This window comes from Pimephales promelas, chromosome 3 (assembly GCF_988280905.1).
Source record: "Pimephales promelas chromosome 3, fPimPro1.hap1.1, whole genome shotgun sequence".
NCBI lineage: Eukaryota > Metazoa > Chordata > Actinopteri > Cypriniformes > Leuciscidae > Pimephales > Pimephales promelas.
In genome coordinates this window covers 4,143,184-4,273,946 of record NC_142771.1, presented here as the reverse complement: position 1 = coordinate 4,273,946, position 130,763 = coordinate 4,143,184, and the positions used below count along the sequence as shown (strand labels likewise).

Here is a 130,763-nt window from a genome sequence, read left to right as displayed (position 1 = left end):
GATGATAAGAGCAGACCATTTGTGACTCTAATGAGAGCTGCCTCGGTACTATGGTACGGTCAGTGATGTGGTGCCTGGATAAGTGGGTATACTCTTTCCCCAATTTATGTCCCCAATATTTTTTTAAGCGTCCTATCAAAGGATGAATAGTGACATACAAGACTACTACTCTTGCATTAGTATTGAAAATGCAAGACTTTAGTATATAAAGTATAATGAATACAATTGAACATATAGAATCACTAGTATTTTTGCATATCAGGGTCGTACGTAGGGTTTTCTAAATATATAGTATTTTATTGCTGGGGGGGGGGGGGGGGGGTCAATGCCAAACTCATTAGTTTCTGTCAAACACAGCACAATTAGATTATAATCTGAAGTCATATCATTAACAATAAGTGCTTTTGAAGTAAGGGATCGAATATTCAATCAATTATCAATAAAATGTTTACTCTTAGATAGGTTTGGAAGTTTTTTGGATATCCAAATTCGGGTCACTATATGATATCTAGGTGATGGGATTTATCTGACCTTGGTGACCCGAGGCTGCTAGCATACGGTCAATTTTGCGATGTGTTTCTGGTTGCGTTGTGAGTGTTTGCGTTGTGTTTGCTGTAGGAAAATCATCATTCATACTTTAGCTTATACTTCTGTCAGATCGCAGTCAGGTTGATTCAGTCGTTGAATAAAACGTGTATAAAACTTGTTGATCTTGAAGCACATTTTGGGTTATCTGATAAAATGTTTTTGTGTTTCTGTATGTGTTATTGTGCTGAACACACACCGTGAATGATGGATGGATGGATGGATGGATGGATGGAGATGGAAGGAATGAGATTTGTGGGTGAGTCTGAGTCACAGCTGATGAAATGCAGAAAACGCCGCAGAAGAATTCAGACGACAAAAGACTCTTTCTGTATGTGTCTGTGCGTTCTCAGGCCGGGCTCGTAAAGCCCCTGCCCTCGGGCCGCCGTGGCCTCGTGACGCTCCTCTGGGTTTCGGAGGTCACGCTGGATTGAGGAGCTTCAGCTCGGATGCAGAAGTTTCTCAGGCCTCGTTCCTTCTGATCGGATTCGGTGACGAGAGCGCAAATCATTGAGCCGTGACTCTGTCAAATGAGTTTTACTACGGATCTTCACGCAGATCACATCACGGATTGATAAACCAGAAGACGCACACTAAAAAGCAACGCTTTCCTGTAGTTGCAATGCCAAGGTCATGGGTTCGATTCCCAGGGAAAGCAAGAACTGATAAGAATGTCGCTTTGGATAAAAGTTTCTGCCAAATGTCTGTTATAATAATCATAAAAAGAACAATCACAAAGACCTGATAATTTAGCAAGAATTAGCAGTGTGACGTTGCGATACAGTTTTAGGGTGTTTCTTCATTGGTAAAAATTGTGTAAAGAGTGTGTGTTGTGTAGAGTGTCAGCATGATATGATATGATACACACTCAACATCACGACTACAGGTTGGGTCAGTGTGAGCACTAGTGATGACTGATAAGTGAACACTACTCTTAGTGAGGCAGATCTTTAAAGATGTCGTGTTCAGATCAAACAGACGACGGCTGTCAAACGCTCATGACCGAGTCTCTCTGATCATGTGACCTCGCATCATTCACAGCCCCGCGGTAACCACATGTTTCTCTCGCACATATGCAGATAAAGCAGTTCTGAGGAAAATTAAACCGAGTTCCTTATTTACAAACACCACTATATATGTGTGTTTTCATAGACGTCAACAAAAAGCCCATTTGTTTGTTTTTTTCATTTGTGTTTTTTTATATATAATAAAGTTATGATATTAACTTTAGACTCTAAAAAATGCTGGGGTTCTTTTTTTAACTAAACTTTGGGTCAAATGTAATTTAAAGGAGTAGTTCACTTTTCAAAAAACTTTTGCTGATAATTTACTCACCCCCATGTCATCCAAGATGTCCATGTCTTTCTTTCTTCAGTCGAAAAGAAATTAAGGTTTTTGATGAAAACATTCCAGGATTTTTCTCCATATAATGGACTTCAATGGGAACCGGATGGTTCAAGGTCCAAAAGACAGTTTCAGTGCAAACTGTTCAACAGGCTTTAATTGATTCCAGACGATGAATAAGGGTCTTATCAAGCGAAACGATCGCTCATTTAAAAAAAAAAAAGTTTAAGTTTTATAAGCTAAAAATGCTCGTGACTCTCCTATTCGAACTCGTTCATCAAAATGAACGAATCTTTTCCCGAGTCAACTCGTTCATTTCGTTCGGTAAATGGACCAAATGACATGAAAAAAGATTCGTTCATTTTGATACACGAATTCGAACAGGAGAGTCACAAATGCACATCACATTTGAGCTTATAAAACTTAAAACTTTTTTTTTAAATGAGCGATCGTTTCGCTTGATAAGATCGTCTGGAATCGTTTAATGCCCTTTGAACAGTTTGTACTGAAAGTGTCTTTTGGACTTTGAACTGCTTGGTTCCCATTGATGTCCATTATATGGAGAAAAATCCTGGAATGTTTTCATCAAGAACCTTAATTTCTTTTCGACTGAAGAAAGAAAGACATGGACTTCTTGGATGACATGGGGGTGAGTAAATTATCAGCAAAAGTTTTTTGAAAAGTGAACTACTCCTTTAAAAATGTAACCCAACAGCTGGGTTTGTCCACATTTGTCCCAAAGTTCGGTTGAAACAACCCAGCATTTTTAAGAGCGTAAAATTGCATAATTATGTTTCTACTTTAATTAGTTTTGAGAAATAGAAACATTTAAATGGTTGCTTTCATGGAAAATTCAAACATGGATTAAATATTAAATAACCATCAGAAATATAATGAATATGTAATATGGTGCATATATTTAGCACAATTCTCCTCTCCATCTAACTAACAAGTTTATGGTCACTGAATGGCTTTTCTGAAGCAATAGGGATTTTAGTAAGTTTCAACGTACCTTCTGATGTTCATCATGTTTATTTAGTGCTGTAAATAAAAGTAAAGAGAAAGAGATGATCGGTTCACGTTCTTCGCTACAGCGATCTGTCACGCAACAATAAAGAGCCAAAACGCTATTTATATTTTGAATTTCTTAATAAAAATTTTACCAAATTTGAAATTCAAGACTTTGTTTCATGTCAAAAGTAGCAAAGCACAAAGCTTATCGCGATTTATCGGATGGGAGGAGAAAATTATTTAATATAGGCTAATGAAATATCGATTCTTGGGATTTAAGGATTGATATCGGTTCACAAATTAAAGTAGAGGAACTGGTATTTTTACCCAGCCCTGTCATAAAAACAGGAAGTGAATCGCTACACTCTTAAAAGAAATGGTTCTATTTAGAACCAGAAATGGTTCCATCCCCCGCTTCATATATGGAACTCCAAAATGGTTCTATATAGAACCATTTTTTTGGTAAAATGTTCTATTGGCCAAGTATGGAACCCCAGGGTTCTATATAGAACCCAGAGGAACCCTTTTTTAAAGAGTGTATAGAACCTTTTAGGGGTTCCAAATACGTAGCGCAAATAGAACCTTCTAAGGTTCTATAGAACCTTTTCTTCTAAGAGTGTAGGCATTTGAAATCTTTCAGAAATGCACTGTTAGAAATAGAGCAGCTCTTCTGGTAACACTTTACAAGGTTCATTAGTTCACTTAGCATCAACTAATAATGAACTGCTGTATTTTTAGTGACTAACATTAACAGAGATTAATCGATACTGTAACAAATCTGTTTAGTTCATGTTAGCTAATGAACTTATAGCTAAGTCTTAGCGCTCTTCTCAGTGGAGAAGCACCTGTGTCACAGGACGAGTGTTGTGATGTTGACGTGTGTGTGTGTGTGTGAGAGGAAGACTGTGGAAGGGCCGAGAGGAAGAGTGAGGCTTTAAAGAGTGACTGACTTTCCAATCATGTGTTTTTCTGGGAACATTGAATTACAGCGGTGGAGAGGCGGAGATGCCGAATGAAAGGAGCCAGTGTTGCAGAGGGATGGACAGATGAAAGAGAGAGAGAGAGAGAGAGATGAAAGACAGAGAGGATGAGAAATCACTGTGACAAACACACACACACACACACATGATGTGAGAAATTCATAACAAAATGCTTGTTGTCAAATGAGTTGTTTTGATGTAGAGGATTTTTTTAAAGAATTACATTTTTTGCAGATAATTTTAATGAAATAAAAAGAATACAGTGCACTTTCTTAACACACGTTTAAAAAGTGCACTTTGTAATAATGTCAAATTTAAACTTTTAACACTTTATTATAAGGTCCCAAAAGTTAGGATTGATAAATGCATGAATATTAACTAAGAATCAGGGATGCATTATTTGTTACAGTATTTATTAATAGAGTTTAATGGTAGCTAATAAAAATACATTTGTTCATTGTTAGTTCATGTCAACACAGATCCATTATAAAATATTAACAGATACAACTTTTGATTAATAATGAATTAGTAAACAATTAACTAAGATTAATAAGTGCTGTAAAGGTTCATTGTTTGTTCATTTTAACTAATGATAACAGATTTTGCTGTAAACTGTTGCCAAAGTTTTTAAACTAATTTCAACTCGTCATGTTTTGATAATCTGCTTATTGTGATGTGTTGACATATATACTAAAGCATTTAAAGTACTTGATTATAACTCTTATTTTTAATTGTGTTCAATTGCAATTGACATAAGTTTCGACAGATTTATTACGAATATTATTATTTTTTGTAATTTGCTTTGTGCATAAAATGCATGAATGTACAGTAAATGTAAACATATTTTAAAGACAAGTAATTATGGATTACAAATAAAGATGTACTTCAGCTAATTGCATTTAATATGAATTTAAACTAATATATTTTCATTTCATTTCATCAATTCATGCAATCAAAAAAATCAGATCCTAAACTATTTTTAAAGTATGCTGAAGTACTTGTTTCAGCAGGGGTTTATTAATTGCACGGTATTAGTAGGACTGTGCTGATTTACCGTGTGTGTGTGTGTGTGTGTGTGTGTGTCACATGACTGTCCTCCACTGCTTTATTTCATACAGTCCTGCTTGAAGAGGATTGTTTGCAGTGATATGTGATGGCAGGACGCTTGTGCCTCATAACTGATGACCTTTAACCTTCAGAACCACTGACACTAAAGCAGATCTACGTCACACACACACGTCAGACATGCGTTATAGATGCGTTGTGATTATGTGTGTGTGACACAAAGAATCACCTCATAACTTACAGAACAATTGTTTGATTTCTGTGTGATTTAGTGTGTCATTCAGTATAGTGTGTTTTTTGTCATGTATTTAAGCGATAGTCCACACATGCATGTGGATGTGTTGAAATTCACTTTGCCATCGGGTGTTCCTGATGCTTTTTATCACTTGAACTAGTCAGAAAAGTGACAGTTATCAGTTTTATTGGAGTTTAAGTCTCAAACATGTTAATTTTCTTGATTATAATACTGATGATTCTTGAGATATTTAAACACATTTAGAAAGTTATAGTTCAGATATATTTTACACAGATCCACATGAAACACAACTATTCACCCACAGATTTACAGACAACAAACACGCATATTTGAGCTGTTTTAACTGAATTAACCTGCACTGACATATCTTAAAATACATCTCAAGAGTCGAGATGAACACAGTCTGAAACCAGGCATCACTCTTAAATACAAAACTACGAGAGAAAACTCTTGTTATCTGAGAAATTGATCTAAAGTGAGTTTGTTTACGGTGTTTGGGAGACATGAATGCGTTGAAACTAAAGAAAAAACATGCAAATACATGTAGTCTGGGGTATTTGCAGTGTGTTTCTTCTATATTTGGTTGCGTTGTGAGTATTTGCAGCACACCTGTTGTCAAACTGAATATGTTTTTTTGTGTTCAGCCGCCGTATGTTTTTGCTGTAATAAAAACATTTTAAAAAATGGTGACAACATTGCAAAATTGTTCAATAAGAATACAGTAATTTCAGTTAACTTACATTCACTCCATTGGACGATAGTTATGAGCGTCTACCGCTTTAATTACTCGCGCGCTTTAAAGCAGGAATCATTCTGATTGGCTGGCGATGTTTTTAACCGTTAGTAGCTTGAGAGAAAAACAAATCGATTTTGATTGAAAGTTTTTCCAATTTGTATTATTTTTTTATTACTGATGTGATATACGTTAGTTGTGGTGTTGACTTCCGTTATGTTATCACCGAAATAGAAGGATCATCGAAACTTTATCGTTTATCGTTGTTAAGTCACTCAGAGCGGAGGAGAGCTTCAGATTTAGCGACGCTTGTTTACATCTACGGGGAGAGACAGAGATGATCTACAGACACAGGAAGCAGCGTTTGGGAAATGTAGATGAAGGAAAGAAAGAAAGAGAGATGGATGGATGGATGGAGAGACGCGGGTGAGGGGAACAGCTCATAATTAGCAGTGCAGGGGGCAGTAAACGCTGACAATGAGCCTCTGTTACTGACCCACACAATACTGCACTATCAGTTACATCTCTCTCTCTCTCTCTCTCTCTCTCTCTCTCTCTCTCTCTCTCTCTCTCTCTCTCTCTCTCTCTCTCTCTCTCTCTCAGTAATAAGGTCTATCTCCCTCAGGCATGTACTCGCGAACTTCTCTCTCTCCCAAGAAACTTCAAGTTCTGCTGAGGTTAATGAGAGTCTGTGATGATGAAGATCAGACAGGTTGTTTTCTGTATACCCTACGGGTCGTCCACTTTAGCATTAAAAAACGTTTGTGTGCTCTAATTTTGGGGAATATTTCTATAAAATTCTGCTCTGGTCACTGTAATAATTGAAGATATTAGTCAGGGTGGCGCTTTTCATTGTTTAATTACTCACCGATTGTTTTTGCAGTTGATAGTGGTGTTTTAGTAGCTTGCAATTGAGATATTATAGTTTATATTAATATTTTTTTTAAATGTAGTTCATATGTTTTGCATAACTGCAAAATTGCAAAAAAAAAATGTAGTGAAAATGCCTCTTCATTTTAATTGTTATATTGTAATTATAGTTAAAGTTTTAGTAATTTAGTGTGGTTTTCTCATTTTTATTGTTTGTCTAATTGAGATACTAATAGGCGTATAGTTTTATTAACTTTAAATAAATTTGATTAATATATATGTTTTTTTTTTAAATATAAAGTTAGGCCTATTTTTGGTTGTTTCTAATTTTTAGTTTACATTTTTTAAATATAATTTTTTTCAGTTTTAGTAATTTTAGTTGGCGACATAAAGTTATACTAAATGAAAATGAGAAACATGTCTACAATTAGCTGAAATAAATTAAGTTTAAGGTTTATTTAAAAGTTTATTATTTTTATAGTTTTAGTTTATGTTTACTCTAATAACCCTGAATTTATGACTTGACACGAGCAGAAAGTGGATGTTCATAAAAAGCTAAAGTTAGTCACGGATTGTCAGTGACAAACTACCTGCTAGAAAACATCAAATGATGTCACTTCCTGTGGATGATGTCATGAAGAAAGAGTTAGAGGGCAAAAGAATAAAAGCATGGAAATGTAACTTAATCACCAATTAAAAGAGCATTCACACGAAACCACATTTGGATTAGAGAAAGAAAGGTTGTGTCGTCTTTATTCTGAAGATTGAGTTCAAAGGTCAGGGTTAGGGGCAGGGGTCGTTGCATAACACTGACTGCTGGTTGGGTGTGTGTGTGTGTGTGTGTGTGTGTGTGTGTGTGTGTGTGTTTGAGCAGGTGTGTGTTCTGAGATGCTCACTGATGGACTGAGTGATGTGGTTGTCAGGTGTCACATGTTCATTTATGTGATTCTCCAGAAAAAGACTCAACCAGAGGAAGTGTGATTATGGATATGAAGTCGAAAAGGTGGAAGAAACTGTTATTTTTGTGGTTGAGAAACTGCAGATTAGTGAGATGATTTAATGTTAAGGCATTATGAGCTGATCTCAGAGCAGCAGTGATCGACTTGACCCCCCTGATTAACTGAGATGATCTGATCTCAGACCAGCTTGAATGCTGTGACTCGCTCAGGTGCTTCATTGATTCTCCTGCTTGATTCTTCAAAAGGTGCTGACCAGTATTATTATGACAATTATCAATTATTATTATTTCTAATATTAGCGTATTTATTCATCATAATTTTTATTGTCTGTAAAGTTTTAAAAGGTGCTAAAATACTATTAGTGTTTGTATTATTATTAAGTAAATATTCATTCTTTATTATTATTTTAATTATTTCCGGAAACGTTTAAAATGTATTTATTATTATTTTTTTGTTTAATTTGTATTTATAATTTTTATTTATTTACTATTATCATTATTCTCTAGAAACTTTTAAAATGTGCTAAAATATTATTATTGATATTTATTTGTATTATTATTTTTAAAAATGTGCATTCATTTATTATTATTATTATCATTATTTCTATTGTCTGTAAAGTTTTATAAGGTGCAAAATATTCATTATTTATTGATGAAACGTTTAAAATGTACTATTATCATTATTCTCTGGAAACTTTTAAAAGGTGCAAAAATAATATAAGAATTAATTTTATATCATTGTTTTTTTTTAAATATTAATTTATTATTATAATTATTGTCATTCTCTGGAAACTTTTAAAGGTATAAAATATTTATTTTTTCTTTCATTTGCATTTATTTTTAATCTATGGATTATTTTAATTATATTTATGTGTATAATTTTTTATAAGGATTATTTTAAAAATATCTATTGTTTTATTATTATTAATAATATTCTTTGTAAACTTTTAAAATGCGCTAAATTATTGTTTATGGTCATTATTAATTTTCTTTTAAAAAGTGCTAAATTATTATTAATATTTTTTAAGCTATAATTTTCTGTTATTTTCTTTTATAATGTGCTATATATAATATTATGCTTTATATCATCATCTTTTATCTATTATTGCACTCCTGCTCGTGTGTTCGTAGAAAGAGCAGCAGAGGGCGCGAGTGTGTGGGTTGTGTGTGTTTACAGAACAAGTTAGTGTTGCGCGCTATCTGCTGGTGAGATGAGTGAACTGCAGCCGATCAGTGTGTGAGTGAGTGTCTGTGTGTGTGTGTGTGGTTTACACATGGTTCCCACGGGTCCTTTGATGTTTTTGAATCTGAGAAGAAAAAACGCAAGATCCTGTAATTTTTTTTGAAAATAACCATGCATAGATGCATGTCCTTGAAAGTGCTTGGATTTATTTTAAGCCATATTATTCCCTCCAGTCCGCTAATGTGTTATTCCGCCAACACTGCGTGGCCTATGCGCACTGATTTACGTTAGTTACGCGCATTCACGCGGTGCTTCCACCACGCTGTCAGTTACGCGCATCCACGCGGTGCTTCAAATGTTTCCCGCGCGAGGTACCTCGTGTTGTACGGTGGGCGCCATGACGTTCAAGCGCAAAAAACTACTACAATGGAACCTCAACGTTTGTTCTTGGACACACCCAGTGGTGTAGTCTACGTGATACGCAGGTATACGCCGTATACCCACTAGAAAATGTCAAGGATTTGCGTATGCCCACTAGGAAATGTCAAAGATCTCCGTATGCCCACAGCCCACTTTAAAAAGCGTGAGGATTCATAACAACATCGTTTTGTGAAATAAATTTCCGACATCAGCCCCCCTAAACGTAAGGCGACAGAATTTCGTGTTCCCTAATCTTATTAGATTCAGCGCGCGAGCAGAGAGCACGTCAAAAACAGAGGACAGGGTGTGTGTAGTGTGTTCGTGTTCATCTTCTGAGCCTCATTGGTCTGTCACTGCTCGTCAATGTCAGAATATTTGAGATGACAAATCAAATCAAAGTAGGCGGGCTTTATTTCAAAGACGCTGCTGAGCGCGAATTTCAGCAGAGTGACTCGACGCTTCAGTTTACAGGCAAGTGCGAGAAAAGATGTAAGTGGCTAAACTTAACATTTCATATTTTACATTTTTTAGGTCATGAATGTTAAACGAATGACAAAAAATAATCAGGCAAACTATAGTTTTGTGTAATTTCGCCATTTTGAAGTGAAATAATTAAATACTAGGCCTGTAACGTGACTCATGCAATTTAATAGTTTACTGTCATTGCGAGGGGACAAGAAACATTAACAAAGCCGTTTTCATCATTTTAGCCACAAGAGTAATAACGAATGTGTACATATTGATAATATAATAAAAATTTTAGCCTTTATTACATTAAAAAAGCTCAGCCTTTGGAGGGGGAGAGAATTTACTGCCCACTGACATGGTTTTAAAGCTATTTCTTATTCTTTTTTTCTTCAAACGTCTTGAAATGCACATCAGAGAAATCAAAAAAATTGAAGCACCAACCTCAAATTTAGGACCTCTTTGATTATAAAGCCCTGTCTACGGCCCTGTATTAGTCATAAGATCAATAATGAATGTGTAGCCTATATGTTTTGAATGTATTTAATAAACTTAATTACCTAGCTTTAGTAGCTTTCAGTGAATAAACGTGTCCGAGAAAAATTATTCATAGGGAAAATCCACTCATCAGTTGACCCCATGTTTACTTTCTTCACTGACAGACAAAAATGAAAAGCCTATATCAGTCATAGCTCATCTTTAGGAGGGGAAGAGACAGGGCAAGATAAAAACAAAGAGAAAAAGAGGGTGATGCTGATGAGGAGAGAGAAATAATCAGCTGCCCAGTGCCCACTGACATGGTTTTAAAGCTGTTATCTAATTTTTTGGCCTTCAAAACATCCTAAAATGCACATATGTAGATCAGAGAAATAAAATTTTTCTCAGGGAAACCCTGAACTCCCCTAACTAACCTACCTCACATTTGGGACAACAGTGATTATAAAACCCTGCCTTTTGCATGTAACGAAACTGGTTAATAGTGAGCATTAGATCCTAAACTAAACCTAGTGACGCCCCTGCTTCATGCAACCTGTCAAAGTTTAAAAGAAATATATTACTATTGCACAGCGGAGTACTTCAAGTAGGCCTAATAATATTAATAATAGTTTATTAAAACACACAGAAGCTCAAATGTCTTTAATTTACAACAGTTTATAGAGATAAATAAAGTAACTCGATGGAATAATGAAAGAAATTGCATAGTAAAATGTAATTTATAAAATAATAATAATCAAATCTATTAAGACAGAACTTTAAAGGAATATCACACAAGTTTTGAAAATTTTTCGCAAATGGGTGGTATATCACAGTATACTCACTACAAAAAACTAGACTACACCACTGGACACACCAAACCTGTCCCCACATTAAATCCAATAATTTGAGGGTATTGGACCTGGAAAGTGCTTGAACATGAAGTTAACCTGTGTGTGACCCCTGTTTACAGTAGGTGTTGTTTCAGTTTCTGGCTGTAGTTCTGTATTGTTCTGCTGTTTGATGTCAATCACAGTCTGATCCAGGGAACAGCTGTGCTGTTGTATTCGGCCATTTTCCAGGAGAGTGTGTGTTGTATGTTTCAGGAATTGAGTTTTAGACGAATGATTAACCGAAGCGTGGAGGTCATGTGATTACAGACCAGAGGTCACTGCGCCGGTGCAAACCTGCTGTGTGTTTAATACGGGCTTAGACATCCAGACACACTGCGGTAGAAAGATTTATTTCAGTATCACATTAAAAGGTGCAACAAGACAAGATAAAGTGCATTTCAGGACTTTCAAGTAGAAGTTTCTCCGTCGTCTGGAAGATTTCAAACAGGAAGACGCGTTTAACCAGCTTAGAAAGGGATCATAAAGATTCCCATCATGCAGCAGCAGCTTAATATATTTACACACATCAGATTCTCCCAGAAAAACAAGCACGATCAGAGGAAAGCGTCAGGGGAACGACTGACTGATCTCTAGGTTCTACATTAAACACTCCCGCTACATCAGCTACAACTCCCGCGTCCCAGTTCAGTTTCAAGAGTCCGAAAGCATTCCAACTGCATTAAACATCTTTCCCTTTTAAACACAAAATGGTGTGCAACACACTTAACATGTACACAACTCACATAAAACGAGCAAAGACCCAGCCTGAGTGCAAGTGTTCAGATCCCAGCTAACAAGTTCTTCCAGTAACGCTAATTCGGAACGTTGTTCTTCAAACGTTAAGGGAACATTCTATTTCTTCATTCTTCAAACATCATCGGAATGCGACTTTTAAATGTTCTCTGAACATTCCGAATCAAATTAAAAAACATTTGAAACATTCCATGACCGATAAACATTCAGAAATAAGGTTTTTATAACTTAATCTTCTTAGAACTTATTTTTTTGTTAGCTGGGATATTAGATTAAATCATGATTCTTATTTTTTTTTTGCATCTAATTTATGAAAAAAACAAACTTATCTAAAATTCTTTGATCATCAATTCAAATAAATGTCTGGTTCTTTCACCAGGAAGGAAATTAATTCCAGACAATTTCATCTTTTCATCCCTCCAACTGTTCAAAGAAAGATCTATTCCAACAGGCTTTTAAATGGTAAACTCTATAAATAACGTATTAAAATAAAATGACTCGACTGTAAAGAAGCACACGAACAGAATCTGTGATTACGGTCACTGTAGAGAGAGAATCATCTGTCTGTCCTAATCTCGTCTCCTTTGGTGATTTTTATTTGTGCTTCTCTTCTTTCCTTTTTCTTGGCATCTTAGTCTGATGTTCTGTCGCCAGTTTCAGGAGGCGTCTGATCTCCACTGGACGCCACATTACGTGACCCTCCCTCCTGTGATCTCGTGAAGGACCATTTAGGTGACATGACATGAGGTCACGACCTTTAGGGTCACGTGTTCCTTGAGGCCAAACACACCCACTTCCTCCTTTAGGAAGACTGCGATGAGCAAAGTACAAAAATGCAGGCAAGGTGATGTGTGTGTGTGTGTGTGTGTGTGTGAATATATATGTATATATAATAATGTATGAATAATGTACGTACATTTGTTGTACTATTTATATTATAAATTTTTATACAAATAATGCATTTATTTTTATAAAAGTATTATATTTATTTATATAAATTAGTTATATTATGTAAATACTATACATTAGAATAATTTGCATGTATAAATATATTTATTTATATAAAAGTACATTTATATATGAATAATACAGGTATTTATATAAATGTACTTAATATATATATATATATATACATACACTTATATAAATAAATATATTTATGTATTTTTTACTTGTATACATTTATTAATTAAATTAAGTACTGTATTTATATGAATTAATTATATTATGTAAGTATAAAAAATTTAACTAATAATAATTATTTGCATATATATTAATTCTTATATAAATAATAAATTTTTTTTTTCTAATGTGATTTAACAAAATAAATGTACTTAATATATATATATATATATATATATATATATATATATATACACTTATATAAATAAATATATTTATGTATTATTTACTTGTATACATTTATTAATTAAAGTAAGTACTGTATTTATATGAATTAATTATATTATGTAAGTATAATAAATGTAACTAATAATAATTATTTGCATAAATATTAATTCATATATAAATAATAAATGTATTTTTTTTTAAATGTGATTTAACAAAATAAATGTGTGTACTCGTGGGCCGTCATATCTCAGACTCGCTCTTATAAGTCGTGGGGTCGAGCGGTATGGCAGTCTGCAGGATGTCGAACTCGATCTGGTTGTCCATGTCTAATACGCAGAGCACGTTGCTGCTGGAGGTCATCGTGGCCGAGTCCTGGAACATTTTCTGGAAGCCTGTGGGAACGCCGGTCATACCCTCACCCGCTCGCTCCTCGTCCTCTCCGCAGCACAGCGCCACCTCGTTCTCGTAGCAGAAGGCGCTAGGCGAGTGCGGCGGGAGGAACGTTTGAGCCCCGCGGTGGCAGCGGATGTCCGGCGTCTCGGAACGGGACGAAGCCGACGAACGGCGTTCGCTCAGATCTTTCAACTCCTTAGCGCTGCAGGCAGGAGTCGAGGGAACCTCGTAAGTTTCGTGGAAGTGAGCGTAATCGACCTTGTAGCAGTCGCGGTCCTCAGAGATGACGGGCTTGAAGCGGTGACCCCAAAGGATCTCGCGGGAAAGGTAGGAGCTTCGCGTTTGCGTGGTCATGGCCGTCGCCTCCACCATTCCCTCCAGGATCACCACGATCTCGAAGTCGTCGGATACGAGGTCGGATCGGCTCATCGTCCAAAGCGGCGAGTCCTCGTCGATCTCGTGAACGATGACTAAAGGCGACACTAAGAAGAGGCGGTCGGTTCCTTCATCGTATCCCACGTTTAGATCCATTTGTTCGAGCGGGATGAACTCGCCTTCAGCCGTCACGTAAGGTCGGATGAGCTGCGCCCGAACGTGAGCCTCGACGATGTGGCTACGCCGAAGGTTCCCGACTCGCCACATTAAGCAAAGCTTCCCGTCGCGCAACGCAATCACTGCGTTCTGTGAAAAAAGCAAGGTTTGGTTCCTCTTCTTCGGACGCGCCATTTTAGCCATGATGGTGCCGATCATGAATGAGTCAATGATGCACCCGAGAATCGATTGCACCACCACCGTCGCGATCGCTACGGGACACTCTTCGGTCACGCAGCGCCAGCCGTAGCCAATGGTGGTTTGGGTCTCGATTGAGAAGAGGAATGCCCCGATGAAGCCCTCGACGTGCAGCAAACACGGCTTCCAAGGCTTCCCGACACGATCTTTATCGAAGTCCCCGTGAGCCAGAGAAGCGCTGTAGAAGATCAAGCCGAAGATGAGCCAGGACACCAGGAAGGTGGAGCAGAAGATCATTAGCAGGTACCGCCAGCGGATGTCCACGCACGTCGTAAAGATGTCCGCCAGGTAGCGCCACGGCTTGTCGTCCATGTTGGTGAAGACCACGTTGCACTGGCCGTTCTTCTTGACGAAGCGGCTGCGCAGCTGGCCTCGACCGGACGTGGAGATCCTCCCGTTGTAGGCGGTGCCCATCGCCGACCCACTCGGACCCTCCGCTCCTCCAGGGGTGTGCAGCCGGCCCGAGCCGCAGCCGTTGTGGAGGCCGAGGGTGGAGATCTTCAGCGCCTCCTCGTCAGGGGACACGATGCTGTACCTGAGAGAGAGAACAGAAGAGTTTGGGGTCTGATTTAGTTGAACTAAATACTCAATGCTTTATAGACCAAAATGAACTCAAAATTGAATTTTGACCCTCATAATTGAATTTTGTACTTAATTGAATCAACAAAGAATCTCAATGGAATGTTTCATAATTTATACATTTTCCAACATCGACAGTTGTTCAACTGAATCGAATCAACACTGAACTGAGTTGAGCTGAAAAAGGACACTGTTATCTTCTGTAGGTCTGTTTTTTATAGACACAATTGAATTTATAATTAAATTTTGACACGAATTTACATTACACTCATTGAACTGAAATGAATCAACATAGAAGCTCAATTGAACGTTTCATAATTGATTATTTTGCAACATTGACACTTATTGAACTGAATCATATCAACATAGAAGCTCAATTGAACGTTTCATAATTGATTATTTTGCAACATTGACACTTATTGAACTGAATCATATCAACATAGAAGCTCATTTGAATATTTCTTAATTGATTACTTTACAACATTGACACTTATTGAACTGAATCATATCAACATAGAAGCTCAATTGAATATTTCTTAATTGATTACTTTACAACATTGACACTTATTGAACTGAATTGAATCAACATAGAAGCTCATTTGAATATTTCTTAATTGATTACTTTACAACATTGACACTTATTGAACTGAATCATATCAACATAGAAGCTCAATTGAATGTTTCATAATTGATTATTTTGCAAACATTGACACTTATTGAACTGAATTGAATCAACATAGAAGCTCAATTGAATGTTTCATAATTGATTATTTTACAACATTGACACTTATTGAACTGAATCGTATCAACATAGAAGCTCAATTGAATGTTTCATAATTGATTACTTTGCAACATTGACACTTATTGAACTGAATCGTATCAACATAGAAGCTCAATTGAACGTTTCATTATTGATTATTTTGCAACATTGACACTTATTGAACTGAATCGTATCAACATAGAAGCTCAATTGAATGTTTCATAATTGATTATTTTACAACATTGACACTTATTGAACTGAATCGTATCAACACTGAACTGAATTGAATGTTTCATAATTACATTTTGCAACATTGACACTTATTGAACTGAATCATATCAACATAGAAGCTCAATTGAACGTTTCATAATTGATTATTTTGCAACATTGACACTTATTGAACTGAATCATATCAACATAGAAGCTCATTTGAATATTTCTTAATTGATTACTTTACAACATTGACACTTATTGAACTGAATCGTATCAACATAGAAGCTCAATTGAACGTTTCATAATTGATTACTTTACAACATTGACACTTATTGAACTGAATCGTATCAACATAGAAGCTCAATTGAACGTTTCATAATTGATTATTTTACAACATTGACACTTATTGAACTGAATCACATCACCATAGAAGCTCAATTGAATGTTTTATAATTGATTATTTTGCAACATTGACACTTATTGAACTGAATTGAATCAACATAGAAGCTCAATTGAATGTTTCATAATTGATTATTTTGCAACATTGACACTTGTTGAACTGAATCATATCACCATAGAAGCTCAATTGAATGTTTTATAATTGATTATTTTGCAACATTGACACTTATTGAACTGAATCGTATCAACACTGAACTGAATTGAATGTTTCATAATTGATTATTTTGCAACATTGACACTTGTTGAACTGAATCATATCACCATAGAAGCTCAATTGAATGTTTTATAATTTATTATTTTGCAACATTGACACCTATTGAACTGAATCGTATCAACACTGAACTGAATTGAATGTTTCATAATTACATTTTGCAACATTGACACTTATTGAACTGAATCATATCAACATAGAAGCTCAATTGAATGTTTCATAATTGATTATTTTACAACATTGACACTTATTGAACTGAATCATATCACCATAGAAGCTCAATTGAATGTTTCATAATTGATTATTTTGCAACATTGACACTTGTTGAACTGAATCATATCACCATAGAAGCTCAATTGAATGTTTTATAATTGATTATTTTGCAACATTGACACTTATTGAACTGAATCATATCAACATAGAAGCTCATTTGAATATTTCTTAATTGATTACTTTACAACATTGACACTTATTGAACTGAATCGTATCAACATAGAAACTCAATTGAACGTTTCATAATTGATTATTTTACAACATTGACACTTATTGAACTGAATCATATCACCATAGAAGCTCAATTGAATGTTTTATAATTGATTATTTTGCAACATTGACACTTATTGAACTGAATCGTATCAACACTGAACTGAATTGAATGTTTCATAATTGATTATTTTGCAACATTGACACTTATTGAACTGAATCATATCAACATAGAAGCTCATTTGAATATTTCTTAATTGATTACTTTACAACATTGACACCTATTGAACTGAATCGTATCAACATAGAAGCTCAATTGAACGTTTCATAATTGATTATTTTACAACATTGACACTTATTGAACTGAATCATATCACCATAGAAGCTCAATTGAATGTTTTATAATTGATTATTTTGCAACATTGAAACTTATTGAACTGAATTGAATCAACATAGAAGCTCAATTGAATGTTTCATAATTGATTATTTTGCAACATTGACAGTTATTGAACTGAATCATATCAACATAGAAGCTCAATTGAATGTTTCATAATTACATTTTGCAACATCCACAGTTATTGAACTGAATTGCATCAATTGAGCAGAATAATGGCACTGTTGTCTTCCGTAGATCTGCTTTCTAAACAAAATTGAATTCATAATTGTATTTTTACATTAATTTTGCAACAATGACTCGTATTGTACGTAATTGAATCAACATTAAACTCAATTGAATGTTTATACATTTTCCAACATTGGCACTTATTGAACTGAATTGAATCAACATAGAAGCTCAATTGAATGTTTCATTGATTATTTTGGAACATTGACACTGTTATTGAACTGAATCAACAATCCCAGCTAACTAAAATATGTTCTTGGAATGTTTTGCTAACATTCATATTAAGTTATTAAAAAAAAATTCGAAATGTTCTCTGAACATTAAAAACGACTGGTTTTTCCACATTTTTAAACGTTGTTAATGGAACATTCTACTTTATCGTTGTTCAAACAATATTGGAATGTTACTTTTGAAGGTTCTCTGAAACTATTAAAAGTAGTAAAGCTGACGACCAACATCCAACTAAAACGTTCCAGGAACAATGTATAAACAATGTTTTTGAGCTGACTTTTTTGACAACATTAAAGACCAGATAACATTGAACAAACGTTCTAATGTCGTTACTGGAAGAACTTTGAGAGCACCTTCCCACACACTCTAAAAAATGCTGGGTTGTTTTAACCCAATTTTGGGTAAAATATGGACAAACCCAGCCATTGGGTTAAAAATTTAATTTAAAAATGTAACCCAATGGCTGGGTTTGTCCATATTTTACCCAAAATTGGGTTAAAATAACCCAGCATTTTTTAGAGTGCAGCGTTAGCCAAAGTTATGAGAACGTTCCCTGTTACCTGGGTGAATGATGGCACTTGATTAAGTCTGTATCATTGATTGTTGTTTCCTGTGAGGCTGTTTTGAATCTGTATTGTATAAAGCGCTATATAAATGTGATGGATCTGTAATCTGATTGGAGAGTTTGTTCTTTTCAGTGACCGCTCTAAAGGACACACACTCACTCCAGATAAACCATGAGTCACTAATGCGTCTCTTCCAGAAACACACCAACGGATCCTCCTTAAGAACTTCCTGAACCTTTAACGAATGGACTTACAGTGGGATCAGGTCTGTCTGTTTCTCCGTGGTTTCACTGTCTTTTTATCGCTTTTTTTTTCAGTTTTTGTCCATTAAGGGTTGAGAGACTCAGGTGTGTGTTACCTGCCCCTAAACTGGGATTATGAGAGAAGGAGAGTCATTTAGCATTTAGCCATATCAGGATTGCGGTCAGTGAAGGTTAGGGATTATAACCTGAGCCATCTCTCTCTCCCTCTCTCTCTCTCTCTCTCTCTCTCATACACACATAATAAACAAATAAACATACAGACTGACGATCAATCACAACGATCAGCTGATGTTTGGTGGAGCGCAATAATTACAGTAAAAGCTTTAAAATAAATGGCATTCAAAATTCTTCAGAATTGTTTAGGAATAAAATGTTGCATAAAAAAATAGGTGAATGATATATGAACAAACCCCTCAGTAAAAAGCTTCAGAATATAGATGGGAATAAAACTGTAAGTTTTGGTGCATGTAGGTGATGCTGAAGTGGAGAAAAAAAGATTTAAAGATATCAATGGTAATTGAAATCTAGAGACGAAATCAAATGGATAAAGTGCAATAATATAAACGCTTAACTGTAGTTTGGAGGTTTTCTTTCCACTAGCAAAATAGCACAATCTTCTTGTTGATGAGCAGCATTAAACAAAAAGTATTTCACTCGCAAAGTTCAAAACGACTCGCAAACCAGCTGAGAAAATGAGAAAAACATTTGATACTTGTGCATTTTACAAAAAAAAACTTAATTTTTTTTTTACAGATATTAGGGATACTTTACCCCAAAATGATTATTCTGTCATCTTTATGTCGTTTCAAACCTGTATGACTATCTTATGTTGAACCCAAAAGACGACATTTTGAAGAATGTTGAAAACTAAACAAGTTTCATTGTATGGACAAAAAACTAACTTTACTCAAAAAAACATCTTTTATGTCTAACAGATGAAAGAAAGAGCGTCACACAGGTTTGGAAAGACATGCGGAGTTATAAAGGATAGCAGAATAATAATTTTTGGGTCAAATATCTCTTAATATATTAAGATATATCATATGTAGGGATGCCGATTGAGCCCCATTTCGAGTCATTGAATATTGAGTATCTGCCGAGACCCCCGATCGGATACTTGTGTTTTCCTAGTGCTATGTGCACACTTCAATTACATTAAAGTTATTACGATTGTCCAATGTTTACAGGGATGTAAAGAGAGTTTCACAGGGGCTCACATGTACAAAAAAGGGGGATATCTATCACTATTGTGTGATTCCAATATTACTACTACTACACACACACATATTTACTAAGAAAATGGGACTACTGATATAGACTTATTTTATATGTATAATAAACAGAATAAGTGCAACAAAAAGGGGGGAAAAGTAAGCAAGTAAGACTCCTGCCATCTCAGTGTCAGTCAACCCATAGCAATGCGTCGGGGCAACCACGTCAGATGGTCTGACAGCAGATACTAATAATTAGTACATAAATAACTTTCGAGTTATGCGCACTTTTGTAAGTAAATACTGCCCTATCTCACGACCAATTCGTACGATTTGTCTAAACCCACGTGATGATTAGGTTTAGGGGCGGAGTCGGGTAGGTAATTCGTACGAATTCATACGAATTGGCCAATTCGTAAAATATATACGATTTAGCAAAATCATACTAATTCGTACGACTGAGGTCGTATGAATTGTTACGAATTAGCCACCTCGTAAAATTCGTACAAATTCCGGTGAGATCGGGTTGGTAAATATGCGGCGTACACACATTTCATGGTCGCCAGTTGGCAAACCCACATACTGCCACCTACAGCACAACACTGGCATTACAGCTGGCATGAAATAAATGATCGGGCTTAGGATAACAAAAATTTTAACGATTCTTGTGATCACCATAGAATGACCTGTAAACACACACACACACATGTTGTAGTCGTACCTGTTGGCTCGGTTGCTTCCCATGCTGTATTTGATCTTCAGCGTGTTTGTGCTGCTGTCCTCAGTGACGCGACAAAACAACGTTCCCCGTTTACTGGGAAAGATTTGGGATCGGCATCCTAACAGATGATGCACAGGCCTGGATGTCTCTCACACACTGCAGCCAAAGAGAAACACATGCGCTGTTACACACTCAGTCTGATTTCAGAGGTTTCATCTGAAGTGGACAGAAACTATATTTGTGTTCTGGTTTGGATGCCGTGATCTGGGTCAAAGCAGTGGTTAAAATAGACCTGACGCGCTCACACACACACAAACACACACACACACAGATGTAGTCTAACAACATCACTGATTCGCATGTTCTCTAAATATTCAGCTCAATATTTAGATTTATATATGAACTCTCGTTTAAATCCATTCCAGCCTAAATGTATTATTTATGCATTTGCATTGCAAATTCTTTATACTTTGATTTATTAAACTTCATCATCATCAACAACAACTGCCCAGATTAACCCAAATAGGCTTAAACATAACATTATACATATATATATATATATATATATTTAACAGTTTTAACATAAACACTAATAAAATTGATATGTATGGAGGCGTATTGCATTCACTAGAAGAAAAAAAATGTGCTCTGTTTTTCTGAATTAATGAGGGTTTTTTTCATGAGAAAAAATTGTTTTCTCTGTTTTTCTGAATTAATGAGTTAATTTTTCATGCGAAAAAAACATTTTTTGCTCTGTTTTTCTGAATTAACGAGTTAATTTTTCATGAGAATTTTTTTTTTGCTCTGTTTTTCTGAATTAATGAGTTAATTTTTCATGGATTTTTTTTTTGCTCTGTTTTTCTGAATTAACAAGTTAATTTTTCATGGATTTTTTTTTTCTTACGAAAAATAAACTCATTAATTCAGAAAAACAGAGCAAAATAGTTTTTTTCTCATGAAAAATTAACTCGTTAATTCAGAAAAACAGAGCAAAAACTTTTTTTCTCATGAAAAATTAACTCGTTAATTCAGAAAAACAGAGTAGGTTTTTTTTTCTTCAAGTGAATGCAATACGCCTCCGTATAAAGCAAGCCAAATGCTAAATTTATTTACATTCAGAGTATCAAAGAAAGTTGCATTTATTATTACTTTTTAAAACTTTTTTCATTATTTTAAAATCAAATTATTTCAATGACATCAATCAGAAGTTGTGTACGTCTTGAGATGATTTAATCTGAAACGGTTTATTAAATGTTTGCAGTTGTTCATGTGGAGATCTCGTCAGACGTCATCAGGACAGACGCATGTGATTCAATAACTGCGCTGCCAAAACAATGAAAATGGACTTAACCTTTGTTACACAATATAAACACACTTAATCCCTGACTGAATGTGTGTGTGTGTGTGTGTGTGTGTGGAGGAGAAGGTTTCTTTCTTTATTCCTAATCCAGTAAATTATGTCTGAATAATCTCCTCATCTCTCATTTTTACAGTGATATGAGAAGCAGATCAAAAGAAACAAGCCCTGAGGATCCTTCAGTGTAATCTGAGACCGTGTGTGTGTGTGTGTGTGTGTGTGTGTTTTTAAGATTTATGAGGACAGAAATTTGTATAATGACATTGGTATTACAATGTGAATGTAATTTATGAGGACATTTCCTTTGTTTTAATATTTCAAATGGCTTTATTTTATGGCTTTATTAATATTTCTTACTCACTCAGTGGAACACATATTGAGAATCCTGTTGAAAGAGCCCAAGTTATTGGCGGTTATATTACAGGGAACGTACGATAGTCACATGTTTGCTGTTGAAATTCTGCAGCCGAGCGATGACATCTCAGATCACTATCTAGTCTCGTGTAAACTTCACTTAGCCAAAGCAGCAAAGCCGAATCCGTGTTATAAATATGTTAGACCGATAACTTCTACCACTAAAGATCACTTTATCAATAATCTTCCTCAGTTTCATCATCTTAGCATCCCAGAAAGCTTAGAAAAAATCGATATTAGGACAGAAACTGTTAACTCTCTCCTTTCCAGCACTTTAGACGCAGTTGCTCCGTTGCGCTTAAAGACGATTGAAGAAAATAGTCCAACGCCGTGGTACAACGAGCACACTCGGGCCCTTAAGAGAGCAGAAAAATTTAGCGTAGCTGGAAGAAACTAAACTAGAGGTATTTCGTATTTCATGGAAGGAGAGCTCAATTGCTTACATAAAGGCTTTAAAAGCTGCTAGAACTGCTTATTTTCCAACCCTATTAGACGAAAATAAACAAAACGCTATGTATTTATTTGAAACAGTGGCTAAAATAACGAAAAATAAAGCTTCAAGTCCAGACGTTTCCAAGCAGCACAGCAGCTTCAAGATATCTTCTTGCCAGCAGCCGTTTCACAGGGCTGCGTTTCCCAAAAGCATCGTAAGTTTAAGTTGATCGTATAACCATTCCCACCAATGGTCTATTCGATCGACTGAGGCCCCGCCCACACTACTGCGTTTTCGTTTAAAAACGGAGACCTTTTGCTACGTTTGCACCTCCCGTCCACACTAAAATGGGAAAAACGAAGACCTAAAACGGAGAAGTTTAGAAACGCTGCAGCTGCGTTTTGCGTTTTGAATCTCCGAAGGGCGTTTTAGTGAAGACGAGACGAAACGGAGAACTTCAGAAACGCTGACGCAAAGGCTGACGCTTGGCTCTATAATTGGGTGTTATCAGTCATGACGTATCCTTCCCTGATTCGTCATTCACTGTTTACACCGGCGCGCGCATGCCCAGTGTTGGTGAATGGTCACGTGATCCGCGTTTTCAGTCGTTTTAATGTGGACGGAGATCGTTTCTAATACGCAGATAAAACGCTGGTGTGGACGGAGATCGTATTCGTTTTAATTCTCCGTTTTTAAACGAAAACGCAGTAGTGTGGACGGGGCCTTAGGCTACGTCCACATTAATACGGATACATTTGAAAACGGGGTTTTCGTTTAAAAACGCTCTCCGTCCACACTAGCGTTTTCAGGTGTTTTCCGACGTTTCAGTGTGGATGAGAAACTTCTAAATTCACTTTACTGTGCATGTGTGAAACTTCACAAAAGCACACTGAGACGATACAGACGGGAAAATAAATAATAATGTTATCGCACAATAACAGGATAATTTTATTTAGCAAAATATCTCACCATCACTGATGCGTCCAGGTCGCATTCAGTCAACATATGTTTGGTCTAAGACGCAACTGCTCTCCTGTTTTGCCGCAGGACAGCAAATGTGAGTAGACTACATTATCTGTTATCTTTGCAGTACTGTGCTATGAAGAATAGCACATATTAAGTAACATAGAAAGTAACATATTTTAGCAACAGTGTAAAAATGAATAACATAACAGGCACAATACCGATAAACATGAATATCTATTGGTACTAGATGGATCACATGACCAAACTTACGTCATCGTTTTGAAATACCTCCGGTTTCACTGTCCACACTACAACGCGAAAACGCCGTTTTCAAATTTATCCACTTTGGAGAGCGTTTTCCAAACGATACGTTTTTGTTGACTTAAAACGCCGTCTCAGTGTGGACGGAAGGCCAAAACGGAGAGAAAAATATACGTTTTCAAAAGAAAACATATTAGTGTGGACATGGCCTTAGGCTCGCGATGCTTTTGGGAAACGCAGCCCTGGTTAGTACCTGGATGGGAGACTCCAGAAAGCCTGCTCGCTGCTGGAAGAGGTGTTAGTGAGGCCAGCAGGGGGCGCTCACCTTGTGGTCTTTGTGGGACGTAATGCCCCAGTATAGTGATGGAGACACTATACTGTCCTCCAGATGAGATGTTAAACTGAGGTCCTGACTCTGTGGTCATCAATAACCCCAGGATGTCCTTTAGAAAAACATTAGAATAGGGGTTTAACCCTGATATCCTGGACAAATTGTTCAGTGGCCATCATGGCGTCCTAATCACTGTCTCCTCTCCACCAGTAAGCTGGTGTGTGATGGCTGATCTGGCACAATATGGCTGCCGTCGCATCATCCAGGTGGATGGTGGTGGTCGAGGAGATTCCCCCCTTCCATGTAAAGTGCTTTGAGTGTCCAGAAAAAGGGTTATATAAATGTAACAAATTATTATTATTAAGATTAAAATTATAACTATTCAACTGTCTCCTACAGCATTGTAGTCACCTGAAAAATTTTATTTGATAGGAGAGAATTTACTAAACTTGTTAAATCATCTAAATCGACAACATGTGTTAGAGCCTATACCGGCCAAGCTCCTGAAAGAGATGCTTCCAGAGGTCATAGATCCTCTTCTTAATATCATTAATTCGTCTTTGACATTAGGATACGTATTTAAAATCACTTGTTAAAAAAACAACTTGAAGATATTAGAAAAGGCAGTATACTCACAACTATGTTCCTTTTTGATGTCTGCAAGGATTTTCAGTCCAGATTAAGACCGTACCATAGTACAAAGACAGCTCTCATTAGAGTCACACATATTTTGCTCTTATCATCCGATCGTGGTTGTATCTCTCTATTAGTGCTGCATTTGACCACAACATTCTTTTAAATCGACTAGAAAACTATGTTGGCATTTGTGGAACTGCATTAGCATGGTTTAAATCATACTTATCTGATCGTTATCAGTTTGTAGCAGTAAATGAAGAGATGTCTTATCGATCACAAGTTCAGTATGGCGTACCACAAGGCTCAGTACTAGGACCGCTGCTGTTCACTCTGTACATGCTGCCATTAGGAGATATCATTACGGACACAGAATTAGTTTTCACTGTTTTTTCTGATGATACTCAGCTGTATTTTTCTTCACGCCCTGACAAAACTTACAAATTAACATAATGAATGGAATGCTGCTCTGTCAAGTCTTTGTGGTCGGGGTGTGCTCTTTGATAGGAATCTCTCATTTGAAAGTCATGTGTCTAGTGTCTGTAAAACCGCATTCTTCCATCTTAAAAACACGCCATATCCTCTTAATTAAAAATGCGGAACAATTAGTTTGTGAGTTCATGACTTCAAGGCTAGATTATTGTAATGCCCTGCACGCTTAGTAAACAAACTCCAGATAGTCCAAAACGCAGCCGTTTGAGTTCTTACCAGAACCAGGAAGTATGACCATATTAGCCTGGTTCTGTCAACCCAACACTATCTCACGACCAATTCGTACGAATTCGACGCATGATTAAAAAGTGGCTAATTCGTAACAATTCATACGACCTCACTCGTACTAATTCGTACGATTTGTCTAAACCCACGTGATGGTTATGTTTAGGGGCGGGGTCAGGGGTAGGTCATTCGTACGAATTCATACGAATTGGCTAATTCGTAAAATATGTACGATTTAGCAAAATCGTATTAATTCGTACGAGTGAGGTCGTATGAATTGTTACGAATTAGCCACTTTTTAATCATTCGTCGAATTCGTACGACTTGGTCGTGAGATCGGGTTGGTCAACCCTGCATTGGCTGCCTATTAAACATTGTATACATTTAATTATATATTGGTGATTACTTACAAACCACTAAATGGCTTAGCTCCCCAGTGCTTGAGCGAGCTCTTTACGCATTATAGTCCTTCTTTTTAATTATGATCTCAAAATGAATTTTTAAGGCCAGACAAGTAATTTGTAAAGAAAGACTACACGCCTGCGCACATATATATTTAAATATGCATATCTACACTGTAAAAAACATTTTCAAGATTTGTTATCACAACATATTTTCTTTTGTCAAATCAACTTTATAATAATTTATTTAGCTGAGATAACTTATTATTTTGAGTTTCTGATGGTTAAATTAATCTACTTCGATGTATTAACTCACTTTTTCCAGTTCAATCAACTTAAAATTTTAAGGCAACCCAGGTTACTTACTTTTTTAAGTTAAACCAACAATATATTTTACAGTGTATAGACTGAACACGTAATACGCATGTGCATGCTGTCAGCTTTTTCACAGAATCACGTTTTTTAAGTTAACGCGGAAATGACCGTGTTTTTCAACTCTTTCTCTGGGTTTGCGTTCTCGAGCCACCAGACACTGTTTTGTGTGGATGAGCGGCCAGAGCACGTCCCATTATCACTGTAAAGCTGCTTTAAGACAATATATATTGTGAAGAGCGGTATATTAAATGAATGTAACTTGACTTGACTTTAAAAACAGTAAAAAAGTAAAAAAGTATTAAAAATGTAAAAATGCATAAAGTTTCCTGTGATGGGCAGGTTTAAGGGGTCGAGTGAGTGTAATTACAAAATACAATCTGAGTGCGTGTGTGTGTATGTGTGTGTCTGAGAGTATGTGAGTGTGCGCGTGTGTCTGAGTGAGAGTGTGTTTATCTGAGTGTGTGTGTGTGTGTGTGCGCATGTATCTGTGTCTGTGTGTTTTTGTGTGCATGTGTTCATGTGAGTGTGTCTGAGTGTGTGAGAGACAGGAGGTAAGTTCAGATTCAAGCAGATTTTATATTTTATTATTCTTTACTATATAAACAATGAAGATTTTGATGTGCTTCACTTAGAAAGTGCGCGAAAAGAGTCACATGAGTTCTGTGTGTTTGTAATTTATTGTAATTTTACTATATTTTTAATTTCTATTAATTATTTTTGATTCATTGTGTTTTTATAGTGTTTGTATTAACATTACTTGAAATTTAGATATTTCAGAATCTATAGATTTTTAAGAACCCTGCAGAATGTTCCGTGTTAGCTTGGGTTTCTCTTCACTATCTTTGGTTTTCACTTAATTTCACCTTGAATTTGTGTTGACTTCATTTTGGAAGTCATCCAAAATGACTTGCAGTGCATTCAGGGTATACATTTAATGAGGTCACTCGTGGGAAATTAACCCATGACCTTGCTGACATTGATATGCCATGATCTGTTTGAGCCACAGGACTGTTGAAACTGCTGAAGTTCATCACATAACTATCATCAACGCTAAATCTAACACTTTTCATGCAAGTGAAATGTGTAAATGCACGCTCACATTCAGTCATAACCAACATATTTACACACAACGCCTCTAAGACACTTCGATTTGTCACAACATCGGCAGCTGTCAGTCAATAAATGGGAAAACAAAAGTAACTTCCGTTACTTATTTGAAAAAGTAACTCAGATATGTTGTGAATTTTAAAAGTAATGCACTACTTTACTTTACTAGTTACTTGAAAAAGTAATCTGATTAAAATGACTTGTTATGAGTTACCACAACACTGGAGAGTTGAAGACTTTTTACACCCAGATTTGACAATATAAGCCACAATTTTTCCTCTTTGTACATTCTACAGAAAATATCTAATACTTTGATAAATACCATGGCACAGTTTGATTACTATATTAATACCAACACCTAAGTATTTACATGGCACTATATGTATAAATCATGGTATTAGGCACTTAATTGTTCAAACTAACTAAAACATTGGTGCATTTCTGTTGGACTGGAAACATAAGAGCATTGAGTGCATTAAGCTCATTGATCAGGGGAATCAGATGAAGTCACGCGGCACATTTAGCGCGCTTTCCACTGGAAACTAACCGTCAAATAAACATGAGGCGACAGAACTCGTTTCCCGCGCTTGAAGTTTAAACTGATATAACGTAGCCTACAGAGTGTGTGAAACTTTTAAATACCCCAGGGGTTTCATCCATCGTGCTCCAGATGTTCGTCTCAAATCTGCGGGATTGAGACTGTGACATAAATATGATGACGTGCAGGTAAATTTAGCGCGCGCGGTAAATCCGGGAAAGCTCCAGATGCGGCGCGCGACCAGTGCGTGATCTCAAACAGAGAGAGCATAATCTCTTTTCATTACAACATCAAGTTTCTTTTCTCGTTTTCAGCCGCATTTATCCTCCCCTCATCTGCCCATCAGCCATTGGGTTTATGTACGTCAGTCCTTCAGTTTTAAACACTTAAAGTTACAACGAACGTTCCTAAATCAAATATTTTTATAACATTAATTTGTACGTTTACACCACTCTTGTTTTAAAAAAATAAATAAATAAAGACATATACATTTGTTATACAAGTGTCAAAAATTGACAAAATGCAGAAGACATCTTTATCCAAATGCCGGTAATGGATGGATGTGGAAATAAAAAATCACTAATGAAGAGCAATTATTATTATCTATTATCAGATTTACTGCACACAATAAAATTAGAATTACTCACCTTGTTAAAGCAAATATTTAATCTGTAAAGGTATTCTCTCCCTTAAACCTGTGTCACGGTCACTTCGTGTTTCGGTGGTAATTAAGTGCGCCGTTATCTCGTCCCGTTTTTTTTTTTTTTTTTTTTATTCTCCGAAAACACTCATCTTTAACACGATGTTATCAGCGCCGTGTTTTTGTAATTCATGTTTTCTTGTAGTTTTCGCAGGTTAATCCCACCGGTCGGTCTCTCTTCTTTGACTTGACTCACGCGCTAATCTCCGAGCGCGCGCGCGCTCTCCTCCTCATCCTCGTCCTCGCGGTCTCGCGCGCATGTGGGTGACCGACCGGCGGATAACGGGGGAGGAGGAGGAGAGAGATGCGAGAAACTGTCACTGCGATTATGCTCACTTCAGATTGATGTCAAGTGAAATTCAGTACAAATTAGTCCAGACGTGATGGATGAGGGGATGAAATGGAGGACCGCCGATTGACTTGTTCAGGGGTTTGCTTCTGCTGTCTGTAGGATAAATGCACATTTGTATCATTGTCATCCTCTTCAGCTTCACAGATTTTATTCTTAGTGGATGTTTCTCGCTGTCAAAGTCTTTTAGCATCCAAATCAAAATGTTCTCTCACACAGATTCAGAAATAATATGACCAAAACTGCGGTTCTTTCATAATCCAAACTACCCACACGCTTTTAAAAAATAAGAGAGACCATCTGTTAAAACTAAAGCTTCTTTATTGACATCATTGGATCCATTAAGAACCTTTATTAACATCCATGGAATCTTTCCATTCCACAAAAGGTTCTTTATATTATTTAAATATAAACAAAAGTTCCAATATGGAGTTTTCGCGTGATGCTCCATGGAAGATCTATTTTTGGTTCCCCAAGAACCTTTCAGTGAACAATTCTTAAAAGAATGTAAGATCAAAATTCTTGTAATAGTCTAAAGAACCTTTTGTGGAACAGAAAGATTCCATGATGTTCTTCATGGAACCAATACAGAACCTTATATTTTAAGAGTTAGACCCTAAAGAAACTGAAAAGAAATGAGAAATTCCAGTGAATCTGATGAGAACAAACTGTTTACAAACACACAAATGAACCGCTTCACCTCAGCTTGCGTCTTAAACCGCGTGAACGTTGCTTTCCTGACCTCTGCTCTGTGTTTCGGTCCTGATCACTTGGTTTTGAGAGATTCTAGAGCACGGTTTCTATGGAGACGTGCGGTTGTTGTTTCGGCGATGGAGGCCTGAATGAGGAGGTGGGTAAATCTGAACATATGACAGCCGTGGAGTGACAGTAGGAGTGTGTGTGGGAGAAAACACACGAGCTGAGGCGAGAGGATCCTTCAGGAATGAGGACGCATTTAACAAGACGAACCAAAATGTGTTCTTGTGGAATCAGTGCTCAAATACACTATATATATATATATATATTAGGGCTGTGCAAAAATTAATTGCGATTAATCGCATCCAAAATAAAAGTCTGTGTTTACATAATATATTTGTGTGTGCTGTATATAATTATTTTGTATTTATAAATACCTATGCATGCATGTATATATTTAAGAATTATTTGCGCTTAAATTCTGTATATATATATAAATACATAATCTATATTATATAAATATAAATATTTTATATATGAATAACACATTTTCTTAAATAAATACATGCATGTGTGTGTATTTATATATAATATATTATGTAAACACAGACTTTTATTTTGGATGCGATTAATCGCAATTAATTTTTGCACAGCCCTAATATATATATACATATATATAGTGTATTTGAGCACTGATTCCACAAGAACACATATATATATATATATAAATGTGGGTGTGTGTGTGTGTGTGTATGTCTGAGCAAAAGTAATGCATTACGGTATTACGTTACTCCCTTAAAAAGTAACTAGTTGCGTTACTTTATTTACTTTTCCAAAAGTAATTAAAGTTACTACATGTGCTCTTCAAAAATGGCCTATATTTAGTTTATTTCAATTAAATTAATTTACTTTATAGTTTGATAATGATTTTTATTTAATGTTTTGAATTTTATGGTACTAAATTGTATTCACGCTGTATTTATTTATAATCCATTAATTCACTTTTGAGCATAGACCTGAAAATTAAATTTCCATCTTTGACTGTTGTAAATCTTGAATTCGTTGGAGTAACAGACTTCAGTTTGCTCTCTTTTCAAATACGATTATTCAGATTTTTGCTGAAGTAAAAAAAAGTTTAAAAACTGAAAAGTTTTATATTAAATATATCTTTCTTTTTTTTTAAAAAAAACAAACATGTTTGACTAAAACTGTGAGAAAATTAAAGCCATAAATCTAAACCAGTTGTTTTCAAATCTGAGCCTGATATCTTAAAAAATGAGCTTAGTGAGAGTTAGTTCGGCTGCAGTTCCAAACGCTTCCACTAGAGGAAATTCGTCTCCTGTTCATTTAAAAATGTGAGGAGCACAAGTCAGCAGCAAGTACATCATTGGTCAATAAAGTGAGATTAAATGCAAAACAACTTTTGCATTTGACTGATTTTGTTCATTTTGAGGAATACCTATAATAATCTGTTTTTTTGCGCAAGTATACAGGGACGTGCACAGGGGGGTTGCTCAGGTTGCCCGGGCAACTGCCCATATGCCCTTCTCGACTCAGGTTGCCCTTCTGAGGTAAAAAAAAAAAAAAATCGTACAATGGATGTAGAATTTCACGTAGGCCTAGACAAAAAATAATATAAAAATCGCAAAGCCTCATTCACTTCCAAAAAAAAAAAAAAAAAATTGAAAGTCAAACTGTTTCCACGAGACCATAGACTGCACGCGACCGGTGCATATGGTAAGGCACCGCAAATACTCGGGCCGCGCCTCCATCTCGTGTCGTGCGCTAATTAATGTGTACGAAGTCCATGACAAAATGAAGCGAAACTATCCTTCTCGTCACGAAAAGAGGAAGAAGAAAAACATGAGAGTGAATTGCGGGAACAGCATTCAGGTAAACTTGTGTTCTGTCCTCTCTAGTGTCAGCAAAGTTTGATGGTTTGTCTGGGCAGGCAGTGCATCTCTTGCATCACTTTTTGCCTGACAAAAGTGAGAGTAAAATACCATTATTTATTACGTTTTGTTTTTGATAAACGACAAAGTGCAACAACATTGTTTGTTTACTGCAGCTCGGAAAACATAACCGCGTCGCGTGTGTTGCGTTCATATGCGCGTGCACGAAATGAAACTCGCATTTTTCAAGCAGAAATGTGGAGACCAGAAATACTGTACAATACGTGAATGATGGCACTTCCAATCAAAGTACACATTAAAGACACTGATTATCTAGTCTCAGTGTAGTTAAAAACTCTAAACAACTGCACTAATTATGCAAGATATAAACCAATGTATTGGCAATTTGACATTGATTGATTAGGCTGTATTGAATTTAAAATGATGATTAGATGGACATTCTGGTCAATATGAATGCAAATCCCTCAGTAAATAACCATAAATCAAGATTTGCTTTAACATGCATAAAAAAAAAAAATTAAATAAAAATCATAGGCTACTGATTCCGAAAATACCCTGGCTATAGAGAGAACCAAAGTTAATCCCAAAAGCCAAAGTTCAGGGTTGTACTTTATTATTTTCTTCTTGTTTATGTTTACGTTAATATTCACTTAGCTATGTGAATGTTAATGTTATCTTAACATTCTATAAAAATGCTTTATTCAGTATTGTTTGTTTGAACCTCATTCTGTTCTATATTGTTGTACTTATTCTTTGACTGTTTTGTTTAAAGGAGGGAGGATTGTATTGGGCGGTATTGAGTGGCAATGGCAAATGGTTTACATGGCTCACGGCATCACAGATCAGGTAGAGGGCCCCTTAGCAGAATTTTGCTTAGGGCCCCGCAGGGGGAGGTCAGGATTGGCAAAAAAAAGAATTGTATTTTTTCCCGAAATCTAAGCGTTTTTATTTTTTCGAGTTTTTTCCATTCAATCCAGATTATTTCTTTTCAAATAAATAAATAAATAAATAATTTAAAAAACAATAAACAACAATATGAAGAACTATTTTGCTCATTTGTCTCATCTCTGACATTTTGCAATCTTTATAAATAATTATAAGACCATAAGATGAGGCATTGCGTTTGGACATAAGCACGGCCAGATAAGGCAATTTGGAAGGGGACAAATTCAACTGAATATATTCCTTCATATAGCCCGTGAGGGGGGAGGAGGGAGGGGGGGGGTGCCCTTTTTTCAGGTCAGAGCAACTGCCCCTCAAAATTCCTGTGCACGTCCCTGCAAGTATATCAATATGTGCTAATGTGATGTGGTCACATTTACCGTTTTTTGGCAAATGTTGGAATCCACATGCAAAAGTTTTCACCCCCTTGCAGATTCCTCAAAAGATTCAAGTTGGTCACGCCAATTTACTGTATTGAGTTTTCGAAGGTCCACCCCCAATCATAACTATAAGCAGATCATACAAAAATCCAGATCCTATGGATATAAATGAGTCAAAACGTAAAATAGTTTAAAAAAATTAAACGAGATTGTGTTGGTGCTTCTGAAAATAGAACGAGGAATTAAAATAAGATATGATTTCATATTGGTATTTACGCAATTAAACAAAAGAGACTCAAAAGAGAGAGAGAGAGAGAGACAGAGAGAGACTCAGACAGACAGGTGATCCTATAAACTCAAACAGGACATGACCCAAAACCTCAATACCACTCACACACACACTCACACACAGGGTCGATGGCAGTAGCATGAGGTCACAGGGTGAAGGGCACAGAGGTCAGAAAGAAATTTAATGCACTTTCACCCTAATATAAGAGAGAACTTCAGATGAAGTGAAAGACCTGACACATTTTTACACCTGTCAATCATCCCAAATCACGCGTGAACAATAATATTCAAGTCAAGAACGTTTTGCTAACGTTCCCATTAAGTTATTTCTAAATGTTCTCCGAACGTTCAAAACGTCCAAAAACTTATATTGCACATGTTGGAGAAAACATGAAATGTTCCATTTTAGAACGTTTTTGTGATCATGTTATAAGACAATTAATACATTTGAACGAACGTTCTAAGAACGTTACAGGAAGAACATTTCCCTGTTAGCTGGATTTAGGTCCAGATATATTAGCAATCCTCAGATATAACATCTGCTCCTCAAACATGTCTCAATTATTACTGTGAGAGTGCGACAGTGACACAGCACAACAGAACAGTGTGTGTGTGTGTGTGTGTGTGTGTGTGTGTGTGTGTGTGTGTGTGTGTGTGTGTGTGTGTGTGTGTGTGTGTGTGTGTGTGTGTGTGTGTGTGTGTGTGTGTGTGTGTGTGTATTAATAGCCTGTAATCGCCTCTAGGCGTCCTGTTAAATTTCCACAACCTCTGATCGACACAACACCATTGTCTCTCTCCAGGTTTTCCTTTCCCTCTTGAACAAGAACACACTGCTGTTGTTCTTTCTCTCTTTCCACCGGTAGAGTAGCTTGTCCTGTGTGCTGTGGCCGTTCACGCAGTCGTGTGGAAACTCTAGTTTTCTGCCGTTTTGCACACACTCCTGCCGATCGCGTTATGTAAGAAAGAACCTTTGCTAACTTCCTAATTTGATCCCGAATGGTTGACTGCTCCTCTCTGTCACACTGAGTTCACACGCGACTCTCAGTCCAACCGTTCCGACGCGCTGAACGCGCCGCGTCTCTCGTCTAGACACCAGACAGACGAGCATCAGTGACTGTGTGAAATAACGCTCAGCTCATTCACACTGTGTACACAATTATGCAGGAGGGTGTTAAATACAACCCGTACAAATCTGTTATATTTTACTCAAGTACAGGCCTAGATGGTAGCCTAGGCTATATGGGTACATTCCCTGCAAACATGCCCCTGCGGGGCCGACGCTGGCTTTTTGTGGGCACAGTGGGCTAGGGCCAGCCCACGCCAAACCTAAACAGGCCCAGTGCGGGTTGCCCAGACGAGGCCCACAGCTTTGGGCTCACTGCGGGCTATCAGTGAGCAGCCCACACTAGCGGGCTGCCCACATTAAGCCCATGATGGCCCACTGTGGGCCATCCCATTCGGGCCCATGAGCAGGTTTTGCACCTTTGGGCCCATGCGGGTTTAGTTTAGGTAGCCCACATTTAGATTTGCCCACATGCCCACAATGTCGTCAGTACGTCCTCTAATCATAATAACTTGGTAATTTTAATTCTCTTAAAAAAAAAAAAAAAAAAAAATATATATATATATATATATATATATTAAGAGAATAAGAAAGCACTAATAATATATATATATATATATATATATATATATATATATATATATATAAAGAGAATAAGAAAGCACTAATAACTTGGTAATTTTAATTCTCTTAAAAAAAAAATTAAACAATTTAAATATATATATATATATATATATATATTTAAATTGTTTAAAAATGTTTTATTTTTTTAAGATATATATATATATATATATATATATATATATATATATATATATATATATATAAGAGAATAAGAAAGCACTCTTTATATAAAGATGGTAATGAAATTACGGGCCTGTTGCAGTTTCATTCCACACTTTATGTTACATATTTATATTACACGTTGCTCTTTATATTACATGTAGGCCTTTATATAATACAGATGTCATGAAATTGCTTTACAATAAAAGTAAAAGCAAAATGGTATTAAAAAGCATAATTGTCAACTGAATGGGTCATAGAACTACACAATGAGTTTAAATTCATTATATAAAATTAAAGATATTTTAAATTGTTAAATGTTATAATTCTAGATGTTTATTTAAATGCTGCGTGCCTTTTGACGTGTTCTATGGTTTCAATATGGGCGTACGTGCGCGAGTCGCATTCAAATCTGATTCAAAGACAGGAGCGCGCGCGAGCAGATGGAAACCATGGAAACGAGGAAACCCATCAACTGACAAACAGCAAACTAGCGTCTCTCACTGTTGTTTTCTCTGCTTTCAAGTAAGTCTAGTTACCAAAATCACACAAATAATACATACAAACCTTCCTGATATATGTCTTACGTGTAATTGATACACTTCTGTTGAATATTTACTTTATAGAAATAGTTTTGTGTCTTCGATAAAGTCCGTTAGCATCTGACTGAACCGTTTTCAGAAGAGCTAACGTTAAGTTGTTTACGTTACAATTGAGCTCTTGTTTTACATAAGTGTGGGTTTTTAACCACATTTTTGTGTTGATAACAGTTTTTGATAGTTTTGTTTTGCTGGTAATTTGTCAATGGGTGATTGGAAGTTAGCTAAGTTAATTTATTTAACCTTGAAAGAATTCATTGTAACGTAGGCTACTTAATGACGTCATTTACAAATATTGGTAATAAGTGATTTCAGAAGGAACAGGAAAAAAACACAACAAAGGGGAATTATTGTTTAATCATGATAATTATTTCATATGCATTATTGCACAATATATTACCTTAAGATTTTTTATGTATATTCTTTAGCTATGCTCTAGCTTGCTTCCTTGTATTAAACCCTTTGTTCTATTGTAAATTCAATGTAATATTGTTGGCTCTGTGACACATTGCATGTTATTTTCTTGAAGATCATCATAGATGTCCTGCTGCACCCCCTGGGGTCCAAGACAATCTCCACGGCTATGACCTCGACTATAGTAAGCAAAACTTCATACATACTGTTTAATTGTTGTGGGTCTGTAGGATTTATGATTTTGAATGAAGTCTCTCACTTTAAATTCATTAACTACAGTTTTTTTCAGTGACATTGTACTTGAGAAGCTAAATAATAGGTGGCAAATATAATGTTATAATAGTCATAGTTATAATAATTCAGGATAATAGTCATGGGTATATATATATATATATATATATATATATATATATACAGTATATATATATATATATATATATATATATATATATTATTTTTTTATTTTATTTTTTCTCTGGGTGTGTTTTTAATTATGTTGGCCAATGAGACACCATACTGTCCAACTCAAAGCTATTTTTTTATGTATGTTTGACTGATAAATACTGAAATTCTTTTTACTTTCAAATGCTGAATTCAGGGGGTTATGGCTGTGCTCTTGTTACCAGATGAGATATCATTTGATCCTGTGATTCTTCAGGACAAGATCTTGATGCCATCCACACCCAGTACATGACGAAGGTGAGTTTCACAATAGCTATATCACCATCACAAACCAAGAGGCCAAACACAACAGGCCTTCATCCATATGAACTCACCCATATGTAGGAATAGGTTCCGAAACCCGGTATTAAACATTAAACGGGCCCTGGGGCCAAATTAAGGAAGACTGCAGTATCGATAAGCTCAGATGTTATCAGTTCTGCTGACGGTACTGAAGAAATTACACACACACTATTTATTATAGACATTATCTTGTGTCATTGTCATGTGTTTTTCAGGCTGGTTGTTTGTCATTTTGTAAGAGTAGAGAGAGGCTGTACCTCAGTGAAGACTTATTTTACATTAGATAATTCAATTTCCGTACCTGATAAGTTAGATTTTCCGAAAAAACTTAATGCACTGCTTATTTCAATTGTATTTTTCTTCTATTGAATTTATCAATACTTGTAATTTGTTATAATTTTCAATGCAGATTCACTCAATAATCTCTTGAAATTTGTTTTTATATCGCAATATATATAGCAGCAGATAAACAAAATATTTTATTTAAGGTTTTTAGTATTGTGCAGCTCTAATATTGAGCATTTAACCTGATTGAACCTGGAATTGTTATAATAACCTGGAATAATTTGTGATACCAGATGTATGATTATGTATGATAGATTTTGAACTGTATTTTTTTTTTTTTTTTTTTTTTTGCAGGTTTTCTGGGATCCACAGTGGAAGGCATCAAGGCGTGAGATGTTGGCTGGACAGATGTACCTGTACACCACACCGACCTCTGCTTTTACATGGATGGCGGATTACTATCATGTTCTGTAAAGGTTTCATTATAGCAAAACAGAGCACCTGTGACAGTGGAATCTGTAGGTGTAACGTAGTCAGTTAAAAGTAGTCAGGTGTAAAGTAGTCACAGAGAGAACGTTTTTTTTTTTTAAGTTTCAAACTTTTTTCTCTTTCACAAAAAACACTGCAGTTACAGCTTTTCAAATTCTTCATTGGAGGTGTACAAATAATTTTCTTTTTTTCAAATCACAAAAAGGGCTGTGCAAAAATTAATTGCAATTAATCGCATCCAAAATAAAAGTCTGTGTTTACATAATATATTTGTGTGTGCTGTATATAATTATTTTGTATATATAAATACCTATGCATGCATGTATATATTTAAGAATTATTTGCACTTAAATTCTGTGTATATATATATATATATATATATGAATACATAATCTATATTATATAAATATAAATATTTTATATATGAATAACACATTTTCTTACATGCATGTGTGTGTATTTATATATACAATATAGGGCTGTGTAACGATTAATTCCATCAAAAATAAAAGTTTGTGTTTACATGATATATGTCTGTATAATTATTTTGTATATATAAATACACACATATGCATGTATATATTTAAGAAAAATGTGTTATTGATATATCAAAGATTTATATTTATGTATAATATTAATTTTGTATAAACATATATACAGTACAAACATGCAAATATTTCTTAAATATATACATGCATGTGTGTGTATTTATATATACAAAATAATTATACACACTACACAAACGTATATAATTTATGTGAACACAAACTTTTATTTTGGATGCGATTAATCGTTTCACAGCCCTAATACAAAATAATTATATACAGCACACACAAATATATTATGTAAACACAGACTTTTATTTTGAATGCGATTAATCGCAATTAACTTTTGCACAGCCCTGTAAGAAATGTATGCTGACATTTAAGGCACGGCCACACGGGGTTTGAGCATATGTGACTGAATGAAAAGTGAAGTGTGACCACATGAGAATAGCCAAACAGTATAGATGATTCACAAAATTATACACCAAGAAATGTGCATAATTGGCCAAAATGTTACTGTTTATCAACAAAAATATGACCCTATGAGTTTGGTAATTTTTAGATTAGGATTTGTGCACCTGCAATGAAGAATTTAACTGATGTTTTGTGTAACTGATGTGTTGTGTTTGTGAGAGAGAGAAAGCAAAGAAAAAGAGGTTTGCAACTCATAAAACATTTTCTCGAAGACTAAAAATCTACAAATTGCACTGTTATAGGGACTCTGTTTAGCTTCAATATTACTAGATATAATACAGTGTCAATCTTATTAACTACTATTTATTTTGTATAAAATCATATACAGTATACAGGTAAAAAATTTGGAAACATTTTGGAAGAAGTCTATTCTGCTTATCAAGCTTGCATTTATTTGCATTTATTTAAACAAAAAAAAAAACAGTAATATTGTGAAATTTTATCATAATGTAAAACAGCTGTTTTCTATGTTTCTGTTTTTTATGTGAATATATAATAGTGTAATTATATTATATATAATAACCTGAATTTAATGTTTTATGTTTTGTAATTAATAAATACATTGATTTGAAATCCCTTTGACTTCTGTACATTTGTGAAAATACAGAAATTAGTTATGTGGTGACTGCATTCAGATGTATAGAATAATTGTTTTTCCCAAAGACTTATAGTTATATTAGCCAAAAAGTATTTATAGTGAAACAGATTAATTGTGAACTAGATCTATTGTTGTAGATGCCCTGTGTGTGCGGTGCGGGCCCTGTGTGGGCTTAGTGAGGGCTTCCTTGGGGCTAAGTGAGGGCTGCCCATGCAGGGCCAACGTTTTGTGGGCCCAGTGTGCGGGCCCTGTGTGGGTTTAGTGAGGGCTAAGTGAGGGCTGCCCATGCAGGCCCAACGTTTTGCCAATGAGCAAATTCTCATGGGCCCTGCGCTAGCAGCCTGCAGGGGGCCCTTAGGCTAGCCCTAAGTGGGCCCGGACAGGGCCAGTGCAGGCTTGTTTGCAGGGTTGTGACTCTCTTTTTGAATCTCTAACGTTCTCAAAACTTCTGGGAGGGTTCTCTCGAAGTTATGAACAAACGTTTTTCCAGCAACGTTCGTTCAAGTTATCCGATAATGTTCTTAAAGCGTGTAAGCACAAAAACGTTAATTATCTACATCGGTTCATGGAACATTCGTTTATTATTTTAAAACATTACATTCAGAACGAACGTTCATATATGTTTGCAAACTGGTCAAATGGAATGCTTCCTTAAACAAGAATGTTTTTAAACATGTTTTAAACATTTAAACGTTCAGACAGAAATAACGTGTATTCTAGTTTAACGTTAGCAAAACGTTAGGAGCACATTTGTTATGTGCTGAAACAAGGTAAACCTTTATAATACTTTAGGTTCTTGCATGAACCATATATGAATAAACCATTTCGGATCTGAAGTTTAAGTGATTGTCTTCTTTCTCTCTGTGTATGTGTGTGTGTGTGTGTGTGTTTGTTTGTTTGTTTGTTTGTTTTGGATTATCATGTCTAGTGTGTGTCTTATGAGTGTGTGTCATCAGTGTTTGAGGGAGCGTTACTGTCCTCTAGAGGAAAACACTGGTATAGACACACTTCACTTCATCCTCCCATACCGCTTTTCATTCTTTATTTTGATAATATAATGCATGGCTCTATTTATTAAAGTTGTTTACTGCATCATACTATAGCCTTTTCCTGCACTTTTACTCAACATAGGCCTACTTTATTTTGCACTGTTGCTTTTTTGCATACTCCGATTGATGGTTATTTTACTTTAAATGACATATTTTGCATTAAACGCGTTTCATGCAGGTGACTATGCAAACATACAATCAGAGAGAGAGAGAGAGAGAGAGAGAGAGAGAGAGAGAGAGAGAGAGAGAGAGAGAGAGAGAGAGAGAGAGAGAGAGAGAGAGAAATTTATAGACTGTGATTTGAATAGCCAAGGCATTAGATATGTGGTGGTGTGTGTGCGCGCGCGCGCGCGTGCGCGCGCGTGTGTGTGTGTGTGTGTGGTGCGTGTGTTTCACAGCTGAACTTTCAGTGTTTTCCATCTGAAATCACAGAATCACGCGCTTAAATAAACTTAAAATGACCTTCTGTGATGAGCATTTGTACAAACAAACGAGATATCTGAACAAATCTGATATGGTTTAATATTAAATAGCCAAAACATGATATCAAAGAAACACACACACATACACACGCACACACACACACACACATATATTTTAAAAGTCAGAATAAACTGGTTCAGAATGTTTACATTGAGGAACCTGCGGTTATCACACTAAAACACAATTTGTTTAGTATAGCTAATAGGCTAATCAAACTAAAATGTTGAAACTGGACAAATGCAGAGAAATATAGACCGTGAATTGATGCTGGGAACTTTTCATAAACTAAAACCACTCCAGCAGATCTCGATGTCTGAATATTAATTATTGACTTTTAGGGCGCAAATTGATTCTAAGCTGACGCGCTTCCTTTTTTAAATGCGCGCGCCGCAGGCGGTGTGACGCGCGAATCGTGAACGCGCGCGGCGAGGAAACCCGGATCCTGGTCAGCCACGTCACCGATCAGGGGTGCGAGCGCACAGACCAGCGCAGAACATCAGAGACTCACAGTAAATCATCGCTGATGCTGTGTTATATCTTAATATATTAGCTCGAGATTGACAATAACAGCCGGGGACCGTGTGCATATGAGGCGCGCGCGCTGAGCAGCTCATAGAAAAAGAGTTTGTATTATTATTATTATTTGTGCAGGACGAACATCTGGTCTGAGACAGAGAGCAGCTGCAAAACTCCACAAATCCAGCGATAAGATGAACATCTTCCGACTGTCTGGAGATCTGTGTCATCTGGTCGCCATCATTATTCTGTTCCTGAAGATATGGAGATCCAAATCATGCGCAGGTTAGTGCTATTATTTAATATGTGCCTTTAATTGTGCACACCAGTGACAGGAGAGGAACCGGAGTGGATCTTATTTAGAATTTATTTGCACGCGAAAAACGCGTGAAGCTCTTTGAACGCACGCATGACGTGTAAATGATGTTTCGCGTTTGTTAACGCAGGTTTGTGTTGTGTTTACGTGGCAGCGGATTGCAGGGTGTCTGGCAGGATCTTCAGGGGTTCTTCGGGTTCCTTGAGGAACTCCTGACCCGGTTGTGTCTTTGAGTGTGTTGTGTGTGTTCTGAAGTGTGTTGTTGTTGTGTGTTTCAGGTATTTCTGGGAAGTCTCAGCTGCTGTTCGCGCTGGTCTTCACCACCAGATATCTGGACCTGTTCACTGCCTTCATCTCCATCTACAACACCGTCATGAAGGTGAACACTATGGAGGCCCATTAGGGTCACATCAGGGGAAGGGGGTCAAAGAGTTATAATTTTAACATTATTATTTAATGATAAAATTATAGGCTGACAACATTTTTAATTCTCATATAAAAAGTATATTTTTTTAAAACTAAGTCATAATTATGATATAAAAATGATAAATTATGACTTAGTCATAATTATGATATATAAAGTATGAGTTATGAGATACAAAGTCATAATTATGAAATAAAAAATAATAATTTAGATAAAAGTCACTATATAAAAGGGGTAAATGATGAGTTACAAAGTAATAATTATGATATAAAAAGTATACATGATAAGATATTCATAATTATGATATCAAAGGAATGAATGATGAGATGAAGTCATAATTATGATATTAAAAATATAAATCATGAGCTACAAAGTCATAATTATGATAATACAAGTATAAATAATTATATATTAAGTCATAGATATTATATAAAAAACAAAATAATGAGATACAAAGTCATAATTTGTGATATAAAATATTGAGATACAAGTCATTATATAAAAAGTATAAATTATGAGCTACAAAGTCATAATTATGATAATAAAAGAATAAATAATTATATATTAAGTCATAAATATGATATAAAAACCCAAATTATGATGTCATAGTTATAAATAGTATCAATTTAAATGAGTCATTATATAAAAGTATGAATTATGAGATAAAAAGTCATAACTATGATAAAAGTTTACATTGAGATACAAGCCATTATATGATACTAAGTCATAATTGTGATATAAAAAGGTATAAAATATTAGTCCCAGTCATAATTATGGTATAAAAAGTATGAAATATAGTCAAAATTATTATAAAAAAAGTATAAATTATGAGCTACAAAGTCATAATTATGATAATAAAAGTATAAATAATTATATATTAAGTCATAAATATTAAATAAAAAACAAGTTATGATATACTGTCATAATTAGAAAAAGTATAAATTGAGATAAGTTGTTATATAAAAAGTATGAATTATGAGAGAGTCATAATTATGATATAAAAAGTATACATTTAGATAAAAGTCATTATATAAAAAGTATAAATTATGAGATACAAAGTCATAATTATGATATAAAAAGGATAAATTATGAGATGGTCATATTTATTATTTTAAGAAGTATACATTATAAGATACTCATAATTATGATAGCAAACGTATGAATGATGAGATTCTAAGTCATAATTATGATATAAAAAGATATAAATGATTAGACTCAGTCATAATTATCATATAAAAAATTATGAATTATGATAATAAAAGTATAAATAATGATATATTAAGTCATTCATATGATATAAAAACAAAATTATGATACTGTCATAATTATGTTATAAAAAGTATTAATTATGAGATACAAAGTCAAAATTATGATAATAAAAGTATAAATTATGATATACTGTCATAATTATAAAATACAAATATCGATTGAGGTAAGTCATAAAAAGTATAAATTATGAGATACAAATATAGATTGACATAAGTCATATAAAAAGTATAAATTATGAGATACAAAGTCATAATTATGATGTATAAGTATACATTATGAGATACTACTGTACTAAATATTACATTCTTAAAAATAATTATTGAAAAAATAAGTCTCTTCAGTTGTCGGAAAATATACAAGGGACTATTTTGAGCACATGAGATGGAAACGCTGCTTCATTCACAAATGTTTTATCTGATATTCCAGTTTTGTTCAAAAATAAAATACCCAAGTTTGGATGGAGAAATAGCCAGTGTAAATCACATCCAGACATATCTCTCTCTCTCTCTCTCTCTCTCTCTCTCTCTCTCTCTCTCAGGTGGTGTATCTGGTCTTGGCGTATGCCACCGTCAGCCTCATCTACTCGCGCTTCAGGAACTCGTACGACTCTGAGAGCGACTCGTTCCGCGTGGAGTTCCTGCTGGTGCCGGTGGCCGGCCTGTCCTTCCTGGAGAACTACGCCTTCACTCCACTGGAGGTCAGAGTTCAAACGCTTCAGATATCAAGATCAAACACTGAACACATCTGTCTGTCTTTTTCAGTTCACTGTAAACCCAAATAAGTTGGTAAATCAGTTACAGCAAAATATTTACGAAATTCAAAGAAACTGGCAGATTTTAATTTTGCGCTAATATTTGAATTGATCTTAAGTTGAAATTTTTGAGTACGATTATTCATGTATAACATAAAAATATCATGTAATCTCAACTTCAATATTTTTAGTAGTGGAAACTTGGCTAGCTTTAACTAGGTAATTCTGTAAATGCTAACTTGCTAATTGGTAACACAATGCTTTGATAGCGTTAGCATAGCGATTGCGCAATGAGTACAGCAATGTAAAACATCTGATGTGTAAAACTTAGCTTGAACTAATGTGTTAAATTTAAGTTAACTCTACTCAAACCAATTAATTAATTTGAGCATTAGGGTTTATAGTTTATCTATCCATCCATCCATCGCTGTCACTGATTGTCTTTGTGTGTGTGTGTGTAGATCATGTGGACGTTCTCCATCTACCTGGAGTCGGTGGCAATCCTGCCCCAGCTGTTCATGATCACGAAGACGGGCGAGGCGGAGTCCATCACCACACACTACCTGTTCTTCCTGGGCCTGTACCGCTCGCTGTACCTCGCCAACTGGGTGTGGCGCTATCATGTGGAGGGGTTCTTCGACCAGATCGCCGTGGTATCCGGCGTCGTCCAGACCATCTTCTACTGCGACTTCTTCTATCTCTACTTCACCAGAGGTCAGCAGACGCCACACTTCTGAGGTTTAAAGGGACAGTTCACCCCAAAATCTAAAGCCTTATAATGGCAGTGAATATCTGTTTCTGTTTTGAAGTCCATCAAAGCGCATCTATCCATGATAAAAGTGCACTTTTATCATGTATAGAAGCACTTTTATGATGGATAGATGCACTTTTATCATGGATAGATGCACTTTTATCATGCATAGAAGCACTTTTATGATGGATAGATGCACTTTTATGATGGATAGATGCACTTTTATCATGTATAGAAGCACTTTTATGATGGATAGATGCACTTTTATGATGGATAGATGCACTTTTATCATGTATAGAAGCACTTTTATGATGGATAGATGCACTTTTATGATGGATAGATGCACTTTTATCATGTATAGAAGCTCTTTTATGATGGATAGTTGCACTTTTATGATGGACAGATGCTCTTTTATGATGGACAGATGCACTTTTATGATGGATAGATGCTCTTTTATCATGCACTTTTATGGTGGATAGATGCACTTTTAGGGACTTAAAAGACATAGAAAAGACAAAAAAAACATAAACGGCCATTCAAATTTATTTTTTGGGTGAATATCCCTTTAAAAGTTTCATGAAACTGTTACTGGACTCTAATACTCATCTCTCTCTCTCTCTCTTTCTGCAGTGCTGAGAGGAAGTGGAAAGATGACACTGCCGATGCCAGTATGAGTTATTGGATCAGGCCCCGCCCCTTCACCAGGCCACACCCACCAATGACATCATCACCACCCACCGCTGTAGTTTGTTTACGTCTGCGGTGTAATCGTGCCTTAGAGTGATCAGATCTGCTGGACGAGTCTCGCTTTCGATGCCTTTATGTTTCTGTTCATAAAGTCTGTGTGTGTGTGTGTGTTTGTGTCTGTATGTATGCAACACTCCACATTCTTAGGTCTGTTTCTCGTTCATTCTAATAGTCTTGTTTTTTTCTGTAGTTAATTTAGTAAATGGTTTTGTTGTTTATCACCACCTATGCAATGCTCTTGCATTCCGTTAAGGGACGTTTGATTGAGATCTTTGTGTGCCAATATACCAGCGGATATCATGAATGTTTGTATAAACCACGTTTCAGTCGGAGAATGACTTTTATCTGATGTCTGGCAAAATCAAAATGATTTTTTAATGAGCTTATTTTAAGATGGACAGTTTATGTCCTCATTTTTATATAGTATGTTTATAAAGCATGTCAATAAAAAGTTTCTCTCTCTAAGGAGCAGACGCTTGTGTTTTCGAGAGTGAATGTGCACACACATGGGTCAGTCTGTGGGTCATGGGTCTTTATTTTCAGTTCATAAAGTCAATCACAATCGTGATGTTTGAAAAGAGACCAAATGTTTTCTAAAACATTATCATCAGGAGTTTCCCTCCAATATGTTTGTGATGTGGTGGGATGTTGCCTTGCCGCACATATTAGTGAGGTTAATGACCTTGACCTCAGCCTCACTCCAGGGGCACAGGGAACCATGATTACAGTCGTAACCTGAGACGTTTTCACCCCTAGCACTGACATCACTTCAAGATGGCCACCAAACGAACCCCATGGGACATTAATTAACCTCGGCAACATCAAAAAATCATAACTAGACACCATATATATATATATATATATATATATATATATAGTGTCTGTGTTAGTGCAAGAGTGTGTTCTTGTGTTTGATCAGTACTTTAGTCCCCTCTCTCACAGCTCCGCCCATGACTTTAGCAGCGGTTGTGATTGACAGCGGTGTGGAGGCGATGGCCGCCGCCCTCTGAATAGCTTTGACCTTCTTCCCTTTACCCTTCCCTTTCTCCATCACTCCGGACGCCTCCACCGCTCCACGACCCACAGCGCCGAGCAGCTCGTACCAGAACACACACTCCGCACTCTTCCTCAGCTCCTCCTCCGGTTCCTCTCCCAGAAGGCTCTGCTGCACGTGTCGTACGGTGCTCTCGGCCTGCTGAAGCATGTCTCCGGTGTAATGACCTCCTGCATTACGCTGGATCAACACGTCCATCTTCTGCAGCAGCTCCGTGACCTGCGACCTCTCCTCGTGACCTAGACAGGTCACATTAATTTATATAGCACTTTTCACAACACATTGTTTCAAAGCAGCTTCACATGACATCATGATGTTAATATTTTCATGCTAAAAGATAGTATAGTTGATATAGTTACATTTTGTGACAATGTAAATGATCGAACAATTGAGATTTGCTATATAGTATCAGTGTACTGTATCTACTCTACTTCCAGGGTGGCTACAGGTATAAACAATTTAAATTTAAGACTTTTTAATACCACTTCTAAATTAAATTTAAGACCAAACTTACGATGTAAATATAAATTAAAACTGAAAATATACAGTAATATTTCCAAGTAAACACACTTGTCTGTTCAAAAATATGGTGAAATGACAATAACCAAGTGTCAATTCCGTACGCGTGGTGGAGTACAGTGGAGTGAAAAGAAATATAGAAGGCGTTTTTATAAATGTCTTGAAAATAATAAAGTATATTAATAAAGGCTTAGATTTATTTACTAATAAAGGCATTGAACCAGTTTATTTGTAGTGTACTGATAATAGTTTCATATAATTAGTTTGTTAATTAAACTAATAATTATAAATAATTGATTTCCGTATAAAATAATACTACAAACGCCTTGTTTTGAGGACATGAAATGAAAACCAATGCGGTATGATGAATGTCCGAAAGACGGAACTCTGTAATGGCCACCTAGTGTTCAGTAGTGTTGATGACATGTTGATATGCCTTTAAGATGACTTCTTCTATGGCGTTCGTTATTGTATGCGTAACGTATTGTTATGTAAAATGGAGGCTCTAGACCCTTCCAGAGCTGAGATCTTGAGATTTATATAATGGCATAAATGCTACCTAACGACATAAATGTCGTTTTTTTTTTTTTGGTCGAAATTTTGAGTTTCTCTGATCTTCTTGAAACTCTGGATTCTGATAGAGAGCCATGAGACTTAGACCTGAGTGCAAAAATAGAGTCTCTAGACCCTTCCAGAGCTGAGATATTGAGATATTTATAATGGCATAAATGCTACGTGGGATCTCAATATCTCAGCTCTGGAAGGGTCTAGAGCCTCCATTTTTGCACTCAGGTCTAAGTCTCGCGGCCCTCTATCATAATCCAGAGTTTTGAGAAGATTGGAGAAACTTAAATTTTCGCCCGAAAATGAAAAAACACGAAAGGGGTAACACTGTCGTTTTTTTTTTCGGGTCAAAATTTTGAATTTTGATATCTCAGCTCTGGAAGGGTCTAGAGCCTCCATTTTTGCACTCAGGTCAAAGTCTCACAGCCCTCTATCATAATCCAGAGTTTTGAGAAGATTGGAGAAACTTAATTTTTCGCCCGAAAATAAAAAAAACGAAAGGGGTAACACTGTCGTTTTTTTTCGGGTCGAAATTTTGAGTTTCGATATCTCAGCTCTGGAAGGGTCTAGAGCCTCCATTTTTGCACTCAGGTCTAAGTCTCATGGCCCTCTATCATAATCCAGAGTTTTGAGAAGATTGGAGAAACCTAAATTTTCACCCGAAAATGAAAAAAAACGAAAGGGGTAACACTGTCGTTTTTTTTTTTCGGGTCGAAATTTTGAATTTTGATATCTCAGCTCTGGAAGGGTCTAGAGCCTCCATTTTTGCACTCAGGTCAAAGTCTCACAGCCCTCTATCATAATCCACAGTTTTGAGAAGATTGGAGAAACTTGATTTTTCGCCCGAAAACGAAAAAAAACGTAAGGGGTAACACTGTCGTTTTTTTTTCGGGTCGAAATTTTGAGTTTCGATATCTCAGCTCTGGAAGGGTCTAGAGCCTCCATTTTTGCGCTGAGGTCAAAGTCTCGCGGCCCTCTATCATAATCCAGAGTTTTGAGAAGATTGGAGAAACTTGATTTTTCGCCCGAAAACGAAAAAAAAATGTAAGGGGTAACACTGTCGTTTTTTTTTCGGGTCGAAATTTTGAGTTTCGATATCTCAGCTCTAGAAGGGTCTAGAGCCTCCATTTTTGCGCTCAGGTCAAAGTCTCGCGGCCCTCTATCATAATCCAGAGTTTTGAGAAGATTGGAGAAACTTGATTTTTCGCCCGAAAACGAAAAAAAACGAAAGGGGTAACACTGTCGTTTTTTTTTCGGGTCGAAATTTTGAGTTTCGATATCTCAGCTCTGGAAGGGTCTAGAGCCTCCATTTTTGCGCTCAGGTCAAAGTCTCGTGGCCCTCTATCATAATCCAGAGTTTTGAGAAGATTGGAGAAACTTGATTTTTCGCCCGAAAACGAAAAAAAACGTAAGGGGTAAAACTGTCGTTTTTTTTTCGGGTCGAAATTTTGAGTTTCGATATCTCAGCTCTGGAAGGGTCTAGAGCCTCCATTTTTGCGCTGAGGTCAAAGTCTCGCGGCCCTCTATCATAATCCAGAGTTTTGAGAAGATTGGAGAAACTTGATTTTTCGCCCGAAAACGAAAAAAAACGTAAGGGGTAACACTGTCTTTTTTTTTCGGGTCGAAATTTTGAGTTTCGATATCTCAGCTCTGGAAGGGTCTAGAGCCTCCATTTTTGCGCTGAGGTCAAAGTCTCGCGGCCCTCTATCATAATCCAGAGTTTTGAGAAGATTGGAGAAACTTGATTTTTCGCCCAAAAACGAAAAAAAAACGTAAGGGGTAACACTGTCGTTTTTTTTTTCGGGTCGAAATTTTGAGTTTCGATATCTCAGCTCTGGAAGGGTCTAGAGCCTCCATTTTTGCACTCAGGTCAAAGTCTCACAGCCCTCTATCATAATCCAGAGTTTTGAGAAGATTGGAGAAACTTGATTTTTCGCCCGAAAACGAAAAAAAAAACGTAAGGGGTAACACTGTCGTTTTTTTTTCGGGTCCAAATTTTGAGTTTCGATATCTCAGCTCTGGAAGGGTCTAGAGCCTCCATTTTTGCGCTGAGGTCCAAGTCTCGTGGCCCTCTATCATAATCTAGAGTTTTGAGAAGATTGGAGAAACTTGATTTTTGGCCCAAAACGAAAAAAAACGTAAGGGGTAACACTGTCGTTTTTTTTTCGGGTCGAAATTTTGAGTTTCGATATCTCAGCTCTGGAAGGGTCTAGAGCCTCCATTTTTGCGCTGAGGTCAAAGTCTCGCGGCCCTCTATCATAATCCAGAGTTTTGAGAAGATTGGAGAAACTTGATTTTTCGCCCAAAAACGAAAAAAAACATAAGGGGTAACACTGTTGTTTTTTTTTTCGGGTCAAAATTTTGAGTTTCGATATCTCAGCTCTGGAAGGGTCTAGAGCCTCCATTTTTGCGCTCAGGTCAAAGTCTCGCGGCCCTCATTCAAAATCCAGAGATTTGAGAAGATTGGAGAAACTTGATTTTTCGCCCGAAAATGAAAAAAAACATAAGGGGTAACACTGTCGTTTTTTTTTCGGGTCGAAATTTTGAGTTTCGATATCTCAGCTCTGGAAGGGTCTAGAGCCTCCATTTTTGCGCTCAGGTCAAAGTCTCGCGGCCCTCTATCATAATCCAGAGTTTTGAGAAGATTGGAGAAACTTGATTTTTCGCCCAAAACTAAAAAAAACGTAAGGGGTAACACTGTCGTTTTTTTTTCGGGTCGAAATTTTGAGTTTCGATATCTCAGCTCTGGAAGGGTCTAGAGCCTCCATTTTTGCGCTCAGGTCAAAGTCTCGCGGCCCTCTATCATAATCCAGAGTTTTGAGAAGATTGGAGAAACTTGATTTTTCGCCCGAAAACGAAAAAAAACGTAAGGGGTAACACTGTGTTTTTTTTTTTCGGGTCGAAATTTTGAGTTTCGATATCTCAGCTCTGGAAGGGTCTAGAGCCTCCATTTTTGCGCTCAGGTCAAAGTCTCGCGGCCCTCTATCATAATCCAGAGTTTTGAGAAGATTGGAGAAACTTGATTTTTCGCCCGAAAACGAAAAAAAAACGTAAGGGGTAACACTGTGGTTTTTTTTTTCGGGTCGAAATTTTGAGTTTCGATATCTCAGCTCTGGAAGGGTCTAGAGCCTCCATTTTTGCACTCAGGTCAAAGTCTCACAGCCCTCTATCATAATCCAGAGTTTTGAGAAGATTGGAGAAACTTAATTTTTTGCCCGAAAATGAAAAAAAACGAAAGGGGTAACACTGTCGTTTTTTTTTTTCGGGTCGAAATTTTGAGTTTCGATATCTCAGCTCTGGAAGGGTCTAGAGCCTCCATTTTTGCACTCAGGTCAAAGTCTCACAGCCCTCTATCATAATCCAGAGTTTTGAGAAGATTGGAGAAACTTGATTTTTCGCCCGAAAACGAAAAAAAACGTAAGGGGTAACACTGTCGTTTTTTTTTCGGGTCCAAATTTTGAGTTTCGATATCTCAGCTCTGGAAGGGTCTAGAGCCTCCATTTTTGCGCTGAGGTCAAAGTCTCGCGGCCCTCTATCATAATCCAGAGTTTTGAGAAGATTGGAGAAACTTGATTTTTGGCCCAAAACGAAAAAAAACGTAAGGGGTAACACTGTCGTTTTTTTTTCGGGTCGAAATTTTGAGTTTCGATATCTCAGCTCTGGAAGGGTCTAGAGCCTCCATTTTTGCGCTCAGGTCAAAGTCTCGCGGCCCTCTATCAAAATCCAGAGTTTTGAGAAGATTGGAGAAACTTGATTTTTCGCCCGAAAATGAAAAAAAAACATAAGGGGTAACACTGTCGTTTTTTTTTTCGGGTCGAAATTTTGAGTTTCGATATCTCAGCTCTGGAAGGGTCTAGAGCCTCCATTTTTGCGCTCAGGTCAAAGTCTCGCGGCCCTCTATCATAATCCAGAGTTTTGAGAAGATTGGAGAAGCTTGATTTTTCGCCCAAAACTAAAAAAAACGTAAGGGGTAACACTGTCGTTTTTTTTTCGGGTCCAAATTTTGAGTTTCGATATCTCAGCTCTGGAAGGGTCTAGAGCCTCCATTTTTGCGCTGAGGTCAAAGTCTCGCGGCCCTCTATCATAATCCAGAGTTTTGAGAAGATTGGAGAAACTTGATTTTTGGCCCAAAACGAAAAAAAACGTAAGGGGTAACACTGTCGTTTTTTTTTCGGGTCGAAATTTTGAGTTTCGATATCTCAGCTCTGGAAGGGTCTAGAGCCTCCATTTTTGCGCTGAGGTCAAAGTCTTGCGGCCCTCTATCATAATCCAGAGTTTTGAGAAGATTGGAGAAACTTGATTTTTCGCCCGAAAATGAAAAAAAACATAAGGGGTAACACTGTCGTTTTTTTTTTTCGGGTCAAAATTTTGAGTTTCGATATCTCAGCTCTGGAAGGGTCTAGAGCCTCCATTTTTGCGCTCAGGTCAAAGTCTCGCGGCCCTCTATCATAATCCAGAGTTTTGAGAAGATTGGAGAAACTTGATTTTTCACCCAAAACTAAAAAAAACGTAAGGGGTAACACTGTCGTTTTTTTTTCGGGTCGAAATTTTGAGTTTCGATATCTCAGCTCTGGAAGGGTCTAGAGCCTCCATTTTTGCGCTCAGGTCAAAGTCTCGCGGCCCTCTATCATAATCCAGAGTTTTGAGAAGATTGGAGAAACTTGATTTTTCGCCCGAAAACGAAAAAAAACGTAAGGGGTAACACTGTGGGGTTTTTTTTTTCGGGTCGAAATTTTGAGTTTCGATATCTCAGCTCTGGAAGGGTCTAGAGCCTCCATTTTTGCGCTCAGGTCAAAGTCTCACGGCCCTCTATCATAATCCAGAGTTTTGAGAAGATTGGAGAAACTTGATTTTTCGCCAGAAAACGAAAAAAAACGTAAGGGGTAACACTGTGGTTTTTTTTTTCGGGTCGAAATTTTGAGTTTCGATATCTCAGCTCTGGAAGGGTCTAGAGCCTCCATTTTTGCACTCAGGTCAAAGTCTCACAGCCCTCTATCATAATCCAGAGTTTTGAGAAGATTGGAGAAACTTAATTTTTTGCCCGAAAATGAAAAAAAACGAAAGGGGTAACACTGTCGTTTTTTTTTTTCGGGTCGAAATTTTGAGTTTCGATATCTCAGCTCTGGAAGGGTCTAGAGCCTCCATTTTTGCACTCAGGTCAAAGTCTCACAGCCCTCTATCATAATCCAGAGTTTTGAGAAGATTGGAGAAACTTAATTTTTTGCCGGAAAATGAAAAAAAAAACGAAAGGGGTAACACTGTCGTTTTTTTTTCGGGTCGAAATTTTGAATTTCGATATCTCAGCTCTGGAAGGGTCTAGAGCCTCCATTTTTGCACTCAGGTCAAAGTCTCACAGCCCTCTATCATAATCCAGAGTTTTGAGAAGATTGGAGAAACTTGATTTTTCGCCCAAAAACGGAAAAAAAACGTAAGGGGTAACACTGTCGTTTTTTTTTCGGGTCGAAATTTTGAGTTTCGATATCTCAGCTCTGGAAGGGTCTAGAGCCTCCATTTTTGCACTCAGGTCAAAGTCTCACAGCCCTCTATCATAATCCAGAGTTTTGAGAAGATTGGAGAAACTTAATTTTTTGCCCGAAAATGAAAAAAAACGAAAGGGGTAACACTGTGGGTTTTTTTTTTCGGGTCGAAATTTTGAGTTTCGATATCTCAGCTCTGGAAGGGTCTAGAGCCTCCATTTTTGCGCTCAGGTCAAAGTCTCGCGGCCCTCTATCATAATCCAGAGTTTTGAGAAGATTGGAGAAACTTGATTTTTCGCCCGAAAACGAAAAAAAACGTAAGGGGTAACACTGTGTTTTTTTTTTCGGGTCGAAATTTTGAGTTTCGATATCTCAGCTCTGGAAGGGTCTAGAGCCTCCATTTTTGCACTCAGGTCAAAGTCTCACAGCCCTCTATCATAATCCAGAGTTTTGAGAAGATTGGAGAAACTTAATTTTTTGCCCGAAAATGAAAAAAAACGAAAGGGGTAACACTGTCGTTTTTTTTTTCGGGTCGAAATTTTGAGTTTCGATATCTCAGCTCTGGAAGGTTCTAGAGCCTCCATTTTTGCACTCAGGTCAAAGTCTCACAGCCCTCTATCATAATCCAGAGTTTTGAGAAGATTGGAGAAACTTAATTTTTTGCCCGAAAATGAAAAAAAACGAAAGGGGTAACACTGTCGTTTTTTTTTTTCGGGTCGAAATTTTGAGTTTCGATATCTCAGCTCTGGAAGGGTCTAGAGCCTCCATTTTTGCACTCAGGTCAAAGTCTCACAGCCCTCTATCATAATCCAGAGTTTTGAGAAGATTGGAGAAACTTGATTTTTCGCCCGAAAACGAAAAAAAACGTAAGGGGTAACACTGTCGTTTTTTTTTCGGGTCCAAATTTTGAGTTTCGATATCTCAGCTCTGGAAGGGTCTAGAGCCTCCATTTTTGCGCTGAGGTCAAAGTCTCGTGGCCCTCTATCATAATCCAGAGTTTTGAGAAGATTGGAGAAACTTGATTTTTGGCCCAAAACGAAAAAAAACGTAAGGGGTAACACTGTCGTTTTCTTTTCGGGTCGAAATTTTGAGTTTCGATATCTCAGCTCTGGAAGGGTCTAGAGCCTCCATTTTTGCGCTGAGGTCAAAGTCTCGCGGCCCTCTATCATAATCCAGAGTTTTGAGAAGATTGGAGAAACTTGATTTTTCGCCCAAAAACGAAAAAAAAACATAAGGGGTAACACTGTCGTTTTTTTTTTCGGGTCAAAATTTTGAGTTTCGATATCTCAGCTCTGGAAGGGTCTAGAGCCTCCATTTTTGCGCTCAGGTCAAAGTCTCGCGGCCCTCTATCAAAATCCAGAGTTTTGAGAAGATTGGAGAAACTTGATTTTTCGCCCGAAAATGAAAAAAAAACATAAGGGGTAACACTGTCGTTTTTTTTTTCGGGTCGAAATTTTGAGTTTCGATATCTCAGCTCTGGAAGGGTCTAGAGCCTCCATTTTTGCGCTCAGGTCAAAGTCTCGCGGCCCTCTATCATAATCCAGAGTTTTGAGAAGATTGGAGAAACTTGATTTTTCGCCCAAAACTAAAAAAAACGTAAGGGGTAACACTGTCGTTTTTTTTTCGGGTCCAAATTTTGAGTTTCGATATCTCAGCTCTGGAAGGGTCTAGAGCCTCCATTTTTGCGCTGAGGTCAAAGTCTCGCGGCCCTCTATCATAATCCAGAGTTTTGAGAAGATTGGAGAAACTTGATTTTTGGCCCAAAACGAAAAAAAACGTAAGGGGTAACACTGTCGTTTTTTTTTTCGGGTCGAAATTTTGAGTTTCGATATCTCAGCTCTGGAAGGGTCTAGAGCCTCCATTTTTGCGCTGAGGTCAAAGTCTTGCGGCCCTCTATCATAATCCAGAGTTTTGAGAAGATTGGAGAAACTTGATTTTTCGCCCGAAAATGAAAAAAAACATAAGGGGTAACACTGTCGTTTTTTTTTTTCGGGTCAAAATTTTGAGTTTCGATATCTCAGCTCTGGAAGGGTCTAGAGCCTCCATTTTTGCGCTCAGGTCAAAGTCTCGCGGCCCTCTATCATAATCCAGAGTTTTGAGAAGATTGGAGAAACTTGATTTTTCACCCAAAACTAAAAAAAACGTAAGGGGTAACACTGTCGTTTTTTTTTCGGGTCGAAATTTTGAGTTTCGATATCTCAGCTCTGGAAGGGTCTAGAGCCTCCATTTTTGCGCTCAGGTCAAAGTCTCGCGGCCCTCTATCATAATCCAGAGTTTTGAGAAGATTGGAGAAACTTGATTTTTCGCCCGAAAACGAAAAAAAACGTAAGGGGTAACACTGTGGGGGTTTTTTTTTCGGGTCGAAATTTTGAGTTTCGATATCTCAGCTCTGGAAGGGTCTAGAGCCTCCATTTTTGCGCTCAGGTCAAAGTCTCGCGGCCCTCTATCATAATCCAGAGTTTTGAGAAGATTGGAGAAACTTGATTTTTCGCCCGAAAACGAAAAAAAACGTAAGGGGTAACACTGTGGGTTTTTTTTTTCGGGTCGAAATTTTGAGTTTCGATATCTCAGCTCTGGAAGGGTCTAGAGCCTCCATTTTTGCACTCAGGTCAAAGTCTCACAGCCCTCTATCATAATCCAGAGTTTTGAGAAGATTGGAGAAACTTGATTTTTCGCCCAAAACTAAAAAAAACGTAAGGGGTAACACTGTCGTTTTTTTTTCGGGTCCAAATTTTGAGTTTCGATATCTCAGCTCTGGAAGGGTCTAGAGCCTCCATTTTTGCGCTGAGGTCAAAGTCTCGCGGCCCTCTATCATAATCCAGAGTTTTGAGAAGATTGGAGAAACTTGATTTTTGGCCCAAAACGAAAAAAAACGTAAGGGGTAACACTGTCGTTTTTTTTTCGGGTCGAAATTTTGAGTTTCGATATCTCAGCTCTGGAAGGGTCTAGAGCCTCCATTTTTGCGCTGAGGTCAAAGTCTTGCGGCCCTCTATCATAATCCAGAGTTTTGAGAAGATTGGAGAAACTTGATTTTTCGCCCGAAAATGAAAAAAAACATAAGGGGTAACACTGTCGTTTTTTTTTTCGGGTCAAAATTTTGAGTTTCGATATCTCAGCTCTGGAAGGGTCTAGAGCCTCCATTTTTGCGCTCAGGTCAAAGTCTCGCGCCCTCTATCATAATCCAGAGTTTTGAGAAGATTGGAGAAACTTGATTTTTCACCCAAAACTAAAAAAAACGTAAGGGGTAACACTGTGGGGGGTTTTTTTTCGGGTCGAAATTTTGAGTTTCGATATCTCAGCTCTGGAAGGGTCTAGAGCCTCCATTTTTGCGCTCAGGTCAAAGTCTCGCGGCCCTCTATCATAATCCAGAGTTTTGAGAAGATTGGAGAAACTTGATTTTTCGCCCGAAAACGAAAAAAAACGTAAGGGGTAACACTGTGGGGTTTTTTTTTTCGGGTCGAAATTTTGAGTTTCGATATCTCAGCTCTGGAAGGGTCTAGAGCCTCCATTTTTGCGCTCAGGTCAAAGTCTCGCGGCCCTCTATCATAATCCAGAGTTTTGAGAAGATTGGAGAAACTTGATTTTTCGCCCGAAAACGAAAAAAAACGTAAGGGGTAACACTGTGGGTTTTTTTTTCGGGTCGAAATTTTGAGTTTCGATATCTCAGCTCTGGAAGGGTCTAGAGCCTCCATTTTTGCACTCAGGTCAAAGTCTCACAGCCCTCTATCATAATCCAGAGTTTTGAGAAGATTGGAGAAACTTAATTTTTTGCCCGAAAATGAAAAAAAACGAAAGGGGTAACACTGTCGTTTTTTTTTTTCGGGTCGAAATTTTGAGTTTCGATATCTCAGCTCTGGAAGGGTCTAGAGCCTCCATTTTTGCACTCAGGTCAAAGTCTCACAGCCCTCTATCATAATCCAGAGTTTTGAGAAGATTGGAGAAACTTAATTTTTTGCCCGAAAATGAAAAAAAAAAACGAAAGGGGTAACACTGTCGTTTTTTTTTCGGGTCGAAATTTTGAATTTCGATATCTCAGCTCTGGAAGGGTCTAGAGCCTCCATTTTTGCACTCAGGTCAAAGTCTCACAGCCCTCTATCATAATCCAGAGTTTTGAGAAGATTGGAGAAACTTGATTTTTCGCCCAAAAACGGAAAAAAAACGTAAGGGGTAACACTGTCGTTTTTTTTTCGGGTCGAAATTTTGAGTTTCGATATCTCAGCTCTGGAAGGGTCTAGAGCCTCCATTTTTGCGCTGAGGTCAAAGTCTCGCGGCCCTCTATCATAATCCAGAGTTTTGAGAAGATTGGGAAAAACTTGATTTTTCGCCCCGAAAACGAAAAAAAACGTAAGGGGTAACACTGTCGTTTTTTTTTCGGGTCGAAATTTTGAGTTTCGATATCTCAGCTCTGGAAGGGTCTAGAGCCTCCATTTTTGCACTCAGGTCAAAGTCTCACAGCCCTCTATCATAATCCAGAGTTTTGAGAAGATTGGAGAAACTTAATTTTTTGCCCGAAAATGAAAAAAAACGAAAGGGGTAACACTGTGGTTTTTTTTTTTCGGGTCGAAATTTTGAGTTTCGATATCTCAGCTCTGGAAGGGTCTAGAGCCTCCATTTTTGCACTCAGGTCAAAGTCTCGCGGCCCTCTATCATAATCCAGAGTTTTGAGAAGATTGGAGAAACTTGATTTTTCGCCCGAAAACGAAAAAAAACGTAAGGGGTAACACTGTGTTTTTTTTTTCGGGTCGAAATTTTGAGTTTCGATATCTCAGCTCTGGAAGGGTCTAGAGCCTCCATTTTTGCACTCAGGTCAAAGTCTCACAGCCCTCTATCATAATCCAGAGTTTTGAGAAGATTGGAGAAACTTAATTTTTTGCCCGAAAATGAAAAAAAACGAAAGGGGTAACACTGTCGTTTTTTTTTTTCGGGTCGAAATTTTGAGTTTCGATATCTCAGCTCTGGAAGGGTCTAGAGCCTCCATTTTTGCACTCAGGTCAAAGTCTCACAGCCCTCTATCATAATCCAGAGTTTTGAGAAGATTGGAGAAACTTAATTTTTTGCCCGAAAATGAAAAAAAAACGAAAGGGGTAACACTGTCGTTTTTTTTTCGGGTCGAAATTTTGAATTTCGATATCTCAGCTCTGGAAGGGTCTAGAGCCTCCATTTTTGCACTCAGGTCAAAGTCTCACAGCCCTCTATCATAATCCAGAGTTTTGAGAAGATTGGAGAAACTTAATTTTTTGCCCGAAAATGAAAAAAAACGAAAGGGGTAACACTGTGGTTTTTTTTTTTCGGGTCGAAATTTTGAGTTTCGATATCTCAGCTCTTTAAGGGTCTAGAGCCTCCATTTTTGCACTCAGGTCAAAGTCTCACAGCCCTCTATCATAATCCAGAGTTTTGAGAAGATTGGAGAAACTTAATTTTTTGCCCGAAAATGAAAAAAAACGAAAGGGGTAACACTGTCGTTTTTTTTTTCGGGTCGAAATTTTGAATTTCGATATCTCAGCTCTGGAAGGGTCTAGAGCCTCCATTTTTGCACTCAGGTCAAAGTCTCACAGCCCTCTATCATAATCCAGAGTTTTGAGAAGATTGGAGAAACTTGATTTTTCGCCCAAAAACGGAAAAAAAACGTAAGGGGTAACACTGTGGTTTTTTTTTTCGGGTCGAAATTTTGAGTTTCGATATCTCAGCTCTGGAAGGGTCTAGAGCCTCCATTTTTGCGCTCAGGTCAAAGTCTCACAGCCCTCTATCATAATCCAGAGTTTTGAGAAGATTGGAGAAACTTAATTTTTTGCCCGAAAATGAAAAAAAAAAACGAAAGGGGTAACACTGTGGTTTTTTTTTTTCGGGTCGAAATTTTGAGTTTCGATATCTCAGCTCTGGAAGGGTCTAGAGCCTCCATTTTTGCGCTCAGGTCAAAGTCTCGCGGCCCTCTATCATAATCCAGAGTTTTGAGAAGATTGGAGAAACTTGATTTTTCGCCCGAAAACGAAAAAAAAACGTAAGGGGTAACACTGTGGTTTTTTTTTTCGGGTCGAAATTTTGAGTTTCGATATCTCAGCTCTGGAAGGGTCTAGAGCCTCCATTTTTGCGCTCAGGTCAAAGTCTCGTGGCCCTCTATCAAAATCCAGAGTTTTGAGAAGATTGGAGAAACTTGATTTTTCGCCCGAAAATGAAAAAAAACGTAAGGGGTAACACTGTCGTTTTTTTTTTGGGTCGAAATTTTGAGTTTCGATATCTCAGCTCTGGAAGGGTCTAGAGCCTCCATTTTTGCGCTGAGGTCAAAGTCTCGCGGCCCTCTATCATAATCCAGAGTTTTGAGAAGATTGGAGAAACTTGATTTTTCGCCCGAAAACGAAAAAAAACGTAAGGGGTAACACTGTCGTTTTTTTTTCGGGTCGAAATTTTGAGTTTCGATATCTCAGCTCTGGAAGGGTCTAGAGCCTCCATTTTTGCGCTCAGGTCAAGGTCTCGCGGCCCTCTATCATAATCCAGAGTTTTGAGAAGATTGGAGAAACTTGATTTTTCGCCCGAAAACGAAAAAAAACGAAAGGGGTAACACTGTCGTTTTTTTTTCGGGTCGAAATTTTGAGTTTCGATATCTCAGCTCTGGAAGGGTCTAGAGCCTCCATTTTTGCGCTCAGGTCAAAGTCTCGCGGCCCTCTATCATAATCCAGAGTTTTGAGAAGATTGGAGAAACTTGATTTTTCGCCCGAAAATGAAAAAAAACGAAAGGGGTAACACTGTCGTTTTTTTTTCGGGTCGAAATTTTGAGTTTCGATATCTCAGCTCTGGAAGGGTCTAGAGCCTCCATTTTTGCGCTCAGGTCAAAGTCTCGCAGCCCTCTATCAAAATCCAGAGTTTTGAGAAGATTGGAGAAACTTGATTTTTCGCCCGAAAATGAAAAAAAACATAAGGGGTAACACTGTCGTTTTTTTTTTCGGGTCGAAATTTTGAGTTTCGATATCTCAGCTCTGGAAGGGTCTAGAGCCTCCATTTTTGCGCTCAGGTCAAAGTCTCGCGGCCCTCTATCATAATCCAGAGTTTTGAGAAGATTGGAGAAACTTGATTTTTCGCCCAAAACTAAAAAAAACGTAAGGGGTAACACTGTCGTTTTTTTTTCGGGTCCAAATTTTGAGTTTCGATATCTCAGCTCTGGAAGGGTCTAGAGCCTCCATTTTTGCGCTGAGGTCAAAGTCTCGCGGCCCTCTATCATAATCCAGAGTTTTGAGAAGATTGGAGAAACTTGATTTTTCACCCGAAAATGAAAAAAAACATAAGGGGTAACACTGTGGGTTTTTTTTCGGGTCGAAATTTTGAGTTTCGATATCTCAGCTCTGGAAGGGTCTAGAGCCTCCATTTTTGCGCTCAGGTCAAAGTCTCGCGGCCCTCTATCATAATCCAGAGTTTTGAGAAGATTGGAGAAACTTGATTTTTCACCCAAAACTAAAAAAAACGTAAGGGGTAACACTGTCGTTTTTTTTTCGGGTCGAAATTTTGAGTTTAGATATCTCAGCTCTGGAAGGGTCTAGAGCCTCCATTTTTGCGCTCAGGTCAAAGTCTCGCGGCCCTCTATCATAATCCAGAGTTTTGAGAAGATTGGAGAAACTTGATTTTTCGCCCGAAAATGAAAAAAAACATAAGGGGTAACACTGTCGTTTTTTTTTCGGGTCGAAATTTTGAGTTTCGATATCTCAGCTCTGGAAGGGTCTAGAGCCTCCATTTTTGCGCTCAGGTCAAAGTCTCGCGGCCCTCTATCATAATCCAGAGTTTTGAGAAGATTGGAGAAACTTGATTTTTCACCCAAAACTAAAAAAAACGTAAGGGGTAACACTGTCGTTTTTTTTTCGGGTCGAAATTTTGAGTTTCGATATCTCAGCTCTGGAAGGGTCTAGAGCCTCCATTTTTGCGCTGAGGTCAAAGTCTCGCGGCCCTCTATCATAATCCAGAGTTTTGAGAAGATTGGAGAAACTTGATTTTTCGCCCGAAAACGAAAAAAAACGTAAGGGGTAACACTGTGGGTTTTTTTTTTTCGGGTCGAAATTTTGAGTTTCGATATCTCAGCTCTGGAAGGGTCTAGAGCCTCCATTTTTGCGCTCAGGTCAAAGTCTCGCGGCCCTCTATCATAATCCAGAGTTTTGAGAAGATTGGAGAAACTTGATTTTTCGCCCGAAAACGAAAAAAAAAACGTAAGGGGTAACACTGTGGTTTTTTTTTTCGGGTCGAAATTTTGAGTTTCGATATCTCAGCTCTGGAAGGGTCTAGAGCCTCCATTTTTGCGCTCAGGTCAAAGTCTCGTGGCCCTCTATCAAAATCCAGAGTTTTGAGAAGATTGGAGAAACTTGATTTTTCGCCCGAAAATGAAAAAAAACGTAAGGGGTAACACTGTCGTTTTTTTTTCGGGTCGAAATTTTGAGTTTCGATATCTCAGCTCTGGAAGGGTCTAGAGCCTCCATTTTTGCGCTGAGGTCAAAGTCTCGCGGCCCTCTATCATAATCCAGAGTTTTGAGAAGATTGGAGAAACTTGATTTTTCGCCCGAAAACGAAAAAAAACGTAAGGGGTAACACTGTCGTTTTTTTTTCGGGTCGAAATTTTGAGTTTCGATATCTCAGCTCTGGAAGGGTCTAGAGCCTCCATTTTTGCGCTCAGGTCAAGGTCTCGCGGCCCTCTATCATAATCCAGAGTTTTGAGAAGATTGGAGAAACTTGATTTTTCGCCCGAAAATGAAAAAAAACGAAAGGGGTAACACTGTCGTTTTTTTTTCGGGTCGAAATTTTGAGTTTCGATATCTCAGCTCTGGAAGGGTCTAGAGCCTCCATTTTTGCGCTCAGGTCAAAGTCTCGCGGCCCTCTATCATAATCCAGAGTTTTGAGAAGATTGGAGAAACTTGATTTTTCGCCCAAAAACGGAAAAAAAACGTAAGGGGTAACACTGTCGTTTTTTTTTCGGGTCGAAATTTTGAGTTTCGATATCTCAGCTCTGGAAGGGTCTAGAGCCTCCATTTTTGCGCTCAGGTCAAAGTCTCGCGGCCCTCTATCATAATCCAGAGTTTTGAGAAGATTGGAGAAACTTGATTTTTCACCCAAAACTAAAAAAAACGTAAGGGGTAACACTGTCGTTTTTTTTTCGGGTCGAAATTTTGAGTTTCGATATCTCAGCTCTGGAAGGGTCTAGAGCCTCCATTTTTGCGCTCAGGTCAAAGTCTCGCGGCCCTCTATCATAATCCAGAGTTTTGAGAAGATTGGAGAAACTTGATTTTTCGCCCGAAAATGAAAAAAAACGTAAGGGGTAACACTGTGTTTTTTTTTTCGGGTCGAAATTTTGAGTTTCGATATCTCAGCTCTGGAAGGGTCTAGAGCCTCCATTTTTGCGCTCAGGTCAAAGTCTCGCGGCCCTCTATCATAATCCAGAGTTTTGAGAAGATTGGAGAAACTTAATTTTTTGCCCGAAAATGAAAAAAAAACGAAAGGGGTAACACTGTCGTTTTTTTTTTCGGGTCGAAATTTTGAGTTTCGATATCTCAGCTCTGGAAGGGTCTAGAGCCTCCATTTTTGCACTCAGGTCAAAGTCTCACAGCCCTCTATCATAATCCAGAGTTTTGAGAAGATTGGAGAAACTTAATTTTTTGCCCGAAAATGAAAAAAAAACGAAAGGGGTAACACTGTCGTTTTTTTTTCGGGTCGAAATTTTGAATTTCGATATCTCAGCTCTGGAAGGGTCTAGAGCCTCCATTTTTGCACTCAGGTCAAAGTCTCACAGCCCTCTATCATAATCCAGAGTTTTGAGAAGATTGGAGAAACTTAATTTTTTGCCCGAAAATGAAAAAAAACGAAAGGGGTAACACTGTGGTTTTTTTTTTTCGGGTCGAAATTTTGAGTTTCGATATCTCAGCTCTTTAAGGGTCTAGAGCCTCCATTTTTGCACTCAGGTCAAAGTCTCACAGCCCTCTATCATAATCCAGAGTTTTGAGAAGATTGGAGAAACTTAATTTTTTGCCCGAAAATGAAAAAAAACGAAAGGGGTAACACTGTCGTTTTTTTTTTCGGGTCGAAATTTTGAATTTCGATATCTCAGCTCTGGAAGGGTCCAGAGCCTCCATTTTTGCACTCAGGTCAAAGTCTCACAGCCCTCTATCATAATCCAGAGTTTTGAGAAGATTGGAGAAACTTGATTTTTCGCCCAAAAACGGAAAAAAAACGTAAGGGGTAACACTGTGGTTTTTTTTTTCGGGTCGAAATTTTGAGTTTCGATATCTCAGCTCTGGAAGGGTCTAGAGCCTCCATTTTTGCGCTCAGGTCAAAGTCTCACAGCCCTCTATCATAATCCAGAGTTTTGAGAAGATTGGAGAAACTTAATTTTTTGCCCGAAAATGAAAAAAAAAAACGAAAGGGGTAACACTGTGGTTTTTTTTTTTCGGGTCGAAATTTTGAGTTTCGATATCTCAGCTCTGGAAGGGTCTAGAGCCTCCATTTTTGCGCTCAGGTCAAAGTCTCGCGGCCCTCTATCATAATCCAGAGTTTTGAGAAGATTGGAGAAACTTGATTTTTCGCCCGAAAACGAAAAAAAAACGTAAGGGGTAACACTGTGGTTTTTTTTTTCGGGTCGAAATTTTGAGTTTCGATATCTCAGCTCTGGAAGGGTCTAGAGCCTCCATTTTTGCGCTCAGGTCAAGGTCTCGCGGCCCTCTATCATAATCCAGAGTTTTGAGAAGATTGGAGAAACTTGATTTTTCGCCCGAAAACGAAAAAAAACGAAAGGGGTAACACTGTCGTTTTTTTTTCGGGTCGAAATTTTGAGTTTCGATATCTCAGCTCTGGAAGGGTCTAGAGCCTCCATTTTTGCACTCAGGTCAAAGTCTCACAGCCCTCTATCATAATCCAGAGTTTTGAGAAGATTGGAGAAACTTAATTTTTTGCCCGAAAATGAAAAAAAACGAAAGGGGTAACACTGTGGGGTTTTTTTTTCGGGTCGAAATTTTGAGTTTCGATATCTCAGCTCTGGAAGGGTCTAGAGCCTCCATTTTTGCGCTCAGGTCAAAGTCTCGCGGCCCTCTATCATAATCCAGAGTTTTGAGAAGATTGGAGAAACTTGATTTTTCGCCCGAAAACGAAAAAAAACGTAAGGGGTAACACTGTGTTTTTTTTTTCGGGTCGAAATTTTGAGTTTCGATATCTCAGCTCTGGAAGGGTCTAGAGCCTCCATTTTTGCACTCAGGTCAAAGTCTCACAGCCCTCTATCATAATCCAGAGTTTTGAGAAGATTGGAGAAACTTAATTTTTTGCCCGAAAATGAAAAAAAACGAAAGGGGTAACACTGTCGTTTTTTTTTTCGGGTCGAAATTTTGAGTTTCGATATCTCAGCTCTGGAAGGGTCTAGAGCCTCCATTTTTGCACTCAGGTCAAAGTCTCACAGCCCTCTATCATAATCCAGAGTTTTGAGAAGATTGGAGAAACTTAATTTTTTGCCCGAAAATGAAAAAAAACGAAAGGGGTAACACTGTCGTTTTTTTTTTTCGGGTCGAAATTTTGAGTTTCGATATCTCAGCTCTGGAAGGGTCTAGAGCCTCCATTTTTGCACTCAGGTCAAAGTCTCACAGCCCTCTATCATAATCCAGAGTTTTGAGAAGATTGGAGAAACTTGATTTTTCGCCCGAATACGAAAAAAAACGTAAGGGGTAACACTGTCGTTTTTTTTTCGGGTCCAAATTTTGAGTTTCGATATCTCAGCTCTGGAAGGGTCTAGAGCCTCCATTTTTGCGCTGAGGTCAAAGTCTCGCGGCCCTCTATCATAATCCAGAGTTTTGAGAAGATTGGAGAAACTTGATTTTTGGCCCAAAACGAAAAAAAACGTAAGGGGTAACACTGTCGTTTTCTTTTCGGGTCGAAATTTTGAGTTTCGATATCTCAGCTCTGGAAGGGTCTAGAGCCTCCATTTTTGCGCTGAGGTCAAAGTCTCGCGGCCCTCTATCATAATCCAGAGTTTTGAGAAGATTGGAGAAACTTGATTTTTCGCCCGAAAATGAAAAAAAACATAAGGGGTAACACTGTCGTTTTTTTTTTCGGGTCGAAATTTTGAGTTTCGATATCTCAGCTCTGGAAGGGTCTAGAGCCTCCATTTTTGCGCTCAGGTCAAAGTCTCGCGGCCCTCTATCATAATCCAGAGTTTTGAGAAGATTGGAGAAACTTGATTTTTCGCCCAAAACTAAAAAAAACGTAAGGGGTAACACTGTCGTTTTTTTTTCGGGTCCAAATTTTGAGTTTCGATATCTCAGCTCTGGAAGGGTCTAGAGCCTCCATTTTTGCGCTGAGGTCAAAGTCTCGCGGCCCTCTATCATAATCCAGAGTTTTGAGAAGATTGGAGAAACTTGATTTTTCACCCGAAAATGAAAAAAAACATAAGGGGTAACACTGTGGTTTTTTTTTCGGGTCGAAATTTTGAGTTTCGATATCTCAGCTCTGGAAGGGTCTAGAGCCTCCATTTTTGCGCTCAGGTCAAAGTCTCGCGGCCCTCTATCATAATCCAGAGTTTTGAGAAGATTGGAGAAACTTGATTTTTCACCCAAAACTAAAAAAAACGTAAGGGGTAACACTGTCGTTTTTTTTTCGGGTCGAAATTTTGAGTTTAGATATCTCAGCTCTGGAAGGGTCTAGAGCCTCCATTTTTGCGCTCAGGTCAAAGTCTCGCGGCCCTCTATCATAATCCAGAGTTTTGAGAAGATTGGAGAAACTTGATTTTTCACCCAAAACTAAAAAAAACGTAAGGGGTAACACTGTCGTTTTTTTTTCGGGTCGAAATTTTGAGTTTCGATATCTCAGCTCTGGAAGGGTCTAGAGCCTCCATTTTTGCGCTGAGGTCAAAGTCTCGCGGCCCTCTATCATAATCCAGAGTTTTGAGAAGATTGGAGAAACTTGATTTTTCGCCCGAAAACGAAAAAAAACGTAAGGGGTAACACTGTGGGTTTTTTTTTTCGGGTCGAAATTTTGAGTTTCGATATCTCAGCTCTGGAAGGGTCTAGAGCCTCCATTTTTGCGCTCAGGTCAAAGTCTCGCGGCCCTCTATCATAATCCAGAGTTTTGAGAAGATTGGAGAAACTTGATTTTTCGCCCGAAAACGAAAAAAAAACGTAAGGGGTAACACTGTGGTTTTTTTTTTCGGGTCGAAATTTTGAGTTTCGATATCTCAGCTCTGGAAGGGTCTAGAGCCTCCATTTTTGCGCTCAGGTCAAAGTCTCGTGGCCCTCTATCAAAATCCAGAGTTTTGAGAAGATTGGAGAAACTTGATTTTTCGCCCGAAAATGAAAAAAAACGTAAGGGGTAACACTGTCGTTTTTTTTTCGGGTCGAAATTTTGAGTTTCGATATCTCAGCTCTGGAAGGGTCTAGAGCCTCCATTTTTGCGCTGAGGTCAAAGTCTCGCGGCCCTCTATCATAATCCAGAGTTTTGAGAAGATTGGAGAAACTTGATTTTTCGCCCGAAAACGAAAAAAAACGTAAGGGGTAACACTGTCGTTTTTTTTTCGGGTCGAAATTTTGAGTTTCGATATCTCAGCTCTGGAAGGGTCTAGAGCCTCCATTTTTGCGCTCAGGTCAAGGTCTCGCGGCCCTCTATCATAATCCAGAGTTTTGAGAAGATTGGAGAAACTTGATTTTTCGCCCGAAAACGAAAAAAAACGAAAGGGGTAACACTGTCGGTTTTTTTTCGGGTCGAAATTTTGAGTTTCGATATCTCAGCTCTGGAAGGGTCTAGAGCCTCCATTTTTGCGCTCAGGTCAAAGTCTCGCGGCCCTCTATCATAATCCAGAGTTTTGAGAAGATTGGAGAAACTTGATTTTTCGCCCGAAAACGAAAAAAAACGAAAGGGGTAACACTGTCGTTTTTTTTTCGGGTCGAAATTTTGAGTTTCGATATCTCAGCTCTGGAAGGGTCTAGAGCCTCCATTTTTGCGCTCAGGTCAAAGTCTCGCGGCCCCTTTATCATAATCCAGAGTTTTGAGAAGATTGGAGAAACTTGATTTTTCGCCCAAAAACGAAAAAAAAACGTAAGGGGTAACACTGTCGTTTTTTTTTCGGGTCGAAATTTTGAGTTTCGATATCTCAGCTCTGGAAGGGTCTAGAGCCTCCATTTTTGCGCTCAGGTCAAAGTCTCGCGGCCCTCTATCATAATCCAGAGTTTTGAGAAGATTGGAGAAACTTGATTTTTCACCCAAAACTAAAAAAAACGTAAGGGGTAACACTGTCGTTTTTTTTTCGGGTCGAAATTTTGAGTTTCGATATCTCAGCTCTGGAAGGGTCTAGAGCCTCCATTTTTGCGCTCAGGTCAAAGTCTCGCGGCCCTCTATCATAATCCAGAGTTTTGAGAAGATTGGAGAAACTTGATTTTTCGCCCGAAAATGAAAAAAAACGTAAGGGGTAACACTGTGTTTTTTTTTTCGGGTCGAAATTTTGAGTTTCGATATCTCAGCTCTGGAAGGGTCTAGAGCCTCCATTTTTGCGCTCAGGTCAAAGTCTCGCGGCCCTCTATCATAATCCAGAGTTTTGAGAAGATTGGAGAAACTTGATTTTTCGCCCGAAAACGAAAAAAAAACGTAAGGGGTAACACTGTGGTTTTTTTTTTCGGGTCGAAATTTTGAGTTTCGATATCTCAGCTCTGGAAGGGTCTAGAGCCTCCATTTTTGCGCTCAGGTCAAAGTCTCGTGGCCCTCTATCAAAATCCAGAGTTTTGAGAAGATTGGAGAAACTTGATTTTTCGCCCGAAAATGAAAAAAAACGTAAGGGGTAACACTGTCGTTTTTTTTTTGGGTCGAAATTTTGAGTTTCGATATCTCAGCTCTGGAAGGGTCTAGAGCCTCCATTTTTGCGCTGAGGTCAAAGTCTCGCGGCCCTCTATCATAATCCAGAGTTTTGAGAAGATTGGAGAAACTTGATTTTTCGCCCGAAAACGAAAAAAAACGTAAGGGGTAACACTGTCGTTTTTTTTTCGGGTCGAAATTTTGAGTTTCGATATCTCAGCTCTGGAAGGGTCTAGAGCCTCCATTTTTGCGCTCAGGTCAAGGTCTCGCGGCCCTCTATCATAATCCAGAGTTTTGAGAAGATTGGAGAAACTTGATTTTTCGCCCGAAAACGAAAAAAAACGAAAGGGGTAACACTGTCGTTTTTTTTTCGGGTCGAAATTTTGAGTTTCGATATCTCAGCTCTGGAAGGGTCTAGAGCCTCCATTTTTGCACTCAGGTCAAAGTCTCACAGCCCTCTATCATAATCCAGAGTTTTGAGAAGATTGGAGAAACTTAATTTTTTGCCCGAAAATGAAAAAAAACGAAAGGGGTAACACTGTGGGGGTTTTTTTTCGGGTCGAAATTTTGAGTTTCGATATCTCAGCTCTGGAAGGGTCTAGAGCCTCCATTTTTGCGCTCAGGTCAAAGTCTCGCGGCCCTCTATCATAATCCAGAGTTTTGAGAAGATTGGAGAAACTTGATTTTTCGCCCGAAAACGAAAAAAAACGTAAGGGGTAACACTGTGTTTTTTTTTTCGGGTCGAAATTTTGAGTTTCGATATCTCAGCTCTGGAAGGGTCTAGAGCCTCCATTTTTGCACTCAGGTCAAAGTCTCACAGCCCTCTATCATAATCCAGAGTTTTGAGAAGATTGGAGAAACTTAATTTTTTGCCCGAAAATGAAAAAAAACGAAAGGGGTAACACTGTCGTTTTTTTTTTTCGGGTCGAAATTTTGAGTTTCGATATCTCAGCTCTGGAAGGGTCTAGAGCCTCCATTTTTGCACTCAGGTCAAAGTCTCACAGCCCTCTATCATAATCCAGAGTTTTGAGAAGATTGGAGAAACTTAATTTTTTGCCCGAAAATGAAAAAAAACGAAAGGGGTAACACTGTCGTTTTTTTTTTCGAGTCGAAATTTTGAGTTTCGATATCTCAGCTCTGGAAGGGTCTAGAGCCTCCATTTTTGCACTCAGGTCAAAGTCTCACAGCCCTCTATCATAATCCAGAGTTTTGAGAAGATTGGAGAAACTTGATTTTTCGCCCGAAAACGAAAAAAAACGTAAGGGGTAACACTGTCGTTTTTTTTTCGGGTCCAAATTTTGAGTTTCGATATCTCAGCTCTGGAAGGGTCTAGAGCCTCCATTTTTGCGCTGAGGTCAAAGTCTCGCGGCCCTCTATCATAATCCAGAGTTTTGAGAAGATTGGAGAAACTTGATTTTTGGCCCAAAACGAAAAAAAACGTAAGGGGTAACACTGTCGTTTTCTTTTCGGGTCGAAATTTTGAGTTTCGATATCTCAGCTCTGGAAGGGTCTAGAGCCTCCATTTTTGCGCTGAGGTCAAAGTCTCGCGGCCCTCTATCATAATCCAGAGTTTTGAGAAGATTGGAGAAACTTGATTTTTCGCCCGAAAATGAAAAAAAACATAAGGGGTAACACTGTCGTTTTTTTTTTCGGGTCGAAATTTTGAGTTTCGATATCTCAGCTCTGGAAGGGTCTAGAGCCTCCATTTTTGCGCTCAGGTCAAAGTCTCGCGGCCCTCTATCATAATCCAGAGTTTTGAGAAGATTGGAGAAACTTGATTTTTCGCCCAAAACTAAAAAAAACGTAAGGGGTAACACTGTCGTTTTTTTTTCGGGTCCAAATTTTGAGTTTCGATATCTCAGCTCTGGAAGGGTCTAGAGCCTCCATTTTTGCGCTGAGGTCAAAGTCTCGCGGCCCTCTATCATAATCCAGAGTTTTGAGAAGATTGGAGAAACTTGATTTTTCACCCGAAAATGAAAAAAAACATAAGGGGTAACACTGTGGTTTTTTTTTCGGGTCGAAATTTTGAGTTTCGATATCTCAGCTCTGGAAGGGTCTAGAGCCTCCATTTTTGCGCTCAGGTCAAAGTCTCGCGGCCCTCTATCATAATCCAGAGTTTTGAGAAGATTGGAGAAACTTGATTTTTCACCCAAAACTAAAAAAAACGTAAGGGGTAACACTGTCGTTTTTTTTTCGGGTCGAAATTTTGAGTTTAGATATCTCAGCTCTGGAAGGGTCTAGAGCCTCCATTTTTGCGCTCAGGTCAAAGTCTCGCGGCCCTCTATCATAATCCAGAGTTTTGAGAAGATTGGAGAAACTTGATTTTTCGCCCGAAAATGAAAAAAAACATAAGGGGTAACACTGTCGTTTTTTTTTCGGGTCGAAATTTTGAGTTTCGATATCTCAGCTCTGGAAGGGTCTAGAGCCTCCATTTTTGCGCTCAGGTCAAAGTCTCGCGGCCCTCTATCATAATCCAGAGTTTTGAGAAGATTGGAGAAACTTGATTTTTCACCCAAAACTAAAAAAAACGTAAGGGGTAACACTGTCGTTTTTTTTTCGGGTCGAAATTTTGAGTTTCGATATCTCAGCTCTGGAAGGGTCTAGAGCCTCCATTTTTGCGCTGAGGTCAAAGTCTCGCGGCCCTCTATCATAATCCAGAGTTTTGAGAAGATTGGAGAAACTTGATTTTTCGCCCGAAAACGAAAAAAAACGTAAGGGGTAACACTGTGGGTTTTTTTTTTTCGGGTCGAAATTTTGAGTTTCGATATCTCAGCTCTGGAAGGGTCTAGAGCCTCCATTTTTGCGCTCAGGTCAAAGTCTCGCGGCCCTCTATCATAATCCAGAGTTTTGAGAAGATTGGAGAAACTTGATTTTTCGCCCGAAAACGAAAAAAAAACGTAAGGGGTAACACTGTGGTTTTTTTTTTCGGGTCGAAATTTTGAGTTTCGATATCTCAGCTCTGGAAGGGTCTAGAGCCTCCATTTTTGCGCTCAGGTCAAAGTCTCGTGGCCCTCTATCAAAATCCAGAGTTTTGAGAAGATTGGAGAAACTTGATTTTTCGCCCGAAAATGAAAAAAAACGTAAGGGGTAACACTGTCGTTTTTTTTTCGGGTCGAAATTTTGAGTTTCGATATCTCAGCTCTGGAAGGGTCTAGAGCCTCCATTTTTGCGCTCAGGTCAAGGTCTCGCGGCCCTCTATCATAATCCAGAGTTTTGAGAAGATTGGAGAAACTTGATTTTTCGCCCGAAAACGAAAAAAAACGAAAGGGGTAACACTGTCGTTTTTTTTTCGGGTCGAAATTTTGAGTTTCGATATCTCAGCTCTGGAAGGGTCTAGAGCCTCCATTTTTGCGCTCAGGTCAAAGTCTCGCGGCCCTCTATCATAATCCAGAGTTTTGAGAAGATTGGAGAAACTTGATTTTTCGCCCGAAAACGAAAAAAAACGAAAGGGGTAACACTGTCGTTTTTTTTTCGGGTCGAAATTTTGAGTTTCGATATCTCAGCTCTGGAAGGGTCTAGAGCCTCCATTTTTGCGCTCAGGTCAAAGTCTCGCGGCCCTCTATCATAATCCAGAGTTTTGAGAAGATTGGAGAAACTTGATTTTTCGCCCAAAAACGAAAAAAAAACGTAAGGGGTAACACTGTCGTTTTTTTTTCGGGTCGAAATTTTGAGTTTCGATATCTCAGCTCTGGAAGGGTCTAGAGCCTCCATTTTTGCGCTCAGGTCAAAGTCTCGCGGCCCTCTATCATAATCCAGAGTTTTGAGAAGATTGGAGAAACTTGATTTTTCGCCCGAAAATGAAAAAAAACGTAAGGGGTAACACTGTGTTTTTTTTTTCGGGTCGAAATTTTGAGTTTCGATATCTCAGCTCTGGAAGGGTCTAGAGCCTCCATTTTTGCGCTCAGGTCAAAGTCTCGCGGCCCTCTATCATAATCCAGAGTTTTGAGAAGATTGGAGAAACTTAATTTTTTGCCCGAAAATGAAAAAAAACGAAAGGGGTAACACTGTCGTTTTTTTTTTTCGGGTCGAAATTTTGAGTTTCGATATCTCAGCTCTGGAAGGGTCTAGAGCCTCCATTTTTGCACTCAGGTCAAAGTCTCACAGCCCTCTATCATAATCCAGAGTTTTGAGAAGATTGGAGAAACTTAATTTTTTGCCCGAAAATGAAAAAAAAACGAAAGGGGTAACACTGTCGTTTTTTTTTCGGGTCGAAATTTTGAATTTCGATATCTCAGCTCTGGAAGGGTCTAGAGCCTCCATTTTTGCACTCAGGTCAAAGTCTCACAGCCCTCTATCATAATCCAGAGTTTTGAGAAGATTGGAGAAACTTAATTTTTTGCCCGAAAATGAAAAAAAACGAAAGGGGTAACACTGTGGGTTTTTTTTTCGGGTCGAAATTTTGAGTTTCGATATCTCAGCTCTTTAAGGGTCTAGAGCCTCCATTTTTGCACTCAGGTCAAAGTCTCACAGCCCTCTATCATAATCCAGAGTTTTGAGAAGATTGGAGAAACTTAATTTTTTGCCCGAAAATGAAAAAAAACGAAAGGGGTAACACTGTCGTTTTTTTTTTCGGGTCGAAATTTTGAATTTCGATATCTCAGCTCTGGAAGGGTCTAGAGCCTCCATTTTTGCACTCAGGTCAAAGTCTCACAGCCCTCTATCATAATCCAGAGTTTTGAGAAGATTGGAGAAACTTGATTTTTCGCCCAAAAACGGAAAAAAAACGTAAGGGGTAACACTGTGGTTTTTTTTTTCGGGTCGAAATTTTGAGTTTCGATATCTCAGCTCTGGAAGGGTCTAGAGCCTCCATTTTTGCGCTCAGGTCAAAGTCTCACAGCCCTCTATCATAATCCAGAGTTTTGAGAAGATTGGAGAAACTTAATTTTTTGCCCGAAAATGAAAAAAAAAAACGAAAGGGGTAACACTGTGGTTTTTTTTTTTCGGGTCGAAATTTTGAGTTTCGATATCTCAGCTCTGGAAGGGTCTAGAGCCTCCATTTTTGCGCTCAGGTCAAAGTCTCGCGGCCCTCTATCATAATCCAGAGTTTTGAGAAGATTGGAGAAACTTGATTTTTCGCCCGAAAACGAAAAAAAAACGTAAGGGGTAACACTGTGGTTTTTTTTTTCGGGTCGAAATTTTGAGTTTCGATATCTCAGCTCTGGAAGGGTCTAGAGCCTCCATTTTTGCGCTCAGGTCAAAGTCTCGTGGCCCTCTATCAAAATCCAGAGTTTTGAGAAGATTGGAGAAACTTGATTTTTCGCCCGAAAACGAAAAAAAAACGTAAGGGGTAACACTGTGGTTTTTTTTTTCGGGTCGAAATTTTGAGTTTCGATATCTCAGCTCTGGAAGGGTCTAGAGCCTCCATTTTTGCGCTCAGGTCAAAGTCTCGTGGCCCTCTATCAAAATCCAGAGTTTTGAGAAGATTGGAGAAACTTGATTTTTCGCCCGAAAATGAAAAAAAACGTAAGGGGTAACACTGTCGTTTTTTTTTCGGGTCGAAATTTTGAGTTTCGATATCTCAGCTCTGGAAGGGTCTAGAGCCTCCATTTTTGCGCTGAGGTCAAAGTCTCGCGGCCCTCTATCATAATCCAGAGTTTTGAGAAGATTGGAGAAACTTGATTTTTCGCCCGAAAACGAAAAAAAACGTAAGGGGTAACACTGTCGTTTTTTTTTCGGGTCGAAATTTTGAGTTTCGATATCTCAGCTCTGGAAGGGTCTAGAGCCTCCATTTTTGCGCTCAGGTCAAGGTCTCGCGGCCCTCTATCATAATCCAGAGTTTTGAGAAGATTGGAGAAACTTGATTTTTCGCCCGAAAACGAAAAAAAACGAAAGGGGTAACACTGTCGTTTTTTTTTCGGGTCGAAATTTTGAGTTTCGATATCTCAGCTCTGGAAGGGTCTAGAGCCTCCATTTTTGCGCTCAGGTCAAAGTCTCGCGGCCCTCTATCATAATCCAGAGTTTTGAGAAGATTGGAGAAACTTGATTTTTCGCCCGAAAACGAAAAAAAACGAAAGGGGTAACACTGTCGTTTTTTTTTCGGGTCGAAATTTTGAGTTTCGATATCTCAGCTCTGGAAGGGTCTAGAGCCTCCATTTTTGCGCTCAGGTCAAAGTCTCGCGGCCCTCTATCATAATCCAGAGTTTTGAGAAGATTGGAGAAACTTGATTTTTCGCCCGAAAACGAAAAAAAACGAAAGGGGTAACACTGTCGTTTTTTTTTTCGGGTCGAAATTTTGAGTTTCGATATCTCAGCTCTGGAAGGGTCTAGAGCCTCCATTTTTGCGCTCAGGTCAAAGTCTCGCGGCCCTCTATCATAATCCAGAGTTTTGAGAAGATTGGAGAAACTTGATTTTTCGCCCGAAAACGAAAAAAAAACGTAAGGGGTAACACTGTGGTTTTTTTTTTCGGGTCGAAATTTTGAGTTTCGATATCTCAGCTCTGGAAGGGTCTAGAGCCTCCATTTTTGCGCTCAGGTCAAAGTCTCGTGGCCCTCTATCAAAATCCAGAGTTTTGAGAAGATTGGAGAAACTTGATTTTTCGCCCGAAAACGAAAAAAAAACGTAAGGGGTAACACTGTGGTTTTTTTTTTCGGGTCGAAATTTTGAGTTTCGATATCTCAGCTCTGGAAGGGTCTAGAGCCTCCATTTTTGCGCTCAGGTCAAAGTCTCGTGGCCCTCTATCAAAATCCAGAGTTTTGAGAAGATTGGAGAAACTTGATTTTTCGCCCGAAAATGAAAAAAAACGTAAGGGGTAACACTGTCGTTTTTTTTTCGGGTCGAAATTTTGAGTTTCGATATCTCAGCTCTGGAAGGGTCTAGAGCCTCCATTTTTGCGCTGAGGTCAAAGTCTCGCGGCCCTCTATCATAATCCAGAGTTTTGAGAAGATTGGAGAAACTTGATTTTTCGCCCGAAAACGAAAAAAAACGTAAGGGGTAACACTGTCGTTTTTTTTTCGGGTCGAAATTTTGAGTTTCGATATCTCAGCTCTGGAAGGGTCTAGAGCCTCCATTTTTGCGCTCAGGTCAAGGTCTCGCGGCCCTCTATCATAATCCAGAGTTTTGAGAAGATTGGAGAAACTTGATTTTTCGCCCGAAAACGAAAAAAAACGAAAGGGGTAACACTGTCGTTTTTTTTTCGGGTCGAAATTTTGAGTTTCGATATCTCAGCTCTGGAAGGGTCTAGAGCCTCCATTTTTGCGCTCAGGTCAAAGTCTCGCGGCCCTCTATCATAATCCAGAGTTTTGAGAAGATTGGAGAAACTTGATTTTTCGCCCGAAAACGAAAAAAAACGAAAGGGGTAACACTGTCGTTTTTTTTTTCGGGTCGAAATTTTGAGTTTCGATATCTCAGCTCTGGAAGGGTCTAGAGCCTCCATTTTTGCGCTCAGGTCAAAGTCTCGCGGCCCTCTATCATAATCCAGAGTTTTGAGAAGATTGGAGAAACTTGATTTTTCGCCCAAAAACGAAAAAAAAACGTAAGGGGTAACACTGTCGTTTTTTTTTCGGGTCGAAATTTTGAGTTTCGATATCTCAGCTCTGGAAGGGTCTAGAGCCTCCATTTTTGCGCTCAGGTCAAAGTCTCGCGGCCCTCTATCATAATCCAGAGTTTTGAGAAGATTGGAGAAACTTGATTTTTCACCCAAAACTAAAAAAAACGTAAGGGGTAACACTGTCATTTTTTTTTCGGGTCGAAATTTTGAGTTTCGATATCTCAGCTCTGGAAGGGTCTAGAGCCTCCATTTTTGCGCTCAGGTCAAAGTCTCGCGGCCCTCTATCATAATCCAGAGTTTTGAGAAGATTGGAGAAACTTGATTTTTCGCCCGAAAATGAAAAAAAACGTAAGGGGTAACACTGTGTTTTTTTTTTCGGGTCGAAATTTTGAGTTTCGATATCTCAGCTCTGGAAGGGTCTAGAGCCTCCATTTTTGCGCTCAGGTCAAAGTCTCGCGGCCCTCTATCATAATCCAGAGTTTTGAGAAGATTGGAGAAACTTAATTTTTTGCCCGAAAATGAAAAAAAACGAAAGGGGTAACACTGTCGTTTTTTTTTCGGGTCGAAATTTTGAATTTCGATATCTCAGCTCTGGAAGGGTCTAGAGCCTCCATTTTTGCGCTCAGGTCAAAGTCTCGCGGCCCTCTATCAAAATCCAGAGTTTTGAATAGATTGGAGAAACTTGATTTTTCGCCCGAAAATGAAAAAAAACATAAGGGGTAACACTGTCGTTTTTTTTTTCGGGTCGAAATTTTGAGTTTCGATATCTCAGCTCTGGAAGGGTCTAGAGCCTCCATTTTTGCGCTCAGGTCAAAGTCTCGCGGCCCTCTATCATAATCCAGAGTTTTGAGAAGATTGGAGAAACTTGATTTTTCGCCCAAAACTAAAAAAAACGTAAGGGGTAACACTGTCGTTTTTTTTTGGGGTCGAAATTTTGAGTTTCGATATCTCAGCTCTGGAAGGGTCTAGAGCCTCCATTTTTGCGCTGAGGTCAAAGTCTTGCGGCCCTCTATCATAATCCAGAGTTTTGAGAAGATTGGAGAAACTTTATTTTTCGCCCGAAAATGAAAAAAAACATAAGGGGTAACACTGTCGTTTTTTTTTTTCAGGTCAAAATTTTGAGTTTCGATATCTCAGCTCTGGAAGGGTCTAGAGCCTCCATTTTTGCGCTCAGGTCAAAGTCTCGCGGCCCTCTATCAAAATCCAGAGTGTTGAGAAGATTGGAGAAACTTGATTTTTCGCCCGAAAATGAAAAAAAACATAAGGGGTAACACTGTGGTTTTTTTTCGGGTCGAAATTTTGAGTTTCGATATCTCAGCTCTTGAAGGGTCTAGAGCCTCCATTTTTGCGCTCAGGTCAAAGTCTCGCGGCCCTCTATCATAATCCAGAGTTTTGAGAAGATTGGAGAAACTTGATTTTTCACCCAAAACTAAAAAAAACGTAAGGGGTAACACTGTCGTTTTTTTTTTCGGGTCGAAATTTTGAGTTTAGATATCTCAGCTCTGGAAGGGTCTAGAGCCTCCATTTTTGCGCTCAGGTCAAAGTCTCGCGGCCCTCTATCATAATCCAGAGTTTTGAGAAGATTGGAGAAACTTGATTTTTCGCCCGAAAATGAAAAAAAACATAAGGGGTAACACTGTCGTTTTTTTTTCGGGTCGAAATTTTGAGTTTCGATATCTCAGCTCTGGAAGGGTCTAGAGCCTCCATTTTTGCGCTCAGGTCAAAGTCTCGCGGCCCTCTATCATAATCCAGAGTTTTGAGAAGATTGGAGAAACTTGATTTTTCACCCAAAACTAAAAAAAACGTAAGGGGTAACACTGTCGTTTTTTTTTCGGGTCGAAATTTTGAGTTTCGATATCTCAGCTCTGGAAGGGTCTAGAGCCTCCATTTTTGCGCTGAGGTCAAAGTCTCGCGGCCCTCTATCATAATCCAGAGTTTTGAGAAGATTGGAGAAACTTGATTTTTCGCCCGAAAACGAAAAAAAACGTAAGGGGTAACACTGTGGGTTTTTTTTTTTCGGGTCGAAATTTTGAGTTTCGATATCTCAGCTCTGGAAGGGTCTAGAGCCTCCATTTTTGCGCTCAGGTCAAAGTCTCGCGGCCCTCTATCATAATCCAGAGTTTTGAGAAGATTGGAGAAACTTGATTTTTCGCCCGAAAACGAAAAAAAAACGTAAGGGGTAACACTGTGGTTTTTTTTTTTCGGGTCGAAATTTTGAGTTTCGATATCTCAGCTCTGGAAGGGTCTAGAGCCTCCATTTTTGCACTCAGGTCAAAGTCTCACAGCCCTCTATCATAATCCAGAGTTTTGAGAAGATTGGAGAAACTTAATTTTTTGCCCGAAAATGAAAAAAACGAAAGGGGTAACACTGTCGTTTTTTTTTTTCGGGTCGAAATTTTGAGTTTCGATATCTCAGCTCTGGAAGGGTCTAGAGCCTCCATTTTTGCACTCAGGTCAAAGTCTCACAGCCCTCTATCATAATCCAGAGTTTTGAGAAGATTGGAGAAACTTAATTTTTTGCCCGAAAATGAAAAAAAAAACGAAAGGGGTAACACTGTCGTTTTTTTTTCGGGTCGAAATTTTGAATTTCGATATCTCAGCTCTGGAAGGGTCTAGAGCCTCCATTTTTGCACTCAGGTCAAAGTCTCACAGCCCTCTATCATAATCCAGAGTTTTGAGAAGATTGGAGAAACTTGATTTTCGCCCAAAAACGGAAAAAAAACGTAAGGGGTAACACTGTCGTTTTTTTTTCGGGTCGAAATTTTGAGTTTCGATATCTCAGCTCTGGAAGGGTCTAGAGCCTCCATTTTTGCGCTGAGGTCAAAGTCTCGCGGCCCTCTATCATAATCCAGAGTTTTGAGAAGATTGGAGAAACTTGATTTTTCGCCCCGAAAACGAAAAAAAACGTAAGGGGTAACACTGTCGTTTTTTTTTCGGGTCGAAATTTTGAGTTTCGATATCTCAGCTCTGGAAGGGTCTAGAGCCTCCATTTTTGCACTCAGGTCAAAGTCTCACAGCCCTCTATCATAATCCAGAGTTTTGAGAAGATTGGAGAAACTTAATTTTTTGCCCGAAAATGAAAAAAAACGAAAGGGGTAACACTGTCGTTTTTTTTTTTCGGGTCGAAATTTTGAGTTTCGATATCTCAGCTCTGGAAGGGTCTAGAGCCTCCATTTTTGCGCTCAGGTCAAAGTCTCGCGGCCCTCTATCATAATCCAGAGTTTTGAGAAGATTGGAGAAACTTGATTTTTCGCCCGAAAACGAAAAAAAACGTAAGGGGCAACACTGTGTTTTTTTTTTCGGGTCGAAATTTTGAGTTTCGATATCTCAGCTCTGGAAGGGTCTAGAGCCTCCATTTTTGCACTCAGGTCAAAGTCTCACAGCCCTCTATCATAATCCAGAGTTTTGAGAAGATTGGAGAAACTTAATTTTTTGCCCGAAAATGAAAAAAAACGAAAGGGGTAACACTGTGGGGTTTTTTTTTCGGGTCGAAATTTTGAGTTTCGATATCTCAGCTCTTTAAGGGTCTAGAGCCTCCATTTTTGCACTCAGGTCAAAGTCTCACAGCCCTCTATCATAATCCAGAGTTTTGAGAAGATTGGAGAAACTTAATTTTTTGCCCGAAAATGAAAAAAAAACGAAAGGGGTAACACTGTCGTTTTTTTTTCGGGTCGAAATTTTGAATTTCGATATCTCAGCTCTGGAAGGGTCTAGAGCCTCCATTTTTGCACTCAGGTCAAAGTCTCACAGCCCTCTATCATAATCCAGAGTTTTGAGAAGATTGGAGAAACTTAATTTTTTGCCCGAAAATGAAAAAAAACGAAAGGGGTAACACTGTGGGGTTTTTTTTTCGGGTCGAAATTTTGAGTTTCGATATCTCAGCTCTTTAAGGGTCTAGAGCCTCCATTTTTGCACTCAGGTCAAAGTCTCACAGCCCTCTATCATAATCCAGAGTTTTGAGAAGATTGGAGAAACTTAATTTTTTGCCCGAAAATGAAAAAAAACGAAAGGGGTAACACTGTCGTTTTTTTTTTCGGGTCGAAATTTTGAATTTCGATATCTCAGCTCTGGAAGGGTCTAGAGCCTCCATTTTTGCGCTCAGGTCAAAGTCTCGCGGCCCTCTATCATAATCCAGAGTTTTGAGAAGATTGGAGAAACTTGATTTTTCGCCCGAAAATGAAAAAAAACATAAGGGGTAACACTGTCGTTTTTTTTTCGGGTCGAAATTTTGAGTTTCGATATCTCAGCTCTGGAAGGGTCTAGAGCCTCCATTTTTGCGCTCAGGTCAAAGTCTCGCGGCCCTCTATCATAATCCAGAGTTTTGAGAAGATTGGAGAAACTTGATTTTTCACCCAAAACTAAAAAAAACGTAAGGGGTAACACTGTCGTTTTTTTTTCGGGTCGAAATTTTGAGTTTCGATATCTCAGCTCTGGAAGGGTCTAGAGCCTCCATTTTTGCGCTGAGGTCAAAGTCTCGCGGCCCTCTATCATAATCCAGAGTTTTGAGAAGATTGGAGAAACTTGATTTTTCGCCCGAAAACGAAAAAAAACGTAAGGGGTAACACTGTGGGTTTTTTTTTTTCGGGTCGAAATTTTGAGTTTCGATATCTCAGCTCTGGAAGGGTCTAGAGCCTCCATTTTTGCGCTCAGGTCAAAGTCTCGCGGCCCTCTATCATAATCCAGAGTTTTGAGAAGATTGGAGAAACTTGATTTTTCGCCCGAAAACGAAAAAAAAACGTAAGGGGTAACACTGTGGTTTTTTTTTTCGGGTCGAAATTTTGAGTTTCGATATCTCAGCTCTGGAAGGGTCTAGAGCCTCCATTTTTGCACTCAGGTCAAAGTCTCACAGCCCTCTATCATAATCCAGAGTTTTGAGAAGATTGGAGAAACTTAATTTTTTGCCCGAAAATGAAAAAAACGAAAGGGGTAACACTGTCGTTTTTTTTTTTCGGGTCGAAATTTTGAGTTTCGATATCTCAGCTCTGGAAGGGTCTAGAGCCTCCATTTTTGCACTCAGGTCAAAGTCTCACAGCCCTCTATCATAATCCAGAGTTTTGAGAAGATTGGAGAAACTTAATTTTTTGCCCGAAAATGAAAAAAAAAACGAAAGGGGTAACACTGTCGTTTTTTTTTCGGGTCGAAATTTTGAATTTCGATATCTCAGCTCTGGAAGGGTCTAGAGCCTCCATTTTTGCACTCAGGTCAAAGTCTCACAGCCCTCTATCATAATCCAGAGTTTTGAGAAGATTGGAGAAACTTGATTTTCGCCCAAAAACGGAAAAAAAACGTAAGGGGTAACACTGTCGTTTTTTTTTCGGGTCGAAATTTTGAGTTTCGATATCTCAGCTCTGGAAGGGTCTAGAGCCTCCATTTTTGCGCTGAGGTCAAAGTCTCGCGGCCCTCTATCATAATCCAGAGTTTTGAGAAGATTGGAGAAACTTGATTTTTCGCCCCGAAAACGAAAAAAAACGTAAGGGGTAACACTGTCGTTTTTTTTTCGGGTCGAAATTTTGAGTTTCGATATCTCAGCTCTGGAAGGGTCTAGAGCCTCCATTTTTGCACTCAGGTCAAAGTCTCACAGCCCTCTATCATAATCCAGAGTTTTGAGAAGATTGGAGAAACTTAATTTTTTGCCCGAAAATGAAAAAAAACGAAAGGGGTAACACTGTCGTTTTTTTTTTTCGGGTCGAAATTTTGAGTTTCGATATCTCAGCTCTGGAAGGGTCTAGAGCCTCCATTTTTGCGCTCAGGTCAAAGTCTCGCGGCCCTCTATCATAATCCAGAGTTTTGAGAAGATTGGAGAAACTTGATTTTTCGCCCGAAAACGAAAAAAAACGTAAGGGGCAACACTGTGTTTTTTTTTTCGGGTCGAAATTTTGAGTTTCGATATCTCAGCTCTGGAAGGGTCTAGAGCCTCCATTTTTGCACTCAGGTCAAAGTCTCACAGCCCTCTATCATAATCCAGAGTTTTGAGAAGATTGGAGAAACTTAATTTTTTGCCCGAAAATGAAAAAAAACGAAAGGGGTAACACTGTCGTTTTTTTTTTTCGGGTCGAAATTTTGAGTTTCGATATCTCAGCTCTGGAAGGGTCTAGAGCCTCCATTTTTGCACTCAGGTCAAAGTCTCACAGCCCTCTATCATAATCCAGAGTTTTGAGAAGATTGGAGAAACTTAATTTTTTGCCCGAAAATGAAAAAAAAACGAAAGGGGTAACACTGTCGTTTTTTTTTCGGGTCGAAATTTTGAATTTCGATATCTCAGCTCTGGAAGGGTCTAGAGCCTCCATTTTTGCACTCAGGTCAAAGTCTCACAGCCCTCTATCATAATCCAGAGTTTTGAGAAGATTGGAGAAACTTAATTTTTTGCCCGAAAATGAAAAAAAACGAAAGGGGTAACACTGTGGGGTTTTTTTTTCGGGTCGAAATTTTGAGTTTCGATATCTCAGCTCTTTAAGGGTCTAGAGCCTCCATTTTTGCACTCAGGTCAAAGTCTCACAGCCCTCTATCATAATCCAGAGTTTTGAGAAGATTGGAGAAACTTAATTTTTTGCCCGAAAATGAAAAAAAACGAAAGGGGTAACACTGTCGTTTTTTTTTTCGGGTCGAAATTTTGAATTTCGATATCTCAGCTCTGGAAGGGTCTAGAGCCTCCATTTTTGCACTCAGGTCAAAGTCTCACAGCCCTCTATCATAATCCAGAGTTTTGAGAAGATTGGAGAAACTTGATTTTTCGCCCGAAAATGAAAAAAAACATAAGGGGTAACACTGTGGTTTTTTTTTCGGGTCGAAATTTTGAGTTTCGATATCTCAGCTCTGGAAGGGTCTAGAGCCTCCATTTTTGCGCTCAGGTCAAAGTCTCGCGGCCCTCTATCATAATCCAGAGTTTTGAGAAGATTGGAGAAACTTGATTTTTCACCCAAAACTAAAAAAAACGTAAGGGGTAACACTGTCGTTTTTTTTTCGGGTCGAAATTTTGAGTTTAGATATCTCAGCTCTGGAAGGGTCTAGAGCCTCCATTTTTGCGCTCAGGTCAAAGTCTCACGGCCCTCTATCATAATCCAGAGTTTTGAGAAGATTGGAGAAACTTGATTTTTCGCCCGAAAATGAAAAAAAACATAAGGGGTAACACTGTCGTTTTTTTTTCGGGTCGAAATTTTGAGTTTCGATATCTCAGCTCTGGAAGGGTCTAGAGCCTCCATTTTTGCGCTCAGGTCAAAGTCTCGCGGCCCTCTATCATAATCCAGAGTTTTGAGAAGATTGGAGAAACTTGATTTTTCACCCAAAACTAAAAAAAACGTAAGGGGTAACACTGTCGTTTTTTTTTCGGGTCGAAATTTTGAGTTTCGATATCTCAGCTCTGGAAGGGTCTAGAGCCTCCATTTTTGCGCTGAGGTCAAAGTCTCGCGGCCCTCTATCATAATCCAGAGTTTTGAGAAGATTGGAGAAACTTGATTTTTCGCCCGAAAACGAAAAAAAACGTAAGGGGTAACACTGTGGGTTTTTTTTTTTCGGGTCGAAATTTTGAGTTTCGATATCTCAGCTCTGGAAGGGTCTAGAGCCTCCATTTTTGCGCTCAGGTCAAAGTCTCGCGGCCCTCTATCATAATCCAGAGTTTTGAGAAGATTGGAGAAACTTGATTTTTCGCCCGAAAACGAAAAAAAAACGTAAGGGGTAACACTGTGGTTTTTTTTTTCGGGTCGAAATTTTGAGTTTCGATATCTCAGCTCTGGAAGGGTCTAGAGCCTCCATTTTTGCGCTCAGGTCAAAGTCTCGTGGCCCTCTATCAAAATCCAGAGTTTTGAGAAGATTGGAGAAACTTGATTTTTCGCCCGAAAATGAAAAAAAACGTAAGGGGTAACACTGTCGTTTTTTTTTCGGGTCGAAATTTTGAGTTTCGATATCTCAGCTCTGGAAGGGTCTAGAGCCTCCATTTTTGCGCTGAGGTCAAAGTCTCGCGGCCCTCTATCATAATCCAGAGTTTTGAGAAGATTGGAGAAACTTGATTTTTCGCCCGAAAACGAAAAAAAACGTAAGGGGTAACACTGTCGTTTTTTTTTCGGGTCGAAATTTTGAGTTTCGATATCTCAGCTCTGGAAGGGTCTAGAGCCTCCATTTTTGCGCTCAGGTCAAGGTCTCGCGGCCCTCTATCATAATCCAGAGTTTTGAGAAGATTGGAGAAACTTGATTTTTCGCCCGAAAACGAAAAAAAACGAAAGGGGTAACACTGTCGGTTTTTTTTCGGGTCGAAATTTTGAGTTTCGATATCTCAGCTCTGGAAGGGTCTAGAGCCTCCATTTTTGCGCTCAGGTCAAAGTCTCGCGGCCCTCTATCATAATCCAGAGTTTTGAGAAGATTGGAGAAACTTGATTTTTCGCCCGAAAACGAAAAAAAACGAAAGGGGTAACACTGTCGTTTTTTTTTCGGGTCGAAATTTTGAGTTTCGATATCTCAGCTCTGGAAGGGTCTAGAGCCTCCATTTTTGCGCTCAGGTCAAAGTCTCGCGGCCCTCTATCATAATCCAGAGTTTTGAGAAGATTGGAGAAACTTGATTTTTCGCCCAAAAACGAAAAAAAAACGTAAGGGGTAACACTGTCGTTTTTTTTTCGGGTCGAAATTTTGAGTTTCGATATCTCAGCTCTGGAAGGGTCTAGAGCCTCCATTTTTGCGCTCAGGTCAAAGTCTCGCGGCCCTCTATCATAATCCAGAGTTTTGAGAAGATTGGAGAAACTTGATTTTTCACCCAAAACTAAAAAAAACGTAAGGGGTAACACTGTCGTTTTTTTTTCGGGTCGAAATTTTGAGTTTCGATATCTCAGCTCTGGAAGGGTCTAGAGCCTCCATTTTTGCGCTCAGGTCAAAGTCTCGCGGCCCTCTATCATAATCCAGAGTTTTGAGAAGATTGGAGAAACTTGATTTTTCGCCCGAAAATGAAAAAAAACGTAAGGGGTAACACTGTGTTTTTTTTTTCGGGTCGAAATTTTGAGTTTCGATATCTCAGCTCTGGAAGGGTCTAGAGCCTCCATTTTTGCGCTCAGGTCAAAGTCTCGCGGCCCTCTATCATAATCCAGAGTTTTGAGAAGATTGGAGAAACTTAATTTTTTGCCCGAAAATGAAAAAAAACGAAAGGGGTAACACTGTCGTTTTTTTTTTTCGGGTCGAAATTTTGAGTTTCGATATCTCAGCTCTGGAAGGGTCTAGAGCCTCCATTTTTGCACTCAGGTCAAAGTCTCACAGCCCTCTATCATAATCCAGAGTTTTGAGAAGATTGGAGAAACTTAATTTTTTGCCCGAAAATGAAAAAAAAACGAAAGGGGTAACACTGTCGTTTTTTTTTCGGGTCGAAATTTTGAATTTCGATATCTCAGCTCTGGAAGGGTCTAGAGCCTCCATTTTTGCACTCAGGTCAAAGTCTCACAGCCCTCTATCATAATCCAGAGTTTTGAGAAGATTGGAGAAACTTAATTTTTTGCCCGAAAATGAAAAAAAACGAAAGGGGTAACACTGTGGGTTTTTTTTTTTCGGGTCGAAATTTTGAGTTTCGATATCTCAGCTCTTTAAGGGTCTAGAGCCTCCATTTTTGCACTCAGGTCAAAGTCTCACAGCCCTCTATCATAATCCAGAGTTTTGAGAAGATTGGAGAAACTTAATTTTTTGCCCGAAAATGAAAAAAAACGAAAGGGGTAACACTGTCGTTTTTTTTTTCGGGTCGAAATTTTGAATTTCGATATCTCAGCTCTGGAAGGGTCTAGAGCCTCCATTTTTGCACTCAGGTCAAAGTCTCACAGCCCTCTATCATAATCCAGAGTTTTGAGAAGATTGGAGAAACTTGATTTTTCGCCCAAAAACGGACAAAAAACGTAAGGGGTAACACTGTGGTTTTTTTTTTCGGGTCGAAATTTTGAGTTTCGATATCTCAGCTCTGGAAGGGTCTAGAGCCTCCATTTTTGCGCTCAGGTCAAAGTCTCACAGCCCTCTATCATAATCCAGAGTTTTGAGAAGATTGGAGAAACTTAATTTTTTGCCCGAAAATGAAAAAAAAAAACGAAAGGGGTAACACTGTGGTTTTTTTTTTTCGGGTCGAAATTTTGAGTTTCGATATCTCAGCTCTGGAAGGGTCTAGAGCCTCCATTTTTGCGCTCAGGTCAAAGTCTCGCGGCCCTCTATCATAATCCAGAGTTTTGAGAAGATTGGAGAAACTTGATTTTTCGCCCGAAAACGAAAAAAAAACGTAAGGGGTAACACTGTGGTTTTTTTTTTCGGGTCGAAATTTTGAGTTTCGATATCTCAGCTCTGGAAGGGTCTAGAGCCTCCATTTTTGCGCTCAGGTCAAAGTCTCGTGGCCCTCTATCAAAATCCAGAGTTTTGAGAAGATTGGAGAAACTTGATTTTTCGCCCGAAAACGAAAAAAAAACGTAAGGGGTAACACTGTGGTTTTTTTTTTCGGGTCGAAATTTTGAGTTTCGATATCTCAGCTCTGGAAGGGTCTAGAGCCTCCATTTTTGCGCTCAGGTCAAAGTCTCGTGGCCCTCTATCAAAATCCAGAGTTTTGAGAAGATTGGAGAAACTTGATTTTTCGCCCGAAAATGAAAAAAAACGTAAGGGGTAACACTGTCGTTTTTTTTTCGGGTCGAAATTTTGAGTTTCGATATCTCAGCTCTGGAAGGGTCTAGAGCCTCCATTTTTGCGCTGAGGTCAAAGTCTCGCGGCCCTCTATCATAATCCAGAGTTTTGAGAAGATTGGAGAAACTTGATTTTTCGCCCGAAAACGAAAAAAAACGTAAGGGGTAACACTGTCGTTTTTTTTTCGGGTCGAAATTTTGAGTTTCGATATCTCAGCTCTGGAAGGGTCTAGAGCCTCCATTTTTGCGCTCAGGTCAAGGTCTCGCGGCCCTCTATCATAATCCAGAGTTTTGAGAAGATTGGAGAAACTTGATTTTTCGCCCGAAAACGAAAAAAAACGAAAGGGGTAACACTGTCGTTTTTTTTTCGGGTCGAAATTTTGAGTTTCGATATCTCAGCTCTGGAAGGGTCTAGAGCCTCCATTTTTGCGCTCAGGTCAAAGTCTCGCGGCCCTCTATCATAATCCAGAGTTTTGAGAAGATTGGAGAAACTTGATTTTTCGCCCGAAAACGAAAAAAAACGAAAGGGGTAACACTGTCGTTTTTTTTTTCGGGTCGAAATTTTGAGTTTCGATATCTCAGCTCTGGAAGGGTCTAGAGCCTCCATTTTTGCGCTCAGGTCAAAGTCTCGCGGCCCTCTATCATAATCCAGAGTTTTGAGAAGATTGGAGAAACTTGATTTTTCGCCCAAAAACGAAAAAAAAACGTAAGGGGTAACACTGTCGTTTTTTTTTCGGGTCGAAATTTTGAGTTTCGATATCTCAGCTCTGGAAGGGTCTAGAGCCTCCATTTTTGCGCTCAGGTCAAAGTCTCGCGGCCCTCTATCATAATCCAGAGTTTTGAGAAGATTGGAGAAACTTGATTTTTCACCCAAAACTAAAAAAAACGTAAGGGGTAACACTGTCGTTTTTTTTTTCGGGTCGAAATTTTGAGTTTCGATATCTCAGCTCTGGAAGGGTCTAGAGCCTCCATTTTTGCGCTCAGGTCAAAGTCTCGCGGCCCTCTATCATAATCCAGAGTTTTGAGAAGATTGGAGAAACTTGATTTTTCGCCCGAAAATGAAAAAAAACGTAAGGGGTAACACTGTGTTTTTTTTTTCGGGTCGAAATTTTGAGTTTCGATATCTCAGCTCTGGAAGGGTCTAGAGCCTCCATTTTTGCGCTCAGGTCAAAGTCTCGCGGCCCTCTATCATAATCCAGAGTTTTGAGAAGATTGGAGAAACTTAATTTTTTGCCCGAAAATGAAAAAAAACGAAAGGGGTAACACTGTCGTTTTTTTTTCGGGTCGAAATTTTGAATTTCGATATCTCAGCTCTGGAAGGGTCTAGAGCCTCCATTTTTGCGCTCAGGTCAAAGTCTCGCGGCCCTCTATCAAAATCCAGAGTTTTGAATAGATTGGAGAAACTTGATTTTTCGCCCGAAAATGAAAAAAAACATAAGGGGTAACACTGTCGTTTTTTTTTTCGGGTCGAAATTTTGAGTTTCGATATCTCAGCTCTGGAAGGGTCTAGAGCCTCCATTTTTGCGCTCAGGTCAAAGTCTCGCGGCCCTCTATCATAATCCAGAGTTTTGAGAAGATTGGAGAAACTTGATTTTTCGCCCAAAACTAAAAAAAACGTAAGGGGTAACACTGTCGTTTTTTTTTCGGGTCGAAATTTTGAGTTTCGATATCTCAGCTCTGGAAGGGTCTAGAGCCTCCATTTTTGCGCTGAGGTCAAAGTCTTGCGGCCCTCTATCATAATCCAGAGTTTTGAGAAGATTGGAGAAACTTTATTTTTCGCCCGAAAATGAAAAAAAACATAAGGGGTAACACTGTCGTTTTTTTTTTTCAGGTCAAAATTTTGAGTTTCGATATCTCAGCTCTGGAAGGGTCTAGAGCCTCCATTTTTGCGCTCAGGTCAAAGTCTCGTGGCCCTCTATCAAAATCCAGAGTTTTGAGAAGATTGGAGAAACTTGATTTTTCACCCAAAACTAAAAAAAACGTAAGGGGTAACACTGTCGTTTTTTTTTCGGGTCGAAATTTTGAGTTTCGATATCTCAGCTCTGGAAGGGTCTAGAGCCTCCATTTTTGCGCTCAGGTCAAAGTCTCGCGGCCCTCTATCATAATCCAGAGTTTTGAGAAGATTGGAGAAACTTGATTTTTCGCCCGAAAATGAAAAAAAACGTAAGGGGTAACACTGTGTTTTTTTTTTCGGGTCGAAATTTTGAGTTTCGATATCTCAGCTCTGGAAGGGTCTAGAGCCTCCATTTTTGCGCTCAGGTCAAAGTCTCGCGGCCCTCTATCATAATCCAGAGTTTTGAGAAGATTGGAGAAACTTAATTTTTTGCCCGAAAATGAAAAAAAACGAAAGGGGTAACACTGTCGTTTTTTTTTTTCGGGTCGAAATTTTGAGTTTCGATATCTCAGCTCTGGAAGGGTCTAGAGCCTCCATTTTTGCACTCAGGTCAAAGTCTCACAGCCCTCTATCATAATCCAGAGTTTTGAGAAGATTGGAGAAACTTGATTTTTCGCCCAAAAACGAAAAAAAACGTAAGGGGTAACACTGTCGTTTTTTTTTCGGGTCGAAATTCTGAGTTTCGATATCTCAGCTCTGGAAGGGTCTAGAGCCTCCATTTTTGCGCTCAGGTCAAAGTCTCGCGGCCCTCTATCATAATCCAGAGTTTTGAGAAGATTGGAGAAACTTGATTTTTCGCCCGAAAACGAAAAAAAACGTAAGGGGTAACACTGTCGGTTTTTTTTCGGGTCGAAATTTTGAGTTTCGATATCTCAGCTCTGGAAGGGTCTAGAGCCACCATTTTTGCGCTCAGGTCAAAGTCTCGCGGCCCTCTATCATAATCCAGAGTTTTGAGAAGATTGGAGAAACTTGATTTTTCGCCCGAAAACGAAAAAAAACGAAAGGGGTAACACTGTCGTTTTTTTTTCGGGTCGAAATTTTGAGTTTCGATATCTCAGCTCTGGAAGGGTCTAGAGCCTCCATTTTTGCGCTCAGGTCAAAGTCTCGCGGCCCTCTATCATAATCCAGAGTTTTGAGAAGATTGGAGAAACTTGATTTTTCGCCCGAAAACGAAAAAAAACGAAAGGGGTAACACTGTCGTTTTTTTTTCGGGTCGAAATTTTGAGTTTCGATATCTCAGCTCTGGAAGGGTCTAGAGCCTCCATTTTTGCGCTCAGGTCAAAGTCTCGCGGCCCTCTATCATAATCCAGAGTTTTGAGAAGATTGGAGAAACTTGATTTTTCGCCCGAAAACGAAAAAAAACGTAAGGGGTAACACTGTCGTTTTTTTTTCGGGTCGAAATTTTGAGTTTCGATATCTCAGCTCTGGAAGGGTCTAGAGCCTCCATTTTTGCGCTGAGGTCAAAGTCTCGCGGCCCTCTATCATAATCCAGAGTTTTGAGAAGATTGGAGAAACTTGATTTTTCGCCCAAAAACGAAAAAAAAAACGTAAGGGGTAACACTGTCGTTTTTTTTTCGGGTCGAAATTTTGAGTTTCGATATCTCAGCTCTGGAAGGGTCTAGAGCCTCCATTTTTGCACTCAGGTCAAAGTCTCACAGCCCTCTATCATAATCCAGAGTTTTGAGAAGATTTCAGAAACTTGATTTTTCGCCCGAAAACGAAAAAAAACGTAAGGGGTAACACTGTCGTTTTTTTGGGTCTAGAGCCTCCATTTTTGCGCAGAGGTCAAAGTCTCGCGGCCCTCTATCATAATCCAGAGTTTTGAGAAGATTGGAAAAACTTGATTTTTCGCCCAAAAACGAAAAAAAACATAAGGGGTAACACTGTCGTTTTTTTTTTCGGGTCAAAATTTTGAGTTTCGATATCTCAGCTCTGGAAGGGTCTAGAGCCTCCATTTTTGCGCTCAGGTCAAAGTCTCGCGGCCCTCTATCATAATCCAGAGTTTTGAGAAGATTGGAGAAACTTGATTTTTCGCCCGAAAACTAAAAAAAACGTAAGGGGTAACACTGTGGTTTTTTTTTTCGGGTCGAAATTTTGAGTTTCGATATCTCAGCTCTGGAAGGGTCTAGAGCCTCCATTTTTGCACTCAGGTCAAAGTCTCACAGCCCTCTATCATAATCCAGAGTTTTGAGAAGATTGGAGAAACTTAATTTTTTGCCCGAAAATGAAAAAAAAACGAAAGGGGTAACACTGTCGTTTTTTTTTCGGGTCGAAATTTTGAATTTCGATATCTCAGCTCTGGAAGGGTCTAGAGCCTCCATTTTTGCACTCAGGTCAAAGTCTCACAGCCCTCTATCATAATCCAGAGTTTTGAGAAGATTGGAGAAACTTGATTTTTCGCCCAAAAACGGAAAAAAAACGTAAGGGGTAACACTGTCGTTTTTTTTTCGGGTCGAAATTTTGAGTTTCGATATCTCAGCTCTGGAAGGGTCTAGAGCCTCCATTTTTGCGCTGAGGTCAAAGTCTCGCGGCCCTCTATCATAATCCAGAGTTTTGAGAAGATTGGAGAAACTTGATTTTTCGCCCCGAAAACGAAAAAAAACGTAAGGGGTAACACTGTCGTTTTTTTTTTCGGGTCGAAATTTTGAGTTTCGATATCTCAGCTCTGGAAGGGTCTAGAGCCTCCATTTTTGCACTCAGGTTAAAGTCTCACAGCCCTCTATCATAATCCAGAGTTTTGAGAAGATTGGAGAAACTTGATTTTTCGCCCGAAAACGAAAAAAAACGTAAGGGGCAAAACTGTGTTTTTTTTTTCGGGTCGAAATTTTGAGTTTCGATATCTCAGCTCTGGAAGGGTCTAGAGCCTCCATTTTTGCACTCAGGTCAAAGTCTCACAGCCCTCTATCATAATCCAGAGTTTTGAGAAGATTGGAGAAACTTAATTTTTTGCCCGAAAATGAAAAAAAACGAAAGGGGTAACACTGTCGTTTTTTTTTTTCGGGTCGAAATTTTGAGTTTCGATATCTCAGCTCTGGAAGGGTCTAGAGCCTCCATTTTTGCACTCAGGTCAAAGTCTCACAGCCCTCTATCATAATCCAGAGTTTTGAGAAGATTGGAGAAACTTAATTTTTTGCCCGAAAATGAAAAAAAACGAAAGGGGTAACACTGTCGTTTTTTTTTTTCGGGTCGAAATTTTGAGTTTCGATATCTCAGCTCTGGAAGGGTCTAGAGCCTCCATTTTTGCACTCAGGTCAAAGTCTCACAGCCCTCTATCATAATCCAGAGTTTTGAGAAGATTGGAGAAACTTAATTTTTTGCCCGAAAATGAAAAAAAAACGAAAGGGGTAACACTGTCGTTTTTTTTTCGGGTCGAAATTTTGAATTTCGATATCTCAGCTCTGGAAGGGTCTAGAGCCTCCATTTTTGCACTCAGGTCAAAGTCTCACAGCCCTCTATCATAATCCAGAGTTTTGAGAAGATTGGAGAAACTTAATTTTTTGCCCGAAAATGAAAAAAAACGAAAGGGGTAACACTGTGGGGTTTTTTTTTCGGGTCGAAATTTTGAGTTTCGATATCTCAGCTCTTTAAGGGTCTAGAGCCTCCATTTTTGCACTCAGGTCAAAGTCTCACAGCCCTCTATCATAATCCAGAGTTTTGAGAAGATTGGAGAAACTTAATTTTTTGCCCGAAAATGAAAAAAAACGAAAGGGGTAACACTGTCGTTTTTTTTTTCGGGTCGAAATTTTGAATTTCGATATCTCAGCTCTGGAAGGGTCTAGAGCCTCCATTTTTGCACTCAGGTCAAAGTCTCACAGCCCTCTATCATAATCCAGAGTTTTGAGAAGATTGGAGAAACTTGATTTTTCGCCCAAAAACGGAAAAAAAACGTAAGGGGTAACACTGTGGTTTTTTTTTTCGGGTCGAAATTTTGAGTTTCGATATCTCAGCTCTGGAAGGGTCTAGAGCCTCCATTTTTGCGCTCAGGTCAAAGTCTTGCGGCCCTCTATCATAATCCAGAGTTTTGAGAAGATTGGAGAAACTTGATTTTTCGCCCGAAAACGAAAAAAACCGTAAGGGGTAACACTGTCGTTTTTTTTCGGGTCGAAATTTTGAGTTTCGATATCTCAGCTCTGGAAGGGTCTAGAGCCTCCATTTTTGCGCTGAGGTCAAAGTCTTGCGGCCCTCTATCATAATCCAGAGTTTTGAGAAGATTGGAGAAACTTGATTTTTCGCCCAAAAACGAAAAAAAACGTAAGGGGTAACACTGTCATTTTTTTTTCGGGTCGAAATTTTGAGTTTCGATATCTCAGCTCTGGAAGGGTCTAGAGCCTCCTTTTTTGCGCTCAGGTCAAAGTCTCGCGGCACTCTATCAAAATCCAGAGTTTTGAGAAGATTGGAGAAACTTGATTTTTCGCCCGAAAATGAAAAAAAAACGTAAGGGGTAACACTGTCGGTTTTTTTTCGGGTCGAAATTTTGAGTTTCGATATCTCAGCTCTGGAAGGGTCTAGAGCCTCCATTTTTGCGCTGAGGTCAAAGTCTCGCGGCCCTCTATCATAATCCAGAGTTTTGAGAAGATTGGAGAAACTTGATTTTTCGCCCGAAAACGAAAAAAAACGTAAGGGGTAACACTGTCGGTTTTTTTTCGGGTCGAAATTTTGAGTTTCGATATCTCAGCTCTGGAAGGGTCTAGAGCCACCATTTTTGCGCTCAGGTCAAAGTCTCGCGGCCCTCTATCATAATCCAGAGTTTTGAGAAGATTGGAGAAACTTGATTTTTCGCCCGAAAACGAAAAAAAACGAAAGGGGTAACACTGTCGTTTTTTTTTCGGGTCGAAATTTTGAGTTTCGATATCTCAGCTCTGGAAGGGTCTAGAGCCTCCATTTTTGCGCTCAGGTCAAAGTCTCGCGGCCCTCTATCATAATCCAGAGTTTTGAGAAGATTGGAGAAACTTGATTTTTCGCCCGAAAACGAAAAAAAACGAAAGGGGTAACACTGTCGTTTTTTTTTCGGGTCGAAATTTTGAGTTTCGATATCTCAGCTCTGGAAGGGTCTAGAGCCTCCATTTTTGCGCTCAGGTCAAAGTCTCGCGGCCCTCTATCATAATCCAGAGTTTTGAGAAGATTGGAGAAACTTGATTTTTCGCCCGAAAACGAAAAAAAACGTAAGGGGTAACACTGTCGTTTTTTTTTCGGGTCGAAATTTTGAGTTTCGATATCTCAGCTCTGGAAGGGTCTAGAGCCTCCATTTTTGCGCTGAGGTCAAAGTCTCGCGGCCCTCTATCATAATCCAGAGTTTTGAGAAGATTGGAGAAACTTGATTTTTCGCCCAAAAACGAAAAAAAAAACGTAAGGGGTAACACTGTCGTTTTTTTTTCGGGTCGAAATTTTGAGTTTCGATATCTCAGCTCTGGAAGGGTCTAGAGCCTCCATTTTTGCACTCAGGTCAAAGTCTCACAGCCCTCTATCATAATCCAGAGTTTTGAGAAGATTTCAGAAACTTGATTTTTCGCCCGAAAACGAAAAAAAACGTAAGGGGTAACACTGTCGTTTTTTTGGGTCTAGAGCCTCCATTTTTGCGCAGAGGTCAAAGTCTCGCGGCCCTCTATCATAATCCAGAGTTTTGAGAAGATTGGAAAAACTTGATTTTTCGCCCAAAAACGAAAAAAAACATAAGGGGTAACACTGTCGTTTTTTTTTTCGGGTCAAAATTTTGAGTTTCGATATCTCAGCTCTGGAAGGGTCTAGAGCCTCCATTTTTGCGCTCAGGTCAAAGTCTCGCGGCCCTCTATCATAATCCAGAGTTTTGAGAAGATTGGAGAAACTTGATTTTTCGCCCGAAAACTAAAAAAAACGTAAGGGGTAACACTGTGGTTTTTTTTTTCGGGTCGAAATTTTGAGTTTCGATATCTCAGCTCTGGAAGGGTCTAGAGCCTCCATTTTTGCACTCAGGTCAAAGTCTCACAGCCCTCTATCATAATCCAGAGTTTTGAGAAGATTGGAGAAACTTAATTTTTTGCCCGAAAATGAAAAAAAAACGAAAGGGGTAACACTGTCGTTTTTTTTTCGGGTCGAAATTTTGAATTTCGATATCTCAGCTCTGGAAGGGTCTAGAGCCTCCATTTTTGCACTCAGGTCAAAGTCTCACAGCCCTCTATCATAATCCAGAGTTTTGAGAAGATTGGAGAAACTTGATTTTTCGCCCAAAAACGGAAAAAAAACGTAAGGGGTAACACTGTCGTTTTTTTTTCGGGTCGAAATTTTGAGTTTCGATATCTCAGCTCTGGAAGGGTCTAGAGCCTCCATTTTTGCGCTGAGGTCAAAGTCTCGCGGCCCTCTATCATAATCCAGAGTTTTGAGAAGATTGGAGAAACTTGATTTTTCGCCCCGAAAACGAAAAAAAACGTAAGGGGTAACACTGTCGTTTTTTTTTTCGGGTCGAAATTTTGAGTTTCGATATCTCAGCTCTGGAAGGGTCTAGAGCCTCCATTTTTGCACTCAGGTTAAAGTCTCACAGCCCTCTATCATAATCAAGAGTTTTGAGAAGATTGGAGAAACTTAATTTTTTGCCCGAAAATGAAAAAAAACGAAAGGGGTAACACTGTGGGTTTTTTTTTTCGGGTCGAAATTTTGAGTTTCGATATCTCAGCTCTTTAAGGGTCTAGAGCCTCCATTTTTGCACTCAGGTCAAAGTCTCACAGCCCTCTATCATAATCCAGAGTTTTGAGAAGATTGGAGAAACTTAATTTTTTGCCCGAAAATGAAAAAAAACGAAAGGAGTAACACTGTCGTTTTTTTTTTCGGGTCGAAATTTTGAGTTTCGATATCTCAGCTCTGGAAGGGTCTAGAGCCTCCATTTTTGCGCTCAGGTCAAAGTCTTGCGGCCCTCTATCATAATCCAGAGTTTTGAGAAGATTGGAGAAACTTGATTTTTCGCCCGAAAACGAAAAAAAACGTAAGGGGTAACACTGTCGTTTTTTTTCGGGTCGAAATTTTGAGTTTCGATATCTCAGCTCTGGAAGGGTCTAGAGCCTCCATTTTTGCGCTGAGGTCAAAGTCTCGCGGCCCTCTATCATAATCCAGAGTTTTGAGAAGATTGGAGAAACTTGATTTTTCGCCCGAAAACGAAAAAAAAACGTAAGGGGTAACACTGTCGTTTTTTTTTCGGGTCGAAATTTTGAGTTTCGATATCTCAGCTCTGGAAGGGTCTAGAGCCTCCATTTTTGCGCTGAGGTCAAAGTCTCGCGGCCCTCTATCATAATCCAGAGTTTTGAGAAGATTGGAGAAACTTGATTTTTCGCCCAAAAACGAAAAAAAAACGTAAGGGGTAACACTGTCATTTTTTTTTCGGGTCGAAATTTTGAGTTTCGATATCTCAGCTCTGGAAGGGTCTAGAGCCTCCTTTTTTGCGCTCAGGTCAAAGTCTCGCGGCCCTCTATCAAAATCCAGAGTTTTGAGAAGATTGGAGAAACTTGATTTTTCGCCCGAAAATGAAAAAAAACGTAAGGGGTAACACTGTCGTTTTTTTTTCGGGTCGAAATTTTGAGTTTCGATATCTCAGCTCTGGAAGGGTCTAGAGCCTCCATTTTTGCGCTGAGGTCAAAGTCTCGCGGCCCTCTATCATAATCCAGAGTTTTGAGAAGATTGGAGAAACTTGATTTTTCGCCCGAAAACGAAAAAAAACGTAAGGGGTAACACTGTCGTTTTTTTTTTGGGTCGAAATTTTGAGTTTCGATATCTCAGCTCTGGAAGGGTCTAGAGCCTCCATTTTTGCGCTCAGGTCAAAGTCTCGCGGCCCTCTATCATAATCCAGAGTTTTGAGAAGATTGGAGAAACTTGATTTTTCGCCCAAAAACGAAAAAAAAACGTAAGGGGTAACACTGTCGTTTTTTTTTCGGGTCGAAATTTTTAGTTTCGATATCTCAGCTCTGGAAGGGTCTAGAGCCTCCATTTTTGCACTCAGGTCAAAGTCTCACAGCCCTCTATCATAATCCAGAGTTTTGAGAAGATTTCAGAAACTTGATTTTTCGCCCGAAAACGAAAAAAAACGTAAGGGGTAACACTGTCGTTTTTTTTTTCGGGTCCAAATTTTGAGTTTCAATATCTCAGCTCTGGAAGGGTCTAGAGCCTCCATTTTTGCGCTCAGGTCAAAGTCTCGCGGCCCTCTATCAAAATCCAGAGTTTTGAGAAGATTGGAGAAACTTGATTTTTCGCCCGAAAATGAAAAAAAACGTAAGGGGTAACACTGTCGTTTTTTTTTTCGGGTCGAAATTTTGAGTTTCGATATCTCAGCTCTGGAAGGGTCTAGAGCCTCCATTTTTGCGCTCAGGTCAAAGTCTCGCGGCCCTCTATCATAATCCAGAGTTTTGAGAAGATTGGAGAAACTTGATTTTTCGCCCAAAACTAAAAAAAACGTAAGGGGTAACACTGTGTTTTTTTTTTTCGGGTCGAAATTTTGAGTTTCGATATCTCAGCTCTGGAAGGGTCTAGAGCCTCCATTTTTGCGCTCAGGTCAAAGTCTCGCGGCCCTCTATCATAATCCAGAGTTTTGAGAAGATTGGAGAAACTTGATTTTTCGCCCGAAAACGAAAAAAAACGTAAGGGGTAACACTGTGGTTTTTTTTTCGGGTCGAAATTTTGAGTTTCGATATCTCAGCTCTGGAAGGGTCTAGAGCCTCCATTTTTGCACTCAGGTCAAAGTCTCACAGCCCTCTATCATAATCCAGAGTTTTGAGAAGATTGGAGAAACTTGATTTTTCGCCCGAAAACGAAAAAAAACGTAAGGGGTAACACTGTGGGTTTTTTTTCGGGTCGAAATTTTGAGTTTCGATATCTCAGCTCTGGAAGGGTCTAGAGCCTCCATTTTTGCACTCAGGTCAAAGTCTCACAGCCCTCTATCATAATCCAGAGTTTTGAGAAGATTGGAGAAACTTGATTTTTCGCCCAAAAACGAAAAAAAACGTAAGGGGTAACACTGTCGTTTTTTTTTCGGGTCGAAATTTTGAGTTTCGATATCTCAGCTCTGGAAGGGTCTAGAGCCTCCATTTTTGCGCTCAGGTCAAAGTCTCGCGGCCCTCTATCATAATCCAGAGTTTTGAGAAGATTGGAGAAACTTGATTTTTCGCCCGAAAACGAAAAAAAAACGTAAGGGGTAACACTGTCGTTTTTTTTTCGGGTCGAAATTTTGAGTTTCGATATCTCAGCTCTGGAAGGGTCTAGAGCCTCCATTTTTGCGCTCAGGTCAAAGTCTCGCGGCCCTCTATCATAATCCAGAGTTTTGAGAAGATTGGAGAAACTTGATTTTTCGCCCGAAAATGAAAAAAAACGTAAGGGGTAACACTGTGTTTTTTTTTTCGGGTCGAAATTTTGAGTTTCGATATCTCAGCTCTGGAAGGGTCTAGAGCCTCCATTTTTGCGCTCAGGTCAAAGTCTCGCGGCCCTCTATCATAATCCAGAGTTTTGAGAAGATTGGAGAAACTTGATTTTTCGCCCGAAAATGAAAAAAAACGTAAGGGGTAACACTGTGTTTTTTTTTTCGGGTCGAAATTTTGAGTTTCGATATCTCAGCTCTGGAAGGGTCTAGAGCCTCCATTTTTGCGCTCAGGTCAAAGTCTCGCGGCCCTCTATCATAATCCAGAGTTTTGAGAAGATTGGAGAAACTTGATTTTTCGCCCGAAAACGAAAAAAAGCGTAAGGGGTACCACTGTCGTTTTTTTTTCGGGTCGAAATTTTGAGTTTCGATATCTCAGCTCTGGAAGGGTCTAGAGCCTCCATTTTTTCGCTGAGGTCAAAGTCTCGCGGCCCTCTATCATAATCCAGAGTTTTGAGAAGATTGGAGAAACTTGATTTTTCGCCCAAAAACGGAAAAAAACGTAAGGGGTAACACTGTCGTTTTTTTTTCGGGTCGAAATTTTGAGTTTCGATATCTCAGCTCTGGAAGGGTCTAGAGCCTCCATTTTTGCACTCAGGTCAAAGTCTCACAGCCCTCTATCATAATCCAGAGTTTTGAGAAGATTGGAGAAACTGGATTTTTCCCCCGAAAATGAAAAAAAACGTAAGGGGTAACACTGTGTTTTTTTTTTCGGGTCGAAATTTTGAGTTTCGATATCTCAGCTCTGGAAGGGTCTAGAGCCTCCATTTTTGCGCTCAGGTCAAAGTCTCGCGGCCCTCTATCATAATCCAGAGTTTTGAGAAGATTGGAGAAACTTGATTTTTCGCCCGAAAACGAAAAAAAACGTAAGGGGTAACACTGTCGTTTTTTTTTCGGGTCGAAATTTTGAGTTTCGATATCTCAGCTCTGGAAGGGTCTAGAGCCTCCATTTTTGCGCTGAGGTCAAAGTCTCGCGGCCCTCTATCATAATCCAGAGTTTTGAGAAGATTGGAGAAACTTGATTTTTGGCCCAAAACGAAAAAAAAACGTAAGGAGTAACACTGTCGTTTTTTTGGGTCTAGAGCCTCCATTTTTGCGCTGAGGTCAAAGTCTCGCGGCCCTCTATCATAATCCAGAGTTTTGAGAAGATTGGAGAAACTTGATTTTTCGCCCAAAAACGAAAAAAAACATAAGGGGTAACACTGTCGTTTTTTTTTTCGGGTCAAAATTTTGAGTTTCGATATCTCAGCTCTGGAAGGGTCTAGAGCCTCCATTTTTGCGCTCAGGTCAAAGTCTCGCGGCCCTCTATCAAAATCCAGAGTTTTGAGAAGATTGGAGAAACTTGATTTTTCGCCCGAAAATGAAAAAAAACGTAAGGGGTAACACTGTCGTTTTTTTTTCGGGTCGAAATTTTGAGTTTCGATATCTCAGCTCTGGAAGGGTCTAGAGCCTCCATTTTTGCGCTCAGGTCAAAGTCTCGCGGCCCTCTATCATAATCCAGAGTTTTGAGAAGATTGGAGAAACTTGATTTTTCGCCCAAAACTAAAAAAAACGTAAGGGGTAACACAGTGGTTTTTTTTTTTCGGGTCGAAATTTTGAGTTTCGATATCTCAGCTCTGGAAGGGTCTAGAGCCTCCATTTTTGCGCTCAGGTCAAAGTCTCGCGGCCCTCTATCATAATCCAGAGTTTTGAGAAGATTGGAGAAACTTGATTTTTCGCCCGAAAACGAAAAAAAACGTAAGGGGTAACACTGTGGTTTTTTTTTCGGGTCGAAATTTTGAGTTTCGATATCTCAGCTCTGGAAGGGTCTAGAGCCTCCATTTTTGCACTCAGGTCAAAGTCTCACAGCCCTCTATCATAATCCAGAGTTTTGAGAAGATTGGAGAAACTTGATTTTTCGCCCAAAAACGAAAAAAAACATAAGGGGTAACACTGTCGTTTTTTTTTCGGGTCGAAATTTTGAGTTTCGATATCTCAGCTCTGGAAGGGTCTAGAGCCTCCATTTTTGCGCTCAGGTCAAAGTCTCGCGGCCCTCTATCATAATCCAGAGTTTTGAGAAGATTGGAGAAACTTGATTTTTCGCCCGAAAACGAAAAAAAAACGTAAGGGGTAACACTGTCGTTTTTTTTTCGGGTCGAAATTTTGAGTTTCGATATCTCAGCTCTGGAAGGGTCTAGAGCCTCCATTTTTGCGCTCAGGTCAAAGTCTCGCGGCCCTCTATCATAATCCAGAGTTTTGAGAAGATTGGAGAAACTTGATTTTTCGCCCGAAAACGAAAAAAAAACGTAAGGGGTAACACTGTCGTTTTTTTTTCGGGTCGAAATTTTGAGTTTCGATATCTCAGCTCTGGAAGGGTCTAGAGCCTCCATTTTTGCACTCAGGTCAAAGTCTCACAGCCCTCTATCATAATCCAGAGTTTTGAGAAGATTGGAGAAACTTGATTTTTCGCCCGAAAATGAAAAAAAACGTAAGGGGTAACACTGTGTTTTTTTTTTCGGGTCGAAATTTTGAGTTTCGATATCTCAGCTCTGGAAGGGTCTAGAGCCTCCATTTTTGCGCTCAGGTCAAAGTCTCGCGGCCCTCTATCATAATCCAGAGTTTTGAGAAGATTGGAGAAACTTGATTTTTCGCCCGAAAATGAAAAAAAACGTAAGGGGTAACACTGTGTTTTTTTTTTCGGGTCGAAATTTTGAGTTTCGATATCTCAGCTCTGGAAGGGTCTAGAGCCTCCATTTTTGCGCTCAGGTCAAAGTCTCGCGGCCCTCTATCATAATCCAGAGTTTTGAGAAGATTGGAGAAACTTGATTTTTCGCCCAAAAACGGAAAAAAACGTAAGGGGTAACACTGTCGTTTTTTTTTCGGGTCGAAATTTTGAGTTTCGATATCTCAGCTCTGGAAGGGTCTAGAGCCTCCATTTTTTCGCTGAGGTCAAAGTCTCGCGGCCCTCTATCATAATCCAGAGTTTTGAGAAGATTGGAGAAACTTGATTTTTCGCCCAAAAACGGAAAAAAACGTAAGGGGTAACACTGTCGTTTTTTTTTCGGGTCGAAATTTTGAGTTTCGATATCTCAGCTCTGGAAGGGTCTAGACCCTCCATTTTTGCGCTCAGGTCAAAGTCTCGCGGCCCTCTATCATAATCCAGAGCTTTGAGAAGATTGGAGAAACTTGATTTTTCGCCCGAAAATGAAAAAAAACGTAAGGGGTAACACTGTGTTTTTTTTTTCGGGTCGAAATTTTGAGTTTCGATATCTCAGCTCTGGAAGGGTCTAGAGCCTCCATTTTTGCGCTCAGGTCAAAGTCTCGCGGCCCTCTATCATAATCCAGAGTTTTGAGAAGATTGGAGAAACTTGATTTTTCGCCCGAAAACGAAAAAAAACGTAAGGGGTAACACTGTCGTTTTTTTTTTCGGGTCGAAATTTTGAGTTTCGATATCTCAGCTCTGGAAGGGTCTAGAGCCTCCATTTTTGCGCTGAGGTCAAAGTCTCGCGGCCCTCTATCATAATCCAGAGTTTTGAGAAGATTGGAGAAACTTGATTTTTCGCCCAAAAACGAAAAAAAAAACGTAAGGGGTAACACTGTCGTTTTTTTTTCGGGTCGAAATTTTGAGTTTCGATATCTCAGCTCTGGAAGGGTCTAGAGCCTCCATTTTTGCACTCAGGTCAAAGTCTCACAGCCCTCTATCATAATCCAGAGTTTTGAGAAGATTTCAGAAACTTGATTTTTCGCCCGAAAACGAAAAAAAACGTAAGGGGTAACACTGTGTTTTTTTTTTCGGGTCGAAATTTTGAGTTTCGATATCTCAGCTCTGGAAGGGTCTAGAGCCTCCATTTTTGCGCTCAGGTCAAAGTCTCGCGGCCCTCTATCATAATCCAGAGTTTTGAGAAGATTGGAGAAACTTGATTTTTCGCCCGAAAACGAAAAAAAACGTAAGGGGTAACACTGTCGTTTTTTTTTTCGGGTCGAAATTTTGAGTTTCGATATCTCAGCTCTGGAAGGGTCTAGAGCCTCCATTTTTGCGCTGAGGTCAAAGTCTCGCGGCCCTCTATCATAATCCAGAGTTTTGAGAAGATTGGAGAAACTTGATTTTTCGCCCAAAAACGAAAAAAAAAACGTAAGGGGTAACACTGTCGTTTTTTTTTCGGGTCGAAATTTTGAGTTTCGATATCTCAGCTCTGGAAGGGTCTAGAGCCTCCATTTTTGCACTCAGGTCAAAGTCTCACAGCCCTCTATCATAATCCAGAGTTTTGAGAAGATTTCAGAAACTTGATTTTTCGCCCGAAAACGAAAAAAAACGTAAGGGGTAACACTGTCGTTTTTTTTTCGGGTCCAAATTTTGAGTTTCAATATCTCAGCTCTGGAAGGGTCTAGAGCCTCCATTTTTGCGCTGAGGTCAAAGTCTCGCGGCCCTCTATCATAATCCAGAGTTTTGAGAAGATTGGAGAAACTTGATTTTTGGCCCAAAACGAAAAAAAACGTAAGGGGTAACACTGTCGTTTTTTGGGTCTAGAGCCTCCATTTTTGCGCTGAGGTCAAAGTCTCGCGGCCCTCTATCATAATCCAGAGTTTTGAGAAGATTGGAGAAACTTGATTTTTCGCCCAAAAACGAAAAAAAACATAAGGGGTAAGTAACACTGTCGTTTTTTTTTTCGGGTCAAAATTTTGAGTTTCGATATCTCAGCTCTGGAAGGGTCTAGAGCCTCCATTTTTGCGCTCAGGTCAAAGTCTCGCGGCCCTCTATCAAAATCCAGAGTTTTGAGAAGATTGGAGAAACTTGATTTTTCGCCCGAAAATGAAAAAAAACGTAAGGGGTAACACTGTCGTTTTTTTTTCGGGTCGAAATTTTGAGTTTCGATATCTCAGCTCTGGAAGGGTCTAGAGCCTCCATTTTTGCGCTCAGGTCAAAGTCTCGCGGCCCTCTATCATAATCCAGAGTTTTGAGAAGATTGGAGAAACTTGATTTTTCGCCCAAAACTAAAAAAAACGTAAGGGGTAACACTGTGGGTTTTTTTTTCGGGTCGAAATTTTGAGTTTCGATATCTCAGCTCTGGAAGGGTCTAGAGCCTCCATTTTTGCGCTCAGGTCAAAGTCTCGCGGCCCTCTATCATAATCCAGAGTTTTGAGAAGATTGGAGAAACTTGATTTTTCGCCCAAAACTAAAAAAAACGTAAGGGGTAACACTGTGGTTTTTTTTTTTCGGGTCGAAATTTTGAGTTTCGATATCTCAGCTCTGGAAGGGTCTAGAGCCTCCATTTTTGCACTCAGGTCAAAGTCTCACAGCCCTCTATCATAATCCAGAGTTTTGAGAAGATTGGAGAAACTTGATTTTTCGCCCAAAAACGAAAAAAAACGTAAGGGGTAACACTGTCGTTTTTTTTTCGGGTCGAAATTTTGAGTTTCGATATCTCAGCTCTGGAAGGGTCTAGAGCCTCCATTTTTGCGCTCAGGTCAAAGTCTCGCGGCCCTCTATCATAATCCAGAGTTTTGAGAAGATTGGAGAAACTTGATTTTTCGCCCGAAAACGAAAAAAAAACGTAAGGGGTAACACTGTCGTTTTTTTTTCGGGTCGAAATTTTGAGTTTCGATATCTCAGCTCTGGAAGGGTCTAGAGCCTCCATTTTTGCGCTCAGGTCAAAGTCTCGCGGCCCTCTATCATAATCCAGAGTTTTGAGAAGATTGGAGAAACTTGATTTTTCGCCCGAAAATGAAAAAAAACGTAAGGGGTAACACTGTGTTTTTTTTTTCGGGTCGAAATTTTGAGTTTCGATATCTCAGCTCTGGAAGGGTCTAGAGCCTCCATTTTTGCGCTCAGGTCAAAGTCTCGCGGCCCTCTATCATAATCCAGAGTTTTGAGAAGATTGGAGAAACTTGATTTTTCGCCCGAAAATGAAAAAAAACGTAAGGGGTAACACTGTGTTTTTTTTTTCGGGTCGAAATTTTGAGTTTCGATATCTCAGCTCTGGAAGGGTCTAGAGCCTCCATTTTTGCGCTCAGGTCAAAGTCTCGCGGCCCTCTATCATAATCCAGAGTTTTGAGAAGATTGGAGAAACTTGATTTTTCGCCCGAAAACGAAAAAAAGCGTAAGGGGTAACACTGTCGTTTTTTTTTCGGGTCGAAATTTTGAGTTTCGATATCTCAGCTCTGGAAGGGTCTAGAGCCTCCATTTTTTCGCTGAGGTCAAAGTCTCGCGGCCCTCTATCATAATCCAGAGTTTTGAGAAGATTGGAGAAACTTGATTTTTCGCCCAAAAACGGAAAAAAACGTAAGGGGTAACACTGTCGTTTTTTTTTCGGGTCGAAATTTTGAGTTTCGATATCTCAGCTCTGGAAGGGTCTAGACCCTCCATTTTTGCGCTCAGGTCAAAGTCTCGCGGCCCTCTATCATAATCCAGAGTTTTGAGAAGATTGGAGAAACTTGATTTTTCCCCCGAAAATGAAAAAAAACGTAAGGGGTAACACTGTGTTTTTTTTTTCGGGTCGAAATTTTGAGTTTCGATATCTCAGCTCTGGAAGGGTCTAGAGCCTCCATTTTTGCACTCAGGTCAAAGTCTCACAGCCCTCTATCATAATCCAGAGTTTTGAGAAGATTGGAGAAACTTAATTTTTTGCCCGAAAATGAAAAAAAACGAAAGGGTTAACACTGTCGTTTTTTTTTCGGGTCGAAATTTTGAATTTCGATATCTCAGCTCTGGAAGGGTCTAGAGCATCCATTTTTGCACTCAGGTCAAAGTCTCACAGCCCTCTATCATAATCCAGAGTTTTGAGAAGATTGGAGAAACTTGATTTTTCGCCCAAAAACGGAAAAAAAACGTAAGGGGTAACACTGTCATTTTTTTTTTCGGGTCGAAATTTTGAGTTTCGATATCTCAGCTCTGGAAGGGTCTAGAGCCTCCATTTTTGCGCTGAGGTCAAAGTCTCGCGGCCCTCTATCATAATCCAGAGTTTTGAGAAGATTGGAGAAACTTGATTTTTCGCCCAAAAACGAAAAAAAACATAAGGGGTAACACTGTCGTTTTTTTTTTCGGGTCAAGATTTTGAGTTTCGATATCTCAGCTCTGGAAGGGTCTAGAGCCTCCATTTTTGCGCTCAGGTCAAAGTCTCGCGGCCCTCTATCAAAATCCAGAGTTTTGAGAAGATTGGAGAAACTTGATTTTTCGCCCGAAAATGAAAAAAAACGTAAGGGGTAACACTGTCGTTTTTTTTTCGGGTCGAAATTTTGAGTTTCGATATCTCAGCTCTGGAAGGGTCTAGAGCCTCCATTTTTGCGCTCAGGTCAAAGTCTCGCGGCCCTCTATCATAATCCAGAGTTTTGAGAAGATTGGAGAAACTTGATTTTTCGCCCGAAAATGAAAAAAAACGTAAGGGGTAACACTGTGTTTTTTTTTTCGGGTCGAAATTTTGAGTTTCGATATCTCAGCTCTGGAAGGGTCTAGAGCCTCCATTTTTGCGCTCAGGTCAAAGTCTCGCGGCCCTCTATCATAATCCAGAGTTTTGAGAAGATTGGAGAAACTTGATTTTTCGCCCGAAAATGAAAAAAAACGTAAGGGGTAACACTGTGTTTTTTTTTTCGGGTCGAAATTTTGAGTTTCGATATCTCAGCTCTGGAAGGGTCTAGAGCCTCCATTTTTGCGCTCAGGTCAAAGTCTCGCGGCCCTCTATCATAATCCAGAGTTTTGAGAAGATTGGAGAAACTTGATTTTTCGCCCAAAAACGGAAAAAAACGTAAGGGGTAACACTGTCGTTTTTTTTTCGGGTCGAAATTTTGAGTTTCGATATCTCAGCTCTGGAAGGGTCTAGACCCTCCATTTTTGCGCTCAGGTCAAAGTCTCGCGGCCCTCTATCATAATCCAGAGTTTTGAGAAGATTGGAGAAACTTGATTTTTCCCCCGAAAATGAAAAAAAACGTAAGGGGTAACACTGTGTTTTTTTTTTCGGGTCGAAATTTTGAGTTTCGATATCTCAGCTCTGGAAGGGTCTAGAGCCTCCATTTTTGCACTCAGGTCAAAGTCTCACAGCCCTCTATCATAATCCAGAGTTTTGAGAAGATTGGAGAAACTTAATTTTTTGCCCGAAAATGAAAAAAAACGAAAGGGTTAACACTGTCGTTTTTTTTTCGGGTCGAAATTTTGAGTTTCGATATCTCAGCTCTGGAAGGGTCTAGAGCCTCCATTTTTGCGCTCAGGTCAAAGTCTCGCGGCCCTCTATCATAATCCAGAGTTTTGAGAAGATTGGAGAAACTTGATTTTTCGCCCAAAACTAAAAAAAACGTAAGGGGTAACACTGTGGGTTTTTTTTTTCGGGTCGAAATTTTGAGTTTCGATATCTCAGCTCTGGAAGGGTCTAGAGCCTCCATTTTTGCGCTCAGGTCAAAGTCTCGCGGCCCTCTATCATAATCCAGAGTTTTGAGAAGATTGGAGAAACTTGATTTTTCGCCCGAAAACGAAAAAAAACGTAAGGGGTAACACTGTGGTTTTTTTTTCGGGTCGAAATTTTGAGTTTCGATATCTCAGCTCTGGAAGGGTCTAGAGCCTCCATTTTTGCACTCAGGTCAAAGTCTCACAGCCCTCTATCATAATCCAGAGTTTTGAGAAGATTGGAGAAACTTGATTTTTCGCCCGAAAATGAAAAAAAACGTAAGGGGTAACACTGTGTTTTTTTTTTCGGGTCGAAATTTTGAGTTTCGATATCTCAGCTCTGGAAGGGTCTAGAGCCTCTATTTTTGCGCTCAGGTCAAAGTCTCGCGGCCCTCTATCATAATCCAGAGTTTTGAGAAGATTGGAGAAACTTGATTTTTCCCCCGAAAATGAAAAAAAACGTAAGGGGTAACACTGTCGTTTTTTTTTCGGGTCGAAATTTTGAGTTTCGATATCTCAGCTCTGGAAGGGTCTAGAGCCTCCATTTTTGCGCTCAGGTCAAAGTCTCGCGGCCCTCTATCATAATCCAGAGTTTTGAGAAGATTGGAGAAACTTGATTTTTCGCCCGAAAACGAAAAAAAAACGTAAGGGGTAACACTGTCGTTTTTTTTTCGGGTCGAAATTTTGAGTTTCGATATCTCAGCTCTGGAAGGGTCTAGAGCCTCCATTTTTGCGCTCAGGTCAAAGTCTCGCGGCCCTCTATCATAATCCAGAGTTTTGAGAAGATTGGAGAAACTTGATTTTTCGCCCGAAAATGAAAAAAAACGTAAGGGGTAACACTGTGTTTTTTTTTTCGGGTCGAAATTTTGAGTTTCGATATCTCAGCTCTGGAAGGGTCTAGAGCCTCCATTTTTGCGCTCAGGTCAAAGTCTCGCGGCCCTCTATCATAATCCAGAGTTTTGAGAAGATTGGAGAAACTTGATTTTTCGCCCGAAAATGAAAAAAAACGTAAGGGGTAACACTGTGTTTTTTTTTTCGGGTCGAAATTTTGAGTTTCGATATCTCAGCTCTGGAAGGGTCTAGAGCCTCCATTTTTGCGCTCAGGTCAAAGTCTCGCGGCCCTCTATCATAATCCAGAGTTTTGAGAAGATTGGAGAAACTTGATTTTTCGCCCGAAAACGAAAAAAAGCGTAAGGGGTAACACTGTCGTTTTTTTTTCGGGTCGAAATTTTGAGTTTCGATATCTCAGCTCTGGAAGGGTCTAGAGCCTCCATTTTTTCGCTGAGGTCAAAGTCTCGCGGCCCTCTATCATAATCCAGAGTTTTGAGAAGATTGGAGAAACTTGATTTTTCGCCCAAAAACGGAAAAAACGTAAGGGGTAACACTGTCGTTTTTTTTTCGGGTCGAAATTTTGAGTTTCGATATCTCAGCTCTGGAAGGGTCTAGACCCTCCATTTTTGCGCTCAGGTCAAAGTCTCGCGGCCCTCTATCATAATCCAGAGCTTTGAGAAGATTGGAGAAACTTGATTTTTCGCCCGAAAATGAAAAAAAACGTAAGGGGTAACACTGTGTTTTTTTTTTCGGGTCGAAATTTTGAGTTTCGATATCTCAGCTCTGGAAGGGTCTAGAGCCTCCATTTTTGCGCTCAGGTCAAAGTCTCGCGGCCCTCTATCATAATCCAGAGTTTTGAGAAGATTGGAGAAACTTGATTTTTCGCCCGAAAACGAAAAAAAACGTAAGGGGTAACACTGTCGTTTTTTTTTTCGGGTCGAAATTTTGAGTTTCGATATCTCAGCTCTGGAAGGGTCTAGAGCCTCCATTTTTGCGCTGAGGTCAAAGTCTCGCGGCCCTCTATCATAATCCAGAGTTTTGAGAAGATTGGAGAAACTTGATTTTTCGCCCAAAAACGAAAAAAAAAACGTAAGGGGTAACACTGTCGTTTTTTTTTCGGGTCGAAATTTTGAGTTTCGATATCTCAGCTCTGGAAGGGTCTAGAGCCTCCATTTTTGCACTCAGGTCAAAGTCTCACAGCCCTCTATCATAATCCAGAGTTTTGAGAAGATTTCAGAAACTTGATTTTTCGCCCGAAAACGAAAAAAAACGTAAGGGGTAACACTGTCGTTTTTTTTTCGGGTCCAAATTTTGAGTTTCAATATCTCAGCTCTGGAAGGGTCTAGAGCCTCCATTTTTGCGCTGAGGTCAAAGTCTCGCGGCCCTCTATCATAATCCAGAGTTTTGAGAAGATTGGAGAAACTTGATTTTTGGCCCAAAACGAAAAAAAACGTAAGGGGTAACACTGTCGTTTTTTGGGTCTAGAGCCTCCATTTTTGCGCTGAGGTCAAAGTCTCGCGGCCCTCTATCATAATCCAGAGTTTCGAGAAGATTGGAGAAACTTGATTTTTCGCCCAAAAACGAAAAAAAACATAAGGGGTAACACTGTCGTTTTTTTTTTCGGGTCAAAATTTTGAGTTTCGATATCTCAGCTCTGGAAGGGTCTAGAGCCTCCATTTTTGCGCTCAGGTCAAAGTCTCGCGGCCCTCTATCAAAATCCAGAGTTTTGAGAAGATTGGAGAAACTTGATTTTTCGCCCGAAAATGAAAAAAAACGTAAGGGGTAACACTGTCGTTTTTTTTTCGGGTCGAAATTTTGAGTTTCGATATCTCAGCTCTGGAAGGGTCTAGAGCCTCCATTTTTGCGCTCAGGTCAAAGTCTCGTGGCCCTCTATCATAATCCAGAGTTTTGAGAAGATTGGAGAAACTTGATTTTTCGCCCAAAACTAAAAAAAACGTAAGGGGTAACACTGTGGGGTTTTTTTTCGGGTCGAAATTTTGAGTTTCGATATCTCAGCTCTGGAAGGGTCTAGAGCCTCCATTTTTGCGCTCAGGTCAAAGTCTCGCGGCCCTCTATCATAATCCAGAGTTTTGAGAAGATTGGAGAAACTTGATTTTTCGCCCAAAACTAAAAAAAACGTAAGGGGTAACACTGTGGTTTTTTTTTTTCGGGTCGAAATTTTGAGTTTCGATATCTCAGCTCTGGAAGGGTCTAGAGCCTCCATTTTTGCGCTCAGGTCAAAGTCTCGCGGCCCTCTATCATAATCCAGAGTTTTGAGAAGATTGGAGAAACTTGATTTTTCGCCCGAAAACGAAAAAAAACGTAAGGGGTAACACTGTGGGTTTTTTTCGGGTCGAAATTTTGAGTTTCGATATCTCAGCTCTGGAAGGGTCTAGAGCCTCCATTTTTGCACTCAGGTCAAAGTCTCACAGCCCTCTATCATAATCCAGAGTTTTGAGAAGATTGGAGAAACTTGATTTTTCGCCCAAAAACGAAAAAAAACGTAAGGGGTAACACTGTCGTTTTTTTTTCGGGTCGAAATTCTGAGTTTCGATATCTCAGCTCTGGAAGGGTCTAGAGCCTCCATTTTTGCGCTCAGGTCAAAGTCTCGCGGCCCTCTATCATAATCCAGAGTTTTGAGAAGATTGGAGAAACTTGATTTTTCGCCCGAAAACGAAAAAAAAACGTAAGGGGTAACACTGTCGTTTTTTTTTCGGGTCGAAATTTTGAGTTTCGATATCTCAGCTCTGGAAGGGTCTAGAGCCTCCATTTTTGCGCTCAGGTCAAAGTCTCGCGGCCCTCTATCATAATCCAGAGTTTTGAGAAGATTGGAGAAACTTGATTTTTCGCCCGAAAATGAAAAAAAACGTAAGGGGTAACACTGTGTTTTTTTTTTCGGGTCGAAATTTTGAGTTTCGATATCTCAGCTCTGGAAGGGTCTAGAGCCTCCATTTTTGCGCTCAGGTCAAAGTCTCGCGGCCCTCTATCATAATCCAGAGTTTTGAGAAGATTGGAGAAACTTGATTTTTCGCCCGAAAATGAAAAAAAACGTAAGGGGTAACACTGTGTTTTTTTTTTCGGGTCGAAATTTTGAGTTTCGATATCTCAGCTCTGGAAGGGTCTAGAGCCTCCATTTTTGCGCTCAGGTCAAAGTCTCGCGGCCCTCTATCATAATCCAGAGTTTTGAGAAGATTGGAGAAACTTGATTTTTCGCCCGAAAACGAAAAAAAGCGTAAGGGGTAACACTGTCGTTTTTTTTTCGGGTCGAAATTTTGAGTTTCGATATCTCAGCTCTGGAAGGGTCTAGAGCCTCCATTTTTTCGCTGAGGTCAAAGTCTCGCGGCCCTCTATCATAATCCAGAGTTTTGAGAAGATTGGAGAAACTTGATTTTTCCCCCGAAAATGAAAAAAAACGTAAGGGGTAACACTGTGTTTTTTTTTTCGGGTCGAAATTTTGAGTTTCGATATCTCAGCTCTGGAAGGGTCTAGAGCCTCCATTTTTGCGCTCAGGTCAAAGTCTCGCGGCCCTCTATCATAATCCAGAGTTTTGAGAAGATTGGAGAAACTTGATTTTTCTCCCGAAAACGGAAAAAAACGTAAGGGGTAACACTGTCGGTTTTTTTTCGGGTCGAAATTTTGAGTTTCGATATCTCAGCTCTGGAAGGGTCTAGAGCCTCCATTTTTGCGCTCAGGTCAAAGTCTCGCGACCCTCTATCATAATCCAGAGTTTTGAGAAGATTGGAGAAACTTGATTTTTCGCCCGAAAATGAAAAAAAACGTAAGGGGTAACACTGTCGTTTTTTTTCGGGTCGAAATTTGGAGTTTCGATATCTCAGCTCTGGAAGGGTCTAGAGCCTCCATTTTTGCGCTCAGGTCAAAGTCTCGCGGCCCTCTATCATAATCCAGAGTTTTGAGAAGATTGGAGAAACTTAATTTTTTGCCCGAAAATGAAAAAAAACGAAAGGGGTAACACTGTCGTTTTTTTTTCGGGTCGAAATTTTGAATTTCGATATCTCAGCTCTGGAAGGGTCTAGAGCATCCATTTTTGCACTCAGGTCAAAGTCTCACAGCCCTCTATCATAATCCAGAGTTTTGAGAAGATTGGAGAAACTTAATTTTTTGCCCGAAAATGAAAAAAAACGAAAGGGGTAACACTGTCGTTTTTTTTTCGGGTCGAAATTTTGAATTTCGATATCTCAGCTCTGGAAGGGTCTAGAGCCTCCATTTTTGCACTCAGGTCAAAGTCTCACAGCCCTCTATCATAATCCAGAGTTTTGAGAAGATTGGAGAAACTTGATTTTTCGCCCAAAAACGAAAAAAAAAACGTAAGGGGTAACACTGTCGGTTTTTTTTTCGGGTCGAAATTTTGAGTTTTGATATCTCAGCTCTGGAAGGGTCTAGAGCCTCCATTTTTGCACTCAGGTCAAAGTCTCACGGCCCTCTATCATAATCCAGAGTTTTGAGAAGATTGGATAAACTTAAATTTTCGCCCGAAAATGAAAAAAAACGAAAGGGGTAACACTGTCGTTTTTTTTTCGGGTCGAAATTTTGAATTTTGATATCTCAGCTCTGGAAGGGTCTAGAGCCTCAATTTTTGCGCTGAGGTCAAAGTCTCACAGCCCTCTATCATAATCCAGAGTTTTGAGAAGATTGGAGAAACTTAATTTTTCGCCCGTAAATGAAAAAAAACGAAAGGGGTAGCACTGTCGTTTTTTTTTTTCGGGTCGAAATTTTGAGTTTCGATATCTCAGCTCTGGAAGGGTCTAGAGCCTCCATTGTTGCGCTCAGGTCAACGTCTCACGGCCCTCTATCATAATCCAGAGTTTTGAGAAGATTGGATAAACTTAATTTTTCGCCCAAAAATGAAAAAAATGAAAGGGGTAACACTGTCGTTTTTTTTCGGGTCGAAATTTTGAATTTTGATATCTCAGCTCTGGAAGGGTCTAGAGCCTCAATTTTTGCACTCAGGTCAAAGTCTCACAGCCCTCTATCATAATCCAGAGTTTTGAGAAGATTGGAGAAACTTAATTTTTCGCCCGAAAATGAAAAAAAACGAAAGGGGTAACACTGTCGGTTTTTTTTTTCGGGTCGAAATTTTGAGTTTCGATATCTCAGCTCTGGAAGGGTCTAGAGCCTCAATTTTTGCGCTCAGGTCTAAGTCTCACAGCCCTCTATCATAATCCAGAGTTTTGAGAAGATTGGAGAAACTTATTTTTTCGCCCGAAAAAAAAAAAAAACCACAGGGGTAACACTGTCGGGGTTTTTTTTTTTTTTGGGGGGGGGGGGGGGGGGTCGAAATTTTGAGTTTCTCTGATCTTCTTGAAACTCTGGATTACTCTGGAGAAACTCGGAATACTTATATATATCCAGCTTTTGTATAGAGCTGTGAGATACTTATATATGTTCAACTTTATATAAAAAGCTTTGCGATACTTATATGTCCAACTTTTGTATAGAGTTGAGCGATACTTATTGAACTCCATATATAGAGCTGTGAGATACTTATATATGTCCAACTTTATATAAAGAGCTTTGTGATACTTATATGTCCAACTTTTGTATATGAGCTGAGCAATACTTATTTAACTTTTTATATAGAGCTTTGAGATATATGCCCAACTTTTGTATAGAGAGCTGAGCGATACTTATATATGTCCAACTTTTATATATGGAGCTGAGAGATACTTATGTCCAACTTTATACAATACCTATTACATAATATAGTTACATTTTGCAATATTAACAGTCAAGCAGTTGAGATTTACTGCTATAGTGTAACGTTAATGCTTTATGTGAGTAATGTAGCCTATGCGAAAAAAGTTGGATATATTTATATTGTATAATTAATTATTAGTCATTACGTAATTAGTTTAGTGTCACCAGTTATTTATGTGGTGGAATAGGCTACCTTTAGTGTTGTCAAACACGTGGAAGCCGCCCGCACACTCGCACACAAACTCCCATAATTCCGTGCTCTCCTTCAGGAAGTCCTCGGGTGGTTTCGACCCAAGTGCGTCGCCCCAGGTGATCAGAACCACGGTGAACCGGAGCGCCTGCGGCCCGAACGCGGCTCGGATCCAGTCGAGTGCGGCGCGGCACTCGCGCGTCACCGGCCCGGTGCGCAGCAACAGCAGGAACACGTGCGGTCCGGGCGTCGACAGATCCACACACCGGCTCAGCTCCACACGGACCTCATCTGGGCTCAAGCAGGTGTGGAAGAACCCCGGGGTGTCAATAACCCGCAGACTCCGCCCATCAGACACGCCCCCCGCGCGCTGGCAGCGGCTTGTCACGGACACGGGCGAGGCGTCAGTCCAGAACGCGGATCGGCCCAGGATGGTGTTTCCAGCCGAACTCTTGCCGGAACCCGTCCGACCCAACAGAACCATCCGCAGCTCAGAACCGGCTGAGGTCAACAGGCAAAATATGATATAAGCAAGGTATTTAAAAATAAAAAGAAGAAGAAGAAGAAGACGAAAAGAAAAAAAAAATGGAGAAAAAACGAGTAAAAACTGTCAAATAAAATAAAATAAAATAATTAAAATAAAATAAAACATAAATACATCTTGAAACATTTAAAAATGTTTTACATAAGTAATAAATAAATACATTTGATTAAAATATGATTCAAATAAACAAAATTGTGTGTAACATAAAGATATATTTGATTAAAATTCATAAACCGCGATTAACCCATTTGTGGCCACATTTTTCTGAAAGGTTCATGCATGCATGTGTTAGTGTCCAATGTGAACATGTTCTGCATTTATTTTCCCCAGGTATTTGTCTTTTTTTTTTTCTTCTTGAAAATCGATTTTGAATGTGGGGGTGGTGTGCTTATGGGTTCAAATACTTTTGATTTAAAAATGTATTGACTAAAATGAATTATAAATAATACATTCATACATTTGATCAAAATAAATAAACCATGATTTAAATAAATACACTTGATTTAAAATTATTCGAATAAACAAAATTGTGTGTAAATACATAAATATCTGATTAAAATAAAAAAAACGGTTAAAATAAATACTTTTGATTTAACTTGATTTACTATAAATTGTTTAAATTAAATACATTCACTCAAATATGATTTAAATAAAATATAATTAAATAATAAAACAAGTAAATAAACAAACAGGGGGACTGCAATAAGACTTTTTTCTTCTCAGGATTCCTAATGACATTTCTGCCACAAGGATTTCACACGATTTCCACATAGAGATTAGAGTTCTCAGTTATATTTACGATCATTATTAATGCTGTGTACGACATGACTGTAACTCAGATAAGTCCGTGTCCCTTTAACCGTCCTGCAGTGAGACATGAATCTAGCATGAGTTCAGTTAAACACACGCGCTCATTCTGCGTCATTTTACTGAGCTATTCTGGGTTTATTTCCACTCACCAGCAGCTGAAGATTCGCCTGATTCCGCCATATTTCCCACAGACGACAGACTCTGTACTTAAAGAGACAAACACTCACAAGCACCTCAGAAAAATACATCAAACATCACGACAATACTGTACCTCACACCGTCCAACGCGCGCGCCCGTCATGCGATCGGAATCATCTTGATCATACACAAAATATCAGTCATGTTTTTGTCAGTGATGTTTATCAGTCATATATGTTTATATTTGCTGTTATGCATTTATTATACACACTCTAAAAATGTGCTGGGTTGTTTAACCCAATTTTGGGTCAAATATGGACAAACCCGAAATATTGGGTTAAAAATGTAATGTAAAAATTTAACCCAACGGCTGGGTTAGTCCATATTTGACCCAAAGTTGGGTTAAAACAACCCAGCATTTTTTAGAGTGTACCCAACAGCAGGATTTCTCCATATTTGACCCGTTAAAAGAAGAGTATACTGTAGTTTGGAGGCTATTTGTTTTTTTGTGTTTTTTTTACTACAGTTTTTATTTTTATTTATGCAAGTTTTTACAGTAATCATTCGAGTGCATTTAGTTTCTAACTTGTTCTGATATTAAATAAAACAACTTTAAGGAAAACAAAGCAACACTTGTTTTTTTTTTAACAAGATCTGTTCACAGAGAAGACATTTATTTACCATAACAGTCATCATGAGACATAAACAGACCTATATCAATATAAATATACAGTAAATATAAAGTTCAGAGGTTCTGTAACGGATGCTTTTCTGCACATTCAGTGATGATCTTCAGTCTGCTGCTGATATATAATAATAATCTTTCATGATAATATTATTAAATATACATTATATCGGATCTGTGTTGACTGTGATTGTTGATGGGCTCCTCCATCAGAGAGTGTGGTGACCTTTGACCCACTCCACCAGGCTCCTGACGGGACGTCCCGTGAGCGGAGCGGTGCAGTCCTCGTCTGACAGGGCCTGTTCTGGATCCTGCAGGTCCAGATCTGACAGACTCCCTCCCAGCAGATCCAGACACTCGAACAGGTCCATTATCTCCGATGACAGGTCGTGACCTTCAGCCGCAGGGGTCACGGGGACCTCAGGGTCGTTACCATTGGAGCAGGGTGAGGTGGGGACCCTGTGTTTCACCTCTGACCCTTCAGGTTGATGAGAGCAAGACGGAGCTTCGCCTTCTACTGAAAATAATGCAAACGTAACATTCTTGATTAGTATTTAAGTGTTTAAACTTGAATTTCTTGACCTTTAACCTTTATTATGATGATCAGCTTCTGTCTGTGTGATTCAGTAACTGAAAGCTTGAAGACTGACTGTTTCTTTTGATCATTTTACAACAAAAAGACGTTTCGAAATGTATGAGTAAATATAATAAATATATGAACAACAGACCTGCAGTTCATAAAGTTCATGAAAAACAATAAATTATTGAAATGTAAAATTAAAACATTTTAAAATAAAAACTATCAAAGTATAAGTACTTGGTAAAAATGAATAAAAGCATCAAAATCTCAAATGAAAAAAAATTTGAAATGAAATCAATAAAAACACTAACTAAAAGTGAATAAAATGTTTATGGTCACCATTGTTGAGATTCATATGCTGATTATTGATGTCTGTTTTAGTCTTAGTAATGCTTAGATGAAAACTGTTTGTTCACACACTGTTTGTAAAATCCTTCATATAATCTGATGGGCACACTTATGCTGTGGAATCAGTTTACTATAGTGAATAAAATTAATAGGACATCATCACCCATTTAATCAGGTAGTAGACTCTGAATAAAATCAGTGAATTAGGTCACTAAATGATGTTTGTCATCATCAATCTTTAACCATTGACACCCAATTATAATTTTTCTTGGCTTTTATACCATAACAAATACATTTATATATATTGAGTAAACACTCAATTACAGCAGCCAGAAAAAAAAATGTGTGTGCAAACGTCAAGGGTCAAGAGCTCAACTAAAGCAAACACTGATCATCGATAATCATAATACACTGATCGTTCTGCTGCTGATGAAGCAGTTTATGAATCACAGATGGGTGTTTTCATCACTGGAGCAGAATCATCTTTTGTCACTGTTCTCACCTGTGCTGAGAGTGTGTGTAAGAGGCATGTCCTCCTCCTCCTCCGCAGCTGATCTGATTGGTGGTCGCGAGGTCATGACACGTCCCAGAGGCACCACCCCCTCAGAGCTCTTGGAGCGAAGTGTGTGAATGACGTCCATCAGCCAGCGGCGCTCTCTCCACAGCGCAGACAAACCCTACACACACACACACACACACACCTGTGAGTGACACGTCTGTGAGAGTGAGAGAGTATGTGGGTGTGTGTGTGAGTGAGTGAGTGATCTATATGACATGATCTATACATATATGTTCTGTGTGTTTGTTCTATTATTTATATATAATATGTTGATGCTTTGGCAACATTGTGTTACACAGTCATGCTAATAAAGCTATATTGAATTGAGTGAGTGAGTGAGTAAGTGAGTGAGTGAGTGAGTGATTGAGTAAGTGAGTGAGTGAGTGAGTGAGTGATTGAGTAAGTGAGTGAGTGAGAGTGAGTAATTGAGTGAGTGATTGAGTAAGTGAGTGATTGAGTAAGTGAGTGAGAGTGAGTAATTGAGTGAGTGAGTAAGTGAGTGAGTGAGTAAGTGAGTGAGTGAGTGAGTGAGTTAGTGAGTGAGAGTAAGTGAGTGAGTGAGTGAGTGAGAGTGAGTAAGTGTGTGAGTGAGTGAGTTAGTGAGTGAGAGTGAGTGAGTAAGTGAGTGAGTGAGAGTAAGTGAGTGAGGGAGTGAGTGAGTGAGAGTAAGTGAGTGAGTGAGTGAGTGAGTGAGAGTGAGTGAGTGAGAGTGAGTAAGTGAGAGTGAGTAAGTGAGTGAGTGAGTGAGTAAGTGAGTGAGTGAGTAAGTGAGTGAGGGAGTGAGTGAGTGAGTGAGAGTGAGTAAGTGAGTGAGTAAGTGAGTGAGTAAGTGAGTGAGTAAGTGAGAGTGAGTAAGTGAGTGAGTGAGTGAGTGAGTGAGTGAGTGAGTAAGTGAGTGAGTGAGTGAGTGAGTGAGTAAGTGAGTGAGTAAGTGAGTGAGTGAGTATGAGAGCAGGTAAACCCACACACACCTGTGTAAGCTGTGTGACGTGAGTCAGTCTCTCCGTGGCCTCCGTCACTTCACTGCTGTCCAGCGCTTCCCTCAAAGCCTGCTGGGACAAGCGGACCTCCAGCTCCAGTCGGACCCACAGCTGACAGAACTGAGACAGCAGGTCACGCTCGTACGCCCACAGGTGCACTGCAGCACACACACACACACGCACACACACACACACACACACACACCATTACCTTACAATATACACTGATAAATGTATTTTACGTCAAAATAAATTGAAAATTTAATGCCAAATGTATGGGTTTTGGAAGTAAAATGTAACATGTAATGCCCTATTTATTTTTTTGAGTGGGCTTTTAGATTATTGCAAGATTATTCATATATTAGCAATTATGTGGAGTTGGGGAGGTGGAGGGACGCCAGAACAGCTGAGCGGCTGCTTATGTGCTCCGCCAGATAACTGAAATATTAGATGGCTTCACTCCTTCCGAAATGATGTTGTGTTTGTGTGTGTGAGCAGCAGAGGCTTCTGGGAGGTCCTGACCGATCTCAAAGATGTGCAGTGGGAGCGTGAGGCCGTGCGGCTCCACCTCGGCCTCTAGGGGCCACCGGCTCAAGTCCTCGCTGGGCGGCAGCAGCAGCAGCAGAGTCACATGATCCCCCGCCTGCAGCAGCTCCTGTGTGTACACGCGGTAATCACACGCCTGCGCACACACACACACACACACACACACCAAAATCAGTGATTAGGCTTTACATGAGTTCAGTGATTCAGGTCAAATAATGATTATGTTAAAACATCATCAGATCACCGTTTGTCTATGTACATCTAGCTGTTATCAGTTACACTAAAGTATACACTGATCAGCATAATGGTGACTCAAAATTGTGTTTGTTAACATCAGGTGTCTTCAATAATGCTCAATCATCACTCAATTAATCACTTAATTATCTAACTAACTTTAACACTGCTTCAGTGTGCATGTAACTCATTTATTAGCACTTTAACACTCGAGTGTGTAGCCAAATGAACTCTGGGTTTTGCTGTGTGTTCAGGTTGTTTATGAACGTCTTTCCAAAACATCACCATTTACTTTCATATTGACAGAAATTATCCAATAACTGAAACATCTCAGACTGATCTCAAAGATTCACTGAAGATCAGTTCAGTCAGAACATGAACACAGTGAACCAATCATTATTTTGATTCATCTGAACCGGTTCACAGAGCATGTTCATGTGAGTCAATCAGTGAGGATGAATCTGAACTCGCAATTAACAATATTGTATTTGTGTTAACCACCATTAACAAATATGAATAATAACTGTAACAAATGCATTGCTCATTGTTAGTTAAGTGTTGCCAGGTCACTCAATAAACCGAATCTGCTGGTGTTTCATTACCCGCTCCAGTGGGACGTTGAGTTTGGTGAGGAGTTGAATCACTGCAGATCTCAGTTCCTTCACAAAGTCCTCAACACCTGAGCTGTCAATCACAGCGTCATCACTCCCACAGGCCCCGCCCACTGCATGCCTCTGTAGCCACGCCCACTCCTCCCTACACACACACACACACACACACGTCACTTCCACATGCTCATTAAGTGTTTGTGGATGAATCAGTGCTCCAGTGTTACCGTGTGACGTGCGGCCGGTTCCTGACACGGCAGCAGAAGGGCATGCTGGGTAATCTGTGTGAGACCAGGACACGCAGCTGCTTGACGGAGCTGCAGAGCTTCAGGACACACACATACAGACCAGACTGAGCTCTGTGCTGACTCCTGCGGTGATACGCCAGCGTCTCCTGCACACACACACACACACACACTCTTATCAACCACCTTCCTATACAGACTCTTCCACCAGCTCATCATGATTACATCAAGCCCCGCCCACATGTATTCTCTCTAAAAAAAAAAAACTAGAAATCTCCATTTAAAAAAAAAAACTGTCATTCTAATAATAATTTATTCATGTAAAAAATACATTTTGAGAAAAATATCTTAATGGGGTTTTTCTGTCCATATAATGAAAGTCAATGGGGTCCAAAGTGTTTTAGTCATGATGAATGACTCTGGTGAACTGTCTCTTTAACGTTAATCCGTCTCTCGGTGTGACAGACGTCTGACAGCAGAGGGCGATATTTCACCCAAACACCAGACAGATGAGCTGTGTTTTAGCTGTTTCAAATGATGTTTCATAGGTTTCGTGTGTGTGTGTGTGTGTGTGTGTGTGTTCTGACCTTGAGTCTCTCAGTCAGCAGCTCGACAGCGGTGGGTTCGGGCAGCATTGGCGTCTGGATCTGGTGTTTCTCCAGTGTGCTGACAGGAACCCAGTGCAGCGGGGGGTCAGACGGGGTCAGCGGGGTCGTGACCTCTCTCAGGGTCACCAGCAGCACGTTCCCCTGCCTGTCCTTCAGCGGCTCGAAGTACACCTGCCCCAGATCTACACACCCCACTGACGCCTGCGCAGACACACACCAGACACCCGACTAATGAGCTGCATTATATCATTCACAACTTTAGAACTCTGAAGACTTGTTTAAAAACTAAAAACAACTAAAACTAAAATAATTTTTTTAATTAACTTTATAGACTTGTTAAAAACTATACAATTGTATAGATTTATGAATCTTTAGATTTGTTTAAAAACAGTAAAAAAAACAAAACAACAAACTGAAATAAAACATAATACAACTTTATAGAATTATAGAAAACAGTAAAACAGAACAACTAAAATGTAGACTTTAAAAAAACAGTAAAAAAGCAAAACAAAACAACTAAAACAAAAAATGTATGAAACTGTGTAGACTTGTTTAAAAAAACATAAAACAGCAAAACAAAAAACAAACTTTTCTTTTAAAAGTAAAAGAAAGTAAAAAGGTAAAAAGAGTAAAAAAATCAAACCAAAATAACTAAAACTGAAATAATTAATAAAACGTTATACTTATTTAAAAAAACAGTAAAAAAGCAAACCAAAATAAATAAAACTGAAATAACAATATATAAAACTTTATAGATGTGTTTGGAAAAAACAGTAAAGCGAAACTAAACAAATAAAACAAAACATTTATGAATCTTTATAGACTTGCTTAAAAAAACATAAAACAGCAAAACACAACAACTGAAAGAAAAATTTATAAAACTTTATACTTATTTCAGTTTTAGTTATTTTGGTTTGCTTTTTTACTGTTTTTTTAAATAAGTATACATTTTATGAAATTTTCTTTCAGTTTGTTGTTTTGTTTTACTGTTTTATGTTTTTTTTTAAACAAGTCTATAAAGTTTAATAACTTTTTTGTTTTATTTGTTTAGTTTCACTTTTACTGTTTTTTCAAACATATCTATAAAGTTTTCTACATTTTTATTTCAGTTTTAGTTATCTTGGTTTTCTTTTTTACTGTTTTTTAAATAAGTATAGAGTTTTATAAATTTTTATTTCAGTTTTATCTATTTTGGTTTGCTTTTTTACTGTTTTTAAATAAAAATTTAGAAAACTTTATACTTATTTAAAAAGCAGTAAAAAAGCAAACCAAAATAACTAAAACGGAAATAAAAATGTAAAAAACTTTATAGATGCGTTTGAAAAAAAAGAGAGTAAAAGCAAAACTAAACAACTAAAAATTAAATAAAATGAATACAACTTTAAAGACTTGTTAACAAAACTATAAAAAGTGAAGAAAAAAAACAACTAAAACTGAAATTAAAAACATTTACATTTTTCAGACTTGTTTAAAAACAGTAAACAAGCTAAAAAACAACTAAAAATTAAATAGAAATGAATCAAAATGTAAATACTTGTTAAAAAACTATAAAAAGCTAAACAAAACTAAAAAACAGTCAAAAGCTAAACAAAACAACTAAAACAAAAATGTATGCAACTTCATAGACTTGTTTACAAAAACTAAAAAACAACAAAACAGACTTATTTAAAAAAAACAGTAAAAAAGCTAAACAAAATAAATAAAACTGAAACAAAATTAATATAACTTTAAAGACTTCTAAATTAATAAAACTCTATAGACGTGTTTAAAAAAACAGTAAAATGCAAAACAAAACAACCAAAACTGAAATAAAAAGTAACAAAACTATATAGACCCATTTAATATTTAAAAATTATAAATAATAAAAATGATTTTAATTCAAGGTTTATTTAATGAGCTAAATAAACAAAAAATGTATTATTAAATGTTTTGTGTTGAAATTTCAATTTCAATTCAATTCACCAAAAGTGACCTAAAATGACAGCGGAGCAGAAACTGCATGAGTGATGGTGGAGGAGTGTGTGGAGCGGCACCTGCAGCTGAGCGACGGCCCGCAGGAAACTCAGTCTGTTCTGCAGCAGCGATGAAGACGAGGAGAGTGATGAAGACGACAGCACCTGCAGCAGGAACGACACCTGCGTCCACGCACACGACAGCTGTGACACACACACACACACACAGTGAGATGCAGGACAAACACAGGAGAAACACACACTGTGATGCTGAACTTAGTGAACGACAGGTGGCGACACACTCACTATTTCACACACTTGCTCCAGCCTGCACACACACACACACACACACACACGAGTGACGCTGACCTTAGTGAACCACAGGAAGTCCTGTGTGACGGAGGCGGAGCAACACTGAACCTCCACTAGAGGAAGCCGCTCGTCACATGACACCAGGACACACTCCTTCTGATAGAAGACACACGCCAAGTACACGCCTCTAAACACACACACACACAGAGAGATATACATTACAGTAACACACTGAAAGAACTTTAGGAGTCAAAAAGCTTGAGAAGCAACTCTTTACAGGACAACAATACACTGAAAATGGAAATGTTTTTCCAAATGACAATACTGTCAAAATGACCCTTGTTCACACAGATCTAGAAATCAGTTTTAAAACGAGGCTTTCTAATGGATCACGGTTTTCCAAAACTTTGAGAATCCTCATCCTTCAAAGACACAAAAAATAATTAATGATAACATATGAAATATATTAATGTAGTTTTATTGTATTTGAAATGGTTTAAAGCCATTTTGACACCCCCTGGTGGAGAACGGCTGACATTACAATGCGGAAACCGCATTTGACGGGATGTAGGCTTGTATCTATATCTGTGTAGATCATATATGGTGTATTTGATGTGATTTCTGCTCGGTGTTGATGTGTTTCTCACCTCTGTGACAGGCGAACGGCCCTGCTGGAGTGAAAGAGCTGCTTCAGGCCGCGAGACACAGACACTTTCCTCACAGAGCTGCTGTTCTCTGAGACACACACACACACACAGGCTGATCAGTGGGTATCAGTGGGGTGTGTGTTTCTTCATTTATTGTGTGTGTGTGTACCTGTGAGGAGCTCCGGCTCTGTGATCTGCTGTGAGATCCTCCTGACGGCTGAGCCCTGATCCCTGCGTCTCACCGTCACACCGATACACTCACTCCAGCCTGCAGGGGGCGACACACACACTATATCACACACTCGCTATATCACACACTCACCATATCACACACTCGCTCCAGCCTGCAGGGGGCGACACACACACTATATCACACACTCGCTATATTACACACTCACCAGATCACACACTCGCTCCAGCCTGCAGGGGGCGACACACACACTATATCACACACTCGCTATATTACACACTCACCAGATCACACACTCGCTCCAGCCTGCAGGGGGCGACACACACACTATATCACACACTCGCTCCAGCCTGCAGGGGGCGACACACACACTATATCACACACTTACCATATCACACACTCGCTCCAGCCTGCAGGGGGCGACACACACACTATATCACACACTCGCTCCAGCCTGCAGGGGGCGACACACACACTATATCACACACTCACCATATCACACACTCACTCCAGCCTGCAGGGGGCGACACACACACTATATCACACACTCACCATATCACACACTCGCTCGCTCCAGCCTGCAGGGGGCGACACACACACTATATGACACACTCGCTATATTACACACTCACCAGATCACACACTCGATCCAGCCTGCAGGGGGCGACACACACACTATATCACACACTCGATCCAGCCTGCAGGGGGCGACACACACACTATATCACACACTCGATCCAGCCTGCAGGGGGCGACACACACACTATATCACACACTCGCTCCAGCCTGCAGGGGGCGACACACACACTATATCACACACTCGCTCCAGCCTGCAGGGGGCAACACACACACTATGGGTGCTTTTCCACTACACAGTACCGACTCGACTCGGCTCGCCTTTGTTTGGTTTTCCACTGTGTTAAAGTTGTACTTGTTCCTGCTTTCGGGTACTTTTTTTGTACCACCTCCAGCGAGGTTCTGAGCGAGGTAAGGCGTTACTAAAATTTCACGTGAAAACAATGCCGACTGCTGATTGGTCAGAGAGAATCGTCACCATTCACTGCGTCATCATTACACGTGTCAGATGGAGTATCCAGAGTAGCCCCGCTATTTTTAAATAGTTTGGCCAGAGATAGTCACTAAACTTACTACTATTATTATGGCAACTCGGAAGAATACGCCGTGGTCAAAAGAGGAGGTGCAGACTTTCCTTTATTTGGTGGGCCAAGAGAGGATCCAGCGAGAGCTTGATGGGGCAACGAGGTACGAAATAATGACTATTGTAACGCTTGATGTAAAGCAAATCAAAATTGTAGTTTTCTTATGTCTCATTAAAACTACAGAAACCGGATCGGATCTGACTATCTTACATAGTGTGGTTATAGCAGATAAACAGGGATGCAAACACATGTATGGTCAAAAAGAGAGAGGTAATCGAAGCCCTCGCCCGCGGAAAATATACAGAAACTTACATCGCCACCAACCCCGGCCATCCCCGGGCCACCCATATATGTTTCAGCCTTTAAATCATTTTTCACACACAAAAAAAACGGGTTTTATAAAAAGATAAACATTTTTTTTAAAAGAGCTTTTTTTTATTAATAGTAAAATCCGGTCCGAATTTTCCCGTGGCGTCTGTCATTGCTAAGCGTCCACTGCACTCTACATAACACAACGACAAAGTTTTAGTAGCTAATAGATATTCACTACCGAAAAACGCTTGCTGTAGGTCTGCTACAAGATTTATTCACGGAGAAGCTTTGTTGGTTGGTTCTTGTCACATGAAATACGATGCGCTTGCGGCATTCTGAAAAGTTTTCATCTCGCTGCGCCTGGAAAAAATCACTTCAATTGTGAGCGCGATTCCCGCGCACCTACATTTGAAATAGCGAACTTGAGAGCGCAAAAGACACAAGTGAACGGCCCTTCGGCGTTTATTTAGTCTCAAAACTCGCGCACAGGATACGAGGGCAAAAAACAGTATACGCGCAGAATGCCATCCACTCGCGGGCGCGTTTCTGCACAGTGAGCGCACGCGCGAGGATTGACGAGCTACCTCCAATCAGGCCACGAGCTAGTGGAAGAAACACTAGAAGTTCACGCTTGTGCGCATACTGCTGCTCTCATTTACTAAATTTCCTAGCTTGTTTGGTGGAGGCAATCCAGAATTACTGTTGGTGAAATTATAATCAGACACCCCCCCCACCCCCCACCCCTAAAAAAATATCTTCGGATCTGCCCGATTCACACAAGTCACCCAAACTGACGTGAAAAAAGCGGGAGGCGCCAAAAAGCATCCCTGGATAAAGGAATCCAGAAGTGCCTGTCACCCTGTTACCACTTGAAACGATTTTGGAAAAATTATTTTAAGGTAAAAAATCTTGCGTAGTGTTGCTTTAAATCACAATATCCTGGCCAGAGTGATATAAGTATTTGACATGAACATGATTTCTTAATTTCTAGTTACATATCAGGGCCATTTTATGATTAATTGAAATACATGTCTTACAGTTCCTTTAAAGGGATACTCCACTTTTTTTGGAAATAGGCTCATTTTACCACTCCCCTAGAGTCAAACAGTTGGGTTTTGCTACGCTATCTCATGACCAATTCGTACAAATTTTCAAAAGTGGCTAATTCGTACTAATTCATACGACCTCACTCATACGAATTCGTACGATTTGGCCAAACCCACGTGACGGTTATCTTTGGGGGGGAGGGGGGGGTCAGGGGTAGGTCATTCGTACGAATTCATATGAATTGGCTAATTCGTAAAATATGTACTATTAAGCAAAATCGTACTACTTCGTACGAGTGAGGTCGTATGAATTGTTACGAATTAGCCACCTCGTAAAATTCGTACGAATTCCCGTGAGATCGGGTTGGGTTTTACCGTTTTCAAATCCGATTTTCTGATATTTAGAAGAATATCGGTATCCAGACAGTTTCTGGTCTCATTGACTTACATAGTAGGAAAAAAATATACTATGCAAGTCAATGAGACCAGAAACTGTCTGGTTACTGATATTCTTCTAAATATCAGAAAATCGGCTGAATGTATATTAGAAAACGGTAAAACACAACTGTTTAACTCTGGGGGAGTGGTAAAATGAGCCTATTTCCAAAAAAAGTGGAGTATCCCTTTAAGCATCTGGTTTTGTATGATAGTGTTAGTTTAGTAATAACTCTGATAATAAGTGTGCAGTTCTCAGTACTCACTGGAGGGGGCGACACTCGTCGGGCTGCTGCTCACACACACACCCCAGCCTTTGATGTTATACGCACTGACCCGCACGTAATACTGCACACCCTACACACACACACACACACACCAGTCAGAGTCTGTGTGTATCATATAGCTATGAGTGTATGAGTGTGTGTGTCTTACAGTCTGCAGTCCGGTGATGCTGAACTCTGTGTTTCTGCTGTCAGAGATGAATCCTCTTCCACACAGAGGAGAGAAACCAGCGGAAGTGCTCCATTCAACTACACACACACACACACACACACACACAGAGGGACGGGTCAGTGATGACATCATCAGGGAACAGTGTGATGATGATGATCTCACCTCTGTATCTGGTGATGAGGCCGTGTGTGTGACCGCAGGGCTCTCTGACACGCACACACACACAGCCGTCGCCCGTCACCAGCAGAGCGGCGCTAGCGGGTGGACCAGGAGGAGCTGAGGGACACACACTTGAGTCACATGACATCCGAGTGTGAGTGTGAGAGTGTGTGTGTGTGTGTGTGTGTTCATACCTGTCGAGTGGAAATTCTCCCTCATGCGATGGTAAAGTTCACAGCGTTGCGTCCAGACTTCGACGCTCTTCTGCGCGTCTTCGTGCGACTGAAGCTCCGCCTTCTCTCTGAGCTGAAGCTCCGCCCTCCCCTCCTCCAGCTTCTGCTCGGCCAATGACACCAGCTCATCCAGCTTCAGCGACCAATCAGAGGCAGAACTCACTGCGGCGGGGCGGCGAGAGGCGTTTATACTTCATCAACACACTGAAGTGTCAAAGTGTGTGTGTGTGAGTGTGTGTATGAGTGAGTGAGTTACTTACAGTTGGGGTTGTGTTTTGCTCCGGCCTTCACCAGCACCTTCAGCAGTGAGGCATTGTGGGTAAGAGCGGCCACGTCCAGCGGCACCAGGCCGAACTCAGTGACGGCGTTCACTCGCCCGTCCGTCTCTCGCTCTCTCTCTCTGGACAACAGGTGCTGCACGGCCAGGGTGTCTTCACTCTCCAGAGCGTCCCACAGACATGCGTACTACACACACACACACACACACTCATGTAAACATCATGACATCTATATCAATACTCTATGTGTGTGAGTGTCTGTGTGTGTGTGCAGTTATTACATCAGCTGGTCCTTTGCTCCGCCGTCTCCTCCAATCAGAGTGCTCCGCCTCAGTGTTGGAAGCTCCGCCCCTCAGCTTGACGGACAGACTCCTGTAGATGCGTTTGGGGGAGACTGGGCCGAAGGAACGCCTCCTCTGGGGCGGAGCCATCACAGCTCTGACATCACTGCACACCGAATGACATCATCATCATAATCATACACATTAATCACGAACGCCTCCTCTGGGGCGGAGCATCACAACTCTGACATCACTGCACACCGGATGACATCATCATAATCATAATCATACACATTAATCACGAACGCCTCTTCTAGGGCGGCGCATCACAACTCTGACATCTCACCGGATGACATCATCATCATCATAATCATACACATTAATCAGGAACGCCTCCTCTGGGGCGGAGCATCACAACTCTGCCATCACTGCACACCGGATGACATCATCATCATCATCATAATCATACACATTAATCAGGAACGCCTCCTCTGGGGCGGAGCATCACAACTCTGACATCACTGCACACCGGATGACATCATAATCATACACATTAATCAGGAACGCCTCTTCTAGGGCGGCGCATCACAACTCTGACATCACACCGGATGACATCATCATTATGTCATGCACATTAATAGAACGAAAAATCTATGAATAAGTCATGGTTATGAGATGAGAAGTCGAAACGTCTCGAAAGTCTAAATGCTGAGTTAGTATGTCATCATTTCCACTTTTTAAGAGAGAAGTTCGACTCGACATGTCACGCTTTTAACTTCTTTGCCAAAAATTATGGCTTTTTATATCAAAATTATGACTTTACGTAGACCTATTACATTGAAACTCCTTCATCATCATCTTCATCAGTCTAGTTCTTCACATAATCAAAGAGGAACTGCTTCACTTTCACACGTTTTTAAAAGTGTTTATCTGATTATTTCTGCAAAGCTCATGATGATTATCATCTTCCTCTTTTTCTCACTCTCTTCCTACTTTTACAGTCAAACATACAGTATTACTTCACATTCCGACCAAATAGTGAGTAATATCTTTATATTATTATCATCATCATCATCCTACGAGATGAAATAAACGTGTTTTGTGGCATATTGTCATGTCTGAATCTAAATCATGTTATAAAGCGAAATTCGGTTGATTGTAAACAAATCTTCGGAAGTTGAATGCCTTATATTTGCAGAATAATCTCTCTTTAAAATGTTGTTCCGAGTTTTATAGCCCACGTTTTTTTTCTGGTGAGACCGTTATACAGTGTACTGTAGCCTAACCTATTTGTGAAGCACATTGAAAAACATATACATGTATTAATTCGGCAGATGATTTGATATTGCCCACAGCTGTGCCTGTTTAAATGCATTAATTTATGAATCAGAATTACATTTACCGTTTTTAACGAGCGCAGACGAATCTCCTCCAAAGTTTCACAGGTGGTTTTAAAATTAAACTCCGATGTATAACGCCATGGTGAACTTCATTTAGAGATCTAAATTCCCGTCATTAAGACGAACTCTATTAATAACACGGCAGTTGTGCACGAGCCCGCAAACACCCACATGAGCGCGCGCTTCACGGATGTGTGTGCGTGTTGTGTGCGTTTAGATATTGAAATGAGGACATCCTACAAACAAACTTTGACATGCTTTATAAATAAGTACTATAGCCTAACCCAAAAACTAGTCTACCCATGAATGAAAAAAAACTACTAAAATGAAAGTAAAACACATGATCGATCCTCAACATTGAAATAACATCTATTAACGTTAGTTTTTTAAAAATAAAAACGTTGAAACAGCATTTAAAGCTAAATGCTGGTAAAACGTTTAGCAAAAACAACATTGAAAGCGTTATGTGTTGTGTTATTACTTTAAAGCTTTTTGCATGAATTAAGCATAGCCTAATTTTGTTTAAAAGACACTGAAATTATCAAGATCTTTACTTTAAGTTTGTTTCAAGACGTTAATGTTGCGGCATCAACGCTGATCCAATATGCCACAAATAAAACAATTCAACATTGAGTCAGCACAAGTCTCTGAGACGGCTATTAGATGCATTTTATTTTGAGAGCGTTTGCTCGTCTACGTCTCTCGGACGTTTCCTGTTAGATGACACATAGACATTCAGAAGATGTCTTTAAGATGTATGATTTAGCACGTAAAACTGCTTTTTAAGACGTTTATCAGATGTTTTACACAGCAAATGCTTTCCAGATTAACAGATGACCTGTGTTATATTGTAAATAAACACTGAAATGTCGACTGGGTTGTAGAATGAAATCTATAACGTCTTTTGTCTACAAACTTTGTCTACTTTTGTCCTGCTGATTATAGCTCCTTCACACACTTGTATTATACTTTCTAGCACTGTTTCTGTGTACTTATCGCTGTTTCCACGAAGGTGGCGTAGGATCTCACAGCCGCCTACAAGTGGAAAACTCAGTCATGATTTATGCTGGTTAAAAATCAAGACCAGCGAGGGTTGATCAGCATTGTTAAGATTCGCCGGCTTCATTTGCATAATAAACATGAAAATGTTTTTGTATAACAGACTCAAGTATGTGTGTGTGTTGAGTGTTTGTCATGATGACTGTGTGAAATGTTCACTGTGTGGTTTCTGCAGACACTCGTCTCGTCTCAAACAGGTCAGAAATGACAATAAACCCACACACAAAGCCACAGAGATTTCGATACACCAACTCACACGCTTCTCTTCTTCTTCAGATTCGCTGTCATGAGCTCTACTGTAACCATTCCTCACTTCACTGCTTCTGACTGGAGCCAAAAGGTGATTTGTGGACAATTGAACGACCTTTGAGCTGCGTCAGCAACAGGAAATGGAACAACAGTCCCACTCGCCGGACACTTCGAGATATATATATATATATGTATCTCTCTCTAAAGCCACACACAGATGTCGTGTTGAGAAATCGCTCGATGAAACGCCAACAGGAAGTGGTTTCACTGCTGAGCAGAGCTGGCGTTTAAACTGTGGTTGCCATGGAGATAAAACACTGACAGACACAAGTATAACTGAAACACACTAACTTGCGCGCACACACACACACACACACACACACACGTATTTGAGCGCTTCAATACAGTTTTATTTATAGCATTTTATACAGTATAAAGTCTTCAAAGCAGATTTACAGTAAAAAAAATAAATAATAATAACCTCAGTTTGAGTAATCATGAATATCTACAACTTTCACCTCCGTCACACAGCAAACAAAGCACTCGTCACTTAATAATAAACTTTAGATTAAACCACAGCAGTCGTAGGTTACTTTAATCATGTCTTTAAGTTGTATTATCGTTCCGGGATTTGAAAGTGGTAGTTGCGTAGACTGTCAATGGAGGAACAGAAATCATTTGTGTTTTGAAGATGACCGAAAGTCTTGCAGGTTTGGATAGATGCTTTACTAATTATTTGTAGCCTATTATTTATTAATATTTCGCCATAGATTCTACAGTTTGTCTGAAAGTGCACTGTCTAATGCATACATCACTGACACCTGGAGGAAAATCAGGGTTATTACAGAACATATTAAACTGATAATAAACAATTTTACCTTCAACAGATTGCCAGAAATTGTATTGTAACAGCTGG

General features: G+C 39.2%; 4 protein-coding genes and 1 long non-coding RNA gene across 8 annotated transcripts; 2 read left to right on the top strand and 3 right to left on the bottom strand.

Annotated features, from left to right (window-relative positions):
- Positions 1-13,400: 13,400 nt before the first annotated feature.
- kcnj4 (potassium inwardly rectifying channel subfamily J member 4) lies at positions 13,401-29,567 on the bottom strand. Its single transcript, XM_039652108.2, has 3 exons — positions 29,022-29,567; positions 20,842-20,997; positions 13,401-15,057 (listed from the first exon to the last, which is right to left on the bottom strand). Exons 2-3 carry the CDS (start codon positions 20,862-20,864, stop codon positions 13,581-13,583), a joined length of 1,500 nt encoding a protein of 499 aa, XP_039508042.2. The 5' UTR covers positions 20,865-20,997; positions 29,022-29,567; the 3' UTR covers positions 13,401-13,580.
- Positions 29,568-35,550: 5,983 nt separating this feature from the next.
- LOC120467652 (uncharacterized) lies at positions 35,551-39,611 on the top strand. Of its 2 annotated transcripts, XR_016155310.1 has the most exons (4): positions 35,551-36,013; positions 36,617-36,685; positions 37,100-37,200; positions 37,885-39,611. It is a non-coding gene; the product is annotated as an uncharacterized LOC120467652 (long non-coding RNA). The 2 variants fall into 2 exon arrangements; XR_016155309.1 differs by lacking the exon at positions 35,551-36,013 and having other exon boundaries at positions 36,351-36,685.
- A 2,208-nt stretch (positions 39,612-41,819) lies between these two features.
- kdelr3 (KDEL endoplasmic reticulum protein retention receptor 3) lies at positions 41,820-46,410 on the top strand. The gene is made up of 5 exons (XM_089129231.1): positions 41,820-41,969; positions 42,279-42,379; positions 44,232-44,390; positions 44,906-45,158; positions 45,826-46,410. Exons 1-5 carry the CDS (start codon positions 41,879-41,881, stop codon positions 45,867-45,869), a joined length of 648 nt encoding a protein of 215 aa, XP_088985357.1. The 5' UTR covers positions 41,820-41,878; the 3' UTR covers positions 45,870-46,410.
- Positions 46,411-46,459: 49 nt separating this feature from the next.
- On the bottom strand, positions 46,460-114,399 carry LOC120475474 (GTPase IMAP family member 7). Its single transcript, XM_089129214.1, has 3 exons — positions 114,297-114,399; positions 112,797-113,294; positions 46,460-47,235 (listed from the first exon to the last, which is right to left on the bottom strand). Exons 1-3 carry the CDS (start codon positions 114,325-114,327, stop codon positions 46,829-46,831), a joined length of 936 nt encoding a protein of 311 aa, XP_088985340.1. The 5' UTR covers positions 114,328-114,399; the 3' UTR covers positions 46,460-46,828.
- A 407-nt stretch (positions 114,400-114,806) lies between these two features.
- LOC120475406 (ankyrin repeat and fibronectin type-III domain-containing protein 1) lies at positions 114,807-130,122 on the bottom strand. Of its 3 annotated transcripts, none has more exons than XM_039666087.2 (18): positions 129,855-130,122; positions 127,140-127,305; positions 126,841-127,045; positions 126,542-126,742; positions 126,351-126,464; positions 126,168-126,265; positions 125,999-126,089; positions 122,759-122,857; positions 122,590-122,677; positions 122,000-122,129; positions 121,712-121,834; positions 119,658-119,879; positions 119,053-119,219; positions 118,820-118,973; positions 117,960-118,119; positions 117,429-117,595; positions 116,401-116,575; positions 114,807-115,487 (listed from the first exon to the last, which is right to left on the bottom strand). In XM_039666087.2, the coding sequence occupies exons 1-18, from the start codon at positions 129,902-129,904 to the stop codon at positions 115,180-115,182; spliced, it is 2,718 nt and encodes a 905-aa protein (XP_039522021.2). In that variant the 5' UTR covers positions 129,905-130,122; the 3' UTR covers positions 114,807-115,179. The 3 variants fall into 3 exon arrangements, with proteins under 3 accessions (XP_039522021.2, XP_039522022.2, XP_039522023.2); XM_039666088.2 differs by having other exon boundaries at positions 114,807-115,484; XM_039666089.2 differs by lacking the exon at positions 129,855-130,122 and adding an exon at positions 128,542-128,800.
- Between the last annotated feature and the right edge of the window lie 641 nt (positions 130,123-130,763).

What these genes read in the sequence shown, in the direction of transcription:
- kcnj4 (XM_039652108.2), bottom strand. Translation starts at nt 20,864, where the DNA reads ATGGGAAGCAACCGAGCCAACAG. An exon ending in GGAAGCAACCGAGCCAACAG is followed by an intron (nt 15,058 to 20,841) that starts GTACGACTACAA and finishes TCTCTCTCTCAG; the next exon opens with GTACAGCATCGTGTCCCCTG.
- kdelr3 (XM_089129231.1), top strand. Translation starts at nt 41,879, where the DNA reads ATGAACATCTTCCGACTGTCTGGAGATCTGTGTCATCTGGTCGCCATC. An exon ending in GAGATCCAAATCATGCGCAG is followed by an intron (nt 41,970 to 42,278) that starts GTTAGTGCTATT and finishes TGTGTGTTTCAG; the next exon opens with GTATTTCTGGGAAGTCTCAG. An exon ending in CTATCTCTACTTCACCAGAG is followed by an intron (nt 45,159 to 45,825) that starts GTCAGCAGACGC and finishes CTCTTTCTGCAG; the next exon opens with TGCTGAGAGGAAGTGGAAAG.
- LOC120475474 (XM_089129214.1), bottom strand. Translation starts at nt 114,327, where the DNA reads ATGGCGGAATCAGGCGAATCTTCAGCTGCTG. An exon ending in AGGCGAATCTTCAGCTGCTG is followed by an intron (nt 113,295 to 114,296) that starts GTGAGTGGAAAT and finishes TGTTGACCTCAG; the next exon opens with CCGGTTCTGAGCTGCGGATG. An exon ending in CGTGTTTGACAACACTAAAG is followed by an intron (nt 47,236 to 112,796) that starts GTAGCCTATTCC and finishes TGACCTGTCTAG; the next exon opens with GTCACGAGGAGAGGTCGCAG.
- LOC120475406 (XM_039666087.2), bottom strand. Translation starts at nt 129,904, where the DNA reads ATGGTTACAGTAGAGCTCATGACAGCGAATCTGAAGAAGAAGAGAAGC. An exon ending in AGCAAAACACAACCCCAACT is followed by an intron (nt 126,743 to 126,840) that starts GTAAGTAACTCA and finishes GCCCCGCCGCAG; the next exon opens with TGAGTTCTGCCTCTGATTGG. An exon ending in GACGAGTGTCGCCCCCTCCA is followed by an intron (nt 122,858 to 125,998) that starts GTGAGTACTGAG and finishes CGCCCCCTGCAG; the next exon opens with GCTGGAGTGAGTGTATCGGT.